Below are 144,179 nucleotides of genomic sequence, written 5' to 3'. Positions count from 1 at the left end.
CCAGAGGTGTGGTATCTCACCCTCAGGTAAGGAAAGCGTATGGCTCGGGACCCTAACACCTGCATCCAACACATACCCGCAGTGGGGTTAGGGCGAGATTGCTCTTAAGGGAGAGCACAGTCCCAGGTCCCTAGCTGGTGGGAGGATCCTATGTAGTGGGTGCTTAGGGGAGCAGCTTAGGGGAGCACATGACAGGGAGAGTATAAATAGGAAGCCATTTAGAAAGAGCAAGCCAGTCAGAGGAGGAAAAGTGACAGGAGCAGAGGCTCGGCATGAGCTCTGCTCCGGAGGCGGGCCTAGCCTGGGAGGCCCAGGACTGAAGGAGAGAAGAGAGGAGTGGGAGCAGGAAGGCTCCAGGAACCGAAGGGACCCTAGGGCTACGGGCCGTGCAGAAGGCCACCTGTACTCCCGCTGCTACCAGGAGGTAGAGGGGTCAGGCCAGATAAGGGGAACCGGTCCCTCAACTAGAGGAGAAACAGCAAGGCTCAACTAGAAACCGGAGGCTGCAGCATTTCATGTACTGCAGGCAAAAGTCCACACCAGTCTCACTAAGAAGGTAGCCACATAGGACCCAGGGGACGGAACACAAGTCGCCCGCCAAGGCCCGAGGATACCGGATAGAAGTGTCACTGGGTGTGAGGTGCAGGGAGAAGGCCAGAGAAAGGACACACAGAAGGGGGTCCTGCTAAGTACTCCGGAGCTATCTGGGGGTGGACTGAGCCCCTCACTGAGTAGGCACAGCACGACGGGTGAGATAGCTCTGGTACCTGTAATCTGGACTGCAACAACTGTGAGTAAAGTTCTTGGGACTGCATCACACGGACTCTGTGTTCATTACTGACTCCCTGCACTACAACCACCATCATCCACCCACACTGCCCTGAAGCTACACTCTTCCTGTGGTGAGTAATAATACCATTGCAGCAAAACCACCAGCTTCAGAGGACTGTTCCGCAGCGGCGGCCCCTTTGGCCGCACTCCACAGGTGGCGTAGTCGGACATTATAAAATCCATATATACAAATTACCGTTGGATTGACCGCCCTGGGTCACGGACCGGGTCACCGCCACAGTGACTACAACCCCCAGCGTCTACCGGCCCGGCTCCGGGTACCCCACGGCCCAGGGGGCGCGTCAACTTCATAGGTCCCTGATCTGAGACCACTCCTGCTGTGTGATTTGCCCCACCTCTGGATCTCGTTGGCCCAGGCTATACGTCAGAAACTATTGCACCAGGGCTTGTCGGTGCTGCCACAGTCGCTGCAACATGTGCAGAGTTGAATTCCACCGTGTCGGCACATCGCATTTCAGCCGGTGAACTGGCAGGCCCAACGACTTCTGTAGAGATGTAAGTCGTTGAGCTGCGGGATGCGAACGGCGGAAGTGAGCACACAGCGACCGTGCCCTCTGCAGAAGGCCATCTAGTCCGGGATAGTGGGCTAAAAATTTATGGACAACCAGGTTCAACACGTGAGCCATACAAGGCACGTGTGTAACATTGCCCCGGCGAAGGGCCGCACCCAGGTTTGCAGCATTGTCGCACACGGCCTTCCCTGGTTGCAGGTCCAGTGGAGACAACCATTCATGAAATTGGGTCTCCAGAGCTGACCACAAGTCCTCAGCTGTGTGACTCACATTTCCCAGACATTTCAAAGTAAACACTGATGCCGTTGAGCCCTGCTGCCAGCATAGTAAGGAGGTGCGCAGTTAGAAAGCAGGTGGCATTACCAGACAGGCTTTGGGTGCAGGTGGAGGACCAAGAGGAGGTTGAGGAGGCAGAAGCAGTGGAGGAACTTCTAGATAAAGAGGATTGACGTACAACTCGCGGGGACGGCAAGACTTGGACAGCAGCCCCTTGTCCTGCTGTCACCATAGTTACCCAGTGCCCTGTCAGCGACATGTAACGCCCCTGTCCATGCCTACTCGTCCAAGTGTCTGTGGTGAAATGCACCCTGTCACACACAGAGTTTCTCAAAGAAGCGGTGATGTTGTGTGCGACATGCTGGTGGAGCGCAGGCACACCTTTCTTTGAGAAGTAGTGCCGACTGGGCATCTGGTACTGGGGCACTGCGACGGACATAAGGTCTCAAAAATCCACTGTGTCCTCCAGGCGGAAAGGCAGCATTTCTGTAGCCAACAGCTTGCAGATGGTGAAATTCAACCTCTTAGCTTTCTCATGGCTAGGAGGAAATGGTCTTTTACTTGTCCACATCTGAGGGACCGAGGGCTGGCTGTTGTGCTTTGACGGGGTTGAGTAGGGTGTCCCTGGCAAACTGCCGGTCTGTGAGGAAGATGCAGGCGGACATGTTAGGTTGCCTTGATCCAAAGGTGGTGCTCTCGATGTCAGAGAGCTCTCAACACCAGCAGGTGTTTCCACTTCCCAATGAACTGACGACCTGCCAATCACACTGGCTGTTGCAGGTAAAGAGGTGGCAGGTCTGCGTCCAAAAACATGTGTGACTGCTGTCCCCCCAGTCACAGAGGATGAAGAGGCCGCGGATGCACAAGATGGGGCAGACGGTGGTTGGCCCAGCCTGCTAGGCCGCATTGTAGCACAGTGAGCTTCCCACTGCAACTTATGGTTCATATCCATGTGACGGTACATGCATGAAGTACTCAAACTATGGATTTTTTGGCCTCTACTTAGCTTTTGGTGACAAATATTACAGATAACACGAGTTGGGTCATCCTTATCGATCTGAATAAATGCCCAGGCTATGCAAGGCTTAGAGCCCATGCGACCTGAAGAGCCACTACGACTTGTGGTCAGAGGCGGAGTTGTGGTTGAGGATGCAGTTGTTGACGTGCTTCCAGTACTCCGTCTCTGTCCAGGAAGGCGCAACCTAACCTCGTCGTCAATAGCATCTGTGACGCCCCGCTGCGCTTGGTATCACAGATCCTAGAAGAGTGTATTGATGGAATCCTCCACAAGAGGCCCCCATAAACATTCACACATCTCCACCTTCCACCTCAGACCAGCAGAGGGAGCCCGTTAGGGATATAAATAGGGAAGGTGGAGCTAGGCAGTTCAGTTCCTCTGAAGAGTTCCTGCAGTAGAGAAGCCTAAGAGAGGTCAGTCTGCAGTGGAGCTCAGTCTAGTCTAGAGAACTCAGTTAATAGTTCAGCAGTGGAGCACGAGGCTCCTGCTAGCTAGATTCAGGGAGCCCAGATAGAGCTTAAGGTGTGCCGGCGTCATAAGATCGGTGAAGCGCGGCAAGCTGCCGTTAGTGTGTATAGCCTATTGAGGGCCCGAGTAGGCCGAAGGCGAGTGGCGAGTTAGTACATAAGGGGAAGAGGAGCTTAACCAGCTCACCCCGAAGCATTTACCGGACACCGGATCCGAGCTTACCGGGATCTCTATGACCCAGTAAGGCATAACCGGAATCCCTGGAGAACTACAAGTCCCAGGATCGCTAAGGTGCTGATACGTAACAGAGCCAGGAGACGCTTAGGCCCCGCATACTGGGAGCGTGAACTTCAAGAGAAGGCCCTACCACAAGGTCAGCCAGCGCAGGACAGAGACAAAGTTAGGCCTAGCTCCAGGCAGGTCAGAAACTTACTGCGCAGAGGCAAGAAACAGGAGGCCCTACACCCGCTCATTGGGGAGGATCCTGATATGCACCCTTCACCCTACAGTGCTCCAGGATGTGCCTGAATTTCCTCCAGTAAAAGGTACTGAAGTGACTACCGTGTCCGTTCCGTTCTTGCTCTGACCCAGCTGGGTCTCGCCTGTCCTGCATTCCCCCTGCATACGCTGCCCTGAGACCTAGCTCCACCTGTGGGGAGCTATACCATCGAGCTGCCTTATCACGGGCCTCAGTGGACTGCTGCAGTGCTGGTGCTTCTCACCAGATACCACAGGTGGTGTCACAAACTCTTATAAAATTAACAATTATCCACCCTTTTAAAGAGTGACCCCAGGGTACGGGCCAGGGAGCCGACCACCGCGACATCCCAAAGGCCAGGCAAAGGCCCGGGTGACCTCATCGACTGGCTGACTGTGGGTTGACAGTAAGTGGGATCTCCAACCTTGTCATCATCACCCTGTGTGTTATCACACCCGTCGTCCTCAAAGCCAACCTCTTCCTGCCCTGACCGAAAAGTCAAGTTGTCGCTCCAATCAGGTATTTGAGTCTCATCATCGTCTTCATCATTGTCTCCACCAACAGGAGTTACAGTTTGGGAACGAGGGTCTACATTATGCTCAGAACCTTCTTCATCTGGTCCTGGATCCGACTTATAAAGATTCTGGGCATCAGTGCAGATCATTTCCTCGTCTGGATTAACAGAAGCTCTGGAGCAGACCTCCGTTTCCCAGGCTATAGTATGAGTAAACAGCTGTGCAGACTCAACCATCTGTGTTACCCCATACTCAGACGGGCAGCTGGAGACTTGGGAGCTGTGAGGAAGCAAGTGCGATTGGGGTGACACCTCTGAGGACTGGAGTATTTGTGATGTTGAAGTTGAGGTGGAGGAGAGCCCACTTGAAGGAGCACTTGATATCCGTTGAAGCACCTGCTGTTTTTGTGCCTCATCTGGAATTTGTAGCGATGGGCGTGTCCGTAACAAAGGGATCGTATCACATTGTCCACGAAAAGAAGTCGACATGTTAGTTTGGCTGGAAGATGGTCTTTCTTCTGCAGATGTTACTCCCCCCCCACCACGGGGGGCTCGACCCACCAGCGGACAGGCACCAGTATTAGGAGAGGGGGGCTGGCCGTCAGGGTCCACCGCGGCTCTGGCACAAACCCGGCGACACGGAGGTGGCACGGGCAGGAACGGACTGGCCGTGTCGGCTTCTCACTTTTTGGATTTTAGAACGGCATGACATGCCTATATCTGTGTCTCCCCCTCCTTTTACTCCTCCACCTCTTTTATTTTCGCATGACTATATGTACTTGTCACTTTTCCATGTGTTAGTTATGTCTTCTGAGCAGTTTGTCAGCTTTTGGACACCTTTGAAGTTGTTTTCTATGTGTTTCTATGTGTTTTTGTTTGCCTGCCATTGGTTTTAATGGTGTTCGAAGTTGTTCGACGAACAGTTCGACGAACAGTTCGGCGAACACACGGGTGTTCGACGAACCGAACCGAACTCGAACACTACGGGGGTGGCTCAACACTAGTGCCTATGCTTTACCAGTCTACGAGACCCACTCCTTAGTAATGGGAAAAAATGCTTTTCTGAGGCTCCACTTTCTAGTTGAGGGAACATTTTTGGAAACCAAAAGAGCCGGTGGGTTCTATTAGAATATGATCCAGTGCATTGTTGTAGGCTTTTAGGTGTTTGTCACATAGGGAGTTCTCACACTGCATACAAGATTTCACAGGCTGGAAAGGAGACTTTGTACAGTAAGTACAGAAGATCCTGGTCTCCTTCATATAAGGCTGAGTGGATGCAAAACGCTCCACTATATTCCCCAGTAGGGTTCATGAAATAACAGTCCTCAGTGCTGCAACCGAAAAAAACAACAAAACATCTATTCTGTTCTCTATTAATACCGCTGTTAGCTGCATTTAGTATATGGATAGGTGCTAGCGGCTAGGCCTGAGGTGGTCAGCGTTTTGGCGCATATCCTACCTCCTCCGAGTATTGCTGGATGTTTTCCTGCTACTATCCCAGTTCTATGACTCCCGTTAAAACAAAGCTTCAGGTGATAAATGATGGATGAGGTGGTGGCAAAGGAGAAAGAGCAGAAGGATCAGGGACCATTCACATCAATATCAGGCCAGTCAACCACACATGTCTTGTAGGATATGTTTCTGTACCAAAAGTAGCGGTTCGGCTACACAGTTATACGGCATACAGTGAGTGCAATGCCTACCAAAAATTTCGAGGCACTCAAATGCCCCTTGGAAGTGACATGGAGGTCACAGGGCCTTAACTAAACCATTTTTTCCATTTATAGCAACTGGGTCTCCTGTACACTGCTGGCCTAAGCAGTGAATGGAAGGCTTTCCAAAAATTATAAGGAACTGCAATGCCCCTTGAAACAGACGTGGATTACAGCGTACTAAAAACCTTCTACCCATTATGGGGGAGTGGGTCTCCCTTAGTTTTCGCCTTTGCATTGAAAAGCAAAAGATGACTAAAATTAGGAGGAAATGCAATGCCTGCTGGAAGAGTAGTGGAGGTTAGAGGTAATTAAAAACAACATTTCAATGCCCCTTGGAAGAGCTGTGGCGTTCAGAGTGGTTTAACAAGACGGTTTTAATGACCCTTTGAAGAGACGTGGAGGTCACAGTAGCTTAGCAAGACGGTTTTAATGCCCCTTGGAAAAGTGGTGGAGGTCACAGTAGCTTAACAAGACGGTTTTAATGCCGCTCGGAAGAGACGTGGAGGTCGCAGTAGCTTAACAAGATGGTTTTAATGCCCCTTGGAAAAGTGGTGGAGGTCGCAGTAGCTTAACAAGACGGTTTTTATGCCCCTTGGAAGAGGCGTGGAGATCACAGTAGTTTAACAAGACGGTTTTAATGCCCCTCGGAAGAGACGTGGAGGTCGCAGTAGCTTAACAAGACGGTTTTAATGCCCCTTGGAAAAGTGGTGGAGGACGCAGTAGCTTAACAAGACAGTTTTAATGCCCCTTGGAAAATTGGTGGAGGTCACAGTAGCTTAACAAGATGGTTTTAATGCCCCTTGGAAAAGTGGTGCAGGTCGCAGTAGCTTAACAAGACTGTTTTAATGCCCCTTGGAAAAGTGGTGGAGGTCACAGTAGCTTAACAAGACGGTTTTAATGCCCCTTGGAAAAGTGGTGGAGGTCACAGTAGCTTAACAAGATGGTTTTAATGCCCCTTACAAGAGCCATACAGTACAGCATCTTAAAAACTTTATTCCCATTATTGGGGAGTGGGTCTCCCATAGTCTTTGCTTATGCTTTCCAAACAAAAGCTGCCAAAAATTAGGACTGAGGAACTTGCAATGCCCCTTACAAGAGCCATGCAGTACAGCATATTACAAACATTATTCCCATTATTGGGGAGTGGGTCTCCCATAGTCTTTGCTTATGCCTTCCAAGCAAAAGCTGCCAAAAATTAGGACGGAGGAACTTGCAATGCCCCTTACAAGAGCCATGCAGTACAGCATATTACAAATATTATTCCCATTATTGGGGAGTGGGTCTCCCATAGTCTTTGCTTATGCCTTTCAAGCAAAAGCTGCCAAAAATTAGGACGGAGGAACTTGCAATGCCCCTTCCAAGAGCCATGCAGTACAGCATATTACAAACATTATTCCCATTATTGGGGAGTGGGTCTCAAATAGTCTTTGCTTATGCCTTTCAAGTAAAAGCTGCCAAAAATTAGGACGGAGGAACTTGCAATGCCCCTTACAAGAGCCATGCAGTACAGCATATTACAAACTTTATTCCCATTATTGTGGAGTGGGTCTCCCATAGTCTTTGCTTATGCCTTCCAAGCAAAAGCTGCCAAAAATTAGGATGGAGGAACTTGCAATGCCCCTTACAAGAGCCATGCAGTACAGCATATTACAAACATTATTCCCATTATTGGGGAGTGGGTCTCCCATAGTCTTTGCTTATGCCTTCCAAGCAAAAGCTGCCAAAAATTAGGAGGAAATGCAATGCCCGTTGGAAGAGTCGTGGAGGTTAGAAGTAATTAAAAACAACATTTCAATGCCCCTTGGAAGAGCTGTGGAGTTCAGAGTGGTTTAACAAGACGCTTTTAATGGCCCTTGGAAGAGACGTAGAGGTCGCAGTAGCTTAACAAGACGGTTTTAATGCCCCTTGGAAGAGACGTGGAGGTAGCAGTAGCTTAACAAGACGGTTTTAATGCCCCTCGGTAGAGACGTGGAGGTCGCAGTAGCTTAACAAAACGGTTTTAATGCCCCTTGGAAGAGACGTGGAGGTCGCAGTAGCTTAACAAGATGGTTTTAATGCCCCTTGGAAGAGACGTGGAGGTCGCAGTAGCTTAACAAGATGGTTTTAATGCTCCTTGGAAAAGTGGTGGAGGTCGCAGTAGCTTAACAAGACGGTTTTAATGCCCCTTGGAAAAGTGGTGGAGGTCACAGTAGCTTAACAAGATGGTTTTAATGCCCCTCGGAAGAGACGTGGAGGTCGCAATAGCTTAACAAGATGGTTTTAATGCCCCTTGGAAAAGTGGTGGAGGTCGCAGTAGCTTAACAAGACGGTTTTAATGCCCCTTGGAAAAGTGGTGATGGTCACAGTAGCTTAACAAGACGGTTTTAATGCCCCTTGGAAGAGATGTGGAGGTCACAGTAGCTTAACAAGACGGTTTTAATGCCCCTTGGAAAAGTGGTGGAGGTCGCAGTAGCTTAACAAGACGGTTTAAATGACCCTTACAAGAGCCATACAGTACAGCATCTTAAAAACATTATTCCCATTATTGGGGAGTGGGTCTCCCATAGTCTTTGCTTATGCCTTCCAAGCAAAAGCTGCCAAAAATAAGGACGGAGGAACTTGCAATAATGGCAACACGGACCATGGTCACCCTGGTGGTATAGTGGAGGCTGAGGATAAGGAGAAGAGCATAAAACAGCCGAAATGAGGAAGCGTATACCCATGTGTGGGTGTGAAGCGGTGCATGTGAATGCACCTCCTGAAATAACACAGTGGATTTGACTTTATGTTACTCTTCTGTCATTTGGTGGTGATGAGAAGTCTGGCCCAATCCAGCCCTTGTTCATTTTGATAAGGGTCAGCTTGTCAGCATTGTCAGTTAACAGGCGAGTGCGCTTATCAGTTATAATTCCCCCAGTGACACTAAAAACACGCTCCGATAACACGCTAGCGGCAGGGCAGGCCAGGACCTCCAAGGCGTACAGAGTGAGTTCATTCCAAGTGTTCAGCTTGGATACCCAAAATTAAAAGGCACAGAGGAATCACAGAGGACGCTGGTACGGTCGGCAAGGTACTCCCTCACCATCTTTTGAAACTTTCCACTTCTTGTGAGAGTACTGTAAGCTGGGCGGGTCTCAAAAAACTGTCCCAGAACGTTGACAGTGTTCCCCTGCCTCTGCTGGATTGGAGTTGCGTCTCTCTCGCATGTACGCCTTGGTTGGGCAACAAACTGTGACCTCTGCCGCTAGCGTGTTCAGATGGGAATTTTTTTAACAGTTCTGCTGCAAGGGCCTTCTGGTACTGCCCCATTTTTGTAGACCTCTCCACCTCAGGAATAAGAGAGTGAAAGTTCTCCTTGTAGCGGGGGTCTAAAAGTGTCCCCAACCAGTAATGACTGTCACCCAACATTTTGACAATGCGAGAGTCACGGTTAAGGCAGCGTAACATAAAGTCAGCCATGCGTGCCACACTGGTAACGGGCAAGACTTCCGTGTCCTCACCAAGATGACGACTGACCATGCTCTCCTCCTCCTCCCCCCTGTCCTCAGGCCACCCACGCTGAACCGACGGTATGACAGTTGTACAGGTACTACCGTCTACAGCGCATGATACCAACTCCTGTTCTTCCTCCTCCTCCTCTTCCTCCTCTCCATCATTGTCCCCCAATGCACGTTGGGATGAGATGAGGCTGGGCTGTGTGTAATCGACCGCTACGGCTTCTTGATTCATCTCATCATCCTCTTTAATTCTCTGCAGAGAGCGTTGCAAAAGACAGACAAGTGGAATGATGGCGTCATCGTCACTCACCATCTTGGTGGACTCCTCAAAGTTTGTCAAGATGGTACATATGTCAGACATCCAGGTCCACTCCTGAGGTCTTATGTGTGGAGTCTGACCTGAATATCGACGGCCTTGTTGCAGCTGGTACTCAACAACTGCTCTCTTCTGCTCACAAATCCTATGCAACATGTGGAGGGTAGAGTTCCAACGTGTGGGGACATCACACACCAGTCGGTGTGACGGAAGCTGCAAACGCTGCTACAACACAGCTAGGGCGGCGGAAGCTGTAGCCGACTTGCGAAAATGAGCTGACAGGCGGCGTACTTTGACGAGCAGATCTGGCAACTCGGGGTACGATTTAAGAAACCGCTGAACCACAAGGCTAAGCACATGAGCCAGGCATGGTATGTGTGTGATCTCGCCTCGCCTCAGAGCCGCCACCAGGTTACGGCCATTGTCACACACGACCATGCCTGGATGTAGGTTCAGCGGTTTCAGCCACAGATCTGCCTGCTCTTTCACAGCTGTCCACAACTCACAAGCAGTGTGAGGTTTATCACCTAAGCTTATGAGTTCCAGCACAGCCTCTTGCCGCTTGGCAGAGGCAGTACTGCAGTGCTTCCGGCTTGTAACTGATGTGGTGATATCTGAGATGGAGGCTGAACATGAGGAGGAGGAGGAGGATGATGCGCAGGAGCTGTACACTGTGGGGGCAACTCTGACTGACATAGGGCCCGCAATCCTCGGTGTGGGGAGGATGTGTTCCGTCCCAAGGTCCGACTGGGTCCCGGCTTCCACTTGTTTACCCAGTGTGCCGTCAGGGAGATATATCATCCCTGGCCACAAGCACTTGTCCACGTGTCCGTTGTCAGGTGGACTCTCCCAGTAACTGCATTGTTGAGGGCACGGCAGATGTTTTGGGACACGTGCTTATGTAGTGCGGGGATGGCTGGGGACCGGGTACCGAGGGACGGCCACCGCCATAAGGTTGCGGAAGGATTCCGTCTCCACCAGCCTAAAAGGCAGCATTTCCAAGCAGTCATGAAATGTGCGAATTTAGGACTGTGGCCTGTGGGGCGTTGGCTGCGAATTTCCGCTTTCGTTCAAATGTCTGGGATATGGACAATTGAACGCTGCGGTGGGACGTGGACATGGACGTTGATGCTGTTTCTTGAGACACTGCCATAACAAGTGAAGACTGAGAGGAGGGGGCATCTTTGCATGCAGTATGGACAGGGGATTGCCTTGCACACACAACAGGGGGTTCTATTTCACGCACAATAGTGGAAGAAGCAGTGGTGACACCCGCTGACACTGGTCGTGGACCCTGGTGGTTCACCCCAAAAAGTCGGGTGCTTTGCTGCCATGTGCCTGATCATGCTGGTGGTGGTCAGGCTGGTAGTTTTGTCACCCGTGCTGATGCTGGCATGGCAGGTGGTACAAAAGGCCTTTTTGGGGTTATCAGCAGAGTCTTTAAAAAAATTCCAGACTCTGGAAGACCTACAGGTTGTACTGGCAACGTCCCTCGTGTTGGTGTTACGGGGAACTGTTGCCTGCCTTCTGTGTGCGGCCACCACACTGCTTGTTCCTGCCTGTTTGGGTACTCTGCCTCCCTCACCCTGTGTGCTGCTGGCCTCGTTCTGCATGTCATCCTGCCACGTTGGGTCAGTTACTAGATCATCCACCACCTCCTCCTCTTCCACTTGTGCACCACGATCCTCCTCCTCACTTCCTGGCAATTGTGTATCATCATCGTCCACCTCTTGTGACAAATTGCCAGCGTCGACTTCCTGTGGCCGTGTCTGTTCAAATATTTGGGCATCGCTACATGGGATCTCCTCTTCCACCACTTCAAGCGGAGCAGGCGAGGGGCACAAATCTGGAAATGGACCAGTGAACAGCTCTTCAGAGTGTCCAAGTGTGGGATCAGTTGCTGTCTGACGACACTCGGCAAGGTGGGAGGAAGGAGCATCAGGGTGAGGAGGAGTATGCGGTCGAGACTCACGGCTACTAAGATTTGACCATGTGGAAGACAGACTAGAGGTGGTGGTGCCCAGGTAACTGGAAGTATTATCTGCTATCCAATTAATAACCTGTTCACACTGATCAGTTTGCAATACTGGTGTTGCTCTGTGCTTCCCTAGTAATTCGGTCAAGAACTGGGAGTGAGAAGATGTGGCTGTTGGTTGTGGCACATTTTCACCTTGGCCACGGCCCTGTCCTCTGCACGCACCATCACCAGAACGTCCAGTTCCACGTCCCTTGCCACGCGCCTTGCCCATTATAAATGAAGTAAAATAGCTTATACTCGCACTGTCAATGGAAAAAGGGTAACAAAAAGGAGATTAGAACCGTGGAAGACGAAAACCACAGTTCTATTTCTCTGGCCTACACCCGACTCTTTTAAACAATCAGGGAGAAACTATTACTGTTTTGCTTTACGGAAAAAATACCAAAAGCTGGATAATAGAGATATTTTACTGTGGAACGCCAAAACCACAGTTATAATTTACTGGTGTATACCAGACTTTTTTAAATAGATATATGTGCAGCTGAACAGTGAGCGACACACTCAAACGGTTTTTGTTTAGGTAAAAATGGCCCAAAAGTGGATAATCCAGAGGTTTGAACCGTGGAACTGCAAAACCACACTTCTATTTCTCTGGCCTACACCAGTCTATTTTAAACAGATATATTTGTGTCTGAACAATCAGGGAGACACTATTACAGCTTTTTTTTAACGGCAAAAAATGCCAAAAGCAGGACAATAGAGATTTTTTACCGTGGAACGGCAAAACCACAGTTATAATTTACTGGTGTATACCAGACTTTTTTAAATAGATATATTTGCGGCTGAACAGTGAGCGACACACTCAAACTGTTTTTTTTTAGGTAAAAATGGCCCAAAAGTAGATAATACAGAGGTTTGAACCGTGGAACTGCAAAACCACACTTCTATTTCTCTGGCCTACACCAGACTATTTTAAACAGATATATTTGTGTCTGAACAATCAGGGAGACACTATTACAGTTTTTTTTTATGGCAAAAAATGCCAAAAGCAGGCTAATAGAGATTTTTTTCCGTGGAACGGCAAAACCACAGTTATAATTTACTGGTGTATACCAGACTTTTTTAAATAGATATATTTGCGGCTGAACAGTGAGCGACACACTCAAACTGTTTTTTTTAGGTAAAAATGGCCCAAAAGTAGATAATACAGAGGTTTGAACTGTGGAACTGCAAAACCACACTTCTATTTCTCTGGCCTACACCAGACTATTTTAAACAGATATATTTGTGTCTGAACAATCAGGGAGACACTATTACAGTTTTTTTTATGGCAAAAAATGCCAAAAGCAGGCTAATAGAGATTTTTTTCTGTGGAACGGCAAAACCACAGTTATAATTTACTGGGTGTATACCAGACTTTTTTAAATAGATATATTTGCAGCTGAACAGTGAGCGACACTCTCAAACTGTATTTGTTTAGGTAAAAATGGCCCAAAAGTAGATAATACAGAGGTCTGAACCGTGGAACTGCAAAACCACACTTCTATTTCTCTGGCCTACACCAGACTATTTTAAACAGATATATTTGTGTCTGAACAATCAGGGAGACACTATTACAGGTTTTTTTTATGGCAAAAAATGCCAAAAGCAGTCTAATAGAGATTTTTTTCCATGGAACGGCAAAACCACAGTTATAATTTACTGGTATATACCAGACTTTTTTAAATAGATATATTTGCGGCTGAACAGTGAGCGACACACTCAAACTGTTTTTTTTTAGGTAAAAATGGCCCAAAAGTAGATAATACAGAGGTTTGAACCGTGGAACTGCAAAACCACACTTCTATTTCTCTGGCCTACACCAGACTATTTTAAACAGATATATTTGTGTCTGAACAATCAGGGAGACACTATTACAATTTTTTTTTATGGCAAAAAATGCCAAAAGCAGGCTAATAGAGATTTTTTTCCGTGGAACGGCAAAACCACAGTTATAATTTACTGGTGCATACCAGACTTTTTTAAATAGATATATTTGCAGCTGAACAGTGAGCGACACACTCAAACTGTTTTTTTTTAGGTAAAAATGGCCCAAAAGTGGATAATACAGAGGTTTGAACTGTGGAACTACAAAACCACACTTTTATTTCTCTGGCCTACACCAGACTCTTTTAAACAGATATATTTGTGTCTGAACAATCAGGGAGACACTATTACTGTTTTTCTTCATGGAAAAAATACCAAAAGCTGGATAATAGAGTTTTTTTTACCGTGGAACGGCAAAACCACAGTTATAATTTACTGGGTGTATACCAGACTTTTTTAAATAGATATATTTGCAGCTGAACAGTGAGCGACACACTCAAACTGTTTTTTTTTAGGTAAAAATGGCCCAAAAGTAGATAATACAGAGGTTTGAACCGTGGAACTGCAAAACCACACTTCTATTTCTCTGGCCTACACCAGACTATTTTAAACAGATATATTTGTGCCTGAACTGTCACAGACACACTTTTTTTTTTTTTGGAGGGGGGGGGACACCAAAAGGTTAATAAGATGGGTATTTGTACAGTGTGAAGGAGGAAAAAAAAAAAAAGAGCATTTAGGTGAAAAAAAAAGGATTTTTCCTGGCCCCCGAGACCTGGAGCTAATTCTAGCAATTTGAGCAGCACCACACAGGACTGTAATGCAGTAATGCAGCGTTTGCTGGTATAACCAATGCGTCTCCTATACAGCCTGCCTGCCTGCCTGATATCTGGGTTTGTTTGATTTGGCAGGCTTTAGAGACCCTACACTACCTATTTCGCACTATAAATCTCTCCCTAGCTCAGCAGCAGTTTCCCTACACTAGCTGATCCCGGCCGTCTGTGTCCAAGATGGCGGCGCCCGGTTTTAAATACTCGAGGTGACGCTGTGCGGCCAGCCAATCACTGTAATGCCCACAACCAACATGGCTGCGGCATTACAGTGACTGGCAATCCCTGCATGTTCATTGGCACTTTAAAGAGCGCTAAACATGCAGGGCGAAGACCCGAGCTCCTGCCTGAGTAACCCGGAAATGCTTGGTGCTTGCCGAACATCCCGAGTAGCGTGATGCTCGGGCGAGTACCGAGCAGTGTCGAGCATGCTCGCTCAACACTAGTGCTAACTTATTCCACAGCACTTTACAATTAAGCAGGTACAGTACAGACCAAAAGTTTGGACACACCTTCTCATTTAAAGATTTTTCTGTATTTTCATGACTATGAAAATTGTACATTCACACTGAAGGCATCAAAACTATGAATTAACACATGTGGAATTATATACTTAACAAAAAAGTGTGAAACAACTGAAAATATGTCTTATATTCTAGGTTCTCCAAAGTAGCCACCTTTTGCTTTGATGACTGCTTTGCACACTCTTGGCATTCTCTTGATGAGCTTCAAGAGGTAGTCACTGGAAATAGTTTTCGCTTCACAGGTGTGCCCTGTCAGGTTTAATAAGTGGGATTTCTTGCCTTATAAATGGGGTTGGGACCATCAGTTGTGTTGTGCAGAGGTCTGGTGGATACACAGCTGATAGTCCTACTGAATAGACTGTTAGAATTTGTATTATGACAAGAAAAAAGCAGCTAAGTAAAGAAAAACGAGTGGCCATCATTACTTTAAGAAATGAAGGTCAGTCAGTGTGAAAGATTGGCAAAACTTTGAAAGTGTCCCCACGTGCAGTTGCAAAAACCATCAAGCGCTACAAAGAAACTGGCTCACATGAGGAAAGGACTAAAGAACACAAGGAATGGACATTAGACCAGTGGAAATTTGTGCTTTGGTCTGATGAGTCCAAATTTGAGATCTTTGATTCCAACCACTGTGTCTTTGTGCGACGCAGAAAAGGTGAATGGATGGACTCTACATGCCTGGTTCCCACCGTGAAGCATGGAGGAGGAGGTGTGATGGTGTGGGGGTGCTTTGCTGGTGACACTGTTGGGGATTTATTCAAAATTGAAGGCATACTGAACCAGCATGGCTACCACAGCATCTTGCAGCGGCATGCTATTCCATCCGGTTTGCGTTTAGTTGGACCATCATTTATATTTCAACAGGACAATGACCCTAAACACACCTCCAGGCTGTATAAGGGCTATTTGACCAAGTAGGAGAGTAATGGGGTGCTATGCCAGATGACCTGGACTCCACAGTCACCAGACCAGAACCCAATCGAGATGGTATGGGGTGAGCGGGACCAAAGAGTGAAGGCAAAAGGGCCAACAAGTGTTAAGCATCTCTGGGAACTCCTTCAAGATTGTTGGAAGACCATTTCCAGTGACTACCACTTGAAGCTCATCAAGAGAATGCCAAGAGTGTGCAAAGCAGTCATCAAAGCAAAAGGTGGCTACTTTGAAGAACCTAGAATATAAGACATATTTTCAGTTGTTTCACACTTTTTTGTTAAGTATATAATTCCACATGTGTTAATTCATAGTTTTGATGCCTTCAGTGTGAATGTACAATTTTCATAGTCATGAAAATACAGAAAAATCTTTAAATGAAAAGGTGTGTCCAAACTTTTGGTCTGTACTGTATATGTACAGAGAATAAGGCTGTGTACCCACTATGCATTTTTTAAGCGTTTCTGCAGCGGCAATTCCGCTGCAGAAACGCTTAAAAAACGCTTGGTAGAAGGTCTGCCATGTTCCCCAATGATAATCCGCATGTGCTGTGCACATGCTGCGGAAATTTCTGCTGCGGATTATCATTGCGGAAAAATCCGCAGCACTACCAATTATTTTGCCTAATCGTGGCATTTTCGCCGCCACTGACTTGCATTCAATCGCTTAATATCCGCATGACTACATGTGCACATGCGGATATTAAGCAATTCAATTTGCTGATGGTACCCGGGTTTGGAAAAGAGGAGACTCTCCTCCAGACCCGGGTACCATAGTACCTGTAAAAAAAAAGAATTAAAATAAAAAATATACATTATACTTACCTTCTGATGGCTCCCGGTCTCCTCTATGGTGCGTCCTAGCTTCTTGGCAGCTCGCGATGGTCTGAAAGGACCTGCCATGACGTCATTTAGTCATGTGACGGGTCATGCGACCGCTGGCATCGGCAGTCGAATGACCTGTCACATGACTAAATGACGTCATGGCAGGGCCTTTTACACCACCGCGAGACACCGGGAAGACCGGACGCACCGGATAAGGAGACCGGGGGCCATCGGAAGGTGAGCTTAATGTTTTTTTTTTATTTTTTACCATTTTTATTCTTTTTTTTTATCTAACTTGGTCACACTATATAAAATCCATGCCGGTTGCATGGAGTTATATAGTGTGACCAAGGTGTCCAAGTAATGCTAAAATCGCTTGGAAAGCGCTTGACAACCCCCATGCGAAATCGCATGATCAAAACGCTCCACTTATGCTTGTCCCTGGCAGGAAAAACGCATGTAAAATCCACATGCGTTTTTTCTGCCAGGGAGATGCAGAAACGCTTTTTTTTTTTCTGCATCGTGGGCACATAGCCTAAAAACAATACAGTGTAACACATTTCAACAGTTACAGAAGGAGTGAGGGCCCTGCTCGCAAGCTTACAATCTATAAGTAGAGTTCAAACAAATGATAGCTGAACACAGTACTGTCTTAACACTCAGACACAGGGGTGTGTCCAACTGATTCTGACAGCTGACACCCGGCACTCAGTGCCAGGAGTGGTGCCTGCACCGCAGAAAATAATAAAAGTATATATATACAGGGTGGTCCAAAAGTAGGTGGCCAGAAAATAATAACAGTTATTTTGATTTATGTATAAAATTATATTTACTAACACAAGCATAACTTTGACAATTAAATTTCATTCTGAACAATTATACAAAAGCCCTTACATTTTATCAACGCTGGTGCTCAATCTGTTTTCCATTACAATTTGCACAGCTTTGAAGTCTGCCTCTTACGCTTCGACAAACTTTTTTGCACAAGTCTCTTTGGGTATTAATTTCTTGAAATGCATCTCTTATGTAATTTTTCAAATCACTGACACTTTTTGGTTTTCGACTATAAACTTCGTGAGGAATGAAAAGTGGAATCTGATTGGTTGCTAAGGGCAACTGAGCCAGTTTCACTTTACACCATGTTTGATAAATCTCCCGCTTCATAACCTTATTACACTTTCTGTCCATCTACTTTTGGACAACCCTGTATATAAATATATATTGTATTGATAAATTTGTAATTTTATGTAAAAAAATAACAATAAAAAAAATACACATTTGGTATCGCCACATACGGAATGACCTTCCCCATAAAATTGTCACACTAGTTAAACCCTTCAGTAAACACCTTAAAAAAATGTATAAAAAATGGGGCAAAAAAACTATGCTTTTTTATTATACCGCTAAAGAAAAAGTTTTAATACTAGTTTAAAAAAAGTTAAAAAATAAAATACAATCAAAAAGTCAAATGTAAATAAAAATGGTATATGTCATCTTGTATCGCAAAAAAACAAGCCGCCATACAGCTCCATCAGCCGAAAAATAAAAAAGTTATAGCTCTCAGAATACAGCGATTCAAAAATATTTATTCTTTCTATAAAATAGCTTTTATTGTGTAAAAGTGCCAAAACTATATAAATGTGGTATCGCTGTAATCATACTAACCCAAAGAATAAATCTGCCTTATCAATTTTACCACACATGGAACGGCATTAAAAAAAAATAATAATTCCTGAATTGCTGGGCTTTGTTCACTCTGCCTCCCAAAAATCGGAATACAAAGCGATCAAAAAATGTTGTGTGCCGAAAATAGTACCAATAAAAATGTCAACTCGTCCAGCAAAAAACAAGCCCTCACATGACTGTCTGCCAAAATATGGAAAAATTAAAGCTCTCAAAATATGGCGATGAAAAAAATAGTTTTTGCAAAAAAATGCGTCTTTTAGAGTGTGACAGCAGCCAAATATAAAAACCTGCTATAAATCTGGTATTGCTGTAATCGCACCGACCCGAATAATAAAGTAATCTAATCACTTATACCACACAAGGAACGGTGTAAAAAATAAATAAGACCAATTCTTGATCTATTGTTGATTTGTTCATTCTGCCTCCCAAACACCGCTGAGCGCTTACACCGTGGTTTCCGTATAAATCTCTGAAATACGTGATTAAAACAGAACCCCCGGCGGAAGATTCCTAATAATGAGACAGATGGAGGCACTGTGGACGCCATCTGGCCTATGATCCGGCGGTGTCTGTCTTTTTAGGCGTGCATAAAAATGTCGTCGGACACAGTTTTATGCACCTCTTAAAAAAAGGACAATGCTGAACAGTGGCCAGACAGAGTGCAGAGTAACTCTGCTGCCTCATTATAGTGAATGAATCCCTCAGGAATTTCATCTGAATCATGTCATTTGGAGTTTTATAGGAAATCCCGATATAAGTGCTCACCGAAAAGAGATAGATAAATGTGATCCAAAACAGATGATGGAGACTATCTATCTATCTACTATCTATCTACTATCATGCCACACTTTAGAAAACAATGGTTGGCTGAAACCCCTTGTAATACTCCGGGTCTTATTATTGCAACCACTTGGGATAGCACAAACAGGTAGCGTAGTCAGTGGGAAGCCAGAGGTCGGTACACGGGAATAGCAGTACAATATGGTGGAGCAGCAGGTAGATTAGTCAGTGGGAAGGCAGAGATCGGTACACGGGAACAGTAGTACAATATCGAGGAGCAGCAGGTAGATTAGTCTGTGGGAAGCCAGATTTCAGCACACGGGAAAGCAGTACAATATGGAGAAGCTCCAGATAGCGTAGTCAGTGGGAAGTCAGAGGTCGGTACAGGGGAACAGCAGTACAATATAGAGGAGGAGCAGGTAGCGTGGTCAGTGGGAAGCAAGAGGTTGGTACACAGGAACAGCAGTACAATATGGAGGAGCAGTAGGTAACGTAGTCAGTGGGAAGACAGAGGTTGGTACATGGGAACAGTAGTAAAATATGGTGGAGCAGCAGGTAGATTAGTCAGTGGGAAGCCAGAGATCAGTACATAGGAACAGCAGTACAATATGGAGGAGCCCTAGGTAGCGTAGTCAGTGGGAAGCCACAGGTTGGTACACGGAAACAGCCGTACAATATGGAGGAGCAGTAGGTTGCATAGTCAGTGGGAAGCCAGAGGTTGCAGAAGATAATGGTGTTTGAACACAGTAAATTCCTTCAGCACTTGATAAAATATAATAATAATATAAAATAATAGAAAAATCTAGTGTAAGAATAAGGTGATTATATTTTTTAGATGGATTTATATAAACATTCATTATGTGTACATAAATCAATGTTGTAAAAAATACTAACAGATAAATATAATTTGTCCAAATACGGTAATTATGATTTTAGCTTCATTTGGGATTAGGCCAGCCTGATATAAAACTGCCCAGACAGTCATCAACATGCAGCCAGTTAGTAGTATATTCAGTAAGTGATGTTTTTCATCCCTTTTCATCCACGTGAAACAAACGATCTTTGATCTGACGCCTGGAACTTATTCCATCCATCTAGAGACTTAAAACCGGCAGAGTATTGACAAATTGATTGTGCAAATTCAATCAACTCCTTTGAAGAGCAATCACACAATCAATTGATGAAAAGGGGGCAGCAGCCCACTCCTAATTCGCACATTGGCTGCACTATATTTGGCCAACTAACAGACTGGTTCATATTTAATATTAACATTATTAGGATAAAGAATAAGTAATGTTTAATAAATCGAGAGTAAAAATGAAAAAATGTAGTTCTCTAGTCATTTCTGAAGGAGGCTCAGTCGGTCAAGGGTGGTCACTAAGATGACTTCATCCTCAGAGACGTTATTAATGTTTTTTAACAGATGCATTGAGCAACTTTTCAAGGCTATATCTTTGGAATTTAAGCAGAAAACTTATGTACGAGGAACAACAATTGAAATGTACTAAAGGTGAAATGAATTAACAGATTTCTGCTAATCTCAATTGTATGAGGTCAGAAAATAATGTTGAGGGACGTTCTATAAGCTTCTGAATACCTTGAACTAAAAACCAGTTTTTCAGGGGTTTGCGTAAGAGATAACTATTATAATTATTACTTTTAAGGGAAGTAATTACATTTAATAAAAAACTTTTAGAAGAATGTATGAAGCTGAAGTTTTTCTGTTTGTGGTCCTATGATAATACCACAGTCTAGTTGCTTTTGCAGCTCAAGGACAACGCAGACTCTGGTCCGCATAGCAACTATTCAGTTTTTGGTTTTCACTGGTTTCTATGAGGTCAACACTGCAATTGACAGCACTAAGAGACCTGAGTAAAAAAGCAGGATGGGTGATTATACCGTTACAAATTGCATTTACATATACGGCATTGTTGCATTTTTCATGTGTTCTTTCATGCTTTTTAAGGGCAAATAATGCTGTGTTTTTCAAGAAGATAATAAATAACGTACTAAAAGTTTCATGATTGTGAGGTGCATTATTTTGACGGGCAGTAGTGCAAGGCTCCAAGAGGATGGTTATCTGAAAAAAATCCACTGAAAAAGCTTGTCCATCATTTACAAAAAATAATTTATAAAATTCACTGAGGAATTGAGGGCAAAGGGTGTCTCGATTTTTGAAGAAAACTTGCTGATGACTTAAAGACAAAAGGTAACTGCGTTTCTGCATTACTTTATGTCAGCACCAGGCATGGTCCAGAGAAAGGTAATGTAATCTTTATTCAGTAATTTTCTGAAGACAACTAGACTTTATCCTCTTGAGTAATTTTGGAACTAGGTCATCAATTACCACCTTTTTAATTTCCTGTAGATCTCTGTCCAGACGTCTTGGATATTTTGCCAGTAACTCAGTTGTGCTGGGTTGCATTCTAGACTTATTGGAAAGTGCTTATTGGAGTATTACTTACAGGTGCATCTCACTAAATTAGAATATCATCAAAAAGTTAATTTATTTCAGTTCTTCAATACAAAAATTGAAACTCATATATTATATAGAGTCATTACAGAGTGATCTATTTCAAGTGTTTATTTCTGTTAATGTTGATGATCATGGCTTACAGCCAATGAAAATACAAAAGTCATTATCTCAGTAAATTAGAATAATTAACAAAAAACACCTGCAAAGGCTTCCCAAGCGTTTAAAAAGGTCCCTTAGTCTGTTTCAGTAGACTCCACAATCATGGGGAAGACTGCTGACTTGACCAATGTCCAGAAGGCAGTCATTGACACTAAGTAAATGCAAAGTAAATTTTGCATTTCATTTGGAAATCAAGGTCCCAGAGACTGGAGGAAGAGTAGAGAGGCACACAATCCAAACTGCTTGAGGTCTAGTGTGAAGTTTCCACAATCAGTGATGGTTTGGGGAGCCATGTCATCTGCTGGTGTAGGTCCACTGTGTTTTATCAAGACCAAAGTCAGCGCAGCCGTCTACCAGGACATTTTAGAGCATTTCATGCTTCCCTCTGCTGACAAGCTTTTTGGAGATGGAAATTTCATTCTCCAGCAGGACTTCGCACCTGTCCACACTTCCAAAAGTACCAATACCTGGTTTAAAAACAACAGTATCACTGTGCTTGATTGGTCAGCAAACTCGCCTGACCTTGACAGATGTCAAGGTCAAGGTATTGTCAAGGGGAAGATGAGAGACACCAGACCCAACAATGCAGATGAGCTGAAGGCTGCTATCAAAGCAACCTGTGCTTCCATAACACCTCAGCGGTGCCACAGGCTGATCGCCTCCATGCCACATTGCCGCATTGATGCAGTAATTGATGCAAAAGGAACCCCGACCAAGTATTGAGTGCATTTACTGAACATACAATTCAGTAGGCCAACATTTCAGATTTTAAAATCATTTTTCAAGCTGGTGTTATAAAGTATTCTAATTTACTGAGATAATGACTTTTGTGTTTTCATTGGCTGTAAGCCATAATCATCAACATTAACAGAAATAAACACTTGAAATAGATCAATCTGTTTGTAATGACTCTATATAATATATGAGTTTCACTTTTTATATTGAAGAACTGAAATAAATTTACTTTTTATTAATATTCTAATTTTGTGAGAAGCACCTATACATCCATGCGTTGTCTCACAGACTGTGATGTACGGACAGTGATGCAAGAAGCATCCATGAGTCACCGGATTAAATATACACATTGCAGGTTTTTTCACCACTTGTAAATTAACATGTGGTGCAAATTTTAGAACCCGCAAGATGTCAATTGTGTTAGGGAACTCTTTTTATGCATCAAAAAATGCATGTACACAGTAGCACAGCTTGGGTTGCAGGTACTCTGGGCATGGCAAGTATTTTGCACCCACTAACAGCACACTGTCATAAACGTGAATCATGGACTCACTGTGCCACGGGCCAGGCTTGCCTTAAAAGGGAATAGCTAAGTAGCTACCAAGTTTTCACTAGAGTTCCCGATGGTGGAGTTAGACTTGAGCTGCAGGTAGCCGCCAGGTACTACTCCTAGGCAGTCCCTGGTACTGCAGCTGCAGACCCCAAGAGTCATGAACGCAGACATGGTCACAGGTAGAGATGAGCGGTGTTCGACTCGAACTGTTCGCCAATCTCAAATTTGAGCTGTTTTGGGCGGTGTTCGAGCCGTTTGACGAACCCGAACGATTTGCAAAAAATCGGGCTGTTCGAGGTTATGTTCGATAACTGTTCATGCACCAAAATCGTAACTGGATTTTTTCACAGTAATACTGTTAATCAATGTTAATAGACAGTTTCAGTGTAGAGTGGGCGGGGGGAGGGGCAGGGGATGGATCTCTGCAGAAATAATGCCGATCTCCATTTTTTTTTTCTTTCCCGCATTTACAGTGGGGAGGTGCAGTCTGTCAGCCTATCAGCAGCGCACACACGCCGCAGCGAAGTGCTTTTTTTTCACATAAGCAAGGGCATGTGTCATTAGCTGTGTATGTCACATGTCCTTGCTCTATAAGACCCAGCCATTTTCCCCGTCGCCACCATTTTCTCACTGCTGCAGCTGAGTGTTAGACGGCACCGCTGCTGCTGTGGGCGCTATACTTTGTAACTGTGTGAATTGCAAGCGAATTTGCTCTTAAATAGACAGATAGGTTTAGGGAGTAGGGACTAGTTGTAATTGCAGCCCTTTTGAGGGCTAGGTTAAAGCAGTTCCTAGCACTTTTTGCCAGGCAGGTATGTGCCAGTGCTGTGCAAGTGTTTTTCACAGCATTTGGCTAAATCTAGCTAAGCCAATTCTTTTGGGCCTCTAGCAGTGTGTTAGTCAGTGGAGTAGCCTATCTGTGTTGCAAGCTACACCACCTGTGTATCTAATACCAATTTTTTACTGCACCTAGCCAAGTAAAACCTTTTGGGCATAGTAGCAGTGTCTGTTACTCATTGGAGTAGCCCATCTGTACCAAGCTACACCACCTTTGTATTTAATAACAATTTTTTACTGCATCTAGCCCAGTAAATACTTTTGGGCATAGTAGCAGTGTCTGTTACTCATTGTAGTAACCCATCTGTACCAAGCTACACCACCTTTGTATTTAATAACAATTTTTTTTACTGCACCGGTTACTCATTGTAGTAGCCCATCTGTACGAAGCTACACCACCTTTGTATTTAATAACAATTTTTTACTGCATCTAGCCAAGTAAAACTTTTTGGGTATAGTAGCAGCGTCTGTTTCTCATTGTAGTAGCCCATCTGTACCAAGCTACACCACCTTTGTATTTAATAGCAATTTTTTACTGCATCTAGCCAAGTAAAACCTTTTGGGCCTGTAGCAGTGTCTGTTACTCATTGTAGTAGCCCATCTGTACCAAGCTACACCACCTTTGTATTTAATAACAATTTTTTACTGCATCTAGCCAAGTAAAACCTTTTGGGCCTGTAGCAGTGTCTGTTACTCATTGGAGTAGCCCATCTGTACGGATATGCAGCGATACTAAATAACCAATGGTGCACAAGCTTATGGCCTCCGTATTGGGCAGAACAAGTGCTGACAAAAAAACAGACACTCCTGGAACTCTTCCCAATAGTGGTAGCAATAGAAATATGGGGCGTGCACCTGGATAACAAAAATATACGCTTCATAACAAAAAACACCAGCCTAGCGCACTGCATTAATAAGATGGCATCATCGTCTCTCCCAGTGCTAGGCCTACTACGCCGGCTAGCATTCCTGTGCCTAAAACACAATGTATGGGTCCGCGCTAGCCACGATGCTGAGGGGTCTAACGCTGCTGCTAACGCCTTATCACAATTCAATTGGCAGATTTTCACAGAGCTCCTTCCCAACGCCCACCCATCGGGCAACAGTTGCCCACCCTCCCTATGGGATCCAGTGGCGAATAGCTGATGCCATTAATCAGAGCATCAGTTGCCCCGTCGACTTGGCAAGCATACGGTAAGGCATGGGAAGAGTGGACACGACTAGTAGCAGGCAGACAGGTTGACCAATGTGAACAAGCCAGATTACAAGTCACCATAGAATTTCTCCACCAGCTAATGATGAGGGGCATATCAGGGGCGTCAGCGCAGCGGTGTCTGACCGGAGTAGCAGTTCACTTCCAACTACTGAATTGGGGAGATGTGACAAAGAGATTCATCATCAGACAATCCATAAAAGGGTGGAAAAGGGGTCAGCCAAGTCAGGAGTGTAGACGTCCCGTCCCGTGTCACTAAAACTGATTTCTCACATCATATCCCTAACACCATTAACATGACACTCACAATTTGAAGCTACACTACTGTCTACTGCATTTGCGATCGCCTTCTTCGGGGCGCTATGCATAAGCGAATTAGTCCCTCAATCCAAAATTACCACCAGTGGAGGCTTATTACACCAGGACGTAGTCATAGCCAATAATGCAATACGTCTATGCATACGCAAATCGAAAACGATTCCAGCAGGCAGGGGCACTTGGGTACTTCTACAACCCACAAACGGTACACTGAGTCGGGTAACAATAGTAAAAACATATATAACCATCAGATCACAAAGTAATTTCTTCCTATCACACATTGATGGAACGCCATTATCAAGATACCAGTTCCAAGCTATATTTAATAAATGCCTAACATCAGCAGGGAACCACCCCAAAGATTGCGGGACACACTCATTCCGCATAGGCGCGGCCAGTTAAGCAGCAAGAGCAGGACTGTCAGAAACGGAAGTTCAGAGGATACGGAGATGGCGATCCACGTGTTTGGCGAGATACATAAGACCGGACTTGTTATCCTAACGTGGTTAGTTTCTTTTACAGGTGACGCTAAGCCAACAGTGTGGGTGATAGGCCACTCGTATATATATTGGGCAGAAAAAAGGGCGAAAGTCCGCCCAGGCGGGAGGAAATTAGAGTTTCATGACACATATTTCAACTGGAGAGGTATTAGAGGCCTGCAATGGCCACAGGTACTAATGGAGGTAATCAAGGTAGGGAGAGAGGCAAGAGGTCCGGTCATCTTAGTTATACAAGCCGGGGGAAACGACCTAGGTCATCACAAGAGCGCATAACTAATGGCAATAATGAAACTAGACACTGAGCACTTCAGAGAATTTTTCACAAAACTAACTATAGTATGGTCAGAGATTGTGCCGATAGCGGTATGGCAAGGTGCGCGAGACATCATGGCCATCGAATGGACAAGGCGGGTAATAACTATTCGGATGGCAAAATTTAGAAGAGACAGAGGTGGTGTAGTGATATGACACCGACAACTGGAAGGAGATAAAGCAGGCCTCATACGGCCCGACGGTGTTCACTTAATGGATATTGGACTGGACATATTCCTGTCAGGACTCCAGGACGGAGTGGAACAAGCGTTAAGAGTGATGGATGGGGGTCAGAGTCCTGCATACGAGTACGCAGGATCCTCCATGGCCTGGAAATAGAAAGGACATGTTGGAGAGTTACACTTGTTGGCCAACTTGCCGGTGTGGAGACACAGGGCATGCTGCAACAAGCTGAATTATTTTAGAAATAAAATGCCTTTCTAATGGAATGAGTATAAAGAGTTAATAAAGCTGTGACCGATCCTCACCCATCCAGTTGTAAGAGTTAAATTATTGTATTGTCAAGGAAAGGGGGGAGGTAGGGGGGCTGAGCATCTGAGTTTGGTTGGGGGTCCCCACAGTCTGCCTAGGCTAGATGCAGTTAAAAATTCTTATTAGATACACGGACGGTATAGTTGCTTCAGAGCTGGGCTACTACGCTGACTAGCAGACACTGAAGCTTTGGAGCAGACCTCTGAGTAAACAGCTCTTCAGACTCAACCATCTGTGTTACCCCAAGCCATAGTGTATGTAGTTTCTTACGGTTAAAAGGGGGGGGGGGAGCGACCCAACCCACCTGGAATTGACGATGCCAACGTCACGTAAAACACAGCAAGGGGACTCCAAAAAGAGTCTCCATTTTTTCCAAAAATTGTGGCACAGACACCACTTAAGTGGCATCAATTGCCCCAGAGTTGCTTAAAACGGTTGGTGAGGTGATTTTACCAAATCCTCAAGCTTTTAGTCTCCCCAGGATGACACAGGGGTAGAAAAGTCCTTGCGGATCCATGATTTGTGCATCTTTATGAACGTGAGTCTGTCTACATTCTAGACAGTGAGTCTGTCTACTAATACCTCATATGATATTTTTTGCACTTTTTTTTATCTGCTAGGGCACGGCCAGGCCCAGTAATGGTGACCTTGTGAGTGGGGGCTTCACAACTCTGCGATACACGGATAGGGTGCCGGGCATCCCGCCTAGTCGAATAGTAGGGGCGTATAATAGGATGCTGGCTAGGCACGGTGCCGCGAGTGTGTGAATTGCACCCTACTGCAAGTTTCATCTGTGTGCAGTTTTAGTGCTGGGTAGTCGCCCCTCCAGTGAGAGTGGTTGAGGGCGATTGTTCATTAGCATTCTGCACCTGTGTTACCTCCTTCTAACAAAAGGGGGCCGGCCGTGTCCTGGTGTGCATTTTTTCTTGAAACCTTGGCTGGTGAGTACCATTGCCTTTTGCTATTTTCTAAAAATTTTGTCTATTGTTCTAGCTATGCTGTCTGTTTTTAATATTAGAGTAGGGACTCGCAAAACCGTGAGGACCCTTGACGATGGGTTGCGAGCTTACGTATTTTGGCCAAAATATCAACTAATACCTCATATGATATTTTTTGCACTTTTTTTTTATCTGCTAGGGCACGGCCAGGCCCAGTAATGGTGACCTTGTGAGTGGGGGCTTCACAACTCTGCGATACACGGATAGGGTGCCGGGCATCCCGCCTAGTCGAATAGTAGGGGCGTATAATAGGATGCTGGCTAGGCACGGTGCCGCGAGTGTGTGAATTGCACCCTACTGCAAGTTTCATCTGTGTGCAGTTTTAGTGCTGGGTAGTCGCCCCTCCAGTGAGAGTGGTTGAGGGCGATTGTTCATTAGCATTCTGCACCTGTGTTACCTCCTTCTAACAAAAGGGGGCCGGCCGTGTCCTGGTGTGCATTTTTTCTTGAAACCTTGGATGGTGAGTACCATTGCCTTTTGCTATTTTCTAAAAATTCTGTCTATTGTTCTGGCTATGCTGTCTGTTTTTAATATTAGAGTAGGGACTCGCAAAACCGTGAGGACCCTTGACGATGGGTTGCGAGCTTACGTATTTTGGCCAAAATATCAACTAATACCTCATATGATATTTTTTGCACTTTTTTTTATCTGCTAGGGCACGGCCAGGCCCAGTAATGGTGACCTTGTGAGTGGGGGCTTCACAACTCTGCGATACACGGATAGGGTGCCGGGCATCCCGCCTAGTCGAATAGTAGGGGCGTATAATAGGATGCTGGCTAGGCACGGTGCCGCGAGTGTGTGAATTGCACCCTACTGCAAGTTTCATCTGTGTGCAGTTTTAGTGCTGGGTCGTCGCCCCTCCAGTGAGAGTGGTTGAGGGCGATTGTTCATTAGCATTCTGCACCTGTGTTACCTCCTTCTAACAAAAGGGGGCCGGCCGTGTCCTGGTGTGCATTTTTTCTTGAAACCTTGGCTGGTGAGTACCATTGCCTTTTGCTATTTTCTAAAAATTCTGTCTATTGTTCTGGCTATGCTGTCTGTTTTTAATATTAGAGTAGGGACTCGCAAAACCGTGAGGACCCTTGACGATGGGTTGCGAGCTTACGTATTTTGGCCAAAATATCAACTAATACCTCATATGATATTTTTTGCACTTTTTTTTATCTACTAGGGCACGGCCAGGCCAAGTAATGGTGACCTTGTGAGTGGGGGCTTCACAACTCTGCGATACACGGATAGGGTGCCGGGCATCCCGCCTAGTCGAATAGTAGGGGCGTATAATAGGATGCTGGCTAGGCACGGTGCCGCGAGTGTGTGAATTGCACCCTACTGCAAGTTTCATCTGTGTGCAGTTTTAGTGCTGGGTAGTCGCCCCTCCAGTGAGAGTGGTTGAGGGCGATTGTTCATTAGCATTCTGCACCTGTGTTACCTCCTTCTAACAAAAGGGGGCCGGCCGTGTCCTGGTGTGCATTTTTTCTTGAAACCTTGGCTGGTGAGTACCATTGCCTTTTGCTATTTTCTAAAAATTCTGTCTATTGTTCTGGCTATGCTGTCTGTTTTTAATATTAGAGTAGGGACTCGCAAAACCGTGAGGACCCTTGACGATGGGTTGCGAGCTTACGTATTTTGGCCAAAATATCAACTAATACCTCATATGATATTTTTTGCACTTTTTTTTATCTGCTAGGGCACGGCCAGGCCCAGTAATGGTGACCTTGTGAGTGGGGGCTTCACAACTCTGCGATACACGGATAGGGTGCCGGGCATCCCGCCTAGTCGAATAGTAGGGGCGTATAATAGGATGCTGGCTAGGCACGGTGCCGCGAGTGTGTGAATTGCACCCTACTGCAAGTTTCATCTGTGTGCAGTTTTAGTGCTGGGTAGTCGCCCCTCCAGTGAGAGTGGTTGAGGGCGATTGTTCATTAGCATTCTGCACCTGTGTTACCTCCTTCTAACAAAAGGGGGCCGGCCGTGTCCTGGTGTGCATTTTTTCTTGAAACCTTGGCTGGTGAGTACCATTGCCTTTTGCTATTTTCTAAAAATTCTGTCTATTGTTCTGGCTATGCTGTCTGTTTTTAATATTAGAGTAGGGACTCGCAAAACCGTGAGGACCCTTGACGATGGGTTGCGAGCTTACGTATTTTGGCCAAAATATCAACTAATACCTCATATGATATTTTTTGCACTTTTTTTTATCTGCTAGGGCACGGCCAGGCCCAGTAATGGTGACCTTGTGAGTGGGGGCTTCACAACTCTGCGATACACGGATAGGGTGCCGGGCATCCCGCCTAGTCGAATAGTAGGGGCGTATAATAGGATGCTGGCTAGGCACGGTGCCGCGAGTGTGTGAATTGCACCCTACTGCAAGTTTCATCTGTGTGCAGTTTTAGTGCTGGGTAGTCGCCCCTCCAGTGAGAGTGGTTGAGGGCGATTGTTCATTAGCATTCTGCACCTGTGTTACCTCCTTCTAACAAAAGGGGGCCGGCCGTGTCCTGGTGTGCATTTTTTCTTGAAACCTTGGCTGGTGAGTACCATTGCCTTTTGCTATTCCCTACATTCTCAGTGGACAGCCGCGTGCGCTTATCTGTCAGCACACCACCAGCAGCGCTGAACACACGTTCAGAGAGAATGCTGGCTGCAGGGCATGACAAGATCTCCAAGGCGTGAGTGGCGAGCTCCAGCCATTTTTCCAGATTGGAAGCCAAAAATGAGCAAGGGTCCAGTGACACAGTCATGGCTTCGATGTTCACTTGGAGATACTCCTGTACCATCCTCTCTAGGCGTTGACTATGTGTCAGACTTCTTGTCTCCTGTGGCCTTGCAAAGGATGGTCTAAAAAAGTGGTGAAACGATTCCACAAAATTGCTGTTACCAGCAGATACTGTGTTACTGTTACGGTCTGAGTGATGAAGACTCGACAGTCCCATGGTTGGCAAGTTAGAACTGTGAGATTCACTACGTGCACCACTGGTGTTTTGTGGAAAAGGACATGTAAGATTCTGCAACAGCCTCTGCTGATACTCCTGCATGCGTGAATCCCTTTCTATGGCAGGAATTATTTCGGCAAATTTACTTTTGTACCGGGGATCTAAGAGTGTGGCAACCCAGTAGTCAGTATTACTTCGAATTCTGACAATCCGAGGGTCATGTTGCAGGTAGTGCAGCAAGAAGTCACTCATGTGTCTTGCGCATCCAGGAGGACCAAGTCCTTGTTGTGTTGGTAGCGAGGTAAGAATCATGCTTCCTTCCTCTGCCCTCTCCCCCCAACCTCGTACAACAGAAATGTGATCAAGGTCTCCCTCATCTGATGAGTCTTCCATGCCCATCGCCAGTTCGTCCTCCACTTCTTCCTCGGCTCCTGAACCTTCCTCAACAGTTTGGCTGCTACCATGCGCCCTGGTTAATCCCTCTCCCCCACCCTCCCATGCCTTCCGCCTTGGTGCTGCCGACCGTCTGGACCTTGGAGATGTTATCCCTTCCGCATACGACTCCTCCTCTACTTCCTCCACCTCCTCTTGTCCCACCACCTGACTCCGAATTCTGTTTAAAGTGTGCTCCAGCATGTAAATCACCGGAATAGTCATGCTGATAATGGCATCGTCAGCACTAAACATCTTCGTCGCCATTTCAAAACTGTGCAGAAGGGTGCATAAGTCCCTGATCTGAGACCACTCCAGCAGCGTGATTTGCCCCACCTCTGGATCTCGTTGGCCCAGGCTATACGTCAGAACGTATTGCACCAGGGCTTGTCGGTGCTGCCACAGTCGCTGCCACATGTGCAGAGTTGAATTGCACCGTGTCGGCACATCGCATTTCAGCCGGTGAACTGGCAGGCCCAACGACTTCTGTAGAGATGTAAGTCGTTGAGCTGCGGGATGCGAACGGCGGAAGTGAGCACAGAGCGACCGTGCCCTCTGCAGAAGTCCATCTAGTCCGGGATAGTGGGCTAAAAATTGCTGGACAACCAGGTTCAACACGTGAGCCATACAAGGCACGTGTGTGACATTGCCCCGCGAAGGGCCGCACCCAGGTTTGCAGCAGTGTCACACACGACCTTCCCTGGTTTCAGGTCCAGTGGAGACAACCATTCATGAAACTGGGTCTCCAGAGCTGACCACAACTCCTCAGCTGTGTGACTCACATTTCCCAGACATTTCAAAGTAAACACCGCCTGATGCCGTTGAGCCCTGCTGCCAGCATAGTAAGGATGTGTGCAGGATTCCTTCTGCGCAGTTCGAAAGCCCCTTGTCCTGCTGTCACCATAGTTACCCAGTGCCCAGTCAGCGACATGTAACGCCCCTGTCCATGCCTACTCGTCCAAGTGTCTGTGGTGAAATGCACCCTGTCACACACAGAGTTTCTCAAAGAAGCGGTGATGTTGTGTGCGACATGCTGGTGTAGCGCAGGCACACCTTTCTTTGAGAAGTAGTGCCGACTGGGCATCTGGTACTGGGGCACTGCGAAGGACATAATGTCTCGAAAATCCTCTGTGTCCACCAGGCGGAAAGGCAGCATTTCTGTAGCCAACAGCTTGAAGATGGTGAAATTCAACCTCTTAGCTTTGTCATGGCTAGGAGGAAATGGTCTTTTACTTGTCCACATCTGAGGGACCGAGGGCTGGCTGTTGTGCTTAGACGGGGTTGAGTAGGGTGTCCCCGGCAAACTGCGGTAAAGTTAGGTTGCCTTGATCCAAAGGTGGTGCTCTCGATGTCAGAGATGTAACGGGTCCGGGAGGCGGAACCTCTGAGCTACTATACAAGGGGGCGGCCCTTGTAAGGGAGCGGGTGGCAGTCTCTGGGTGAACGGACAGGGAGTTACGGCAAGTGATCAGGGCAGTCTCTGGGTAAGGGGTAGGTACGACCTGTGATGGCAGAGCCTCCGGGTAGGCTAGCAGGCAGATGGTAGATGTGTGCTCCCAGGTGAGCAAGCGAGAGTCTCTGGAATAGCAGGTGGTCACGGCACGTGACGGCGGAACCTCCGGGCTGGCAGGCAGGTAGGTAACGGAGAAGCGCTCCCAGGTGAGCGGGCAAGAGTCTCTGGAATAGCTGGTGGTCACCGCACGTGACAACGGGACCTCCGGGCTGGCAAGCAGGCAGGTAACGGAGATGCGCTCCCAGGTGAGCGGGCAAGAGTCTCTGAGATAGCTGGTGGTCACAGCACGTGACAACGGAGCCTCCGGGCTGGCAAGCAGGCAGATAACGGAGAAGCGCTCCCAGGTGAGCGGGCAAGCTGGTCCATAGACAGACTGACCGGAGTAGTAAGGCAGACCGTCGGACCTCAGGCAAGCAGGCAGGTAGCTGATATGCGCTCCCAGGTGAGCGGGCAGGCTGGTCCTTTAGACAGACTGACAGGAGTAGTAAGGCAGACCGTCGGACCTCAGGCTGGCAGACAGGTAACAAGTATTCAGGCAGGAATCAGGCAGGTAACTAGCAGGAAACTGGCAGGAAACTGGCAGGTAACTGGCAACGGGACCTGAGGGCTGAAGCACAGGTGAGACACAGGTGCAAACAACATTGCTCGGGCACCTCCATTTTGGAGGAGGTGCCTTATATATGATGAAGTCCTCCGGCCATTGGCCGGGGACTCCTTAGGACGGCGCGCGCGGCCCCTTTAAGAGGAGGGGAGCGCGCGCGCGCGCGCCCTAAGCACAGGGGCCGGGAAGGAGCGCGCGCTGAGAGCAGAGCGGGAGGAGGACGCCGGGAAGGAGCGCGCGCTGACAGCAGAGCGGGGAGAGGACGCCGGGCACGGAGCAGAGCGGTGAGGGGAGCAGCGTCCCTGCCTAGCAGAGGGCAGGGACGCCAGCGCTACAGTACCCCCCCCTTTAGGCCCCCCCTTTTTTAGGCCAGACAGAAATTTAGCTAGGATGAGAGGGGCATGGATGTTCTCCCGGGGCTCCCACGTTCTCTCCTCAGGACCAAACCCCTTCCAATCTACCAGAAAAAAGGTCTTTCCTCTTACCCTTTTGGTGGCAAGAATGTTCTCTACCTCAAACTCGTCCTCAGCAGAAACCGGAGCAGGAGGCGTACCTGTAGACTTGGAAAAAGAGTTAAGCACCACAGGTTTGAGGAGAGACACATGGAAGGAGTTAGGGATCCGTAAGTTGGCCGGGAGTTTCAATTTATAGGCCACCGGGTTGATCTGACTGATGACCTCCAGTGGGCCGATGAACCGAGGCCCTAACTTATAGGAAGGGATCTTGAGCCGGACATATTTGGACGAGAGCCAGACTTTATCCCCAGGGCGGAATTGAGGAGGGTCCAGACGTTTTTTGTCAGCGTGTCTTTTCATACGCTCGGATGACAGAAGGAGTGCGGACCGGGTACTCTCCCATATGGAGGAAAATTTGTTAACAAGAGATTCCGCAGCCGGATTGTCCGCCGAGGTGGAGACGGGAAACGGGATCCGAGGATGCTGACCGTAGACTACAAAAAACGGGGATTTGGAGGAAGACTCGCTCTCGTGATTGTTGTACGAGAATTCGGCCCATGGCAGGAGATCCACCCAGTCAGAATGGTGGGCATTAACGAAGTGCCGAAGGTAACTGGTCAGGTTCTGATTGATCCGCTCCACTTGACCATTAGACTGTGGGTGGTAAGCGGAGGAGAAGTCCAGGGTGACGTCCAGCAATTTACAAGTGGCTCTCCAGAAACGGGAAGTGAACTGTACCCCACGATCCGACACGATGTGACGGGGCAGGCCATGAAGACGGAAGATGTGGCGGATAAAGTCTTTAGCCAGCTCGGGTGCAGACGGAAGACCTGGCAGTGGAATGAAGTGAGCCATCTTGGAGAAGCGGTCAGCGACCACCCAAATGACCGTACAACCGGCAGAGACGGGTAGATCAGTAATGAAGTCCATCGCTATATGCTGCCAGGGGGCAGCAGGTACTGGCAGAGGTAGGAGGCGGCCGGCCGGCAGGTGTCTCGGAACTTTGTTGCGGGCGCAGGACACACAGGCAGAAACAAAGTCTATTACATCCTTGTGCAGGTTAGGCCACCAGTAGTGCCGGGTAATAAGCTGGAGGGTCTTTTTCTGACCGGCGTGGCTAGCTAGTTTAGAAGAATGACCCCAGTGTAGGATCTTCTCCCGATCAGGTTCTGGTACGAACGTCTTACCAGGAGGAAGACGATTTAGACTCACGGGAGCCACCTGCATAACTCTGGCGGGATCGATGATATGTTTCGGATCCTCCTCGAGATCAGACACCAGAAAGGACCGAGACAAGGCGTCCGCCTTGACGTTTTTGTCAGCCGGGCGAAAATGAAGGACAAAATCAAAACGAGCAAAAAACAAGGACCACCGGGCTTGGCGCGGGTTAAGTCTCTGGGCATGCTGGAGGTAAGCCAAGTTCTTGTGGTCAGTGTAAATTATTACCGGGTGAAGAGCCCCCTCGAGCAGGTAACGCCACTCCTCCAATGCCAGTTTGATGGCCAATAACTCTCGGTCTCCTATGGAATAGTTGCGCTCAGAGGAGGAGAAGAGTTTAGAGAAGAAGCCACAAGTTACCATCCTCCCGGAAGATGATTTTTGAGTAAGTACCGCTCCGGCTCCAGAGGAGGAGGCGTCAACTTCCAGGAAGAACTGTTTGTTGCCATCTGGGCGATGCAGCACCGGGGCGGAAGAGAAGGCCTGTTTAAGGGAAAGAAAGGCCTCCTCTGCTTCGGGTGGCCACTCTTTGGGATTAGTACCTTTACGGGTGAGCGCAGAAATTGGAGCCGTCCGGGAAGAGAAGTGTGGTATGAAGAGGCGGTAGTAGTTGGCGAAGCCCAGGAATCGCTGAATGGCCTTCAACCTCTCCGGTCGGGGCCATTTCTCTATGGCAGACAGTTTCTCAGGATCCATTTGTAGGCCGGTCTGAGAGATAATGTAGCCCAGAAACGGAAGCGAGGTCTGCTCAAAGAGGCACTTCTCAAATTTAGCGTAGAGATGGTTCTGCCTTAGCCTGAGCAGGACCTGACGAACGTCCCTCCGGTGAGTCTGGAGATCCGGAGAGAAGACCAAGATGTCGTCCAGGTACACCACTACGCAGGAGTAGAGAAAGTCCCGGAAGATGTCATTGACCAACTCTTGAAAGACGGCAGGAGCGTTACAGAGACCAAAGGGCATTACCAGGTATTCATAGTGGCCGTCCCGGGTGTTGAATGCCGTCTTCCATTCATCCCCCTGACGAATACGAACCAGGTTGTACGCCCCACGAAGGTCCAGTTTGGTGAAGATCCTAGCCCCCCTCAGGCGATCAAATAATTCTGGAATGAGCGGAAGGGGGTACTTATTCTTCACCGTGATCAGGTTTAGGCCTCTATAGTCTATACAGGGACGGAGAGAGCCGTCCTTCTTTTTGACGAAAAAGAAGCCTGCTCCCGCCGGGGAGGTAGATTTCCGGATGAATCCTCTGGCCAGATTCTCCTCAATATATTCGGACATTGACCGGGTCTCAGCAGCGGATAAAGGATAGATACGCCCACGGGGAGGAGTAGTACCGGGTAGCAGATCGATGGGACAGTCGTATGGTCTATGTGGTGGTAATGTCTCTGCCTCCTTTTTATTAAAGACATCTGCATAAGACCAATAAGGAATCGGAAGTCCAGGTAGATTAGCTGGGGTAGGAGAGGGACGGACGGGATGGACAGGAACCAGGCAGGTTTTATGACAGTCTTGTCCCCAGCGAAGGACCTCTCCGGTTTGCCAGTCTAGCACGGGTGCATGTCTCTGGAGCCAGGGCAGACCTAGCAAGAGGGCGTGAGAGAGTCCAGGCAGAACATGAAAGGAGATACTTTCAGAATGCAGCATTCCCACCTGCAGGGTAATGGATTCGGTGATGAGTTGAATGGGGCGAGGTAAGAGGCCCCCATCCACGGCAGCGACAGACAAGGGTACAGCCAGAGGTTTGGTGGGGATGCGGTATTTCTCAACCAGGGACTGTGAAATAAGGTTCCCGGCTGCTCCAGAGTCAAGTTGGGCTAGTTCGAAATAACGGTTCTCCCCGTAGATGATCGAAACTGACAACAGCAGGGATGGAGAGGATTTATTCTTGTCTAGGTGGACCTCTCTGAGCGAACCTAGACACAGGCGTTTCCCGACCTCTCCGGGCAGGCACGGATCCGGTGCTCCTTACTGCCACAGTAGAAGCAGCTCCCCTCGGCACGGCGTGAGTCCTGACGGGTTTTGACCATCTTGGTCTGGTCGACCTGCATAGGCTCAGGAGAGTGTACCTGGGGAGAGATGGAGGGAATGACGGGTTTCTGGAAAGTAGGAGCTAAACGTGGAATCCTTCTCTCACGGGTGACCTCTTTGGCACGCTCCTGGAACCGTAGGTCAATCCGGGTGGCAAGGGTTATTAGATCATCGAGAGAGGTAGGAATGTCCCGACCAGCAAGTTAATCTTTAATACGACCGGACAGACCCTCCCAGAAGACGGATACCAGAGCGTCGTTATCCCAGGCCAGCTCCGAGGCAAGGGTGCGGAACCGTATGGCATATTGGCCCACGGTGAGACCCTCCTGACGGAGGCGTAGCAGAGAGGATGCGGATGAGGTCTTCCGTCCGGGTTCGTCGAAGACTTTCCGGAAAGCCGAGAGAAAAGCAGGCAAGTTGGACACCAGGGGGTCTCCTCTCTCCCATAGAGGATTTAGCCAGGCCAGGGCCTCCCCGGTGAGATGGGACATGATAAAGGCAATTTTGGCCCGGTCGGAATTAAACTGATGGGACAAAAGTTCAAAGTGCAGGGTGCACTGATTTATGAAGCCCCGAGCCTGGACGGGGTCGCCTCCGAAGCGAGGAGGTGCAGAAAGCCGGGGTCCGGGGTAGGATACCATAGTATTAGTGGGCAGCGGAGCTGCCGGATTGCAAGATATGGCACTGGCGGAGGTTGTTGGTGGATCAGACAGAGTGTTCAGGCGAGTATTAACATTCCGCAGGTGACCCAGGATGGCCTCCTGTTGGGACCTCTGACGGGACAGTTCAAGACAGAGGTCCGAGAGCGAGGGAGCTTGGGTGCCACCGGGTTCCATGGCCCGAGCAAACTGTAACGGGTCCGGGAGGCGGAACCTCTGAGCTACTATACAAGGGGGCGGCCCTTGTAAGGGAGCGGGTGGCAGTCTCTGGGTGAACGGACAGGGAGTTACGGCAAGTGATCAGGGCAGTCTCTGGGTAAGGGGTAGGTACGACCTGTGATGGCAGAGCCTCCGGGTAGGCTAGCAGGCAGATGGTAGATGTGTGCTCCCAGGTGAGCAAGCGAGAGTCTCTGGAATAGCAGGTGGTCACGGCACGTGACGGCGGAACCTCCGGGCTGGCAGGCAGGTAGGTAACGGAGAAGCGCTCCCAGGTGAGCGGGCAAGAGTCTCTGGAATAGCTGGTGGTCACCGCACGTGACAACGGGACCTCCGGGCTGGCAAGCAGGCAGGTAACGGAGATGCGCTCCCAGGTGAGCGGGCAAGAGTCTCTGAGATAGCTGGTGGTCACAGCACGTGACAACGGAGCCTCCGGGCTGGCAAGCAGGCAGATAACGGAGAAGCGCTCCCAGGTGAGCGGGCAAGCTGGTCCATAGACAGACTGACCGGAGTAGTAAGGCAGACCGTCGGACCTCAGGCAAGCAGGCAGGTAGCTGATATGCGCTCCCAGGTGAGCGGGCAGGCTGGTCCTTTAGACAGACTGACAGGAGTAGTAAGGCAGACCGTCGGACCTCAGGCTGGCAGACAGGTAACAAGTATTCAGGCAGGAATCAGGCAGGTAACTAGCAGGAAACTGGCAGGAAACTGGCAGGTAACTGGCAACGGGACCTGAGGGCTGAAGCACAGGTGAGACACAGGTGCAAACAACATTGCTCGGGCACCTCCATTTTGGAGGAGGTGCCTTATATATGATGAAGTCCTCCGGCCATTGGCCGGGGACTCCTTAGGACGGCGCGCGCGGCCCCTTTAAGAGGAGGGGAGCGCGCGCGCGCGCGCCCTAAGCACAGGGGCCGGGAAGGAACGCGCGCTGAGAGCAGAGCGGGAGGAGGACGCCGGGAAGGAGCGCGCGCTGACAGCAGAGCGGGGAGAGGACGCCGGGCACGGAGCAGAGCGGTGAGGGGAGCAGCGTCCCTGCCTAGCAGAGGGCAGGGACGCCAGCGCTACAAGAGAGCTCTCAACACCAGCTGGTGTTTCCACTTCCAAATGAAATGAAGACCTGCCAATCACACTGGCTGTTGCGGGTAAAGAGGTGGCAGGTCTGCGTCCAAAAACATGTGTGACTGCTGTCCCCCCAGTCACAGAGGATGAAGAGGCCGCGGATGCACAAGATGAGGCAGACGGTGGTTGGCCCAGCCCGCTAGGCCGCATTGTAGCACAGTAAGCTTCCCACTGCAACTTATGCTTCATATCCATGTGATGGTTCATGCATGAAGTACTCAAACTATGGATTTTTTGGCCTCTACTTAGCTTTTGGTGACAAATATTACAGATAACATGAGTTGGGTCATCCTTATCGATCTGAAAAAATGCCCAGGCTATGCAAGGCTTAGAGCCCATGCGACCTGAAGAGCCACCACGACTTGTGGTCAGAGGCAGAGTTGTGGTTGAGGATGCAGTTGTTGATGTGCTTCCAGTAAAGCGTCTCTGTCCAGGAAGGCGCAACCTAAGCTCGTCATCAATAGCATCCTCCTCCACCTCCTCTGCTGACCTCATCGACTGGCTGACTGTGGGTTGACAGTAAGTGGGATCTCCAACCTCGTCATCATCACCCTGTGTGTTCTCACACCCGTCGTCCTCAGAGCCAACCTCTTCCTGCCCTGACCGAAAAGTCAAGTTGTCGCTCCAATCAGGTATTTGAGTCTCATCATCGTCTTCATCATTGTCTCCACCAACAGGAGTAACAGTTTGGGAACGAGGGTCTATATTATGCTCAGAACCTTCTTCATCTGGTCCTGGATCCGACTCATAAAGATTCTGGGCATCAGTGCAGATCATTTCCTCGGCTGGATTAACAGAAGCTCTGGAGCAGACCTCCGTTTCCCAGGCTATAGTATGAGTAAACAGCTGTGCAGACTCAACCATCTGTGTTACCCCATACTCAGATGGGCAGCTGGAGACTTGGGAGATGTGAGGAAGCAAGTGCGATTGGGGTGACACCTCTGAGGACTGGAGTATTTGTGATGTTGAAGTTGAGGTGGAGGAGAGCCCACTTGAAGGAGCACTTGATATCCATTGAAGCACCTGCTGTTTTTGTGCCTCATCTGGAATTTGTAGCGATGGGCGTGTCCGTAAGAAAGGGATCGTATCACATTGTCCACGAAAAGAAGTAGACATCTTAGTTTGGCTGGAAGATGGTCTTTCTTCTGCAGATGTTACCCCCCCCCACCGCGGGGGGGGGGCTCGACCCACCAGCGGACAGGCACCAGTATTGGGAGAGGGGGGCTGGCCGTCAGGGTCCACCGCGGCTCTGGCACAAACCCGGCGACACAGAGGTCGCACGGGCAGGAACGGACTGGCCGTGTCGGCTTGGCACTCCAGCGTAGTCCCTCTGCCCGCTCGCGCCCGTAACCTCAAAGGGATGCGCAAGCGGCTTTTCTTCCCAGGGCTGTTCCCCGCCCAGCAGGAACGTGGGGGAGCTCAGGTCGGCCTTCCACTGTACTCCCTTACCTCCCTCGCCCTATTTCCTTCTTCCGTTCTCCATCTAACCCCTCGGCTCTGTGGTGTCCGCTCTCCCTCCAGCTCTCTCCTTCTCACAGGTGGACTACCTTGTGTATTCACACTGTGGTGAATCTTTTGGGCCCAGGCATAAGAAGTTGTTGAGGTAATGGATAATATGTGCCCCCTTAGAAATGTCCATTACAACCCATTTGAGGAAGCAACTAAACGCCTCAAATAGTGAGCAGGATCTGGACCACCCCATGGGCAAACAGCGATCTATATAGTATGCTCCTTCCCAGAAGCAGCCCAATAGGTGGACACAGGCACAGGTAGTAAGTAACTGGAACGCCACATCAATGTCTGTTTTGACCATTAGGGTGACTCTTCTCAACTTCTTGATCCGCCTGATTGCCTTGTCAAAGGATGTACAGTATATACTACTGTACTTGGTTCCGCGTCGATGTTGTCGTTTACTGACCGGCCCCTTGGATATGACAAATGGTGGATTAGTCCGAATGTATTGGGTTCCGTTTTTGGCACAACTCACAACGGGGATACCACTACGTCTTGTAAGGAAAGTGTTCTGAATGGAACTGCCATTCTACCTAAAGATATTTCTTTTTTTAATTTTCTTGTCACGACGTTTGGGTGTTGGTAGGCTGATTTTAGATTTTTACTCCAGCCTTTCTTGATTTTAGAAGGGCATGACATGCCTATATCTGTGTCTCCCCCTCCTTTTACTCCTCCACCTCTTTTCTTTTCGCATGACTATATGTACTTGTCACTTTTCCATGTGTTAGTTGTGTCTTCTGAGCAGTTTGTCAGCTTTTGGACACCTTTGAAGGTGTTTTCTATGTGTTTCTATGTGTTTTTGTTTGCCTGCCATTGGTTTTAACGGTGTTCGATGGTGTTCGACGAACAGTTCGACGAGCAGTTTGGCGAACACACCGGTATTCGACGAACCGAACCGACCCCGAACACTACAGGGGTGGCTCAACTCTAGTCACAGGTTCGGAGTCTCTGGCAGGACAGGATTCAGACACTGTTCAGACAATATGGGTTCTGGGTCACGGGGCAGAATCGACACAGACTCAGAGTCACAGATAGGACTGGATTCAGATACTAAAACAGGCTCCGACAGTATGGAACGCTAACCAGGACAGACACTGGTGCTGGTTCTAGAACCTCCGGAATGGTTACAGGTTTGTGTATTGCAGGAGCGGCTTCAGGCTCAGGTACCGCCGATGCAGCTTCAGGCTCAGGCAACGCTGGAGCAGCTTCAGGGTTCAGGTACTGAGGGAGTATGGTCAGGCTCAGATACCACCGAGGGGATTCAGGTAGCGCAGTACAGAAGTCAGGCTCAGGTACCGCTGTAGCGGTGTTAGGTTTAGGTCCCGTCAGAGCGGTTTCAGAGTTCAAGTACCGCAGGAGCGGTGTCAGGCTAAGGTACCGCCGGAGCGGCATCAGGGTTCAACACAACCAATGAGTGCATACACCCCTTTAGGGATGAATAAATGCATATTACCAAATTACCCGGAGGGTATATAAGCCCTAGTTAAGGGATATATTAAAACATGACTTTTATTATTAAATTTAAAAATGTGGTAAATAAATTTAAAATTACATCCGTTTGTCTGTGTTGTTTCTATGATATTCAATCTCTAGGACCTATATAAATCTTTAGTCAATCTGATTGTATTACTAGATCTATACTATCTCCACTATGACTGCAGTTCATAGGTAAGTTTATCAGACAGATTGTTGACTAGGCAACACACAGATTTCCCTATATCTAACTAAAATAAACATATAGCCACCCCAAGAAATTTTGCCATTACTGGCTTCTTCAGGGGGCAGGGGCTATAATGCATTGAAAAATGGAGTCACTGACCTTTTAAAAATCTTGCAATAACATCATAGGTCTATTCAGTACCAATGGGTAACTCACTTCTATACATCCAACTGGACTCTCCATTCCATCAACCAATCCAAGCTACTAACATAGATACAACCAATCGCGATCACATATATTATCTACACTTACCTCCTTTCTAGATCGCTTTCATCAACACAGACTTCTCGGTCCGCGCAGGCGCGATCGCATCATTCGTTTGTTTCCTTATTCATTGGGTTGTTCGGATTAACCAATCATGACTTACTACGTGGGGGCCTCCTATTGGTCAGATCTGACGACGTCACCCAGTTACGCTGTCACCATTATCAATATGCCTGTCCTTGCGTACTGCTATTTTATAATGCGCAGGCATTCAAATTAGTTCAAATTAGGTGTTTTAGTCCAACTCTAATGCGCATGTCAGCAAATTTGTAAGATGATTGGTAAAGAACTATTTAGAAGCATATTAGTGGATGTAATCACTAGTTATAATATAGTAAGAAGGTATAAATAGCAGGATATAATTAGCACATAATTAATATATTAACCATAAGTGAGTATAAGATTTAAAAAAAACTCCATGGATGTGATAAAGTTTAATTACACCAGTACCTGTTAAAATCATACTGTTGTTTACTGCTATAACCAAAGGTAGGTATAAAATATCAGGAAACCTCTATGGGTATGATAGAACTCAGTATTACTAGTGATTATTTTGCTAGTATAGATGTTACATCTAGCGTCTATAACCATTTCTCATTAAGTCAGATTACAAAAAGTAAAAAAATGTTTATTTTTATTGACACTATAATACCAAAAGAGGCCAAAATGTTGCATGAGTGGTTGCATGGTTGTCTAAAAAGTTGCCTTAGTGATCCCATTATATTTATTTAGAATAGATTAAGATAGGTCAGTGTAACCCCGATATAGTATTAATAACCACAATTACTAAATATAATTATTAGTCTACGAGCTGGCAAAATCCACATTAGTCAATTATGTTATATCAATTTCTCACTATAAAATGAAGGGGATCTTAAAGAAAGGCTCCGTGACCTTAATCTATAGATCCAATTTGCCTCCTACTGTAATAGGAGTTGATAAAGATTGCCCTTTCTAGGACCTAAATTCATTTTCAGAATACCCCAAAATTCCAGATCCAGAGAACCAGCAGCATATAGTCCTCTCATATGTTTGAATAATGGGATATCTGTTCTTGTATTGATAGAGCTTAAATGTTTCGAGATTCCCCTTCTAAATTCGTGGATGGTCTTCCCTTTATAAAGTTTCTGACATGGGACACTTAGCCACATACACAACTCCCTTGGATCTACAATTCATCTGATCCCAAATATGGTAATTACGACCATCCAATGAATTTGTAATTTTTTTCTTCTAGGTAGATATCTGCAGAAGGAGCAACCACCACATGGGTTTGAACCGTCTTGGCGTTCTTCTAGTCAATTGATTGGTCTCTCCGCTCTCTCTCTCTGTTGAAATGACTATGTGTTAGGTAGTCTCTCAGATTCTTTCTCCTTTGAAAAATAATCTCCGGACGTCCACCAACAATCTCCCTCAAATTTGGGTCCGCCATCAAAATGGGCCAGTATTTCTGTCCATAAAAAATAAGTTTTGTAAATTTTAATGAAAAATTGATCCTACTTTTTAAAACTTCTAAAAACCTAACAAAATAAAAGTACATTTTACAAATGGTGCCGATATTAAGCAGGCATGAGGTAAATGTTATTTATCAACTCAAAATATATAGATGTCCCAATATTCACCAAGTGATACCTGTGGTCCTTTTATACAGTAATAGCCATGCTGGAGGTGCTACCACAATGGCACTAATATAGATGTTTATCAAAAGTTAGGAAAAGATAGCACTCACCACAGGGCACCAGTCTAAAGTCCTTTATTCCAGGTCATGTGTATATGTGAGCAGTGGGCACGGGTGATGCGGGATTGAATGAGTTATTTACTAACTATTTTGTGTGGCATGACTATCTGGATTAAAGGGATTGTTAACATTTTTAAATTTTTGTCAAAGTTCTGGTATTTTTGTAAATAAATGCAAAACATCAATATAAATTTACTAGTATTAACACAAAAGTATAATGTGTCACAAAAAAAACTATTTTAAAATTAATGGAATGTGTTGAAATATTACAGAATTATTGTCCTATAAAGTGACACTTTATTTTTGAAAATTTTGGCCTGCTCACTAAGGGGTTAAGTTTTCATGAAATATCTAATGTTTTCATAACTTGTCCAATGTATTGCATTATTTGATGCTTTTCAGGCAGGACAGAGATCCTTTTTATTTGCCATATTGCTTGAAACCTGTGGCCTGCTTAATCAGTTTACCCCTGAAGGTGGTTTGCATGTTAATGACCAGGCCAATTTTTAAAATTCTGACCACTGTCACTTTATGAGGTTAACGCTTCAACGGATCCCCCTGATTCTGAGAATGTTTTTACGTGACATATTGTACTTCATGATAGTGGTAAAATGTATTTGATATGACTTGCGTTTGTGAAAAAATTGGAAATTTGGTGAAAATTTCGCAATTTTCAAACTTTGAATTTTCATGCTCTTAAATTAGAGACCTATGTCACACAACATAGTTAACAAACAACATTTACCACATGTCTACTTTACATCAGCACAATTCAGCACAATTTTGGAACCAACATTTTTTTGTTAGGAAGTTATAAGGGTTAAAAGTTACATAGTAACATAGGTTGAATAAAGACCTAGGTCCATCAAGTTCAACCTTCCTCCCCCAATTGTACTCCCTATACTAACACTACACTAACTTACTAATTAACTGGGACTAGGCCTCACCAAGTTGACCAGCGATTTCTCATTTTTCCAACAAAATTTACAACACTATTTTTTTTTTAGGGACTACATCAAATTTGCAGTTACTTTGAGGGGTCTTTATGACAGAAAATACCCAAAAGTGACACCATTCTAAAAAATGCACCCCTCAAGGTGCTCAAAACCACATTCAAGAAGTTTATTAACCCTTCATGTGCTTCACAGGAATTTTTGGAATGTGGAAGAAAACAATGAACATTTTCCTCTTTTCACAAAAATGTTACTTTAGACTCAAATTAACAGGAAAAAATGGACCCCAAAATTTGTTATGAAATTTCTCCTGAGCAAGCCGATATCCCATATGTGGGGAAAAAACACTGTTTGGGTGCACGGCAGGGCTCGGAAGGGAAGGAGCGCCATTTGACTTTTTGAATGTAAAATTTGCTTGAACAATTAGTGGATGCCATGTTGCGTTTGGAGAGCCCCTGATGTGTCTAAACAGTGGAAACCCCCCACAAGTGACACCATTTTGGAAACTAGACCCCTCAGGGAACTTATCTAGATGTGTGGTGAGCACCTTGCACCCCCAGGTGCTTCACAGAAGTTTAGAACTTTGAGCCGTAAAAATAAAATTTTCACATTTTTCCCACAAAAATGTTTTTCAGCCCAATTTTGCATTTTCATAAGGGTAACAGAAGAAATTGCACCATGCAGTTTGTTGTGCAATTTCTCTTGAGTAAGCAGATACCCCATATGTGGGGGAAAACCACTGTTTGGGCGCACGGCAGGGTTCGGAAGGGAAGGAGCGCCATTTGAATTTTTGAATGTAAAATTTGCTTGAATAATTAGCGGATGTGCCCCTGATGTGCCTAAACAGTGGAAGATCCCACAAGTGACACCATTTTGGAAACTAGACCCCTCAGGAAACTTATCTAGATGAGTGGTGAGCACCCTGAACCCCCAAGTGCTTTACAGAAGTTTATAACATGTAGCCGCGAAAATAAAAAAATCAAACTTTTTCCACAAAAATGATGTTTTAGCCCCAATTTTTTTATTTTCACAAGGGTAAGAGGAGAAATTGGACCCCAAAAACTGTTGTGCAATTTCTCCTGAGTACGCCAATACCCCATATGTGGGGAAAATACAGTGTTTGGGCGCACGGCAGAGTTCTGAATGGAAGGAGAACTGTGGGACTTTTTGAACGTAAAATTGGATGGAATTGAGAGCGGACGCCATGTCGCGTTTGGAGAGCCCCTGATGTACCTAAATAGTGGAAACCCCCCACAAGTGACCCCATTTTGGACACTACACCCCTTAAGGATTTTATCAGGAGGTATAGTGAACATTTTGAACCCAGAGGTACGACACAGAATTTGATAACATTAGGTCATCATATTGAATAAGTTGTCATTAATCTTGAGCGCAAGTGCTCGCTACTTGAGTTTGCATCGGGTACTCGGGTATGCACCAGGTATTGCGCGTGCTCGAGTGACATGCTCGAGTCCCCGCTCGCATGTTTCACGGTTATTAGACATCCAAAAAAAAACATGCGGGGATCGCTCGTGCATGGCAGGCAATCCCCGCAAGTTTTTTTTGGCCACGAAGCATATGGGGAGGAGACTCGAGCTTGTCACTCGAGCACCTGCGATACTCAGTGCATACCCGAGCACCCGATGCAAACTCAAGTAGCGAGCACTTGCGCTCAACACTAGTCGCCATATTGTCATCTTTTTTTTTTACTTTTGAAAAAAATCCCAACCCTAACCCCAACCCTAACCCTAGCCAAACCCTAACCACAACCCTAACCCTGACCCTAACCCAACCCTAACCCTAGCCCAACCCTAACCCCAACTCTAACCATAGCCCAACCTCAACCCCAACCCCAACACAACCCTAACCCTAGAGTTTATTTTTTACGCCGTTCCTCGTGCGGTATAAGTGATTAGACGACTTTATTTTTCGGGTCGGTACGATTACAGCGATACCAGAATCATATCGGGTTTTTATGATTGACAGCTGTCACACACTAAAAGACGCATTTTTTGTAAAATCTAGTTTTTGCATAGCCATATTTTGAGAGCTAGAATTTTTCAATATTTTGACAGACATAGTCATGTGATGGCTTTTCTTTTGCAGGATGAGTGGACGTTTTTATTGGTACCATTTTCAGGCACTTGACATTTTTTGATCGCTTTCTATTCCGATTTTTGGGAGGCAGAATAAACAAAAAACAGCAATTCCGGAATTGTTTTTATATTTTTTTTTATGCTGTTCCACGTGTGGTAAAATTGATAAGGTAGCTTTATTCTTCGGGTCAATACGTTTACAGCGGTACCACAATTATATAGTTTTTCTATGTTTTGGCGCTATTACACAATAAAAGCTATTTTATAGAAAAAAAAAAATTTTTGCATCGCTTTATTCTGAGAGCTATAACTTTTTTATTTTTCGGCTGATGGAGCTGTATGGCAGCTTGTTTTTTGCGGGACAAGATGACGTTTTCAGCAGTACCATTATTATTTATATTCGTCTTTTTGATCGCGTGTTATTCCATATTTTGTTTGGCGGTATGATGATAAAGCATAGTTTTTTGCTCCGTTTTTTATTTCATTCTTTTACGGTGTGCACAGAAGGAGTTAATTAGTGTGACAGTTTTCTAGATCGGGTTGTTTCGGAAGCGGTGATACCAAATATGTGTACTTTTTTTGTTTTTGCATAAATATACTGATTTATTGGTTTAATATTTTATTTATTTTTATTTACTTTGTGATTTTTTTTTTAACAGTTTGAAAACATTTTTTAGACTTTTTTTTTTACATTTCTACTTAGTCCCTGTATGGGACATTCATTTTTATTTTTCTAATCACTGTTCTCATGCAATGCAATAGACATGTATTGCATTGCATGAGAGCTCTGCTGACAGTGTAAAACTGTCATTATCTCCTGCTAGAGTCAGCTGCAGGCTGAGCCTAGCAGGACACCGTACATGGCAGGTCCTGTCAGACATCAGGGGGGCCGTCGGAGAGATGAGTGGACGACCCCCTCTCCTCTCACTATCTTCTAAATCGCTATAGATCGCGGCATCTAGAAGATAGCAAAGGGTTAACATCATTGGGACCTGATCCAATCAGGTCCCGATGATGTCCCCTGTCAGAGCTGTCGCTCTGCACCGCAACCGTAGTGCTTGCAGGACCCTGGGGGTCCTGAGCGCTGCGGGACCATCGACTGTTTATAAACGTCGGCGCTGCACAGAGCCCAGGCAGCGCCGACGTTTATGTACAGTGGGCGGTCGGGAAGCGGTTAATTTATTTCAGTTCTTCAGTACAAAAAGTGAAACTCATATTATATAGAGTCATTACAAACAGAGTGATCTATTTCAAGTGTTTATTTCTGTTAATGTTGATGATTATGGCTTACAGCCAATGAAAACACAAAATTCATTATCTCAGTAAATTAGAATACTTTATAACAACAGCTTGAAAAATGATTTTAAAATCCTAAATGTTGGCCTACTGAAATGTATGTTCAGTAAATGCACTCAATACTTGGTCGGGGCTTTTTTTGCATCAATTACTGCATCAATGCGGTGTGGCATGGAGGCGATCAGCCTTTAGCATTGACCTTTTGTGGCTTGCCCTCCTTGTGGAGTGTGTAAATGACTGCCTTCTGGACATCTGTCAAGTCAGCAGTCTTCCCCATGATTGTGGAGCCTACTGAAACAGACTAAGGGACCTTTTTTTTAACGCATCGGAAGCCTTTGCAGTGTTTTTTGTTAATGATTCTAATTTACTGAGATAATGACTTTTGTGTTTTCATTGACTGTAAGCCATAATCGTCAACATTCACAGAAATAAACACTTGAAATAGATCACTCTGTTTGTAATGACTTTATATAATATATGAGCTTCACTTTTTGTATTGAAGAACTGAAATAAATTAACTTTTTGACGATATTCTAATTGTGTGAGAAGCACCTGTATTTTAGGAGTTGGAGTTGGTCCATTTAGTACCGACTCCACCAAAATGGACACCGACTCCACAGCCCTGAAATAAACAACACAAAAAAACACAGACAAACAAAGGCAAATTGGACATAATTTCTTACAAACCCCCAAAATGGTCTGGAGAAAACTGTTGGCACCCTCAACTTAAAGGGGTTGTCCACTACTTTTACATTGATGCCCTAATGTATGATCGGCCAACGTCCCGCACGCAGCACCCCCGCTGATCAGCTGTTATCGGTGCCATCCGGAAGTGCTCACCTGCCGGGCTCTGCCGTCAAGTGGTAGTGGCCGCCGCAGTGTACTGCACATCTGCCTCCTATTCAATTCAATGGGAGGCAGATGTGCAGTACACCGCGGCGGCCACTACCACTTGACAGCGGAGCCCGGCAGGTGAGCACTTCCGGCCGCCATCGCTGGCACCGATAACAGCTGATCAGCGGCGGTGCCACGTGCGGGACCCCGGCTGATCATACATTGTTGCCCGGATAGGGCATCAATGTAAAAGTAGTGGACAACTTCTTTAATATTTTGTGGCACACATTTTTAAATAAATAACTGAAATCAATCACTTCCTATAACCATCAACAAGCTTCTTCCACCTCTCAACTGGAATTTTTGACCACTTTTCTCTGAAAACTGCTCCAGGTCTCTCATATTTGAAGGTGCCTTCTCCCAACAGCAATTTTAAGATCTCTCCACAAATGTTCAATGGGATTTAAATCCGGACTCATTACTGGCCACTTCAGAAATCTCCAGCACTGTTTCCATCCATTTCTGGGTTCTGCTTTAAGTATGTTTGAGGTCATTGTCCTGCTGGAAGACCCATGACCTAGAACAAAACCCAGCTTTTTAACACTGAGCTCTACATTGTGACCAAAAACATTTTAGTAATCTTCAGATTTCATGATGCCTTGCACAGTCAAGGTACCCAGTACCAGAGGCTGCAAAACAACCCTAAAACATCTTTGAACCTCCACCATATTTGACTGTAGGTACTGTGTTCTTTTCTTTGTAGACCTCATTGCATTTTCAGTAAACAGTAGACTGATGTGCTTTACCAAAAAGCTCTATATTGATCTCATCTAGCCACAATTATAATTAGGATGAGTATAGCGCAGAACTTCCATTCCTGGCATTTCATCTGTCCACAAGACACTTTCCCAGGAGGATTTTGATTTACGTACAATTTTGGCAAACTGCAGCCTAGCTTTATGTCTCTGTGTCAGTAGTGGGGTCCCAAAGGGTCTCCTGCCATAGTGTTTCATTTCATTCCAATGTCAATGGATAGTTCACACTGACACTGATAAATCCTAAGCCTGCAGGACTGCTTGAATTTCTTAGGAACTTGATTGGGGCTGCTTACCAACCATCCAGATCAAGTGCATTGTGCTGCTCTACGTTATACCACTGACTACACCTACACACATCACCTACAGCTCCTACAAACCCCGAGCACATAGGCAGCCATTGCTCCACCCGCAGTAACAGAGTGACAGCACAGCTCGGAGCGCACGGAGCTCGCCTCGCACGTTACACAATTACGGCCTCTCTACTGCGGATCTGTACAGCACAAAACCGAGCTGCCGTCACCTAGAATGCACTGCGGGCTGCGCCTGCGTACTTGTGTAGAGTACTAGCGTGGCAGGTTTGTAGTGCGCAGGCGCTGTCACACGTGCGTTCCCTGTGCTGCAGCTGCTGTTCTGAGCTGTGCGGGAGGCCCCGGTCCGGTTCCTGTGCAGCCGTGCATCATGTTACCCTTCTCGTTACGGCGTCTGGCGCAGGTGAGTGGCACCGAGCGGCACTGCAGGGTCCAGGCCAGGACAGCTGTCAGTCACATAGGTGCCTGTGTGATGATGCTCTCTACGACCCCAGGCTGCCCGCTCTGCATGAACCGCTGATAGATTATTATAATCGGTGATGTCGTCCGATCAGGTTCTTGTGCTGGAGATTTTACTTCTTTGCAATTATGTAAAGCACTACTTGTATTCAATGTAAGAGCTGGTGATATCTGTGTACAGCGCTGCAGGGTAGGGTATGTGAGCGCTATAAAATACATCCTTGTTCCATAGGGGATCTACATGCACCAGGAGCACAACTTTTTTTTTTTTTTTTGCCTTTTGTCATTTTCATAAGAACCTTTAGGCTATGTGCCCACGATGCAGAAATGCTCCGGATTTTTCCTGAGTGTCTCTGCATCTCCCTGGCAGAAAAAACGCATGCGGATTGTACATGCGTTTTTCCTGCCAGGTAGAAGCGTTTGTCACGCGTTTTGCACATGCATTTTTGCATGCGGGTTGTCAAGCGCTTTCCAATCGATTTTAGCATCACCTGGAAAGTGCTTGACAACTTGGTCACACTATATAAATCCATGCAAACGGATTTATATAGTGTGACCAAGTTAGTTAAAAAAAAAAAAAAAAACCCACACACGTTATGCTCACCTTCCGATGGGCTCCTTATGCCATGCGTCCGGTCTTCCCGGAGTCTCGCGGTGGTCTAAAAGGACCTTCCATGATGTCATTTAGTCATGTGACCCGTCACATGACTAAATGACATCATGGCACGTCCTTTTAGACCATCGCGAGCCGTCGGGGAGCCAGGATGCATCACTATGGAGACCGGGGGCCATCAGAAGGTAAGTATAATGTGTGTGTTTTTTTTTTTTTTTTTTTTTTTTTTTTTTTTTTTCTTCTTTAATTCTTTTTTTTTTAACAGGTTCTATGGTATCCGGGTCTGGAGGAGAGTCTCCTCTTCTCCAGACCGCACATTGAATCGCTTAATATCCGCATGTGCACATGTAGTCATGCGGATATTAAGCGATTCAATGCAAGTCAATGGCGGCGAAAACGCCGCGATTACGCAAAATAATTGGTAGTGCTGCAGATTTTTCCGCAATGATAATCCTCAGTTGAAATTTCCGCAGCATGTGCACAGCACATGCGGATTGTCATTGGGGAACATGGCAGGCCTTCTACCAAGCGTTTTTTAAGCGTTTTTGTGGCGGAATTGCCCCTGAGGAAACGCTTAAAAAACGCATAGTGGGCACACAGCCTGTCTGTTTAAATAAACACTATGAAGAAAGCTTAAAAGACTATTCATCCGTGTTGTAAATTCTCTGTTCATACCTTCAATTTTTCTGAAAAACACACGGGTGGTGGGGGTGCATGTGACATCTATGGAGCGGCTCCGCGCCAAACTAAGCGTGGTCCAATCAGAAGGCTGCAAAAAATGCTTCCGGAAACAAAAAGACTAAAATACGTGTAACCGACATCTATAAGATGCTGGCCGCCCGCCAAGTTTTTCAAGGCAAAAACAAATCGGGAAGACACCAGTGTTTTTTTTCCTGAAGCGTCTTCTCGGGCATCTTTTCACTTGTTTTTGCGGCTCCTTCACCGCTGGCATCTTTTTTTTTTTTTTATATATATATATCTTAAAGCCGTTAAAAAAAGCTCCAAAAGACTGAACATATGGACAGCTAGGTGTTTTTGTGCATTATATTCTGTTGGGCTATGTTCACACATTGCGTTTTTGCTGCCTTTTTTAATGCAAATTTTAAGCTGCATTTTACATTACCAGCAAAAGCTATGAGATTTCAGAAATCTCATGCACACACATTGTTTATTTTCCTGACTGATTTGGAAAACTGCTGCTTTTTTGAAAACGGCAGCGTGTCAATTCTTTCAGTGTTTTTGCAGCGTTTTTTCACCCATAAAAAGCAATAAGTGCAAAAACGCAGCAAAAAACACGGGTAAGGCTTCGTTTTTGGTGCAGAAAACTCAGGAAGTTGCATCATGTTTTTTTGGGGGGGGCACTAAACTTTATCAGCATGGACAAGAGACAAATGTACCTGAAAAACACAACATCTGAACATGGCCTTATAGTGTTTTTTTGGCATTTTGTTAAGGTGGGTGTGCTAGTACCCTAAAGAAAGGTTTTAAGAGGTTTCCTATAGGAAACCCATTGTCTTTGACCAAATGGAGAAAAAAGTCAGTGTGCACGTATATGCTTAGGGTTTGTTCACAATGAGGTTTTTTGGAGTGGATCCATGCCCAAATACTCCACAAACACTCTTGGAGAACTCTCCTTATTAATTTCTATGGGAAATCCACTTTGTTCATATATGGTTTTTTCTTTTTTTCCCCGAAGAAGTTTTGAAAAACACCCTGTGCAAAAATAAAACAGTTCATGTCACTTTTTTTCAAGGGTGCTTTCACATTGCGATCTGTGTCCCCGTCGGGGCATACGTCCTACAATTCCCAGCAAAACAGGGTCCGGACGTATGCGCTGACGGGGGCAATAGACCACAATGGTGACGGCAGAGCGAACGTGCGCTCTGCCGTACACTTTTTTTTGGGAGTGTACACCCACAGGAGACGGACACTCAGACGTAGGCTGCTGCGTGGAAGCACCCTAAGGCAGATCCTAATGGAAACATCTCCAAAGGCACTGATCAATCAAGACTGGAAAAAAAAAAAAAAAAAACTTCAGGAAAAGAGAAGCTCCTGATAAAACCCTAAAAGACCACGTGCACAAGACTTCTTTTAAACTCTGGAAAAAATGCTGAGGTTTTCAAGCGAAAGACGCTTCAAGAAACTCTGGAATTTTATTTTTACTTTTCTGTTGTTTTTTTCGGTCAATTCCTCAGCGTTTTTCTAACTGTTTTGGCCGCTGCTGCTTCTTGGAGGGTTTACCCAAGGCTTTCGTGACTTCTTTTTTACTGTCTATTTCTGGCATCTTCTGAGCTCTCCCATTTACTTGCTTTGTAAAGTATAGAGCATCTTCTGAGGGAATACCACAAGACAAAAGAAGTCCTGGCACTTGTGTTCTTAAGGGGATTCTCACCAGGTTTTTGCTACTAATCTGAGAGCAGCATAATGTGGAGACAGAGACCCTGATTCCAGTGATTTCACTTACTGGGCTGTTTGCTGTAGTTTTGATAAAAATCCCTGTTTTATTAGCAGGAGATTATCACTAGAGGACTAGTACACCTGTTGCCAGGTAGTTCTCCATATTCATGAGTTCTGTATAACCACTTCCCCACCACTGATTGGCAGCTTTCTGCCTATGCACAGTGTACTTAGAAAGTTGCCAATCAGTGGTGTGGGTGGGGATATACAGAGCTCAGCATTCAGAGAACTGCAGCAGAGAAAAGTGATATTTTTATCAAAACTGCAGCAAGCAGCCCAGTAAGTGACACATGCTGTTGTCGGGTAGCAAAATCCTGGAGACAAATTCCCTTTACGTTAAATGCTGCTGTATTTTGGTTAGCAGTAGGTACAGAAAGCATCTTTTGGACATCCCTCAAGAGCTTTAAGTATTACTGCAGTTCTTACATTAGCTATTAGGTTTTGCCCATGCTTACACCACGCAGAAGGTTTTGTTCACATCACATAATGGGGCACGTAATTTGGCAGATCCTCTGATCCAATCTCCTCCAATTTGAAAGCCTAGAAAAAGAGGTCAGAAAAAAGAATGACATACAAAATGTCTCTCTCAGTTCTTTTTCATGGCAAAACAGACTTCTGTTAGAACCCCATTCTGATTGTTTTATATATATAACCAAATGTATAGGAGACCAGAAGACATCCCCTGTAATAATAACCCAAAAAAAAAAATCCATAAGTCTCTTTATTCCCGAATAGCCTACTATAACAATTTAGCTATTTGAGTTCTAGAGTAACCAGTCGTGAGATAGAGGTCCAATGTGTTCGCTGAATTGAAACCTTTCAAATCCGTTATGGTTGTAATATGTCTTAAATCACAATGTTTAGTTGATATTAAAAATCTCCATTCTCAAGAACGAAGGGATTTAATGCTTGTGGTCTAGGTTGTCGGCCACCACTACTGTCTGGCAGCAGTGGCCGAGCATGCACAGTGTGCACAAGCGCAAGTTTGTAAGTGCTGATCTAGAGTTGTCGGGTTCGCTGGAATACACAAAGCTTTATTGACTGCGTCTTGTGCATGCAGGATGGGGGCGCACAGTTTGGGTCTGTGGTGCACACATGCTGGTTGTCTGAACTATCAATCCTCCTGAAGTCAACTTGAGAACAACCCTTTAAATGAATATCTATGCTAAATCTAAAATACACTAAAACTGTAAAAAAAAAAAAATTCTAAATTTTAAAAATACAGAAAAGAGTGTAAAGGCATCCTGCCGATGGGCCGGACCATGAATGTTGGTTGTGAGAATTCAGCTGTTGGCCTCTTATCATTTTTCAACACGGCTGAAAGGTGAACGTAGATATGGTGAAGGGTGCAGCTGCCAGACCCCACTAGTGAGCTTGTCTTCAGGGCAAATGATTCCTACAAGGAACATCCAATCTATTTTTAAGCTAAGGTCTAATAACCATTTAGGCATTAGGTTGTCTGCCCACCCAATGAAAAATATTTTGTGTTTATGACCATAATGTTGACTTCAAGAGTACATTACTCCTCAAATTTTAAAGGGGCCTTCCAGTTTCTAGTGGGTTTTTCTCATAAGGAAAGGGGATAACCTCATTTTAAAGAACTTTATAATGTTTTGATGCTACAGTATACTACTACCTGGAGTTCTTCATTTCTACTTTACATAGTTGTAAACTATAGTTAGACGCCTCCCATGCCTTATTAATAGTCATGGCCGGGTATGTTCTAGTGCATGTTATGCCGTGCTGTGAAGGGAAGTCCAAAGTAATACCAATGTATGCCTTTAATTTACAACACTGCTACTGTAACGGTCAGCGGATTTCCTGCAAGCAAACACGTTGTGTTTTTTGCCCCGTTGGAATATAGCCTAAGGCCACATTCACACGTTCAGTATTTGATCAGTATTTTACCTCAGTATGTGTAAGCCAAAACCAGGGGTGGAACAATCAGAGGAAAAGTATAATAGAAACACGTCACCACGTCTGTATTTATCACCCACTCCTGGTTTTGGCTTACAAATACTGATGTAAAATACTGACCCAATACTGAACATGTGGACGTGGCCTTAGAGTATGTGCATACATCGTCTTTTTCAGGCAGACCAATCGGAAAGCGCTCAGAAGAATGACTATGTTCATTGCTATGTAAAAACGACTTCCTGTTCATCTGTTCAGGCTTTTAAAGAGAACCTGTCAGCAGTGGTAAGTGAAGTACACACATGGGCCATATTGGTGCTGTTATACTGATTAAAACGATACCTGCGGTGAAGAAATCGATTTTGTGGATTTTGTGTAATCAGGGTTTGAAGCTTTCTTGTAATCATAGCTTTGTGCATCGGGACAGGACTGTGGGTAGGGTCTTCAGCTCTGCCACGGCCCCTCCGCTGCTTCTGTTTTCTTTATCGTCATCCTGATTTAAACTTCCGTCCTAGCCGCGGGCGGTGCTTGCTCACATTGATCTCATTGATCTCTTGCGCAGTCTTCAGGAAAGTGGCGGCGCATGCGCAGATTAAGTTCTTGGCTCATCATTGATCCGGCACGAAGTTTAATCTAGGAGGATGATAATGGCATCAGGCGCAGCGATGGGGCTGTGGCAAAGCCAAAGACCCTACCCACAGTCCTGCCCCAATGCACAAAGCTATAATAAGAAAATGTCAAACCCTGATTACACAAAATCCACAAAATGGATTTCTTCACCACTGGTATCATTTTAATCAGTATAACAGCGCCAGTATGACCATGTGTGTACTTTACTTGGCAAAATCCTGCTGACAGGTTCTCTTTAAGCATCTTTTAAACTCTCCAGGTTTCCAAAAATGTCAAGCCGCTAAAGTGACCTGACCATTCTATAGGCATTTTCTGCACTGAAAGTTGTCCATGCTGTACCATACAAGTAAATAGGAAGGTTCAAAAGATGCCTGGACATCTATTTGAGTGTTTTGTCAGTGTATTTGCATGAAAGCCCGCTAGCGATGTCTTCATTGTTAAATTGAGTTATAAAAAAAACAATAGACACCCCAATAACACTGGATAAATGATCGAAAATACCACCGTGGCCGGAAACGACAAAAAAGCACTGGGGAAACAACCAAAATATGGCCAGTCTTCCTCCTAAAAGACTCGGCGGGTTTGCCTGCCTGAAAAGTTTGTTGTGTGCACATATTCTTAGGCTATGTTCACACACGTGTTTTTTTTTCTGCAGCTAAATCTGCTGACAACTTTTCTCTGGTAGGAAAACGGCTGCGTCAAAAATGCAGGTTTTCCTGCGTTTTTTTATGGGTTTTTTTTTTTCACTGTCCTGTCTCTATTTAGGCATGTATATAGTTCTGTGAAGAAAAAAAAAAAAGAATCCCTTTCTATTTTGCCATCAAAAACTCTGCAGGTGTTTTTTTTTTTTTTGCTGCGTTTTTGCAAAAACGCTGAAAGTGATACGCAGCAAGCAAAAAGCAACATGTGTGAACAGAGAATTCTGTATTTTCATACGCTTTACTGGTACTGCTAACCCTAGCTTAAAATTTGCATAAAAATCTGCTGCAAAATACGGAGCAAAACACAACGTGTGGGAACATAGCCTTAGGGTAAACTTACCAAGCACCAAAGGTAACGATGCGCACTGAGCGGTCCGTACTACCTCGCTCAGTGCACATAGGCTGTAATAATGGGCCCCACAAAGGCCTCTATACAGAATAACGGGCCCCACAAAGGCCTCTATACAGAATAACGGGCCCCACAAAGGCCTCTATACAGAATAACGGGCCCCACAAAGGCCTCCATACAGAGTAACGGGCCCCACCCACGGAGTCCTCCGTTATACTGTGTGGAGGACTATGTGGGGCCCATTATACTGTATATACTAGTTGGTGCGCGACTTTGTCCAAGTTTTTCACTTTGGCCCTCTGTGTGTTTGTGTTTGCCCCCCTGCTCTAGAGTAAATGCCTTAGTTCAGATTATATTCTGAAAATCTGCAGCATTAGACAGTACCTGCAACATAGATGAGACTTAATTAGACTTCTTTCTTTTTTAACACTTTCTAAACATTATCTGCACGTAAATCAACCTGTAGCGCAGATTTCAAAATCTGCAGCATGTCATTTCTTTTTGCAAAATTCAATTTAACAGAACACATGTGAATCTTGCTGCAGATTCGATGTGCAAAATCCACTTCAAATTCATTAAGTGTGCAGGTAACCCTAGGGTAAATTCACACAGAGGCGCAGCAGGTTTTCTGCCACAGATTTGCATTCAATAAAGCTGGTGCATATCAGCCACGTGGATGAAACTTTGAGTTTTCATCCATTTTCTGCTGAAAATCCTTAGTGGAAATTAACCTGTGCTGCAGATTTTACACCCATCGCTTGCCCTGTGTGCTGCAGACTTCACTCTTTGCATTCCTGGATGTCCGCAGCTGTTCTGTCCCATGTTGCTGAATCCAACTGCCCCATGAGCTCCTATCCACAGGACCTATATACAGTAGTATGTCTGTACAGGAATGGCGCGGGATAAACAGGTTGCATGTGACGATGAGGGTCTTAATTAATATTTCCCCCACATATTGCGTCCCCTCCATAGCATGCTGTGCTGCCGAGTTAGTCCGCCATTGGTATAAGGGTTAATAATAATAATGATCGTACGAGAAGCAGAATTGGCCTAGTGTTATGTGCAGGAGTAAGTGGCTGGAAATGGGTTTATTATGATCTCTTCAGAGACACGGCACGCTCCGTTGACTTTATAGCCCAATTTTGCTGGCTTTGTACCTTGCAGCTGTGTATGTGTGCCTGCACATCTCTTGCATAAAAGTCATTTTCCAGCGGCCACAGCCGGCCGGCCCCAGTGCAGGCGGCTCCGAGTGTGTGTTTTCTTATTATCTAGAAGCGCTGGACCTTGATTGTTAGTACATGAGCCCTGGGAGGGAGGGGGAATAGCGGAGCAGACATTGCACCAAGTCATTGAGCTGAAGAAGTAAACACACAACTCGCTATTATTCTTTGGACTTGAACTCTGTGACGGCTCAAATAAAAGGCTTCGCTTACGTTGGAACGTGCCTTGTTTGCAGAGCCGTCCTGTCAATAAGTAGCCATCGATGGAGGCGTGTGACCTGCGGGCGTCACGCGATTGGACGGCACGCAAATTGTGCGCTTTCGTCATTACACAACGGACTTATTATCCAATCTGCAATTTAATAAAGAAAAAAAACACCAAATTTTGGACCTAAGTGTCACAGAAAACATCATGTAACCGTGAGGATGAGTAGTAGACACTTCTTTTCCACAATGAGTTTGTGATTCTGCTTCCTAGACACAAAGGCCGGTTAAGGATTGGGCTCTTAAATGTTAGGTTGGGGCGGACATGTTATTGGTGTAACCTTGGCCCAAGAGGTGAGGGAGCCACAGTTACTCCCAAAGCAGTTGGAATTGGACATTATGATGAGCTACTGGACTGCAAAGGGCCCATGTATTCTTCTTACACAGGGGCCATCTTCTGTCTGTCTTCCATTAGGTTAGGGCCACACTCAGCCGGGCGAGGCCAAAAACTTTTGGACCTACGTTGAGGTGGTGTATGCTAGCAGTAAGAACAAAAAAAACCTGCAAACCGGTATGCTGGACAGTGGCAAATATTGGAGTGGCGTTTGTTATGAGGTTTCCTGTCTAAAGTCTCATTCTGATGTCAGGGATTTTTAGGGTTTGCAAAAACCGGTCCAAGTTTCATCATTGTTTCGGATCAGATTTTCATCAGTGATTTTCAGTGATGAAAAAATAAATTGCAAAACTTCTATTCATTGCAATGTTAATCTCAGACAACAGACTGATGACATTGTGTGCTGCCAGTGATTGGGGCTGATTCAGACATCAATGATTTTTCTTGTACATTAGCAAAAACAGTCCTGGTGTCAGTTTGTTCAGAATGTCAGTTTTTATCATAAGCTTTTCCTGGTTGGAAAAGAAAAACTGATGAAGGTTTCTCAGGCTTCTTTCAAACAGTCCGTGAAAAACGGACAGGACACAGAAGACATCCGAGTGAGGTCTGTGTTTTTGTTTTGTTTTTTTTCACTGATTTGTAGACTTAGATTAGCAAATCTGACATTAAAGGGGTTGTCTGGTCCAAACTGTTAACTCTGCAGTGACTCTGTGTGCTTGCAGATTTATGATTCCCCCCCCCCCCCCCAGCGCAGGCACTGTGTCCTGCGGGGATCCGCTGGTTTCTGAGCCGGGACTGGAGGGTATTTATGAGTTATACATAGTCCTGGCCAGTGGGCGCAGCCTCGCTCCGTACACTTGTATACAAAATAATTTTGGCAGAAATCCGCTTCCGTTCGGCAACATAGGATTTTTTTCCCTTTTTGTTTCTTTTTCGATGCATTACTGTTTATTAGCTTACGATGCTACCCAGAAGTACAGCCTGGGGGATTATCGTCCTTGGCCAGCTTTACAATTAGACAAGTATGCCCTCAGCCTTGTCATTGTGGATAGTTTGTAGTGTTTCTTTCCGGCTGGTCGCATCGGGATATAATTATCTGCTCTGACCTGGTTGTGTAACTTCTTTTATCTAACAATGTAGCACTTTGCATTGGCTTCTTTTCATATTTTAAGTCAAATATTCTAAGATAATGTTTTGCCCTTAGTTGATGGTTTTTCTCTTATCAGTAGCTTTTTGCATCTTCTAATCAGCTTTTTCATAAAGAATCAGCAGAAAATATGGTTTTCGGATGTCTGTTTTCCAGATCACCTTTTCCAGTTGGCATTTAGTGTAAGTCGGACATTTCTGTGCAGACTTCATTCAGCTGATGCAATTTGGGATTGCTGATTTCATCATCTCTACAGATCCTTTTGGCTGGGGAGGAAGCGGAGGTGATTGCTGAGCGAGCACACGCCGGGCACGTTACACTGAGCCGCATTGTTTCTGGTCTGGGTCACGAGCTTGTAGAAGAGCGGCGGGCACTTGCAAACAGTAACGTCGCAAATGTTCATTTTTAGATTTTCTATGTTCTTTTTGTACTTTTGATCGGCAGTTAGTTGTCACTTAGGTTTTCAATGCATTTTTTTCCCCCATTCATAAGATTAGATAAAAAACGCTGCAAAAACTCTGAAAGAATTGACATTCTGCAGATATGAAACTGCTTCTACTCTGCATGGAAAAAAATAAGCAGCCTGAGATTTCAGAAATGTCATTCACTCCGCTGGTACTGTAAAACGCTGTCTTTTTTTTCGCTATAAAGACACACAACGTGTGAACAAAATACTGCAGATATTTGTGCCCTAATAACGTTTCTTTTGGCAGGAAAAACGCTGTTTAAAATGCGCACATTTTTGCGCTTGTTTTTGATGCGTTTCTTTTCCCTATTCATTACGATGGGTGAAAAATTCTGCAAAAACAATGAAAGCATTGACATGCTGCAGATATGAAACTGCTCCAAATCTGCAAGGAAATAAACACCATGTGCACGAGATTTCAGAAATCTCATTTACCAAGCCCACCGTTGGGAAATCAATTTACAGAGTGGGGACTCTGCTCCTGCCTCACAGCGGACATTTTCATGAAGCCCAGGACCTGTATCCTCGAACCGCCGGGACTTCCCCCTTCTCCAAGCCCAGGGCCCGCAGCCTCGAACCACCGGGACACCCCCTCCTCATTGCCCAAGAGGTCCTCAGCCTCGAACCGCCTGGACTCCCCCTTCTCTCAGCCCATGGCCCGCAGCCTCGAACCGCCTGGACTCCCCCCTCCTCATAGCCCATGGCCCGCAGCCTTGAACCGCCTGGACTCCCCCTTCTCTCAGCCCATGGCCCGCAGCCTCGACCCGCCTGGACTCCCCCCCCCCCCCCCCCCCCCCCCCCCCCTCCTCATAGCCCAGGGCCGACTCCAACTCCTAAAATATATAATAAATTGGGTACAGTAGTTCAATGCTGTGTGTGGGGAATATTTTTTCATAAGAATTTGGTAAAGTTATGAAATGTCCTATAAATGTCTGTCCTATTCCTGATCTAAGGGTCTAGACTTTTAGCTGAGATGAATCTGTGCTACAGTAAATTTATCACTTAAACATGAGCCATGTATGATGGAGTCTGAGTCGGCTGTTTGGCTTACCGACTCCACAGCCCTGGCTGGAAGGCACCTCCAGCCCCGCTGCCTGACAACTGCACCATACAGGCTGATGGCTGATTCCACCATATGGTTGGACTCAGCTGACCTCTTTCTAATGTGTCTGGCTATTTTGTTTGCTCTGTATTTTAGACCTTTTTCCTGGGTTCCCATAAGGTGAAGGGCAGAATACAAAGCTGACGTGCCTTCAGAGTTCTCTGCTCCTGAAGTGTTATGTCTCTATTACATTTCTGTGTCCAGACAATGGGCGAGTTCTTGGATGAGTCTTTTTCAGGTCCCTCCTTTCTACTTTACCAAGGGCCCGTTGCTTCACCCCAGCAGTGGCAGAGAAGTAGGAGTCTTCAGTCCCAGTCCTGTGCCTCGGAACCCAGAAGTGTCCGAAAATGAACTTCTATTCACATGGAATACGGTTCAATATTTTGAAAGAAAAATCCATTGAATTCACATTGTTGGGTGAACTAGTTCTCCTGAAAGGGAATGTGGCATTAGAAAATAAACTATTGTTATTTATTAGATTTTTATGTTAAAAAATATATAGATTTCTTAATATTTTATACTACTATACATATTAAAGGGAATCTGATACCAGGTTTTTGCTACCTCATCTGAGAACAGCCTGATGTAGGGAAAAAGAAGCGGAATCCAATGATGTATCACTTAATTACTGGGTGCAGCCGTTCTGACACAATAGATTTATTTAGTAATGCAGCAGAGCTGAGGAAGCTGCCCCTGCCCACACCAGGCTCTGTATGTACAAAGTGTATAGACAGTGTGCTGCTTATCACAGGAGAGGACGGAGTTGGACTAGCAATTGTGTGCCATGTAGTCTGGGCAAAAATAATCACCAAGTGATAAAACCTTCATTGTAAGTAAACAAAAGCACACTACCTGATAAGTGACACATCGTTGAAATCTGTGTTTTAACCACTACCTCATGCTGTCCTCAGATTACAAAGAAAAAACCTGCTGACAGATTGCCTTTAAAATAAATTTAGAACTATTCATACTAGTCATTAGGTTCATGGCTACATTCATTCATCAATTTGAGCATTACCATCCGAGAGAAACACACCGATTAATTAATTTTTTTTCCATTTTTTCTTCTCGGCTGTCCTATTTGCATTTTAGTTCCTTTTTGTTTGTTTTTTCACTGAAGCAAGTAGACTGAAGTTTTTTTCCGATTGACTATTAACTAGTGATGAGCAAAGAGTCTCGGATAAGGCATTATCTGGTGCTAACCAAGTGTCTTTGGCGTGCTTGAAAAATATGTTTGCATCGCCGCGGCTGCATGTACTGTGGCTGTCAGACAGCCGCCACGCATGCCGGGATTGCCTGTTTGTCAGACAGCCGCCGCGCATGCCGGGATTGCCTGTTTGTCAGACAGCCACCACGCATGCCGGGATTGCCTGTTTGTCAGACAGCCGCCACGCACGGGGATTGCGTGCTTGTTAGGGAATCCCTGCATGTGTTCACACGACTGATTTCTCCATATCTGAGAAAAGCGGTCTGATAATTCTGATCAGATTTTGATCCGAGTAGCATCAGTCTTTCTCGGACGTGGAAAGAGGAAAAAAAAAATTCTCCTCCTTTATCATTCTGTCAGTCCATGAAAATCAGACCACACTCTGTCATCCGAGTGTGGTGCGATTATTTTTCATGGACCCATAGACTTGCATTGCCGATATTGATCCAACATTCAAATCAAAATGGGAAATGTGCCCTTTTTTTTTTTTCCCGCACTCGGAGGAAAAAAACGGACATGTGATCAGCCCCACAGAATAACAAATTCGAATGCTATCTGTGAAAACCACAGATGGCACTCATCTGAAAAAATCAGTCTCAAATCAGATCCCATGTATACCATCCGCTTTTTACAGATACACTGCCACTATTACCCTAGGAAACTGGACTTTATCATGTTCATTGTAAAATGTGGATTCATAAAAAACGGATGTCGCACAGATGAAAAAAGGGACACGGATTGCAAACAGATGATAATGTGGATGAAAATGGCGTGAATTTTCTGAATTAAACATGGACTTTTTTTTTTTTTTTTACACTCTTATGAATTTGGCCTTTTAAAGCCGATGAAACTCAGATGGAACGCTGAAGTACAAAGTGTCTTCAGTGGTTCATCTGTTTTACACGAATCCCTATAACCTTTAATGGCTGAGTCTGAGAATAGGATATGCTCTGAGTCATGGATTGGGGGCTCCTGGAATAGGGATAACTTGCTGATCTATAGGACTGTCACATATTCAGCAGTCCCATAGACGATAGATGGAGCAGAGGCCGTGCATGCGCCCCTCTACTCCATTCAGGATGGGGCTACAGTTCCTGTTCTTGAGATTCTAAAGCGCTGATGTCAAGGGGTCCCAGTGATCAGTTAGTTATCTCCGATCCTATCAGTAGGGGGTGACTTGTTTTTTGGGGGAGTTACCATTTAATTTGCGTACTTTTTGAAGGGAAATGATGTATTGTCATTATTTCCAAGCTTGATTTTTGTTCATGCACTTTTGCTTTGTATTTTACTGTAAAAAGAAATTGATTCTAAATAAAAAGAAACTAGGTGTAACTGAATATACTAAATGAGCTGCTCTTTAAAGTTTTGTGCCTGGTATCTGTTGTATTGTAAGGTTTTTGTTTTATAAAAGTGTCATTTTGTTGCCTGTTATCCATTTCTGTAACACTAAGCGCAGCAGCCATTTGGTGATTACATGACTCTTATCTCTTCCAGCCATTAAGAAGATGCTGCCATGTTCGAGGCCAGCATACAAGACCAGCATCTCAAGTTGGGAGCCAGTCCTGGAATGGACAGGAAAGCTTGGCTGAGAATGACCCCGAAATGTGGGACCTCGTACGGAAGGAGAAAGACAGGCAATGTCGTGGACTGGAGATGATTGCTTCTGAAGTAAGCACTTTTTTCCAGCACTTTAGATACATTTTCTACTTTAGATTTGTATTTGCAATGTTTCCGATACAGCAGCGTTCTTTAATGTTTCTGCCCTGTTGTTTTACAAACTCATGAAGGGACATAACCAGTATAAAGAAACCGTGATAATATGAGCACTGTACCGATGGTCAGAGCAATTAACAAGGAACATTATAAAAACACAGGCCACATTCATCAAAGCTTTTATCCTGACAAAGTGATCTAAAAAGCTTTGGAAATTAAAAAAAAATAATTTGTGCAATGCGGGAGCGCACAAAATGTTTTCGACTTATTGGATTCAGCTCCGGCAAATTGGACAAAGTTGGGGTGTGATGGAACATGGCGACCACTGCTCTTCAAATTCATGCCTATCTGTGGCATCCCTTACTCCACAAATCTTACTCCAGTCTGTGACTAAAGTAAGCTTTGTGGTGATGACTCGCAGGAAGGATCAGGCCACTTTGCATCTAGCCTGATTCGTTAAGGAGCGTGCAACTCTTAATGAATCAGTCGCCTCTGACTCTAGCACGGCACTCAAGACTGGTGTGAAAATGCCAGTCTTGATTAATTGGGGCCATAATATGCCTAAAAAAGTTAAGCATCCCAGAATTTCCTACCTTAACCTCATCCTTTTCTTTAATCCTAGTTTGCCTCTTATTACATTAATAAGTATACAAAGAAATGTTCTCTGTGTGTCAGGAGCTCGGCCATGTCCACCTTTCTCCTTACAATCCCGTGTGTGGCTGTAATACAACTGGCTGCAGCAGAAGCCTCCCTGCTGTGCCCACCTGCAGTAGCACAGAAGACAGCTAAGCCCCCCACCTTGGTTATGGCACACCAGCTGATGATGGAACTGATCAGAGAGAGAATAACCTGTGTTCTCTGTAGGATTTCTATAACGCTGGGGTCACATGAGTGATGATTTTCTCATGTGAGAGAATTGGGCCAATTATGCTTATGACACGCAGCTCAAACTCTGTCAGAGATTGATCCGAGTGTCACTAGTGTGATCCGATTCGCTTGCATGTGAGAATCTATCACAGGTGCGAAGAAGATGGAGAACTTAATTTCTCCATCTTCTTCATTGTCTGCGTCCGCGGATGTCAGACAGCACAGCACTCAGATGACATCCGAGTGCACTCCGATATTTCAGACTCACCTACAGACTTGCATGGGTGCGTGTGAACCAAATAATCTAGCCACTCACAGCATGCTGCAATTCTTTTTTTCTCATGCCAAAGCGATTTGAGAAAAAAATCACAGATCTGCCCTGCCTCATAGTATAATCTGTATACTCTACTTCAATATAATCTTTATTTTTTTTTTCTTCTTTTTCTCTTTCAATAGAATTTTTGCAGCCGAGCGGCTTTGGAAGCTCTTGGTTCCTGCCTCAATAACAAATACTCGGAGGGCTATCCTGGGAAGAGGTAAGCTGCAGCATTAAATTAACATTAAATTTCATTGTTAAAGAAGCTGTCCACTACTTGGACAACTCCTTCTCATACCCCACGCTCGGCCCCGATAAAATAAAAAAGCCTATACTCGCCTCCCGTGCTGGAGCTGTTCCCGTGGTGTCGGCGCTCGCTCTCCTGGGGGCTCTCATGCGGTTGTTGTGACATGTAACCCCGGCACCCATTCAGCGCTGAAGTCACTGTTTCCACCGTCGGACAAATTGAACATGAAGAGGAAGTCTGGGCTGCGGCTGCTCTGACTTCCTTTTCATGTTCAATTTGTCCGAAGGTGGAAACAGTGACTCCAGCGATGATTTGGCGCCGGGGTCACGTGTCACAACAACCGCATGAGAGCCCCGAGGAGAGCGAGCGCCAACACCGCTGGAATGGCGGTGAGTATAGGCTTTTTTATTCTATTGGGGCCAGGCGTGGCTATGAGAATGGGTTGTCCTAGTAGTGGACAATCCCTTTAAAACAAATAAAAAGAAGAATCCGCATACTCACTCCTGTATCTTCACAGGACAATGCAGTGCGATGTTTATGTACTAGTATAATATATCTCTCCACTGCGTAGGAAAATAGTGCTTTAGTTTTGCTTTATTCACACAAGTGTCCCTCTACTCCATGTGATGACTGCATATATAACTCCTTCTTTTGAATGTTCCTAGAGTTATTATAATACGTTTTGAAGCCCAATTGTGTAAGCCTTACAATTTTAGGCATTCTTCCACTTTTATTTGTTAAAGGGAATCGGTCAGTAGGACTCACCCTCCTTAGCCGTCTGTGGGCATTTGGGTCATAGTAAGCTGAATAAAACGACACCTTGATATCTGCGATCCAATGTTTTATTCCAGAGAAATACATGTTTTTCTTATATGTAAATGAGCGGTTAAGATCTATGGGCTGGACACTGATCTGCCTCCGAAGCCTATTTTACATGAAACGGGGCGTTACCAATGTGAGACATGTAATAACTGACAGTCTGATCTCAGAATAACACATAACTCTGCAGTGAGATCAGAACTAACACAGCAGCTAACAGTTTGGTTCTGATTTTGCCGATGATTTTCTCCATAATTTCTCGCACGTCAGAGCACACGTTCGCTCTATCAGCACCATTACAGCCTGTGACCCCGTCAGCACATACGTCCTAATCCCGTTTTGCGGGGCGTTCAGACGTAAGTCCAGATGGGACCACTGAATGGGTGCCAGAATGCAATGTGAAAGCACCCTTAGGCCTCCTGAAATAAACAGTTGTTCACATGTCGTGAAGCAGAATGAAATTGTGAAAATTTCCAATAAACGTTGGGGAGATTGAACCACATTGGGCCTGATTCATTATTGGAGTTGTGACTTTTGTAGTCTTGCTTTTGGTGTGTTTAGCCTGTTTTTTTTTTTTTTTTTTGCTCCGCATTCTTCTTTTAATTTGCTCCATTTTTCTAGTCCACTTTTTGTCTTGGCTTTGCTATTTTATGTTCGCCATTGTGGGCATGTTGATATTTTTTCTCGATGTTTTTTGGCCGATTCATTAATTGTAAATTTAAAAAAAAATAAAATTTTTTTGCACAATTGTACTTCACTTTCTTATGCACCCCCCTTCTGAGTGATTTTGTTCGCCTGATTTTATTCTTTTTTTCATTGTGAGCAGTTTGTGACCTTTTAGTGAAAAATGAGAAGTTTAGCAATAAAATGGCGCTTAACAAGTTGGACAAAAATAAAGAACATTTTTTATTTGGCGCAACAAAATGTCTACAAATACTACAGGGCAAAAAAATAACTTAAAAACAACCCCCCCCCCCCCCAAATTATAAAAGGGGGTTCAATGTTTTAAAGAGAGTTGCAAACAGTTACAGAATACTTTTAAAGGGAACCTGACAGCTGATGTATACACCCGAATTCATGAGCAGTATGTATCTGTCCGTGGCTGTATTATTTCAGCCATATATATTTACATATTCGGAGAAAAACATAACGTAATAGATGCTGGAGACTGAGCCCTATGGGAGACTAGTTGGACAGGTGACTTGTTCCCACCCGCTTCCCTGGAGGTGAGAGGAAGCCACCTGTCCGACTTGTCTACCATGTGGCTGCTTTTCTCTGAAATCACGTAGCCACCATCTGATACACGTGGCCTGTGGATGGAGCAGCTTGTATGAGCGGTAAGGTTCCCTTTATTAAAACCAGAAAACCTGTTTTGATTCCCCACGTCTGATCTACTTAAAGAATGATTGAAGCAATTCAGGAATGAGAGTATATAAATTCAGAATGCTGACACAGTTATGAAATAGTCTTGTGTGGTCATGTTGGATCTTCTTTGGCCGATCCTTCATTGTCTTCTCTTGACGTTATTGTCACTGGAGTGGTCTGGAGACCTTTCACATAGAAAAGCGTGAATGTTTGGCTGCTCTGCATATGAACGTTTTTAGGGGGAATCCTTTGAGAAAGGCGTTGACTAGGCCACTTTTGGCTTGCCGATTTATCTTCCATCTATATGTCTGTGCCCAGTTTCATCCTCTGTTAGATTTGGCTGTACACATGAAATCTCTAATGGATTTGGATTCTTGATACATTTATAACGTATTTAGAGAACCTATTAAGGCGCCACAAACAGTGGGGCCCAGCCCGATTTCATACCTTGAACCAAAAAAGTTGACAGTCTTATGATTTAGAATATATGGTCAATGCAAAAAGAACCAGAAAAAAATAATAATATAATAGCAATATCTAAAGGTTCTTTATAATAATTAAGATTGAATAAGCAAGACCAGAAGACTCTCCAATCAGAAGAAAACTGCGGGATCAGTTTCATTATATATACAACAAATTTTTATTAAAGACCCATTCATATAAATGGAGTATCCATAAAAAGGTGAGACAGAATAAATTGCTAAAATTATTTGAGAAAAGTTATATGCAAATAGAGACCATGAGAACACATTGGATCTCCAGCCCTAATCACTAAGGTAATTACACGGGCAGCAAGGAGCATGTGCTCATTCAGGGATAGGTAAAAGGTGAGCAAGATTGTACATACAAATACCTGATAAATAAACAGAACATTGTAGGTATTGTATGTACAAAACTATACCTGAAGACATGCTGATGTGCCCTAAAGCGGGTGGGAAATCCAAAGAAGCGCCTCGACGCGTGTTTCTCCTTCCGGCTTCGTCAGGAGGCGTATAGAGAGTTAAAAAAGGGGGCACTATATAAATGAAGATGTCCGGATAACTGGCGAATCGGCGCGTCGCTCGTCATGTTGCTCCTCCCCTAGGGGGATTTGGATTCTTGATACATTTATAACGTATTTGCCTGTCTTTGCTGCAGAAAAGCAAATTTATAAAAGTTATGGACTGGCATAGAATTCCATTATTATTGTGCCAATTTCTGGTGAGTGTTTTGGGCCATGGGTGGCCATGTCACCTTTTTTGAATAGTGATGAAAGTGTTGTGATGATAAAAAAAAAAAAATTGGTTAGCGCAAAACACGTGCACTAAACTTTGGGCTTTCCCTTTTCTGTTGTGCTCTTTCCACCAGTAGTTTTTGCTTGTCTTCAGTAAGTTATCTGAACAAGTACATGGGCTGTATTTGTGTTTTCTTCCACCACCAAGAAGAAGGATGCGATTTACACAGTTTCAGGCTACAAAAATCACTTCCATCCTTTTGGCTACTAAAAAAATAAATTTAGGAGCCAAATTATATATTTTGGTAGCCTAATTAACTCCCCCCGCCCTCCCCCATCCTCCAGAGGCACGACTACTCTGAGTTGTACCTCGATGCATCATAGCCAAGTAATATTTTTTTTCAGTTGTGTGGATTTCATGGTAGTTGCCGGGAGATGTAGCCAAAACTGGGAGGATATTCCAGCTTCACAGAGTGCCTGTTGCCAGCTCGAAAGTGGCTAGTCGTTGTTTTATTTCCACTGCTCCGCTAAGTATTCAATTTTTATATTATTTTATTTATTCATTTTTTTTGTAAATCCACCATATGGTTCCAGAAAATTTTTATACGAGGTTGCGGTGCTCACATATTCTCTGGGGTATGTCTTTATGCCACTCTGCATAGTCACACTGTAAGCAATACTTGCTTGGTAAAGACCATACTTTTTATTTAGTGCAAATTTGTTTCTCTGCAGCCAATATGGCAAATATATATAAAATAAAAAAAAAAATACACTAAACAAGTTCTCAAATAAGAGCAAAATCTGTCTACTTTTGACCTGGTGACAGGTCCTCTTTAAAGGGAGCCTGTCACCTCGGCAAATGCTATTTATTTGCAGATACAGGATTAACCAGCATGTAAATAGTGTTACAATGCTGGAAGTGAGGCTACCAAAAGACAATGGACTTCTTTCCTCCTGTGAGCTGCTGGCTATTACTCATGTAGGTGGTGCCGGGAGCATTTGGATTAAGTGGCAGTTGGGTATGTACCCACCTGCTCCATTCAGTGTCTGTTTTTTTTTTTTTTTGGTGCCATGTATTTTGCGCATGCTTAGCTGTTTCCTTCAGTCTCGTAGGCAGCGGCAAGGCACATGCTTGATGTCTACTTGCTGAGAGAGACAATCCCTTTAACAAAAGTAAGGTTCCTATTCAGTAGTTCATGACGGCCACAAACTATCTTACTTTCCAACACAAGTTAGAATACAAATTTTATTGATAAATATTAGTTTATTTTCTCCTTCCCCCATGACAGCACCACGGAGAGAGAGGATCCGCCCTTCAAGGACAGGAAACCTACAGATAAAAAGGGCGGTACCTCTCTCCCGCATCAGTTGGTTTCCTGTCCTTGACTGGGAACCTACAGTACCTGGAGGAGGCATACCTGCGGGGTGCCAGAAGAATGAGATCCTCTTTGGAGCCAGGCCCAGCCAGACCGACTCAGGCAGAGGGGGTTCCCTGCCTCGGCTGGTGCGGTGTCCTGAAGCGCCACCCCTGGGGTTAGAGGCCTGTTGAAGAGGGGAGCGGCGCCTGTCGGGGCCCGCCGAAGCTTGCTGCGCTGGATCTCCCTGGATGCGGCGGCGTGATCGCACTTAACTTTCCGGGTCCCACCGCGCAAGCGCGGGTGCGCCGGGCGCCTCCGGATGGCGCGGCGCCGCAAGGCATGACTGGGAAACCAGTCTGCGCAGGCGCAAGTGTCCCCCCGCGGGTGCGGGGGAGGAGGGGCGCACTAAGAGTACAGGCAAAACTAAGTGGCACGGAAGATTTACCCACTACTTGGGATAAAAGACTCTGCAGTTCCTGTATAGAGCAGACCATATGCGAGGAAACTCCGAAATTTACCTCAGAACGTGGATACCTGATTAAAGTCGCAGGTTGAAAATACTATTAAGTCCCTTTGGGAGGGGGAAGGGAAGCTTAAAAAAAAACAAACAAACAAAAAAAAAACATATCCCCCGAGTCCGGGTCTAGCAGTTCGGAGAACGACGAAAATTTAGACACGTCCGATTCTTCGTCATCCTCTTCCTCATCTAGAGATAGGGGAGGACAGAGCTGTTTTCCTGTTGAGGAAACGGTCTCATTAAGGCCGTCCGATCCTCCATGGTGTTGGCGGACCCTGGGCCCTAAAGATCTATCCAAGAGGTAATGTTCAGCAGGTTAGAACAAAAAAAGAGGAGATCTTTTCCACTTAATGAGCAAGTTCACTCTTTAATTAAAAAGGAGTGGAAAAGACCGGACATAAAGGGCCTCCTTTCCCCCAAAACTAAAGTACCCGTTCGATGACCCTGCGTGTACCTTTTGGGAGAAAGCGCCAAAACTGGATGTAGCAATTGCTAAAGCCTCAAAAAAAGTTCTCCCTCCCATTTGAGGACATGGGCGTGTTAAAAGACCGCATGGAGAAAAAAGCAGACACCTTCCTAAAGGGTTCCTGGGAAGCCGCTGGGGGAGGGTTAAAACCTGCAGTAGCAGCTACATGTACGGCCAGGTGATTAATGGTCTGGCTAGACCAGCTTGAAATGCAGCTGCAAGAGAAATGTCTAGAGACACAGTATTAGAATCCATCCTGGTAATGAAAGGGGCGGCTGCCTTTCTAGCTGACTCCTCTGCGGACTCTGTCAGATTAGGAGCTAGGGCGACAGGGCTCTCTAATGCGGCCAGGCGAACCCCGTGGCTTAAATGTTGGCCCGGGGATCTACAAACAAAATCAAGGTGTGGGGGAAGGCTATCAGGATTTCTCCCTGCCTGGAAAAGAATATCCAACAGCTCATGGATTCTGAACCTAATAAAATCAGGTCTAAAATTCAAGTTCCTCTCATTTCCACATCCAAACTTTATATTAACACCCAAAAGGTCCTCAAACGAGGAGCAGCTGGCCTTGGAGCAAGAAATCCTAGGCCTGGTAGGGAAAGCGGTCCTTCAGGATGTCCCGACGGGGGAAAAAGACGAAGGCTTCTACTCTCCGTTATTCCTGAGGAAGAAACCCGATGGGACTTACAGAACGATCATAAATTTAAAAAAACTGAACAGGCTATTGAAGGTGCAAGCCTTCAAGATGGAAACAATAAAAACCTCAGTGAAAATGCTGTTTCCGGATTGTTTCATGACCGTTCTGGTCATACACAAGATTACCAGAAATTCCTCAGAGTAGCAGTTTCCATAGGTGGGGTGGTCAAACACTATCAATACACAGCCCTCCCATTCGGCATTGCCATAGCCCCAAGGGTTTTCACCAAGGTTATTGCAGAGCTGATGGCACATCTAAGGGAACAAAACATCTTGGTCGTTTCATACCTGAACGACTTTCTGGTAATAGGCAGTTCCTTCCTGCACTGCAGAACCCAACTAGAGAAGGTCATGGATTCCTTGACAAACTTAGGTTGGCTTTTGAATCTGAAAAAATCCAAAACAGAGCCATGCCAGGTACAGGAATATCTGGGCATCATGTTGGATTCAAAAAGACAAGAGTGTCATCTCCCCACAGGAAAAAAGATCATAGACCAGATATTGCAGGCAAGGACCCACCCGTCTATGACTCTACGGAAAGCCATGTCCCTTCTAGGCTCCCTGACTGCGTGTTTCCCAGCTGTCCAATGGGCCCAAATACATACCAGGGCCTGGAAGTGGGAAATCTTAGAGGCAGAAAAATCTCTAAAAGGGCATTTAGAAGGGCAGCTAATGCTATCATCAGAGACCACACTTTCCCTAAGGTGGTGGGTGAAGATAGACAATCTAGCCCGGGGTATTCCATGAGTAATCCCTACACCTTAAATCCTAACCATGGACGCAAGCCCCGGGGGCTGGGGGGCTCACCTCAACAATCTTGTAGCTCAGGGGGTCTGGACAGAATACTTGAAGCCAGTTTCCTCAAACATGAAGGAGCTTCTAGCCGTAGAGTTTGCACTCTGGGAGTTCGTACACACACTTAAGGTCACCACTTGAGGGTGTTCTCAAGACAACTGAGTAGTAGTAGCGTACCTGAACCACCAAGGGGGTACCCTGTCCCATTCTCTGATGCAAGTGACAGAGGTCCTCTTTCAGTTAGCCGAGGAAAACTTACAATCCCTATCAGCCCTACACATAAAAGGAATAGAAAATCGCACAGCAGACTTCCTGAGCCGGACACAGCTAAGACAGGGCGAGTGGGAGTTGAATCAGTCAGTTTTCAATCAGATTGTACAGATGTGGGGGATGTCCTTCCATAGACCTGTTCGCCAACAGTCAGAACAAGAAAACAGACACATTCTGCTCTCTAGACCCCAAAGGGAACCCCATAGGTTTAGATGCCTTCATGATCCCATGGAGTCACCCTCTAGCTTGCGCTTTTCCTCCGACTGCCCTTATTCTGGCTGTTCTGACGAAAATCAGGGAAGAGAAAGCAAGAATAATCTTGATGGCCCCCTTCTGGCCAAAGAGGGCGTGGTTTTCTTGGCTGAGGATGATGTCAATCTCCGACCCATAGGTTCTTCCAGAGCTCCCAGACCTTCTTTTGCAGGGTCCAGTACTTCATCCTTAGGTAACAAACTTGCACTTGACAGCCTGGAATTTGAAAGGGCTCTCCTGAGGGACAAAGGATTTTCCCCAAATCTCATCACCACACTACTTCAAAGTGGTGACCACCAAACTTTACGGGAAAACTTGGAGGAAGTTCCTTTCAGTCTCAGGTTCTAGGTTAGGAGGGGAGGTTCCATTAACAGCTATCCTAGAATTCTTACAGAGGGGTTTAGAACAGGGCCTGGTCATAAGTACCTTGAAAGTCCAAGTTGCGGCAGCTGGAAGCCCTATACAACTTTGATCTGGCCAGGGATAGATGGGTATCTAGGTTCATTAAGGCATCATCCAGATCCCGACCCATCTCCTCTCGAAATATTGTCCTTAGGATTTAAACTTGGTCCTTTCAGCTTTAACAAAGGCCCCTTTGGAACCTCTGTCAGAATTGTCCCTAAAAATCCTATCCCTCAAGACAGCGCTTTTAGTAGTGCTCACATCTACACGTAGGGTCATGATATTCTGGCTCTATCTGCAGGCCCACCCTTCACACAAATCTTGGAGGATAGAGTTACTTGTAAAGCTGACCTTGCCTACCTACCAAAAGTGGTGTCAAGATTTCATAGGTCTCAGGAAATCACCCTCCCTTCTTTCTGCCCCAATCCTAGGAACAAGAAAGAAAGAGACTTGCATACTCTAGATGTCAGAAGGTGTCTAATCCGATACCTGGAGGCGACACGAGTGTAGGGAGGATAGGTCTCTCTTTGTTTGCTTTTATGGCCCTCGAAAGGGGAAAAAAGCTTCTAAGGACACGCTGGCTAGGTCGATAAGGGAAGCCATCACACTGTTGTACTCATTTGGGGAAGCCGCCCCGGAGAAACTGAAGGCCCACTCAACAAGAGCGGTGGCAGTCTCTTGGGCGGAAAAAGCCGGTGCCACGATAGAGCAGATATGTAGAGCGGCAACCTGGTCTTTCCCCTCTTTCTTCAATCACTACCGGCTAGACTTAACCTCTTCTTTAGACCTTACTTTCGGGAGAAGGGTTCTGGAAGCTGTGGTCCCTGCCCCCTAGTGTTTCACCTCTCTGTAATTCTCTCCGTGGTGCCGTCATGGGGGAAGGAGAAAAACGTAGTTACTTACCGGTAACGGGATTTCTCAGAGCCCATCATGGCACCCGTACATTCCCTCCCTTCATTTGTGGGTGTGCACACTTATCTCGCTATTTATACGTAGTCACATGGTGTAACTGATAAGCTCCATAATAATGTTGAATATTGTGGTATTAATCCAGAGATCCTCTCATGCTCTGTAAACAACTGATGCAGTAGATAGGTACCGCCCTTTTTATCTGTAAGTTTCCTGTCCTTGAAGGGTGGATTCCCTCTCCTGTGGTGCCGTCATGGGCTCTGAGAAATCCCGTTACCGGGAAGTAACTACGTCTCTTAATATGAAAATGCTAGATGTCCATTATTATGTCTCATAGGGGTCACCTAAAGGGTTATTCCCCCTAAAAAAAAATAAAAAAAAAATTGTCTTCTATCTATAGGGTGTCACAGCAAACCTAAAATTGGGCTTTGGGACCCTCCTGTCCTGAATGAAGTAGAGGTGAATATGCTTTGCTGTCTCTCCATTTATTGCCTATGGGACTGTTGAGTGCAGCGCTCGGCTATTTTTGGCAATCCCGTTCGCAATGAATAGAGCAGAAAGCGAGCGTTCGCATCTCCACTCCTTTGAGGACGAGGCTGCAGAGGCCCGTTCTTGGGGTTACAAAACCCTGATCTCAAGATCTCTGGGGGTCCCAATGGTAGAACTCCTAGTGATCACCCAGTTATCCCCTATCATATGGTTAGGGAATAACTTTGTTTTGGGGGGGGGACACCCCTTTAATATATGGAATATGAAATTGCAGAAAATTCTTGATCTTACAGTTATGCTTCTGTTTGTGTCTTTTCTATAGGTATTATGGAGGGGCCGAGGTGGTGGATCAGATCGAATTGCTGTGTCAGCGACGAGCTTTGGAGGCCTTTAAATTGGACCCAGAAAAGTGGGGTGTGAATGTGCAGCCATATTCGGGCTCCCCAGCTAACTTTGCAGCATACACCGCACTGCTGCAGCCACATGACCGTCTCATGGGACTCGACCTCCCAGATGGAGGACAGTAAGTATACAGGATTCAACTACATTGTCTACTCGCTGATTAAACTAAAATGGTTAAAAGATCCTGCATAATCTTGTCTTTGCATCAGGGCATGTTTCTGCATCTGACAGAATTATACAATCCTAGTTGCAGTTTCCCATTGTTTAATTACTGAATTTGTAGTTAAAACGCCTTTATCTCAGTCTCGTTACCTTTCAGTTCACATTCTATGATTTATCGCTTTACGCTTTTCCATAGACCGCAGTAGAAAAAGAAGAGAGAGGCTATGCCTAGAACTCTACTGATGCCGCCTATCGATAGGGATTAAAGAGGTATTCTCATCTCACCAAGTGGGGGTCTTCACGATCTCTGGGGGTCCAATATTTATGCTGACATACCCTACCAATATCACTTACTAAAATAGAAGGACGCCTATAAGGCTTTCAAATGCCTTCTCGAAAAGCTCATCACTCACGTGCCGCCTCCAATCAGTTCTGTGCGTTTCTGCCGGTTGTCATTGGTTTCCATAGAGGTGGCATTATGTAGATACATTCCCATTTATTATATTTGGATATTAATGCTTTTATACCATTAGTCACAGATTAATATAATTTAACATTTAATGTCACAATTATATATTTTTTATCTTTTGACCCCCCCCCCCCCATAGGCTGCATGTCCTTTCCTGTACATAGGAGCTAGCGGTCGCTCTTCTTTCTCTGCTGCGTCGTCCGGAGCTTTTACACAATGATTATAGGAATACCGTCATACTCTTCTCTGTAATATTCTGCTTTACCTAGTTACGGTCTCATTCTAACCTGACAATATCTTCTTTTCCCCAGCTTGACCCACGGGTACATGTCCGATGTGAAGCGCATATCCGCTACCTCCATTTACTTTGAGTCTATGCCCTTTAAGCTGAATGTAAGTACCAAGAAAGGAAAGCCACTTGGAACAACTATCAGGGCGGCATAAGAAGCGGGTTACAGGGGAAAGAGAAGGCCATTTTTCATTCTGTCAAGGAGATTTATCAAAACTGAAGCAAAAAAAAGTGGAGTAGTTGCCCATGACAACCAGTCAGGTTTCTGCTCCTATTTACCATTCACAAATCAGAGATGCAATTTAATTGGTTGCTATGGGCAACTACTCCTATTGGTTGCCAAGGACCAAGTATTACTCCGCTTTCAGTCCATTGTTTCACTTTGCACCAGTTTTAATACATCACCTTCACCACTTTTTATTACTTTTATTATAATTATTATTATATACATTTTTAGTTCCCAGCGACTGTATGACCTTTTCACGAGAGCTGAATCTAAATGAATCCTGGTGTTTCAGCTAATACAATTTATTTATTTTTCTCAGTTATATAGGGCCATTAATTCCACCGCGCTTTACAGACATTATCAGTTGTGCACAATAGTCACCAGATAGTGTGTGTGAACATGGAAATATTTGTGGGGTGTGCCCAGCCCTCGGGTGTAATAGTATGGACGTGACTGATGGGCGGTAAGCGGCGTGGCGCACTACACGTATCTGTGACCGGTGTCCTATATAAGCTTTTTGTGTTCATTTATATTACTAGGCAACCGCCCCCTCATCGTGGATAGGTGTGAGTGGTTGGTCATCAGTGTTTTTCCACCTGGGGTATATACTGTATGTGTTGTATATATTGGTATCACCATATCCATTTTTCAGTGCAGAGAGGACAATGGGATATTACTAAACAAATCTCAGACCTAATTACCATTAAATAATGTTTGTTTTCATTCTTGATTTTTTTTTTTTATGATGGAGTGGAGAGGAATCGCATAGGTGAGACATAAGTAAATCACATGCGTGCTGCTGACGCTGCATTGTAAAAGCAAACAACCATAAAAGCAGCCCAGGACTCTGCAAGAACTAAGAAATACCGTATTATTGGACTGTAAGAGTCACCCCAGGGGTAGACAGCAGAAAATAGAAAAATATAGATTCCCTGCTTATTTAAACTTCTTGGAGGGATTTATAACACTAATTTAATGCACTAGTGTAGAGTAGGGAGATTATAGATCTTTTGTTAATGTGTCTCTGAGGCATGTGTATTATACATATGGCTTTACAGCATACACATTAAGATCCTCAACTGGTGCCACCACATCATGTAGGTATTCAAATATACCTGGCTGCCTGCACCTAGGGACTATATCTAAGAGGAGGCATAATAACTAAACCAAAAGAACCAAACACGATCAAAAAAACCCCAATGTCATAACATGTAGTATGAAAATATATCCTTTATTAGACAAATAGATAAAAAATAATAATATACAGGTAAATGGCACATGATGGTAGGGAAACACATACACATGAAAGAGGACAGTGCCCCCTGAAGAAGGCCGTGCCGAAACGCGCGTTGGGGTGGACGTGCGTCCACTTTGGGTGCCCTATTACCATACAACCTCGCTACTTTACTGCTAGGTATGATTTAAGTTTATTCTTGTTTACTCTACCTATGCTGTGGGTGTCGCATTGGATTGTCTGTGTACAACCTAGTATTTGGCCATGTGATTTTATTGCTTGGATTGTAGTAATGGTTTCTGGCGATTTATGAGCCAGCATAGGGTTAGGGTCTGATTTATTACTCCATACCTACAAGCATGTGGGGTATTAGTTATTATCACACTAGTTAATAGTTCTTGGGTATCCCATAATGTGACGCGCTATCCTCTTTCATGTGCATGTTTCCCTACCATCATGTAATTTACCTGAATATTTTTATTTTTTATCTATTTGTCTAATAAAGGATATATTTTCATACTACATGATATGACATTGTTTTTTTTTTAATCGTGTTTGGTTCTTTTGGTTTAGCATACACATTATGTACACTCTCTCTGCAGCGCACACATATACACAACACTGCTGCATGCACACTCGGCTCTGCTGTTTAATAAACAAGTTCTGCTACATGTTCGCACACAGCTCCACTGTATATAGACATGCATTGTGCTACTACATGTGCACACACAGCTCTACTGTATATAAACACGCATTGTGCTACTACATATTTGCCACATTGTTTTTTTTTGCCTTCCTCTGGATCAACATGTTAGGCTACGGGTTGAACTAGATGGACTTAATTTTTAAGGTTAAAGGAAGACTATGTTACTATGTTATTATGTTACATGTGCACACTCAGCTCTGCTACATGTGTGTACCCCGCACACAGCAGTTACATACACACAGCTGTGCTGTATGTACACACACAGTTCAGGTACATAAACATGTGCATAGCTCAGTTACATTATCAAACCACACACATTATACACTACCACATTTTGAAGTTCCATCCAGGCATGTGATTAATCAAATGAAGTGAAAAATTCTTCAACTAATCAAGATCTGCACCATCCATGCAGCTTTATTTATTTGCAGGTCCTGACAGCTTTTTCTCCTGCCCTTCTTCAGTCAGTGTCATACTGGAGGATAGAGATCTGTGCCAGCGCGTAATTCTCTCAGTGATCAGGAAGGACAGTGTGTCATCATTCTCCTTGAAGCAGCCTCCGGACTATAAAATGTGCACTCTGTTTTTAGGAAACTTTTTTTCTCAATAAAAGTGAGTCTTATAGTCCAGAAAACATGGTATATACATTGTGTATATTTGCCAGCGACCAAGCAGACTCCTCAGATAGAACCCTTCAATAACCCCTTCTTTACATGCCATTTACATGTACAACTCACGACCGGTTCAGATGTGTGGAGCGAGCTCAGAAGTTGAGTCTGCACCATGCCCAGCAGATGCCAATTGTGTTATACAGCTGACATCTACATGTAACAGTGATCATATCTGAGCTTCAGTCACTACTGATAACCACATACATGCTGCTGTCAATCTCTAAAAGTAGCATTTAAGGCGCGCAGTCCTATTTCTCCCACTCCTTGGGCTCATTCATGGCCATATTGGGCTCATTCATGACCATAGCAGTTGAGGGGGCCTGCCAAAGACCCCCACGGCTGCCTTTGGCTTGTTTTCATAGGAGATGATGCAGTTATAATGCAGTATGTAGAAGAAGAGATCAGCCAAACATAGGTTCAAGTCCCCTTAGGGGAACAAAACAAAACAAAAAAGTGTAAAATTACAATGTTAAATAATTTGTATCACCCCCTTTTCTTACTTTAATAGTAAAGACATTTAAAAAATATCAAAAGAAATTAGATATTGCTTTGTTTGTAAAAGTTAGATCTGTCAGTATTATTTAACCCCTACGGTAAACACCATAAGGCAAAAAAAAGTTGAAGCACCTGAATTTACGTTTTTTAGTTGCTGTAACCACAAAAAAATAAAAGCTATAAATAAATCGTACCCAAAATAGTAACAATATAAATTCAGCTCTCAACACAAAAAACAAGCCTGCCCACAGCTGTCTACAGAATAATTTAATTCGCACCTGTCAGCAGGATTGTTCTCAGTAAACCACATACACTGTCAGGTGAGCGACATTACACTGATTAAAATGATACCTTGGTTGATGAAATCTGTCCTGTGGCTCTTGTGTAACCTTTACTTTCAGTTTGAAGAGAATGATATGCTCGTGCTTTGCGGCTGCCTGTGGGGGGCGCTGTATCTGGTGGTCCGCTTACATATTCATCTGTATGCTCTTATGACAATTCACTGTGCCTTCACTGACCTGCCTCCTATTTTACTTAGCCCCGCACTGCAAGATGCATTATGTAAAATAGGAGGCAGGTCAGTGAACGGTCAGTGACCTGTTATAAGAGCATACAGATGAATATGTGAGCAGAGCACCAGATAGAGTAGCCGCCGCAAAGCACAAGCATATCATTATCTCAAAACTGAAAGTAAAGATTACACAAGAACCACAGGATGGATTTCATCAACCAAGGTGTCATATTAATCATTGTAATGTTGTCCTCCTGACAGTGTACAGTACAGACCAAAAGTTTGGACACACCTTCTCATTTAAAAATTTTTCTGTATTTTCATGACTATGAAAATTGTACATTCACACTGAAGGCATCAAAACTATGAATTAACACATGTGGAATTATATACTTAACAAGAAAGTGTGAAACAACTGAAAATATGTCTTATATTCTAGGTTCTTCAAAGTAGCCACCTTTTCCTTTGATGACTGCTTTGCACACTCTTGGCATTCTCTTGATGAGCTTCAAGCGGTAGTCACCGGAAATGGTTTTCACTTCACAGGTGTGAAGGTTTAATAAGTGGGATTTCTTGCCTTATAAATGGGGTTGGGACCATCAGTTGTGTTGTGCAGAAGTCTGGTGGATACACAGCTGATCGTCCTACTGAATAAACTGTTAGCTGCTTTTTTCTTGCCATAATACAAATTCTAAGTAAAGAAAAACCTGTGAAGTGAAAACCATTTCCGGTGACTACCTCTTGAAGCTCATCAAGAGAATGCCAAGAGTGTGCAAAGCAGTCATCAAAGGAAAAGGTGGCTACTTTGAAGAACCTAGAATATAAGACATATTTTCAGTTGTTTCACACTTTTTTGTTAAGTATATAATTCCACATGTGTCAATTCATAGTTTTGATTCCTTCAGTGTGAATGTACAGTCATGGCCAAAAGTATTGAGAATGAGACAAATAGTAATTTTTCCCAAATTTACTGCTTCATTTTTTGTAATGGCAATTTGCATATACTCCTGAATGTCAAAGAGTGATCAGCTTAACAGCAATTACTGTACTTGCAAAGTCAATATTTGCCCAGAAAATGAACTTTAACCCCCAAAACACATTTCAACATCATTGCAGTCCTGCCTTAAAAGGAGCAGCTAACATCGTTTTAGTGATTGATCCATTAACACAGGTGTGGGTGTTGATGAGGACAGGGCTGGCGATCAATCAGTCATGATTAAGTAAGAATGACATCACTGGACACTTTAAAAGGAGGCTGGTTCTTGGTATCATTGTTTCTCTTCAGTTAACCATGGTTATCTCTAAAGAAACACGTGCAGCCATCATTGCACTGCACAAAAATGGCCTAACAGGGAAGAGTATCGCAGCTACAAAGATTGCACCTCAGTCAACAATCTATCGCATCATCAAGAACTTCAAGGAGAGAGCTTCCATTGTTGTCAAAAAGGCTCCAGGGCGCCCAAGAAAGACCAGCAAGCGCCAGGACCGTATCTTAAAACTGTTTCAGCTGCGGGATCGGACTACCAGCAGTGCCGAGCTTGCTCAGGAATGGCAGCAGGCTGGTGTGAGTGCTTCTGCACGCACTGTGAGGCGGAGACTCTTTGAGCAAGGGCGGTTTCAAGGAGGGCAGCAAAGAAGCCACTTCTCTCCAGAAAAAACATCAAGGACCGACTGTTATTCTGCAAAAGGTACAGGGAGTGGACTGCTGAGGACTGGGGCAAAGTAATTTTCTCTGATGAATCCCCTTTTCGATTGTTTGGGACATCTGGAAAACAGCTTATTCGGAGAAGAAGAGGTGAGCGCTACCACCAGTCTTGTCTCATGCCAACTGTAAAGCATCCTGAAACCATTCATGTGTGGGGTTGCTTCTCAGCCAAGGGAATCGGCTCACTCACAGTCTTGCCTAAAAACACAGCCATGAATAAAGAATGGTACCAGAATGTCCTCCAAGAGCAACTTCTCCCAACCGTCCAAGAGCAGTTTGGCGCCCAACAATGCCTTTTCCAGCATGATGGAGCACCTTGCCATAAAGCAAAGGTGGATAACTAAATGGCTCATGGAACAAAACATAGAGATTTTGGGTCCATGGCCTGGAAACTCCCCAGATCTTAATCCCATTGAGAACTTGTGGTCAATCATCAAGAGACGGGTGGACAAACAAAAACCAACAAATTCTGGCAAAATGCAAGCATTGATTATGCAAGAATGGACTGCTATCAGTCAGGATTTGGTCCAAAAGTTGATTGAGAGCATGCCAGGGAGAATTACAGAGGTCTTGAAGAAGGGGCAACACTGCAAATATTGACTTGCTGCATTAACTCATTCTAACTGTCAATATAACCTATTGGTACTCATAATATGATTGCAATTATATTCTGTATGTGATATAAACATCAGACAAACACTAATAAAAACCAGAGGCCAGCAGATCATATGAAAATATAATTTTGGTGTCATTCTCAAATCTTTTGGCCATGACTGTACAAGTTTCATAGTCATGAAAATACAGAAATTTCTTTAAATGAGGTGTGTCCAAACTTTTGGTCTGTACTGTATGTAGTTTACTGAGCACAATTCTGCTGACAGGTGCGCTTTAAGAATTACGCTTCTCAAAAAGTGAGACAAACCTTTTTTTTTATATACGCATTTCTTTTACTACTAAAGTAAAGAGAAAAAAACTTTATAACTGTTTGATATTGCTTTAATCATACTGACATGAAAAATCATTTTGCCAGGTAATTTTTACTGCACAATGAAAACAAGGCCCAAAAAACAATGCTATAATTGCAACATTTTTGCCATTTCACAAGTCAATTTTTTTTTTTTTTTTTACAATTTTCCAGTGAGTTTTTTTGGTAAAATGGGTGGTGTCATTTGCAACTGTAGCTTGTTACGCATAAAACAAACCCTCCATATGACTATAGGGGGAGGAATAAACGAAAGTACAAAAATTAATATTTGCCACTGCGCACAGGGGCTAAAGTGGATAGGTCACCAGATTTTACAATACAATTATTACATCTCTGAGAGGTGATTCGGTTGGTGTACTTATTGTAAGAACCCATGTCAGAATGGCTGTGTAATCTTCCTAGCCTGCTTAACACCTCCTCAGTGTCCCTGCCCCTGCGGAGATCTCACACTGCTTAGTACAAGCAGCTGTCAGCTGGCTAGGAGGACGCTGAATTCACTTGGATTTATGAGCTATTCCATTTTAGAACTAGACTTCTGAAATATTCATCTTTAAAGGTGTTGTCCAGGCAAAAAGTATGTCTTACCTGTGGTCGCATTCTGGAAAAATAAAGTAAATCATACTTTCCTGCTGTCACTCTTCTGGGTTCAGCGTGGGCACTTGTGATTTTTAGCTGCTACTGGAAGCAATGATTGTACCATTCGATCAGTCACAGAACCACTGTGGCTTGTGATAGCCTGCAGCGGTCAGGTGAATTGAACAGCTTGTTATCAGAAAACATTAAACGATACACAATTCCAAGTCATCTTACCACTGCCGCCTATCACAGGCTGCAGCGGTCTTGTGGTTGGTTGAACAATGACGTGGTGAGTTTTGACCTGCTCTGGATCTAGAACGGTGACAGTAGGTTAGATTGATATTTTTTTTTTGCTTGTTCTCTTTACAGAATCCAACCCCCATTTAATGAGCACCTTCTGCTCCGATAACTGCTTTTAATGTCAGGACTATATAATCTTGACATGTGGCATGGATTTTTGATGTACAAAAAACTATAGACCGGCACCACCCAAATAATGAGGTACTATGCCGTACACTTAAAAGCCAATAAATAGAAGAGAGAAAAAAAAAGTGGTGTATAAAGGCACTAATAACCATGTAATATAACAGGGAATCTTAATACTAAAATATAGGAAACTATTATATATTCATAATGAACAAAAGCACATTAACAACAATTAAAAAAAGCAAAAAGTGATAAGTTTTTTGCAGTAGGACAAACTAGATCTCCACAGTGCAACATTTCCCTGAAGAAACCACAAATTGCTAGAATTCTTTCTATGTTCCTAGGGTAGCCCCATTAGGTCCCACGCCTATATTTGATCTGGTATTTATATTACTTTATTGGTCTTATATTATTATAAATTGATGATCTGCTTGATATATTACAGCCATCAATTTTGCTTTAATTTTTTTTATCTCGTAGGGGGTGTTTTGGATCTCCACAAATATATTATGATCGATTGTAGAGATCTAGTTTGTCTTATTGCAAAAAACTTGTCGCTTTTTTTTTTTATGTGCATTTGTTCACTATGAATACATAATAAAGTTTCCTATCTTTTTGTATTCAGATTACCTGTTGTATTATATGGTTACTATTGCCTTTTATACACCGTTTTTCTCTCTTCCATTTATGGTTTTTTAGATAATGTCTGAAAGCTTTATTTAATAATGTGAATAGTCTGTACTGTGTGAATTCTGGTGACGCATCCGTTTTAAAGTGATTCTCTTGGATCTATGCCTCAAAAATGCTCCCAGGTCAGAAAGGATTCAGCTGTGTTCTACTCTAAAGATGGCCATACACAACGGTCATTCGGTCGTCAGCTCTTGCTCCTGACTTTCCCATACACATGGGGTGTGTCAATGTGTTTCCATTGGACATTAAAGAAGTTGTCCACTACTTTTACATTGATGCCTTATCCTTAGGATAGGGCATCAATGTCTGATTGGCCGCGTTCCCGCACCCGGCACCCCCACCGATCAGCTGTTATCGGTTCCACCGGCTGGAAGTGCTTACTTGCGGAGCTTGGCCATCACGGGGTACTACATATCTGCCTCCTATTCAATTCAGTGGGAAGCGGATGTGCAAGACCCCTCGGCGGCCACTACAACTAGACGGCCAAGCTCCGCAAGTAAGCAGTTCTGGCCAGTAGTCGCCGCCAGCACTGATAATAGCTGATCGGCAGGGGTGCCAGACCACGGCCAATCAGACATTGATGCCCTACCCTATGGACCTATGCATGGGGCGTCAATGTGTTAGTAGTGGGCAACTTCTTTAAAGGTGTTTTCAGAGAATGTGATAAAAATGTCAGCTGTATCAGCTTTCAAGCTGCAACCCGTCCTAATCGTGTCAGGACAGGTTGCTGTATGAAGAAGCACAGACTGACGGGTGTCTAAATTGTCAGGGGAGCAGCATTGTAATCTTATCTGTTCTTTAGTGCTCAGTCAGTCTTTTTGCTGACTGAAAAGAACTGGTTTACAAATGATCACGGAGGAGGACTAAGGCTAGAAGAAAATGGTCAGTTCTACATGACTAGGGCATTTATCCCTCTTGCTACAGCCATGACTCATGGCTGAAAAATGAGCAGATCAGGTTACGATGCTGCTCTTCTGACAGTTGAGACACCTGTCTCGAGCTGTTTTTCATCAGATGGCTACCAGTCTTGACACATAACTAAGACAGGTTGCAACTTGAAATATATCAGTCTCGGAGAACACCTTTAAGTAGAAGCCATGTCAGATATATGGAGGGGATTTCATGTATGAAATGTAGGCACAATGCTAGAAAAAGTTTGCCAAAATAGGTTGGTGAAGATGAACCATCAAAGAGAAGTCTATTGTGAAACATTACAAAAATGCAAAAGAAAAATGGAAACAGGATGAAAAGATGAAATGCAGTGTAAAATGGGGACTTCTAATAAAGTATAAATGGCTAGAAACACAGCCAGGTGAAACAGTATAAATGGCCATAAAACAGACCTGCACACACAAAATATATATAAAAAAATTGACATTTCCAAATCAATAAAAGTAAACTACACCAGTAAGAAGCTAAGGCTATGTGCCCACGATGCAGAAATGAAGCAGAAAATTTCTGCAGCATTTCTGCATCTCCCTGGCAGAAAAAACGCATGCAGATTTCCTGCAGAATACATGCGGATCCACATGCGGATTCACATGCGTTTCCGCATGCACATTGACAAGCGCTTTCCAGGCGATAGCTTCACTTGGAAAGTGCTTGACAACTAGGTCACACTATATAAATCCATGCAAACGGCATGGATTTATACAGTGTGAACCGTAAAAATTAAAACAAATAAAGCTATACTCACCCCCGAGGCCCCGGCGTGTGCTGCAGCGCTCGTTCCTGTCTGGTTCCCGGCTGCCGGCATATCGCGAGACAGAGCTGTGAAGGGCCTGCGGTCACATGACTGTGACGTCACCGCAGGTCCTCAAGCGATGCCGGCATTCAGAGAAAAGTCTTCGGAAATGTGAGTATAAACTTTATTTGTTATTTTATTCTTTTTTTACAGGTACAATGGTACCCAGGTCTGGATGAGAGTCTCCTCTCCTCCAGAACTGGGTACCATCCGCACATAGAGACGCATAGAAGCCGCTTGTACAAATGTACAGTCGCGGTTTCTATGCGTTTCAATGCAAGTCAATGGCGGGAGTTCCGCTGCGCTTCCGCAAAATTAAATGACATGCTGCGGATTTTTGTACGCAGCATAAACGCTGCGGAAAAATCCGCAGCATGTGCATAGAACATGCGGAATCCCCTTGGGGACCATGGGGTGCGGATTACCTAGCGTTTCACAAGCGTTTCCGCTGCGGAAATTCCGCAGCATAAACGCTTGAAAAACGCTACGTGGGCACCCAGCCTAAAAGATGTTTTTTTTTCGATTCATACTTCACCTCCCCCGCATACACATTTTACTTCTAAAAGAAAGGTTCATCGATGCAACTTCCAAACCATTATGGAAAATAAAGGATAAAAAGGCTGCTCAGTGGTGATGGATCATTTGTGGTCATTGTAATAAGCGTAAAGAAATAATCGTCTTTGCAGTCTTTATACATAAACAGGATTCCTCCATGCCGTCTTATAATGTAGTGTTTGTTCTCCCGCTGCGTTCGCTTCCCGGGGCTATTTAAGTCCTTTATTACAGAATATAAATGCAAGGTATTTAGAAAGTTTCTTTTTAAACTGAAGATGACAACTGAAAAACTGTTTTATCCAGATTATAAATAATGCTAAAACGATTATAATGGCACTGAAAAGTTTATGTAATTCAGTTGTGACACCATCAGGTAAGCACAGGTTTCAGCACCCCAGCTGTTCTCTATGGAGCTGGAATGGCACCAGGTACAGTCCCTGCCAAATAAAGCACTGAATTATACAATCATAGAACTGGCATGTGGAAGGCATTCGAGTGGGGAGATTAGAAGAAATGCTAACCAGGGGAAATGTGTGGTATAAATAACAACTTTATCTAGTCCAAAAGTGTGAAAACCTTAGGTATTGGGTAAAAGTGCTGTCATGTGCTGGGGTAACTACTCCTTAAAGCGGATCTGTCACCAAAGCTCATAATATAAAATACATACATTATTAAAGAAGCACTGCTCCTATCAAAGTTTTTATCTTCTTAATAGATTGCATTCATTATATTATATACAACCCCTGGCAAAAATTCTGGAATCACCGGGCTCGGAGGATGCTCATTCAGTTGTTTAATGTTGTTGAAAAAAAGCAGATCACAGACATGGCACAAAACTAAAGTTATTTCAAATGGCAACTTTAGGGCTTTAAGAAACACAAAGAAATCAAGATAAAAAATGTAGTACTTAGTAAGGGTAATTTTCTTCAGACCGAGCAGAGGGAAAAAAATTATGGAATCACTCAATTCTGATGAAAAAATTCTGGAATCATGAAAAACAAACACACAAAAGAACACTCCAATACATCACTAGTATTTTGTTGCACCACCTCTGGCTTTAGTAACAGCTTGCAGTCTCTGAGGCATGGACTTAATGAGTGACAAACAGTACTCTTCATCAATCTGGCTCCAAATTTCTCTGATTGCTGTTGCCAGATCAGCTTTGCAGGTTGGAGCCTTGTCATGGATCATTTTCTTCAACTTCCACCAAAGATTTTCAATTGGATTGAGATCCGGACTATTTGTAGGCCATGACATTGACCTTATGTGTCTTCTTTCAAGGAATGTTTTCACAGTTTTTGCTCTATGGCAGGATGCATTATCATCTTGAAAAATGATGTCGTCATCATCCCCAAACATCCTTTCAATTGATGGGATAAGAAAACTGTCCAAAATATCAATGTAAACTTGGGCATTTATTGAAGATGTAATGACAGCCATCTCCCCAGTGCCTTTACCTGACATACAACCCCATATCATCAATGACTGTGGAAATTTGCATGTTCTTTATAAATCTCATTGGAACGGCACCAAACAAAAGTTCCAGCATCATCACCTTGCCCAATGCAGATTCGCGATTCATCACTGAATATGTCTTTCATCCAGTCATCCACAGTCCACGATTGCTTTTCCTTAGCACATTGTAACCTTGTTTTTTCTGTTTGTGTTAATGATGGCTTATGTTTAGCTTTTCTGTATGTTAGGCTATGTGCTCACGATGCAAAAATGCTCTGGATTTTTTCCTGAGCATTTCTGCATCTCCCTGGCAGAAAAAACGCATGCGGATTGTACATGCGTTTTCCTGCCAGGGTCATGCGGATGTGAAGTGTTCTTCACATGCATTTCCGCATGCGGGTTGACAAGCACTTTCCAAGAGATTTTAGCATCACTTGGAAAGTGCTTGATAACTTGGTCACACTATATAAATCCATGCAAACGGCATGGATTTATATATAGTGTGACCCCAAAGAATGTCAAAAAATAAAAAAATAAATCTATACTTATCTTCTGGTGGCCCCCGCAGTCTTGCTTCGCTCCGTCCTGGCTTGCCGGCAGCTCACGGTACACTACACTAAAGGACCTGTCGTCACATGACTAAATGACGTCAGCGCAGGCCCTTCAGTCCACCGCGAGCTGCCGGCAAGCCAAGACAAGGAGACTGCGGGCCATCAGAAGGTAAATATAATATTTATTTTTTATTCTTTTTTTCACAGGTTCTATGGCACCTGGGTCCGTAGGAGAGTCTCTTCTCCACACCCTGGTACCATCTGCACATAGAAACTCATATTATCCGTGTGTGCAAATGTGCTGACACGGATAATATGCGTTTTAATGCATGTCAATGCCGGCAATTACGCTGCGTGTCCGCAAAATTAATGGACATGCTGCGTATTTTTCCGCAATGATAATCCGTAGCGGAAATTTCCACAGCATGTGCACAGCATTGCATGATGATTTACCTTCTTGTAAGAGTTTGATAATCCTCTCCTTTGTTTCAATTGACATCTCTCATGTTGGAGCCAAGATTCATGTCAGTCCACTTGGTGCAACAGCTCTCCAAGGTGTGATCACTCTTCTTTAAGATGCAGACTAACGAGCAGATCTAATTTGATGCAGGTGTTAGTATTGGAAAATGAAATTTTACAGGGTGATTCCATAATTTTTACTTTTTACTTACTTACCGAGTACCACATTTTTAATCTAGATTTCGTTTAGTGTTTCTTAAAGCCCTAAAGTTGCCATTTGAAATGACTTTAGTTTTGTGCCATGTCTGTGATCTGCTTTTTTTCAACAACATTAAACAACTGAATGAGCATCCTCCAAGCCCGGTGATTCCATAATTTTTTCCAGGGGTTGCAGCATTGTGTACTTACAATTATTCTTTTTGCCTTTCTACCCAGCTAATTCTGCTCTATGTAGAAACAGGAAGTCTCTTGTCCCTGTATTTATCATCCCCCTCTTCAATTCCTGACCCAGCTGCTCCATCCTCCCCTTGCCAGGCACTTTTACAGCTCGAAAATAAGGGAGTAAAGGTGGTGGCTGCAGTTTATATTGAGAAAATCCAGTGACATTCTCTTTAAAATGAAAGCTACCTGTCAAACTATGCTTTAGTTGAACTTACAGTAGTAAGTTATTTAACAGTCATCCAGGATTAGAAAAATGGCTGCTTACTTCCTAAAACATCCCCATGTCTGTCCACAGGACGTGTGTATTATTGCAGCTAGTCCCTATTCATTTCAGTGAGCTAAGCCTGACATGTGACCTACCCATAAACGGATATAGTGCTTGCTACTCTGCAGATTCAGATGTCACTGAACTGGTATGCTAGTACTGAATAAAATGTATGTTTTTCTCTGTTTTTGCTAGTAATAGATAGATCAACATGAGACTAATTCACTATAGATTTTCTATAAGAAATAATGCACAGCGGCAAAATGTACTAAATTGTTCAGCTTTTGTTGTGGAAACGCTGTTCTCCCTTCTGAAAGCTCGATCTCTGATCTCCACCCACCAGCTCACAGTTCTAAATTAGCCATCCATGCACTAAACACAAAGAGGATTTCCTGCTTTTTGCCCCTTTGGTATCACACAGACTGGAGCAGCAGAGGCATGGAGCAAATTTAGCAAAACTACTGAGCAGTGTAGCTGTGAAACCACCTCTTGGATAAAATGGCTAGAATCTGCACAATTTGTTCTCCACCACCCTCCCCCCCCCCCCCCCCCCTTCTACCCTCCATAGACATTATATATAATATTTACAGTGAAGGAAATAATTATGTGATCCCTTGCTGTTATTGTACGTTTGCCCACTGACAAAGACATGAACAGTCTATAATTTTAAGGGTAGGTTAATTTTAACATTGACAAACAGAATATCCAAAAAATAATCAAGAAAATCACATTGTATAAATTAGATAAATGTATTTGCATTTTGCAGTGTGAAATACTTATTTGATCCCCTACAAACCATTGAGTTCTCGCTCCTACAGACCAGTTAGACGCTCCTAATCAACTCGTTACCTGCATTAAAGACAGCTGTCTTACATAGTCACCTGTAAAAGACTCCTGTCCACAGGCTCAATTAATCAGTCAGACTCTAACCTCTACAACATGGGCAAGACCAAAGAGCTTTCTAAAGATGTCAGGGACAAGATCATAGACCTGCACAAAGCTGGAATGGGCTACAAAACCATAAGTAAGACGCTGGGTGAGAAGGAGACAACTGTTTGTGCTATAGTAAGAAAATGGAAGAAATACAAAATGACTGTCAATAGACATCGATCTGGGGATCCATGCAAAATCTCACCTCATGGGGTATCCTTGATCATGAGGAAGGTGAGAGATCAGCCTAAAACTACACAGAGGAACTTGTTAATGATCTCAAGGCAGCTGGGACCACAGTCACCAAGAAAACCATTGGTAACACATTACGCCTTTAAAGGTTTAAAATCCTGCAGTGCCCGCAAGGTCCTCCTGCTCAAGAAGACGAGCCTGCTCACATGTGCAGGCTCGTCTGACGTTTGCCAATGAACACCTGGATGATTCTGTGTGTTATTGGGAGAAGGTGCTGTGGTCAGATGAGACAAAAATTGAGCTCTTTGTCATTAACTCAACTCGCCATGTTTGGAGGAAAAGAAATGCTGCCTATAACCCAAAGAACACCATCCCCACTGTCATGCATGCATTATGTTTTGGGGGTGTTTCTCTGCTAAGGGCACAGGACTACTTCACCGCATCAATGGGAGAATGGATGGAGCCATGTACCGTAAAATCCTGAGTGACAACCTCCTTCCCTCTGCCCGGACATTAAAAATGGGTCGTGGCTGAGTCTTCCAGCAAGACAATGACCCAAAACATACAGCCAAGGCAACAAAGGAGTGGCTCAAAAAGAAGCACATTAAGATCATGGAGTGGCCTAGCTAGTCTCCAGACCTTAATCCCATAGAAAACTTATGGAGGGAGATGAAGCTCCGAGTTGCCAAGCGACAGCCTCAAAATCTGAATGATTTAGAGATGATCTGCAAAGAGGAGTGGACCAAAATTCCTTCGGACATGTGCGCAAACCTCATCATCAACTATAAAAAACAACTGCTGTGCTTGCCAACAAGGGTTTTGCCACCAAGTATTAAGTGTTGTTTGCCAGAGGGATCAAATACTTATTTCTCACTGCAAAATGCAAATTTTATCTAATTTATACAATGCGATTTTTTTTTTTTTTCTTTTTTGGATATTCTATCTCTCAATGTTAAATTATTTCCTTCACTGTAAAATATCGCTCTATATATCTCTCTATATATCTATCATGAATGAGGAGTTCAGGGGTGAGGAGAAGGAAAGAAGGAATTTATTTTTTATGGCAATGGCGCTACTTGTACATGAAGTGGATTTATTCACCCATAAGCAGTGCTACCATGCACATTCTAGATACTACTTGATAAAGGTCTGTCTGGACCAAAATGTGGATTCCTTAAAGGTGTTGTCCACTACTTTTACACGGATGACCTATCCTTAGGATAGGTGATCAATGTCTGATCGGCCGGGGTCTGACACCCAGCCTATCTGCTGCGATCAGTGCTGGCGGCGGCCGCCGGCCAGAAATACTTGCGGAGCTGCACATCCGTCTCCTATTGGTTTGAATAGGATGCGGTTTGAATAGGATGCGTTGTGCAGTAACAAGCCCCGCCCACTACCAGGAGTTGGAGCAGCTCCGCAAGTGAGTACTTCAGGCCGACACCGATAACACCTGAGCGGACCCTGGCCAATCAGACATTGATCACCTATCCTAAAGATAGGTCATCAATATAAAGAAGTGGATAACCTCTTTAATTATCTGGAAAGTAATCTTGGATCTTATACGTACATTGGATGAAGTATTTGTGATACTTTTCTCACCCTTGTGATCTCATTGATGTACTCGGCACTTATATGTGGTAGTTTTCTTATTTATGCAATATTTCTGCAATAGGGGTTTGAAGAACCCTTCTGCAGAGCCCCAACATAGCGCAGAGTGCGGCACTTCTTATATGGGGGATATGATTGATAGAACTGATCCATAAAATCTGCCATAGCTCCCCTATGTGCCAGTGTGAACAGAGCCTCAACTAGAGACTATGTATACGATGTGGATGAGTCAGTCAAAACTGTAATTGTGATATTAGAAATAATGCTGTTCCTTTCCATTATTTTGAAATGAATGTAACATCTAATAGGACATTTTTATCTATAGACATACAAATATATACAAAAGCCACAAAAATGAAATAGATTATGTAATATCCACAGATTACAATACAGAGAGGAAATTGAACCTTATCCAAACCCTTGTTTCCTTTCTGGTTATTTGATGAAGTCTCTTCTTATTGAAGACAACATAATATGACTGCGGAGATAATAGAAATTGTGTAGGTTTGGATTTCATCCATTTAAGTGCATTGTAGCCATTTATATTCACATTTACATCTTTTGTCAGCGGTACAATTGATTTCTTACCTTGTGGGCAGCACTTTCTTAAGATCACGCTTGCTCTTTTTTGGTGATGAGTTTACGGGAAACAGTATTTTTAAGACTCATTTTTGAGTAACTACTTTTTTAATAATGTCGACCCTTTAGGGTGGCTATCTGCAATAGATGGACCTAGAGATCCAACTTCCTCTTGGAAGAGGCTAACTTGTACATTAATTTCTTAGGGAGCATTAGGGCATTCAGGCAAACCAGAGCCTTCTCCAAATGGGGAAAAAAAAACTCCATCTGCAGAGAGTTGTTTTGGGGGTTTTGACCTTCAGCAGTGCAGAGTAGGATACTGGTTGGTTGGCTGGCTTAGATGCCTTTGATTGAGGTCTACAGAGTAAAGTTTCACCTTGAGGAGACTGCCATGTCTTGAGGTTTTCATATATTTTTATGCACTTTCCATTGTATTTAGAATAGTCAGTTCAGAAGGCAAGGCTGGTTCTTAGCCCAGCCAAGTAGTCTGCTGAGCTTGACCACACATGTGGGTTTTATGGATTTTAGAGGTTGTCCTCTACTAGACAACTGCTGCTTACTCAGTTCAGGGCCCCATAGAAATAATCAATGTAAACTCTCCTCCTACAGTGGCACCATTCCAGCGTTGTCAGTCCTGCTGTTCCCCGCAGGTGACATGACATTGCCTGCAGCAGTTCTGTGACAAAACAATCATCAACCGCCGATCAGCTGCTGTTCATCAATATGCTGTCAGAGCAGAAGTCCGCTTTAACAAAATGGTGAAGTCCGCAGCCGGACTTTATACTCCAGGCCTCCATACACACTACACTGTCATCTGAGCCTACTGATAGCGATGGGCTCCGCTCACAATCTAATGTGTATGGGAGGCCAGTGAACATTGGGGAAGATGTGGATGGGGCATATGCAATTTTGGACTGCTGATCGCTTAGTTCTCCCAGGTAAGCTGTCGGCAGACAGTCAGTGGCTTTCTTATAGAGAGCACAGGAGCGCTCGGGCAAAGGAGTGTTGCTGTGGATGGCTGAGATGGCTGACGGCTGTAGGATCGGCCGATGCATTACTCGGTCAACAGCAATCCAATGTGTGTGGCCAGCATAAGTATTTAGAGATCCCACCGCCCTTACAACTCTATAATGCTATGCCTTCTTGTTGGTTGTTGTACATAATGATCGTATTGGTGCTCGTCTGTCGTCAGCACCTCGATTGCTGGCAAATGTTTATATATGTATTCTTTATTTTGTGCATTTTTCTCTTAAATTATTATCTAGCACTGCAATATATTATCAGTGACAGATACACAAATGTAGACGTACCTTTAAGTGTTAAGGTTATTTCTGGAGCTGCGATTATATATCTGTGTGATGTGATTTTGTGTTACTTGGCTGCATAGGTGAACAGCTGCATTGAAACATAAAATTAGTATTCACACAGATGTAGCCATATATCTGCATTAGAGAGATCCTACACTGATCTGCAAGCAAGCGAAAACCTCTTATTTAACGGTATGGCTAGGGTGCGTCTGCATGGGACAGACATACAGCGTACTTTGCTACATTAATTTGTACCGGCAATGTGGATGAGATAGTAAGAGATCTCATCACACGCTGGATAAAAACTTTCCACCATAAATTCTTACCTGCTCTGAGTATCTTAAGTTCCAGTATAAATGGACATGCTGCAGTGTTTCACTAGAGCAAACAATACAGCAATTTGGTGCAGTGTATGCTGCAGAAAGTCCTTAGTGTAGAAGTCCAACACAGATGTACCCCAAACCTGCAAATTATTGGTAGAATACAGAAACAAAACTTTCCTACTCTATTAAACTGCATATTAGGGGGGATTCTGCTGCAGTTGTCTTACAGCAAGACATGAATGCGAAGTGGAGAGGTGATATGACTGAGCTAATGGGACACGCACAAAAATATTCTCTATGAACTTCTTAGTTTTTTTTAACAAAGTGTCAAACTTCCACCCCTCTTTTTTAACACAGTGATTGACCGCTCATTCATCCAATCTGGTGCAGGGGCGCGCTGAGCTGTCTGTGTTTTGATTGATAGCTCAGCTATCCAGTCTGAGACTGGGAGGTGCTGAGCTTCTGTCAGGTGTTGCTTGCTCCTAATGATTACTCGGCTACTTAAAGTGCACCTGTCAGCAGGATTGTGCTCCGTAAACTACATACACTGTCAGGTGGGCGACATTACACTGTTTAAAATGATACCTTGGTTGATGAAATCCGTCCTGTGGTTCTTGTTACCCTTACTTTTCAGTTTGGAAATAATGATATGCTCATTCTCCGGGGCGGCCTGTGGGAGGCGCTCTATCTGGTGCTCTGCTTACATATTCATCTGTATGCATTTGACAGCTCACTGAGCCTTCACTGCCTGCCTCCTATTTTACCTAGCCCTGCACTACTAGATCCATTATGTAAAATAGGAGGCAGGTCAATAAACGATCAGTGAGCTGTCATAAGAGCATACAGATGAATATGTAAGCAGAGCACCAGATATGAGGTATCAATAATCTGGCGACAGATTCCCATTTAAGAGTGTGTGTGCACATGTGTTTGTGAGCATAAAGGGATAATCCTATTATTATGGGTTTTTTGTTTTTTTTTCCGAATTCTTAACTTTGCATCGACTTGGGAAACGTGAGCCATTATTACTTTTGACTTTGCCCCTCAAAATAAGTGTATCTGTATTGTCTGACAGTAAATATTATGTCACCTGTAAGTCTATTAAACCAATTTTGTTCCATAATGTCATTCACAACTCCTTCCTGATAATGTGTGAGACTAGCAGCGCTCCAGCCAAAATGTTCAGTCATTTTTTCACTGCATGATTTGTTCCTCCCTAAATAGGAGACTATTTCTTGGCCGTGGCTGACATACCTCACCTGTCCTTGCTTGGGTTCATTAGTCTCTCTGAATGGCTGCATCGAGGCTGAATTTCTCCAGACTACCAAATATACTGTAACCTAGTCATTCCACCCTGGGGCGGACATACTTTTCGTGCAACAGGGGCCCACTTCTACCTCCAAAACAGGTGGAACTGTGCACAATGATAAGTTATTTGACTGCAAAGGGCCCATATATTGCACAGGGGCCCTCTGTCTGTGTCCTCTCCTTAGCCGCCTCACCGGCCCAGTCCATGCCTGATCGTATTGCATGTGTTGTGATGACTGAGCCGGTGCTGACAATTACACCTTTCAAATATTTGCCCATGATGTCACCTATATTAGTAGAAGCCAACACTGTTTCCATAAACTTATTCTGTACAGTAGTTGGGTTGGTTGGAGAACCTATATAATGAGCAAAAATTATTTCTCCCTGCATTTACATTTGGATTTTCTCTCTAAGCCAGCCACTGGGTTGATTGACTATGACCAACTGGAGGTGACAGCCCGACTCTTCCGCCCAAAACTCATCATCGCTGGGACTAGCGCCTATGCAAGGCTGATTGATTATGCCAGGATGAGGAAGGTATGTTTTATGTATCAGTGCTTCAATTAATTATGTTGGGGTACAAATATATAATACCTAGACTATTGTTCTCGAAATCTACTATACCTTTGATGTGCGAGACCACCAATATGTGTTCCTCTAGATTGACAGGCCCACCAGAAGCCTTTGATCATCTTCATTTCAGCACTCGTCTCACATGTGGCTCTACTCTTCCTCCCGTACGGGTTTTTATGTACATGACCTTTCCAATATCTCTGTTCCAACATTTTATTAAAGTTTGTTGCTGTGGAAATTATTAATATCCTGAAACAAAAAACAAACATGAGATATATATCAATCAGGCCAACTCTGTAGCAAAATAAGTTTACTGCTGGGTTCAAATGATAACCTGCTTGAGGATGATGCATATTTATCAAAAGCTATCCAGCTATGACACTTTTAATAAATGTGATAGGGGCTTCTAGATGTTTTGTCATGGCATACGATGGGCATCAGTAAAGAGGACGCAATTAGACTGTAAGAACAATAAGAACATAGAATATAAATCTGTGTTGTCCTTTAATCTAATGGTGGGCATGGCTGATATGATTAAACGCCCCACTCGAGCATTTTTTGCATTGCAGCGCTGGAGTGGTGCACCTAATCTAAGTTCCCCGCCCCTAGTCTCATACTTGCCAGCAGCTGTCTTCTGTTAAAAGTTAATAAACAAAGTTAATTTTCTCCCTGCAGCGTTCGGCTAAGTGCAGATGCCGGGCAGATTAATAACCTGCAGATTGACCCCGTATCTGCAGGTTAATAGCATTTTTTCTGGTGACCGTTTCCATTTAGGGGAGCAGGCGTTTAAGTCACAGCTGTGAGGCTTCTGCTGCAGCCAGTTGTCTTACAGACACATGACAGTAAGGGTATGTGCACACAATGACTTTCAGGTGGGTATTGTTTGATGCCAGCATAACCTGAAGTGTCCTCCATGAAACATTCATTTCAACTACAAATACAATGACTATCAAGTTCATAGGTCGTTTGTCATCTATTAGATGGATTTAAAAATTGTATCCTATCATTACTTGGGTTGTTATTTTGAGAGGTTGGAGTGGTCTTCTCTTACATTTTTCCTACATTTTAACTTCTTTACAGCCTGCATGGTGAAGCCAGCCTGGATGGTGGGGTAATATGTGCTAGTCTTGACTGTGGATAATAATATCCTCTAGTCTTCTTGGTTGGGTAATCATATCCGCTAGTCTGGACTGTGGATAATAATATCCACTAGTCTGGATGGTGGGGTAATAATATCCACTGGTCTGGATGGTGGGGTAATAATATCCGCTAGTCTGGATGGTGGGGTAATAATATCCGCTAGTCTGGATGGTGGGGTAATAATATCCGCTAGTCTGGATGGTGGGGTAATAATATCCGCTAGTCTGGATGGTGGGGTAATAATACCCGCTAGTCTGGATGGTGGGGTAATAATATCCGCTAGTCTGGATGGTGGGGTAATAATATCCGCTAGTCTGGATGGTGGGGTAAGAATATCCGCTAGTCTGGATGGTGGGGTAAGAATATCCGCTAGTCTGGATGGTGGGGTAAGAATATCCGCTAGTCTGGATGGTGGGGTAAGAGTATCCGCTAGTCTGGATGGTGGGGTAAGAGTATCCGCTAGTCTGGATGGTGGGGTAAGAATATCCGCTAGTCTGGATGGTGGGGTAAGAATATCCGCTAGTCTGGATGGTGGGGTAAGAATATCCGCTAGTCTGGATGGTGGGGTAAGAATCTCATCACCTGGATGGTGGGGGTCATCATATCTGCTAGATGTTACAGATCCAGTGAGGGTATACACAGTGATTGATCTGGACATTTTCATACTGGCCGTAAGATCGCAGTGATCCAGCAGGAAGCTGGTGAGGAGAACCCAGGAGCGCCCCAGAATTCCAGGCCATAGGAAAGTGAGACTTGATGGAAGCTAAGAGATTTTGCCCAAAAGCGAATTTTTTTTTTTTTCCCCTGCGTTGCCCCTTCATGTTTTCAATGCATAAGTGAGCAGTCACATGTCTTAGTAGAGTGAGCTGATTTGGCTTATTTTTGCTCTTCTCCTGATTCCCCCTTTGTGGAGAATCTCTTCCTGAGCACATTAGTAAGCCTGGCTCAGTGCTGATGGTGTATCCGAGCCAATATCACGGGTGTATCAGCAGTGCGTACCTGGGGGACCTGATTCATGCTTGTAGACGGCTGCGCCGAGTCTCTGCTGAGATTCTGATCTGAATGAGATGACAGAAGGTGCAGCATCTTGGCTGTGTTTAGTCTTTCATTGTCTATGGACCCTTTGGGTATAAATCATAGGCCAGAAAAAGGATGTTTAGCTATTTTAAGCAAAGTATTGCCAGTCTGGGCACAAAATTCTCCAGAGTTCTAATAGGGAAAACCAGAGAAGTCTCAACCTGAGTCACCAGACAGCATCTCTCAGAAGACTGAATTAAGACTAAATTTACAGCTGATGTATGGAAGCAGAATTCATTATTCTGAAATGTTTTGCTACTTCAAACACTCAGCTAGAGAGGAAAATGCTCTTGCACAAAGCATATATTGTAAATGGCAAGAACCGAGGTATTGTCATCATGTTACCTGTGTGTAGTTGGTTATTGATACGATAGGGTTAAAAACTAGTGTTTTAGTCAGTCTGAGTTTATTTTAAAATCCAAAAATTAGCTGGAATTTTAATTTATTTCTCTGGCAAGTGTATTACCATCTTTAAAAGGGTATTCTCATTTTATTAAATTTCTTTAGTTAGCATGAAAATAAGCAATTTTGCAATTGACTTGCTTTTTCTATATGCTTTCATTCTTCTGACATGAGTGTTTAGCTTACATAGTGTACAGCTTGTTGCCAAGGAGATCCGCCACCAGAGTTTGGCAAGTGTGTGCACAGGCTGACGAGTTAACTCCTGAGATCCCAGTCAGCTCTCTCCAGCCCACTGATTTCTGTAGAGCAGTTAGCTGCTCACCTCCTTCCCTCTTACCTCCTTCCCTCTTGCCTCCTGACCTATTATTCTACATAATCATAATCTCCCGGTTTACTACATCAACAGTTTCCAGAGCAGTTCCCCTAATCACAGTTCTCACACTTTCCTTAGCCCTGTGCTTGTTCAAAGGACCTGCTATCTCTATCGTCCACAGTTCCTATTAAAGGGGTTGTCTCATCATAATGGCTAAAATTGCTAAGTACTGTTAAGTTTACATTTTATTAAAAATCCTTTGTTCTCAAGAACAAAAGGACTGTTAATTGTATAGTGTACCCCTTGTTGCCCAGATCACCTGTCACTAGGGTTGAGCGAGTGTGTTCTGTCCGAGTATGCTCGGGCCGAGCTCCGAGTATTTACAGCTGCTCGGTGATATGGTTGAATCGCTCCCGTGTGCATGATTTGCAACTGTTTGACAGTTTTATTACATGTGAGGAATGTGTAAGAAATAGACATTCCTCACATGTATTAAAACTGTCAAACAGTCGCAAATCATGCACACGGGAGCGATTCAAACATATCACCGAGCAGCTATAAATACTCGGAGCTCGGCCTGAGCATACTCGCCAAAAGGGTTAATAGAACATACTCGCTTGCTTCATTGGCCTTCTTTCCCTTTGATGCTGAAGAGGCAAAGCTGCTTATAACATGGGTGAATGCACAGTTCAGGCTAGTGGCATAAACATGCCGCTTGTCTGAACTATCCATCATCAGGAGCATACCGACCCCACCCCAGAAAATTGGAAACCAAAAGCTGAGGAATATTTCCTGATAATAGTTGTGGCAACCCCTATAATAAGGATCTGTAGAGCATAAAATCTGGGTGTCATTTGTGCTGCACAGTCTGTTCAAATCAAATGTCAAATTGGGTGATACGTTGTAATTGTAAGGACCCTGTTTCTCCATTTTTCCTTGGGTATCTCCCAATGCCCATTTGATATTCAAGTAACTAATCTGCCAGCTCTGCTTTTGAGGTTGTGTAGAAAAGTCCATCCAATGGATAGTCTTTGGCTGACATTCTGCACATGGAGTCTTTATATGTATTCACTAGACTGACTTTGTTAATGCTTGTGTATAGATTTGATTTTCAGTTTCAATTATGCATTCATCCATATAAGCCCCTCATGTATTTTTGAACACTGGATGTCCTATTAGTCTTCTTGTCCTATATGTTTGCGCATCTTTCATGATCTCTTCCTGCTTCCAGGTATGTGACGAGGTGAAGGCGTACCTGCTGGCTGATATGGCGCACATCAGTGGTCTCGTAGCAGCAGATGTTATTCCAACTCCCTTTGATTACGCAGATGTCATCACCACTACAACTCACAAGACTCTCCGAGGAGCCAGGTAGAACGAATTCCATGTATTCTCAATGTTTGTTCTATCTTGAGACTCTCAAGTTCACTAGGAAAATTAGGTTTTACTTTGTTTTTATGGGTTACCCCTTTATTCCCTATATGTAGTAGATGTACTGCCAGTGATCAGCAAATTATCCTAACTCCTGGGTCCCCTAATGATCCCAAGATCAAGGCTCTGGGGCATTGCAGTCACTTCTTGAATGAAGTGGAGGTGCCCATGCTCGACCTCCACCACTCATTATATATGGGACTACGAAGTACAGCGGTTGGATATTTCCAACAATCCCATAGAAAATGAATGAAACAGAGGTGAGAAATGGGCACCTCCATTCCACTCAAGATTGAGCTACAGAGCCCCAATCAGGGGATCTCCAAGGGTCCCAACAGTCGGGCCACCAGCTATCAGAAACTTCGTCTATCCTTTAGATAGAACATGAAGAGTTTTGTGGTAGTGTAAGATAATGACCATCCCCATATGCATATAACGCCCGAAAATTCATAAAGCCATAACTATGTACAACCCTTAATCTATATAAGGTCTGATTCACAAAAAGTGGTTGTGAAAACGGTTTCAAAACATGTGAAGACTGGCTGTGTGGCAATAGGTAAGTAACACTGCACTCCTTTATGAAGTTATGGAAATTTTACTGTGCAATCTAAAATAAAGATCCGCAACACTGGACCTTCATCAGACAAAACGGATTGCATGTGATGCCTTGAGAGGGAAGGTGCATAGTATATTTGGGCACATGTGTCCTGTGACTGTCACTAGTGAAATCATGAGCGTGTTATTTATCTATTGCTACATGGAGTAGAATCCTACACTGGCACCCGATTTACAGGAGTGAGTTCTATAGAAAGGATATAATGCTAGCTGTGGTCTTATTCACAGACATTCTACAATTGTCATTATTCCCCATGAAAAAGATAAACATGTAAGTGCCAATATACTAGAGTTTAATAGGCAGGAGTTACAGTGGTAGTGTACCAATAGTATTACCTTAAAAGATATAGACACCTTCGATGCATTTCTTTTACTTAAATGTGTACAATTTTTTTGGTTAAAAAGCATTTTTGCAAAACCGTTTCATTAAAAATCTTGAAGTTTGGCTTCTGCAGCCTCTATGTATCACCATACATAGCAGATTGCAGAATTAGGTATGTACTATGAGACGTAGTGGTTGTAGAGGCCAAACTGTTACAAATTTTTTAATAAAATTTATTGTAATGTGAAAAATATTTTTGATTCTAGAATGTATGCCTTAGGAAAAAAAAAATGCCCCAAATTCTATAAAAGGGTTATCTGAACTTATTTTCTTCAGGAACGCTGCTTCCCTGTCTCCTAGCTCCTTGCATGTCAAGGGTGGTGCTCTCCTGAAGATTGACAGTTTGGACGGGTGGCATGGTTACTGGTCCGCACTGAGTGCGATTTCAGGCTCGTAGCCGAGGCTGCATTGTCTTCAGTATGAGAGAAGCGCAAGGGGACTGAGGCTGGTCAGATCCGGCCATCTTCAGAATGGCGCAAACAGGCTGTAAAGCATATAGCGTGCTAGCGTTGTGAGCTCTTAGGTTGGTGGGTAACCTAGGCACTATAAAATTGAGAATGGAGAGGATTTTTAATAATAAGTAAATTGCTTGTTATTGCAACAATTTGCAATTTTATCCACATACAAATTTGAGATAACCTCTCTAATACATTGTGGTTGCCATGCTAAAAGGTGTATCCACTATTCTGTGCTTGCCTTTATAGCCCTAGGTTGGCTTATATTATTTTTTATAATTTTTAATAGAAAATAAAAAGCTTATAATGACCAACAAATCATGTTCCACTGGTTGAAGTTTCCCTGGGATGCAGAACACAATGATACTGGCAAGCTGAGCATGCGGGACTATTACGATCCAGCCGACTACTAATGACTAAATACATCATCCTCTTGTTTCCTGGAAGTTGAGAACTGTCCTCGCAGCTATTCTCCGTGTCGATATTTTTCCTCCTCCATAGCTACAAGTACATATTTTTATTTATTTGCTGGCATATAACAAGAGTGGATTCTAATAATAAAAGATAGCAGTATTTTGCCGTTAGCCCTGTGCTACCCGGTAGCTTCAGTTATTATAATGTTGACGTGCGAATACTGCCAGCATTTCTTCATGCTGCGCTCTTCACTTTCCAATCAGAGCAATTAACAAACAGGTCTCAGCACACGTATGTCTCTGCCCTCACCTCCCCTGCTTTTTTCCTGATCTTTGGAGTTTTTCGTGATTATTATTTTTTGGCACCTCTCTTGCTTCCGTCAGTTTCACACCCTGGAGTGGAGCGTGAATCAGGAAACTGTGTGAAACTGAGCAGCAGGGCTCCTCGGTCCTCACGCTGGGCTTCCTTCACCCTTTCTCTGCCCCAGAGATCTGCTGGATGCAACCTTACTAGATATTTGGTGTCTGCGGAGTGAGCAGCCAGCGCGGCTACGTAGTGTTATATATAGTATGCAGCAGATCGGGACTGCATGCTTACACTGCTTCACGTTAAAAGATCCTGAGGTCAAGTTCTACTTTTATTTCATTAGATTATTGATTGGACAATATGTTCTTGGCAAAACAGATTATCTTATGTTTATTTTATTCTACTCACTTATATAATAGCACCATTAATTCCACAGCACTTTACAGACCTTCTCACTGTCCCCAATAGAGCTCACAATCTAGATTCCCTATCAGTATGTGTTTGGAGTGTGAGAGGAAACCGGAAAACCCAGAGGAAACCCACATGAACACAGAGAGATCATACAAACTCCTTGCAGATGTTGGCCTAGGTGGGATTTGAACCCATGACCCCAGAGATGCAGTGCTAACCACTGAGCCACCGTGCTCTTTATATACACTGATTTGCTATGCTGGGTTTTACCTGCCTGGGGCTACCATATATTTCTCTTTATCTGAATGCCTTCCAATTATATAACTTGGGCATCATGGCCGGTTCTGTCACAACAGGACCCAAGAAGTAGTCATATACCTCCTAGTGGGGTGGGCTTCTATGAATTTAAGAAAAAAAAACACCACAAAGTCTCCTTATACAACAACAAAAGATGACTAAAGTGTTAAAGGGATCTGTCAGCACTGAATCACTGTTGAAACCAAGTACAGGTGTTCAGTGTACACTTGGTGTGGCCAAACATGCACCTTCCCACCTACTGGTTTTCCTCGACCTCCAACCTTCTTTTCTTTGATTGACAGCTCTGACTTTATAGAGCCAGAGAAGGCAGAGATGGATGGAAAATAAGAAGGTGGGAAGGTGCACTAAAGTGTTTGGCCACGCGAAGGGTGCACCAGGTGCCTGTGCTTGACTTGAACAGTCATTCTGTGCTGACAGAATCCCTTTCAGTCTTGCATCCACTCAGGAATGAAGTAAAGCTGAATGACCACCAATTTAGTATCTAAAGTTAACACGGGATTGTTGTCGTACCCAAAAGTTGTGTCTACAAATGGACCTACATAGCTCTACTGGTAAAACTTGGTCAGTGTGTACCAAATGGTGCTCAGAATGTAACCGCTTTAGAAATGAGACAGCAGCCTTATCTGAGGGCAGATGAAATCCTTTTTATTCACAAGAAAATAGAGCAAACGGCAGCATTCATTTTCCATGGCTTTGTGCTTCCACGGGCTATGTCATGTGTGTCTGCTAGTCTTATGCTGTAGTCATTCTGATCATTGAGTCCTAGGGTACCATGGACATAATTCTTCATGATCCCGCTCACTACTACTTAAGAACAATATACTCGACCCCATTCACATTGCTCTTACTTGATTTATGAAATGTGCTGGTCTTTTACTTGTGGCAAAAGACTTATAATGTTCCCTGAAAGTATAATTTTGCCTATGTAGAACTGAGCAAAAAGGCAAAACATGAAATTCCACAAATCAATCTACAAGGCCCCCATACACATTAGACTAAAGTTGGCTTAACCCCCTTATATTGATGGGTTCGACCTAAACTCTGATGTGAATAGGCTTCCCCTACAAATGATGTCAGGGAGTTAAAGGGGTATTCCCATCTCCAAGATCCTACCCCAATATGTAGTAGGTATAAAAATATTAGCAAATACCTCAAATTAGAAATGTAGTATAATTCTTCTGATTTGCTATGTCGCTTACCCCATGTGCAGGCCATTGCAGTAGCTTAGGTATCCATGGTTACGACCACTCAATGTGACTGCTAGTTGTTAGTGGTCACAACTATGGATACCTAAGCTACTGCAATGCCTGCACATGGGGTAAGCAATATATCAGAAGAACAATACTACTTTTCTAATTGGAGGTATTTGATAATAATATTTATATATAAATAAAAATATAAATGTTCGTTTGTTCAAAATCTTAAATCTCCGAAAGTTCTTAACCGATTTGCTTTTGAAATTTTGAAACAATGTTGCATTCGAATACACGCATGTTTTTATATACCTACTATGTTTTTATATACCAGCTGTTGGACTTAAAAGCAACAGCGAGAAGGGGGTGTTACGAGCTCAGTACCAGGCTGACTCTCCCAGGCCGCCCGGCATTCTACCCCCCCCCCCCCCCCGCCCCTTCTTAGTGACATCTTATTCATAAACCCTTCTCCCTCTCCTTCATTCGCCCCAGCCACTCTGCTCCTTTTGTGTCCCCCGTGGGGTTTGGGGGGAAGGGGAGTGACGAGACACTCTGTTCGAGGCCGAAAGACGCTGCTGCTCATCAACACCGCCTGAGAGGCGACCACCTCTGCTCTCTGGCACCGCCGCTGCTGCGGCTTCTTCTCTAGCAGACGAGTTTTATTTCCGACTGCGCAACAACAAGCGGGGGAGGGAGGGAAGGAGAGAGGGAGACTGCCCGGAGAGGCACAAGCCGCTGCCTCAGCTCTGTGCGCTGGGCTGGGCCCAAGCCTCGCAGCAGTTGGCGGATAGCGAGCGACTGCAAATCCCACTGCTCCACCAGCAGGTGCGGCGCTGTGATCTGGCCGGTACCGGGCCGGGACATGTCAAGCGAATCCACCTCTGCCGCCACCTGCCTTCATCTCTGCGCCCCCTCCTGTCACATTTCCTCTATACAAGGGAACTGCATAACTAGCAATCCCTGACATAACCTGCTGCATTGTGACACCTGACAGCAAGTACCGACCTCTTTAGTGACCTGTGCAGAGTACAGGCCTGCATGGGTCACCGGGTACAGGCTGCCACCATGCCTGCCTTATGGGCACAATTATCAACAGCGCCAGCATTGCCCCATCTGATATACAGCTCTGGAAAAAATTAAGAGACCACTGCAAAATTTTCAGTTTCTCTGATTTTTCTCTTTATAGGTTTTGGAGTAAAATTTACATTGTTGTTTTAGTCTATAAACTACTGCCAACATGTCTCAGAAATTCAAAGCTAAAAAATTTGTATTTATTTTCAGCAAATGATAAAGCGTCAAAATACTAAAAAAAGAAACAGTGCTTTCAGACCTCAAATTACTCATGTTTTAACTGTGAAATCAATAGTTGGTGGACTAACCATGATTTTTAATCACAGCTTTCATGCTTCTTGGCATGCTTTCCACCAGTCTTTCCATGCTTTCCAATAGAAAACTGTTCAGTGGTCTCTTAATTTTTGCCAGAGCTGTATATCTATATAAATAAAAATGAACGTTGCTTTTGAATACACGCATATTTTAGAAACGTACGCTTTCTCTTTTCTTTCTTTTCCATTTAACCAGTCTGAGCCACAGCAACACGTGGCCGAGTACAGCTAGTTGATAACAATAGTAATATTATTATTATTATAACTACGACATATTGGGATAGGATCTTTGGAGATGCTTACAAATATCCCTGTATTTCACACTATCCATCTTCCCCTCGACTTGGACCATTTTCCCTGTCCTTGTTGATGAAAAACATCCCCACAGAATGATGCTGCCGCCACCATGATTCACTGTGGGCATGGTGTCCTTGGGATCATGAGCTGTGTTGGTTTGGCGCCAGACATGGCGTTTACCTTGGTGGCCAAAAAATTCAATTTTGGTCTGACCACAGCACCTTCCTCCATACATTTGGGGAGTCTCCCACATGTCTTTTGGCAAACTCAAAACAAGCCTTACAATTTTTGTGTGCAAGTAAAGTCTTTTTTCTGCCTACTCTTCCATAAAGGCCACCTCTATGGAGTGTGCAGCTGTGGTTGTATTGACAGATACTCCAGTCTCTGCTTGGGACTTCTGCAGCTCCTTCAGGGTTACCTTTGGTCTCTGTGCTGGTTCTCTGAATAATGCCCTCCTTGTCCAGGCTGAGGCTTTTGGTGGGCGGCCTCTCTTAGCAGATTTGTTTTGGTACCATGTTCTTTCCATTTGATGATAATGGATTTGATGGTGCTTCGGGGCATCATCAAAGATTAGGATATTTTTTTATAACCCAACCCTGACTTGTACTTCTCAACAACTTTGTTCTTGTTTGGAGATCACCTTGGTCTTCATGGTGTTGTTTGGTTAGTGGTGCCTCATGCTTGATGTCGTTGCGGCCTCTTTCAGAAAAGGTGTGTATATACTGACTGACCATGTGACACTTAGACTGTACACAGGTGGACTTCCTTTCACTAACCATTTGACTTATGAAGGTAATTGTTTGCACCAGAGCTTTAGGGGCTTCATCACAAAAGGGGTGAATATATATGCACATGCCAATTTTTAGTTATTTGAGCCCATAAATTTAATTTCTGCCTATATTTTTCTCACTTCACTTCACCAACTTAGACTATTTAGTGCTGATGCATCACACACAAATTGGATTTAAAAATATTTATAATGGTGATAATGTAACAAAATAGGTAAAAAGCAAAGGGGGTGAATAGTTTTGCAAGCCATTGTATCTGACGGCCTAACGATCAGCCAACTCCTTCTCCACTCTGTGTAAATTCATGCGTTAGTCCTCCATTCTTCAGGAGAAAAAGATAAAAAACAAAATTATTATACATACATGTGATTTGTGCCCTCATTGCAGGTCATGTTTTTTTTGGTAATACTCAAGGAAGCAAAAGAATAGCGACTCTATTTTGTTGGTCTCTTTTTTTTTTTTTTTTTTTTCCCCCTTTTAAATTAGATCTGGACTAATATTTTACCGAAAAGGTGTGAAATCTGTGGATAAGAAAACTGGAAAAGAAATTCCTTACAACTTTGAAGATAAAATCAACTTTTCAGTCTTCCCTTCCATCCAGGGAGGCCCTCACAATCACGCCATAGCAGCAGTCGCGGTAGCATTAAAGCAGGTGAGACCTCAGCAGATTTTTATTTTGCTGCATTACATTGTGGAAAGCAGATGGAGATCGCTACAGACAAACAAGTCAAGTACAGTATGCTTTACATACAGTAGCTTGTTACGTTTTACTCTGTTGTAGGGTACATCCACACGGGATGTATCCGAAGGTGTGAAGGTGATCTGGACTTTCAAAATTCACATCAAATGGGGTGACGTTTGCTATTGAAAAACTGCAGATTTTACTTCTTCGCATTGCTGTAAAACTGAATAGAGGAGATGTGAGATCCACAGTCAGTTTCCGCTATAGATTTTTTTGTAGATAAATGACTTACAGAATATAGCCGTGTATAGATGGAAATTAAAAAATTCCGTTCATGTCTTTAAGCTACGGCCTATAGGACAAACAATAGAGAGGAAGATAGCCATACAGCCAAAAAAAAACAGAAAAAGGTCCGTATGTTAAAAGTAACAAACTTTATTACCCATATCTAAAAGGTAAGGGAATAAATGCATGGGGACAGTACACTATTTAAAATCAAAGCAAGCGGCGCTTTGTGGTGAGATACATTATTGTTGAAACACCTTTACATAAGGTTATGGACAGCAAACCCATATAATATTATCAATTCTACTTGTCTCAATATATAGATACCTCACAAAGGGCAAACAAACCCAGATCATACCTTGAAGGACAAATAGTAGCTGCCAGAGTCACGACGCCACGCACACCACCCCAACGCGCGTTTCGGCATGAGCCTTTCTCAAGGGGAGAAATAGTGTATTGTTCCCATGCATTTATACCCTTATTCTTTCAGATATGATTAATAAAGTTTGTTACTTTTAATATACTGACCTTTTTCTGTCGTTTTTTTGGCTGTATGGCCATCTCCCTCTCTGTAGATTTTTTGTGCAGTGTGACACTGAGACGCAGATCTCCTGTCCGGGACATTCCTGTACATACGATACAAAGAATCTGACTGCGTTGATCCGCACTACCTCTGCTATGCTTGTCCTAGACCCTCTATTTAAAATGCGAGGCAACATAAGTGACGCCCATGTTATTTGCTTGTCACGGTGCTTGATTTTTTTTATCCTTTGTCTATACAGTATTACCGTATAGTCATGTATCGCCATTTATTTAACACTTAACTAACATTATTATTGACAGAATGACTCTTCTATATCTTCATATTAAGCAGATGATGGCGTGTTGCATCTCCCGTCGGCCCCTCGCAACGCGGTTGCATGGAATTGTTGGATTACTATGGCGGCTGAAAGTCTTCATAACTGACCTCTTAGTCCTCCTTTATGAAACCCACAGACTGGGCTTCATAAGAGAACTGAATTTTTGTTGTATACTGCAATACTGTGATGATATTTGGTATAAACAATCCAACGATCACAGGTTCCTTTTCACTTGGGGGATTTATTTATTATACTTTGCTTTATATAGCTCCATCATATTCCGCAGCGCTTTACATATATCATTGCTGTCCCCATTGAGGCTCACAATCTAGATTCCCTATCAGTATGTCTTTGGAGTTTGGGAGGAAACCTGAGAACCCGGAAGAAATCCATACAAACATGGGGAGAACATACAAACTCCTTGCAGATGTTGTCCTTGGTGGGATTTGAACCCAGGACCCCAGCGCTGCAAAGCAACAGTGCTAACCACTGAGCCACAAAATTAAAAAGTAAAGTGAAAAACCAGTTTAAAGAGAGATAAAAAATTAAAAGTGCACTTTTCCTTTTCAAAGCTAAAGAAATGAAAAATTTTAAAAGAAAATAGTTTTGGTATTATCGTCAAAAAAAAGTCCGATCTGTCAAAATGTAAAAATATTTAAACTGTCAACGCCAAAAAAATATAAAAAGTCAGGACACTAAAATTGCTGCATTTCCCAAAAAGATTCCATTAAAAGCTATGAAAATGTCACCCCAAATGGTTCGCCAAAATGGTAGTAATAAAAATGTCAGCTAAGAGGCTAGAGCACAAAAAAAATAGTTCTTCATACAGTTCCATCAACTGAAAAATTAAAAAGTCACAGGTCTCAAACCGGGTGACACAATTTTTTTTTTTTTTTTATTAATTTCATAATTTATTTTTCACCACTAAAATAATAATAAGACCTCAGCAAGTTTGATATTACTGTAATCATACTAACCTGGAGAATCATCTAGTCATTGTTGCCATACAAGGAACACCATAGAAACGAAGCCCCAAAAATGGCAAAACTGCATTTGTTTTTTATCCCCTTACAAATTCCAAGGTCTCGTATGATATATCGATTTGAGAATTAAAAAGATTATTGCTTTTGGAGCATGGGGAAGAAAAAATGAAAGCGTAAAAAAACCTGATAACTCCCTAAGGGTATGTGTCCACGGTCAGGAATTGCTGAGGATTTGACGCTGTGTGTCTATGCAGTTTCAAACCCATAGTGGTCAGATGTTACAGCATAGTGGATGGGATTGCTAGAAATCCCATGTCCGCTATGCGTCTCTGGTTACCTGCGGATCACCCGCGGAAACTGACATGCGGCGCGTCTTTCAGGACTGCAGCGTGTCAATTTCTCTTGCTTGTCCGCATGTGGACTTTCTCCATAGATTAACATCTGTGAGGAAAGTCCGCATGTAAAAAAAAAAAATTGTGCCGCTCATTTGCATAAAATGAGGAGGGAAGCTGCGCAGCTATTCCGCAGCGTCGGGGCCACAGGCCGCTCCTGACCGTAGGCGCATACCCTGATTGTTAAAGGGTTAAAAAGTGACTGTGTGATGCTAGTATTTTAGGTGCGGTCGGTAGCATTGCTGAATTGTATAATGATCATAGATCCATTTCTATATGTATGTACATAGCGGGATCACGTGTGTGCATGATATGTATCCTTTCCACAGACGCGCACATGATGGCTCCTTACAAGCTGCTGCACGGTGCAGACACGCTGAAAGCATTCTTTTGTTAAATGGTGTAACTGCTTCCTTGTGAAACACCTGCTGGCCGATAACCACCGAGCAGGTGATTCCAATAGGAAATGCAGTTATTAATCAAATTGTGACAGCGCTGGAGAATACTGCAGAACCCAAACAACCGCCTCACCCTGTGAAACTATTAATTGTTGACCATAGGTACAAATAGAACCCGTGTCTTAAAGAAACTGGTTATTTTTCTTCAAAATAATAAGTGGTGTAAAAGACAGTCTGTGGCTTCTACATTGATGTCAGACGAAATATCTGTGAGGAATTAAGTAATTAAAATTTCCATGATAGACAGCGTGCGCTAGTTATGTATGCATCTTGCTGTCATTCCTTGTGATGCGCGATTTCCATAGTTGCGCTCACGTGTCGACTGCTCCTCTCTGCTTCTCCGAATATTCTGTTGAGAGAAGAGCAGGAAAATCTTTTTGGATTGTGCAGATGTTTCTTCTTAGTCCTGAAAACCCTGCATGCCATCAGCGTGCCTTTGTTAAAAAGTAATGAGATTAGACATGTTAAATATAATGGGATTGGACAGTTCTGAGCCTTTCCCAGTCCAGCGCTGGGTCTCTGTCATTTTTTTTTTTTTTAAGTGTCTGTAGCAGTGATGTCACATGAGTAGCACTGCAGCCGATCACCAAGCTCAGCGGCTCTACCAATGTAGACAGAACAAGCTGCTGAGTTCAGTGATTGGCTGCAGCCATGTTGACATGATGTCACCGCTGCAGCCAGTAAACAGTCACTGGAGCAGCAGTGGTGAGGATGCATCGCTGGATTGAGGGAAGGCGAGTCCAGCTGCTTTTTTGAAGTTTTAGCATAGGATCGCAGAATACTGAAAGGGTAAAACCACTTTCAAAGATCCTTTCTCCATAAAGTGAGTGCTATCATGTATCGTACAACTCGTTTTGCCATTTAGGTCTCTAGTATTCCAGGTTGACCACCCATTAGATTGTATTTTCTGCTGTTTCATTTCAATGGGCAGCATTCTGTTTGCTTATGTTCATACATTGTGGTCCTTCTTCAGTTCTTCTCCGAAATTGGGATTCATTGTAACCCAAGCTTATTTTGTCCTGGGATTCTGTGTTGCAGAATGTTGTGGTATAGATGACAGATCAAATTATAATACAAGAACATTTTTTTTTTTAATCTACAGGCCAGTTCTCCAATGTTCCATGAATATGCTGTTCAAGTCTTGAAAAATGCCAAGGCCATGGCTGCCTCCCTGCTCAAGAAGGGGTACACGCTTGTGTCAGGTACAGTAATTCTAATACACAATCGGCCTTTGTTACATATTGTCGTACAGATGTAGCATCGCCACCTGGATGGGTGACTTATGTTAATAGCATAACGCAACATCTAAGAAAATTTAGTTTCATGCCATCACCTTCATCTGTGTATCTTTTAAATTAGGACTTTCATCCTGGCTTGTTATAATGCAGTGAGTTTTCTAATAAATTTTCAGAAGATCCATCAACTGTTTTATTGAAGCTATGATAATCTTATATTTCCTTGTCTTTACAGGAGGTACAGATAACCATCTGGTTTTAGTAGATCTGAGGCCCAAGGGTATGGATGGAGCACGAGCTGAGAGGGTGCTGGAACTTGTGTCTATAACTGCTAACAAGAACACATGTCCTGGAGATAAGAGTGCTCTTACTCCTGGTGGCCTCAGGCTGGGTAAGTCCTCCTTTGGGTTTAACATGTTACCCCCCCCCCTGCACCACATATTGTATTGTTCCATGTATAGTCTATATTCATGTGTTTTTAGTACAAATGGACACTAATCTGCTTGTTGAGTTGCCATCTTTAAAATAAAATTTTATAGAAGGATTACCAGAACTACCATTTTTAGCGCTCAGGACCCATTAGAAGAGTAAGTCATGAACAACATGGGGACTTTATGGAGCATTACTGATTGATTTTAAAAATTGACCTACAGCTGCAATCCAAGGTAGTACATTGAGTTGTGTTCCAGGTGTTGAAAATATCATTTTGTGGTTACGCTACATCGACGATGTGTTCGTTATATGGAAGGGTGATGCCTTGAGTTTGTGAGAATATTAAACACCAATATCCTAGGTCTGAATCAAATGGTCACAGACTCCCATTTTTGGATATCCTGATTGAGATAACACCTGAGGGCAAATTAACAACCCAGACTTATAGAAAACTGTTGGCGACTAACTCGCTTTTTAGGTGGGAGAGCAGCCACCCGATCCCCCTCAAGAAGGCAATCCCAAAAGGACAATTTCTGAGTCCATGGAATTGTTCAGACTGGGATGTTTTCAAACAGGCAGCTTACCTAAGAACAAGGTTCATTGAAATAGGGTACCCAACAATATCTTGAATCAAGCCTATGTGACAGCTATGTCTATAGATAGAAATCAATTGCTTACCCCTTCATCAGAAAGAAGAAAAGCATATACACTGCTCAAAAAATAAAGGGAACACTCAAATAACACATCCTAGATCTGAGTGAATGAAATATTCTCATTGAATGCTTTGTTCTGTACAAAGTTGGATGTGCTGACAACAAATCACACAAAAATCATCAATGGAAATCAAATTTATAAACCAATGGAGGCCTGGATTTGGAGTCACCCCCAAAATTAAAGTGGAAAAACACACTACTGGCTAATCCAACTTTGATGTAATGTCCTTAAAACAAGTCAAAATGAGGCTCAGTATTGTGTGCCGCTTCCATGTGCCTGTATGACCTCCCTACAACGTCTGGGCATGCTCCTGATGAGGTTGCGGATGGTCTCCTGTGGGATCTCCTCCCAGACCTGGACTAAAACATCCGCCAACTCCTGGACAGCCTGTGGTGCAACGTGACGTTGATGGATGGAGCGAGACATGATTTCCCAGATGTGCTCAATCGGATTCAGGTCTGGGGAACGGGCGGGTCAGTCCATAGCTTCAATGCCTTCATCTTGCAGGAACTGCTGACACACTCCAGCCACATGAGGTCTGGAATTGTCCTGCATTAGGAGGAACCCAGGGCCAACCGCACCAGCATATGGTCTCACAAGGGGTCTGAGGATCTCATCTCGGTACCTAATGGCAGTCAGACTACCTCTGGCGAGCAGATGGAGGGCTGTGCGGCCCTCCAAATAAATGCCACCCCAAACCATTACTGACCCACTGCCAAACCGGTCATGCTGAAGGATGTTGCAGGCAGCAGATCACTCTCCACGGCATCTCCAGACCCTGTCACGTCTGTCACGTCTGTCACATGCGCTCAATGTGAACCTGCTTTCATCTGCGAAGAGCACAGGGCGCCAGTGGCGACTTTGCCAACCCTGGTGTTCTGTGGCAAATGCCAAGCGTTCTGCACGGTGTTGGGCTGTGAGCACAACCCCCATCGGGCCCTCATACCACCCTCATGGAGTCGGTTTCTAACCGTTTGTGCAGACACATGCACATTTGTGGCCTGCTGGAGCTCATTTTGCAGGGCTCTGGCAGTGCTCCTCCTTGCACAAAGGCGGAGGTAGCGGTCCTGCTTCTTGGTTGTTGCCCTCCTACTGCCCCCTCCATCTGGGACATAATGTCTAGCTCCATCCCCCAACGTCACGTTGCACCACAGACTGTCCAGAAGTTGGCGGATGCTTTAGTCCAGGTTTGGGAGGAAATCCCACAGGAGACCATCTGCAACCTCATCAGGAGCATGCCCAGGCGTTGTAGGGAGGTCATACAGGCACGTGGAGGCCACACACACAATACTGAGCCTCATTTTGACTTGTTTTAAGGACATTACATCAAAGTTGGATCAGCCTGTAGTGTGTTTTTCCACTTTCATTTTGGGGGTGACTCCAAATTCAGGCCTCCATTGGTTTATAAATTTGATTTCCATTGATGATTTTTGTGTGATTTTGCGGTCAGCACATTCAACTTTGTACAGAACAAATAATTCAATGAGCATATTTCATTCATTCAGATCTAGGATGTGTTATTTGAGTGTTCCCTTTATTTTTTAAGCAGTGTATTTAGGTTCATTGCCACCTACAATAATGGGGCACAGGATATAAGAATGATCCTACAGAGATATTGGCCTATTCTGAGAATGGACAAAGATATCAAGGATTTAATTGACCCTTATCCACAGACTACCTTCAAAAGGGGAAGATCTCTTAGGGACCGGTGGGTGCACAGCCATTTTGTTCCCCATAGGCAGACCACTTAGTTATCCTCAGACCTAAAGGGAAGCTATAGATGCCAGGGCTGTACAGCGTGTTCCTTAAAGCCAGCAACAAATTTATTAGCTCTGTCACTGACCATGATTATCGACCGATTGATCCTACAACAGAAAAACTAAGTGGATCTATCACCTCAAAACTGTAGCTGCGTTAGGCCTTAAACAGGTCACCCATAGTTGTTTTCTGCCAGTTGGTTAGGTATATTTAGGGTAAAATAGGGATAGTTGATGAGGGGGCGCCAAAGGCGGAGGATCATAGGGTGCCAACCCCTGCGGTAAGGAAGGGCATGGTAGTTGGGGCACATGAGGAATCCTAAGTGACCCAGATTTATCCAAAATTGGGGGCGCTTAAGTACAGCCTATCTAAGGTACTAACCCAAGCAATTAGGTTGGACATATTAGTTGGAAATGGAAAAACTAAATATTGTATCTCCTCCCCTTTTCCCACCCTCATTTGTCCGTCTCAGTAGGGATGTTTTGAGTCCACTTGAATTGAATCCCTCTCATAACTGATCTTGATTTTGCTTTTCTGCTTGACCTCAACAAATATGGTGATTGTTCGCTTTACAACTAAGTAGGTGGATTCTCCTTTTGGGTGGTCGTTTTTATTTGACTACCGGCATATATCCATATGTATTTTCCTGGGATGAGGACTGCTGTTAGAATTAAGGGGTTGGGTTTCGGGATATTGTGGTACCTGACTGCTCCCTGGTGTTCTTATTGGTTGTGTGTAGTGATGATCGAGCATGCTCGGGCGAGCACCTATTATCTTCAGCGTGCTCGGGGTCAAGTTTTCATTGCTCTGTGAACATGATTTGCGACTGTTTGACAGCTTTAATACATGTGAGGAATGCTGGAAAAACAGGCATAAGAAAACTTAACCCCCAAGCACGCTGAAGATAATAGGTGCTCGCCTGAGCATGCTCGTAAATCTCGAGCAACGAGCATGCTCGATCATCACTAGTTGTGTGTATATGGATTGGGAATTCCCCCGCACATAAAAATGAGTTTGGGATGTTATTATTCCTTGTTAATAGCCCCAGTTCCTTTGCCCTTGTAGGCCTTTGTATGTTATGCTATGAGCTGCCCCCACTTCAACACGACCTCTGACCACAGTCTAGACGACATCTGCGTTTCAGGAACTTTTCCACTGCACCTTTGAGGTCCACGAACCCTTTCTAGCATTCCATTGATATAGGACGCTCCTCAATAACTTCAGCGTCCAACCGGAAGTGACGTTTCGCGTTCCAGCAGCTTGCTGGTTTGCATTCCACATGGATGACCACACGTGGAGGGAGATGATTGCATCCCCCAGGTGCGTTATTATGCAGATTAAAAGAGAGAGAGACTGGAAGGAGACAAAGCACAAATAGGGTCTTATCTGGGAAATATATATATATATATATATAATATATAAAATCGTACAATTGTGCTCACCTGATTCAGGTTGTGTACTCACAACCACTGAAGATGCTTAAAGCTACTGCAGACCCACAAGGAGATAAAAAAAACTTTGATACTGGAAAAACAAATGAGTTGATTCTGCGCTGCCATAGGAAGAAGAACCGATGCCAATCTAATTGTCAATGGTTTAATCGGCAATGCGTTTCGAATCCTATAGCTTCTTCATCAGGACAACTATGAAGCTATATGCTTCGAAACGCGTTGACGATTAAACCATTTACAATTAGATTGGCATCCGTCATTCTTCTTCATCATCTTCGTCATTCTTACGGCAGCGCAGAATCAACCCATTTATTTTTTCAGTGTCGAAGTTATTATGCAGATTAAGAGGCAGGGATAAAAGACAGCATGAGGGCCCATACCTTTAGACTTTAGGATTCAGTCACCACTGTGAGGGTCCATGCTGCAGTTAAGCTGATGACCAGGCCTTGCAGCACCTAGTATCTCTCCTGATGAATCAAGCTTCCTGAGGAAATGCGTTGGCAGCAAACAAGGGTGATTCTCTAACCAGGGATTGAAACATGGGAACATGGTCTCCCTTGCACTTGAGGACCTCTTTAATGGAACTATTCGGGATTATCTACTGTCACAATGGTGACATTGTTCCTAGTCTTCATTATATTGCATTTTGTGTTTGTGTTTTAATGTCTTTAGGGCTTGATCAAGTCTGAAACGCGCTCTTTGAATTGGTGTTAGTAATGTTTAATATTTGTATATATTCCCTAATAGGGTACTTTTAATAAGTTATTAAGTTAAGTTGGATCTAACCTTTGACTATAGTAGGTTCTATTGGTTTACATCTGCTAATTAGGAGCAGTTAAAAAAGGAGAAAGAGAGTTGCATGGCATATATCAAATTTTATTAAGAAGTGATATTTAAAATTACAAGATCATATAAATACTTAATACACAAATGTGACATGGGAACAAAGTAGGTCGGGTGATATGACATCTTGCCTCATCAGCATAGGCCTTGGTATATACCATGGGTGTAACGGGAGGTGATATCCATCTATAGAATAGCCAAACGGCTTATACCAAGGTATAGGAGTAAATATATTCAAGTGAAATAGGCAGGATGTCATATCACCCGACCCACTTTGTTCCCATGTCACATTTGTGTATTATGTATTTATATGATATTGTAATTTTAAATATCACTTTTTAATAAAATGTGATATATGCCATGCTACTCTCTCTCTCTCCTTTTTTAATTACATAGTTTTGAGTAGTTTTTTTGGTGGCTAGGATTCAGCATTGATCACCGGATACCTATCCCATTTTCTCTACATTATGCGGGTCTCTGTTTTTGTATTAATTAGGAGCAGTGAATGGGCCCTTTACAGTCCATTAGTTCTGTCGATGACAGAAGATGCTTCCTGCTTTGGAGGTAGAAGTAGACCCCTCATCTCTTGGGCCTTTGTGTGGCTGCACAGGTTGCACTAATGATATGTCCGCCCTTCTTCATACGGCTATATGATCAGAAAAAGAAAAAAGTTATGGTTCTTGCAAACAGCAGAGGAAATAATACAAAAAGTAAATTGTATTGTTGTAAAGGGGTTAATTGACTATGGAAAAGTGATCTGTATAGAACTGAAAGTTTCTACCTCGTATTAAAGGGAACACAATTCCAGTAACACAGTAAACCATGGGTATAACGCTATATATGCAGGTAAATGGCTTTTTTTAATGTGACAGGTTCTCTTTAAGTTTAGTGTCCAGACTGAAGAATTGCAAGATTTTGAATTTTTTTTTTTTTAGAGAGATGTGGAAAATAAAATGTATGAAAATAAAAAAACGCTAAACATGAAAAGATTCAAAAAATCTGCTTTTTTATGACACTTTACCTTTTTAAATTTTAAAAACACAATAAAATGATCTATAAGGATAGATGGGGACAAGTTTCTCTGAAGTACAAAGCAATAGAAAAAATATAAAACCAAAAAGTCTCTCGAATTTGTCCCTGAGGCTTTTGGAGGACTAAACATAAATCTTCTACATGCTTTTAATAGTTGTAGTTGTTCATAAAGATGCTGCGGTTATCATCCATCTGCTGAATTCATCTAAGTAGCAATTACAGTATCGCACAGCGAACTCAGCAACGTAGATTAGGCGGTCCTTGAAATATGGACCAGGTACCATTACCACTTTACACGTGACAGGTGGGCCCGATACACTTGAGACGACTTGTCACCAGGTCAAAGGTGTCCAATTCTTGCTCGTAGTTCATTTTCGCTGCTACCAAGAGTAGACTTTTTTTATCGTATGGTTCTAGAGATATGGACCTTTTTATTACTAATTTTTTTGATCTGTGGAGGTGTGACTAACAGATAATTATGCAGAGCAGCCTAAAGACACGCCCACAGAGAATCCGGTGAACCACGCCTTATTGGTAAAGACCATAAAAACTTGGAACCATATGTTGGATTAAAAAAAAAACAAAAAACAGCATGATGAATACCCAGGGGAGCAGTGGGAATACAATAGGAGCAAACACTGGCAACTTTTGACCTGGTGACATGTCCTCTTTTTACATTTTTTTTTTTTTTTTTTTTTTTTAAAACACTGCAATTAGATACACATTTTTTGATGGCCATTTTGTGCATCTCCTTTTCCCTAGTCTTATGATTCTTTTGGAAATGTGGTTTCAAGACACGTTTTTAACCAATTTAAAAAAATATATGTCTATGGCAGAAAAAGCATTATGCCTAAATTAAAAAAAAAAAAAAAAAAAATTTTTGGAAGAAAAATTGTGAAAAAAAAAAATCAATTGTTCATACTTTTTAATTGACTTATTATTATTATTATTATTTATTGTTATAGCGCCATTTATTCCATGGCGCTTTACATGTGAAAAAGGGGTATACATACAAAAACAATTACAATAATCTTGAACAAAACGTGACGGCGACTGGTACAGGAGGAGCGAGGACCCTACCTATTAACTAACATCTGATTGAAGATTTTTTTTTGCCCAAAAATACACTAAAACAATACACAAAGTGGTGTTTAAAAAAAAAAAGTGTGCAGAATAAGCTAATCTATCTGCCCTCACACATGTTGTACTTATTATTATTATGTGTTTATCTGTATTAGGTGGTGCGTGGCCTCCCATTTCTGCCCAATGTTGTAGCATAGTTAGTTAGTTGGGTTTTTTTTTTTTGCAATTTTACTTGTTTAATCTTTAGCATTGAAGGACTGATCCCTAAAACCTCATCAGCTCCACTGGGATTTTGTTGGGATCATTGCAATAATACATTTCTTTTACTTTCTTTCTTTACTTTTTCTGTGGTGTTCTGTGTATGCCCCACATATACAAAAGGAAGTTGGTTGACACATGATGCACGTGACGTTTTGTGGGGTGAATTGGAGAAAAAAAATTATGCCATGTTTTTAGATTATAGAATAACCTTACACTACATAGAGCTGTCGTGATGGAGGACTGCACGCACCACTTAATTCCTCATGTTCTCAGTGGCATACAGTTAGCCAGAAATGCTACTCCAGTCATTGACTGAGGTAGCATTTCTAGTGTAAAAAAAATGCTGTCACTTTTGCTAAATTTGATGGGTGGGCATAGCTACACCTTAGCAACTCCCCAGCTCAATAAAAATATCTGCCCTAAATTGTGCCCCTGAATGAATAATTGCCCCTTACTTTGGATCCTGTACAAAATGTCTCCCATACTGTCTACTCTCAAGTTGCATTACCTATACACCACCCAACCCAATTATAACTGCCACAGTCTTCCTTTTGAAGTATTAGCTATAACTTCTAGACTGTCCAGCTTTATTGGCTATAATCCTCCTTCTTATAAACTATAGCCTCCATACTATGTACCTTTATGAAATATAATCTCCACACTGTCTGCCCTTATGAAATATAATCTCAACATTGCTACCTTATGAACTATGGCCTCCCACCATCCTCACTTCATGCTGTCCTCTCCCCACTGTTTACTTTCGTGCTGTACTAGTCTCCACATTGCTTCCTTTTCCAGTGCTGCCCCTTTCCATACTGTCCCTTACAAGCTGTCCCTTTTCTATACTGTACTCCACAAGCTGCCCCCCTCTATACGGTCTCCAACAAGTTGCACTCTCTCCATACTGTCCTCCACTGTCCCCACTCATTGTCATCCATTCTGTTCTTTCTCGCATCCCTTCCCCACTTGCATCCAGTCCTCCTGCACTGTGTCACGCAAGGTGTGGGAAAGACTTAGAATCATAGAATGGTAGAGTTGAAAGGGACCTCCTGGGTCATCTGGTCCAACCCCCTGCTCAAAGCAGGATTCACTAGATCATCTCAGACAGATGTCTGTCCAGCCTCTGTTTGAAGACGTCCATTGAAGGGGAACTCACCACCTCTCGTGGCAGCCTGTTCCACTCATTAATCACCCTAACTGTCAAAAAGTTTTTTCTAATATCTAATCTGTGTCTCCTCCCATTTAGTTTCATCCCATTGCTTCTAGTCTTTCCTTGTGCAAATGAGAATAAAGATGATCCTTCTACAATGTGACAGCCCTTGACATATTTGTAGACAGCTATTAAGTCTCCTCTCAGTCTTCTTTTTTGCAAGCTAAACATTCCCAAATCCTGCAACCGTTCCTCATAGGACATGGTTTGCAGACCAGTCACCATTCTGGTCACTCTTCTCTGAACTTGCTCCAGTTTGTCTATGTCTTTTTTAAAATGTGGTGCCCAAAACTGTACACAATATTCCAGATGAGGTCTGACCAAAGAGGAGTAAAGACCGATAATGACTTCACGTGATCTAGACTGTATGCTTCTGTTAATACATCCCAGAATTGTATTTGCCTTTTTTGCTGCTGCATCACACTGTTGACTCATGTTCAGTCTATGATTTATTAGTATACCTAAGTCTTTTTCACATGTACTGTTGCTTAGCTCTATTCCTCCCATTCTGTATCTGCTTTTTTCATTTTTATTGCCCAGATGTAGTACTTTGCATTTTTCCCTGTTAAAAACCATTCTGTTGGTTGCTGCCCACTGCTCCAGTTTATTTAGGTCTTTTTGAATCCTCTCTCTCTCTTCTCTAGTATTAGCTATCCCTCCTAGCTTTGTGTCATCAGCAAATTTAATCAGTTTACCCTCAATTCCTTCATCTAAATCATTGATAAAGATGTTGAACAATACAGGTCCCAGGACGGAGCCCTGTGGTACCCCACTTGAGACATTCATCCAGCTGGATGTGAAGCCATTTACAACCACCCTTTGAGTCCGATCACTAAGCCAGTTATGAATCCACCTAACAGTTGCCTGGTCCATTGCATACTTGGTCATTTTTTCAATAAGGATGGTGTGAGATACTTTGTCAAATGCTTTGCTGAAGTCAAGATATACTATATCTAGAGCATTTCCCTGATCCACCCAGTCAGTGATTCTGTCATAGAAGGAAATTAAGTTAGTCTGACATGACTTGTTAGTTACAAACCCATGCTGACTCTGGTTAATCACTTCATTCTTATCCATGTACTTACATACATGTTGTTTAATAATTTGTTCAAAGATCTTTCCTGGTATAGAAGTCAGACTCACCGGCCTATAGTTCCCTGGGTCCACCTTCTTCCCCTTTTTGAAGATAGGAACAACATTTGCTCTTCTCCAGTCTTCTGGGACTTCTCCTGTTCTCCAAGAATTTTCAAAGATTATGGAGAGTGGTTCTAAAATTTCTTCTACGATCTCCTTCAGTACTCTGGGGTGTAATTCATCTGGACCTGGAGACTTGAACTCATTTATGTTAGCTAAATATTCCCTCACAATCTTTCTGTTTACAGATAACTTGGATTCCTCTATTCCTTTAAAAGGACAGTGAAGATCAGTTGACGTTACATTTTCTTTCTGAGAGAAAACAGATGCAAAATAGGAATTAAAAAGTTCGGCCTTCTCAACATCCTCTCTTACCATTTCTCCATTTTCATCCTGTAAAAATCCTATAGCATCTTTGACTTTTCTTTTACTTTTGACATACCCCCAAAATCCTTTTTTATTGCTTTTGGCATCTCTTGCAAGCCTTAATTCATTGTCAGCTTTAGCTAACCTGATACGTGCCCTGCAGGATCTGCAGACTGCATTATAATCTTCTTTAGATATGCCTCCCTCTTTCCATTTAATAAACATTTCTTTCTTTCTTTTTAGCATGTGTTTAAGTTCTGTGTTCATCCATCCTGGTTTCCTTAAATGCTTCCCATTCTTCCTACTTTTCGGGATTGTTAACGATTGTGCTTTGAGAATCTCATTTTTAAAAACTTCCCATCCTTCCTGGACATTTTTGTCCTTAAGGACATCCAGCCATTGGATCCCTCCTATTCTCTTTCTGAGTCTCTTAAAATCTGCCTTTCTAAAATCTAACCTTGAAGTCTGAGTCTTCACATGTCTTCCTCCTCTAGTTATCCAAAATTCTATAATAGCATGATCGCTGCCTCCTAGGGTCCCAGCCACCTTTACCTCCTCAACCATTTCCTCCCTGTTTATAAGGATTAGATCCAAAGTAGCAGATCCCCTTGTTTTCTCCCCTACCTTTTGGAAGATAAAGTTGTCAGCAAGAGAGGATAAGAATTTGCTTGACCTGTTAGTTTTACTTGAGAGAGATTCCCAACAAATGTCTGGATAGTTGAAATCTCCCATGACCACTACGTCATATTTTTTGGAGAACTTGGTCATTTGATACATAAAGAGTTCATCCATATCTTCAGCTTGCCCAGGTGGCCTGTAGTAAATGCCTACAATGGTGTCCTTTCCGTTGTTCTCTCCTTGTATTCTTACCCAAACAGTTTCCACAGAACTCCCAGTCTCTGAAGCTTCAATCTCTGTGCAGATATACGCTTTTCTAACATACAATGCAACACCTCCTCCTCGTTTATCAAGTCTGTTTCTTGCAAATAAGTTGTATCCTTTCAGCCTTTTATTCCAATCATGTGTATCGTCCCACCAAGTTTCAGTGATTCCAATGACATCATATTCCTTTTCCTGCATTAGTAGCTCCAATTCTCCTTGTTTGTTGCCCATGCTTTGTGCATTTGTATAAAAACATTTTAGTTTGTGATTGGTTTCTCTTCCTCTCATATTTTTATTATTTAAATTGTTTTGTCTTTGTTCTTCCTTTCCACTTCCAGTAGCAGAGATCTCAATAGTATTTGTCAGCTGTATGGCTTTTTCTGGCCTTTTGCTTCCCTTCCCACATTGTTCTAGTTTAAAGCTCTTCTGATGAGTGTAGCAAGGCGACTTCCAAATACATGTTTTCCAGTCTTCGTAAGGTGCACCCCATCTCTAGCAAGTAGTCCATCGTATAGGTAATTCATTCCGTGATCCAGAAATCCAAATCCTTGTTGACTGCACCATCGACGTAGCCAGTTGTTCACCTGTAGAATCTTATTCCACCTCATTGTTCCATGGCCATCCACTGGGAGGATGGATGAGAATACCACCTGCGCTCCCAATTCTTTCACTTTCTTGCCTAAGTCTTCAAAGTCACTGCAGATGGTTTCCAGGTCCTTTCTTGCGGTGTCATTTGTCCCCACATGTATTAGCAGGAATGGGTAGTGATCTGTAGGTCTGAAGAGTCTTGATATCCTGTCAGACACATCTTTAATTTTTGCTCCTGGAAGACAGCACATTTCTCTTGAGGTTATGTCTGGTCTGCAGATAGCGGCCTCTGTTCCTCTTAACAGGGAATCCCCCATGACCACCACTCTCCGTTTTTTCTTCACAACATTCTTCTTTCTCCATCCAGGAGGATTCTGAGGGCTTACAAGGTTATTCATTGCTGGCAAAGTCTTATTTTGCTGTATTTCTTCATGGTTCTCCTGCGTGAGAGCCTGGTACTGGTTCCTGAGCAGTATGGGTGCTGACTGCCTCTCGATCCTCCTGCTTCTGTGGGTCACATGCTTCCATTCCTCTGTTTCGTCAGGTGCAGTTCGAATTTCTTCTCTTTCTGAATCATGAAGAGATAATTCTGCTCTGTCTAAGAACTCTTCACCTTCCTTAATGATTTTCAAGGTAGTTAACCTCTCTTCTAGATTTCGCAACTTTTCCTCCAATAGGGACACAAGCTTGCATTTCTGGCATGTGAAGTTTGGCTTTTCCACTGGCAAGTCTGTGAACATGTAGCAGGATATGCAGCTCACCAAATGGCTCCTGGACTCTTCCATGTTCTTATTGTTAATGTTCTGAAAACAGTGAAAAAAGCTTCAAAAAAAAGCTTCAAAATGCGCGCGCCTACCGGCGCGCGGTTTACCGATGTCCTCTTTTCAGCTCCAACAGCCAAAATCCAGTGTTCTTTGAGCTCGCGGAGACTCTTCACTTACCCCAAAATGCAGTGGGAATATGTAAATTATCTCCTCAGGACTCCTCCCCTGGTTTACCGATGTCCTCTTTTCAGCTCCAACAGCCAAAATCCAGTGTTCTTTGAGCTCGCGGAGACTCTTCACTTACCCCAAAATGCAGTGGGAATATGTAAATTATCTCCTCAGGACTCCTCCCCTGGTTTACCGATGTCCTCTTTTCAGCTCCAACAGCCAAAATCCAGTGTTCTTTGAGCTCGCGGAGACTCTTCACTTACCCCAAAATGCAGTGGGAATATGCAAATTATCTCCTTGTGCTACACAGAGGGAAAGGGAACCTAGACATTAGGGAAAGGGGGGAGTGGAGACCTCCTAGTCTGGTCTAGCGTCACCCTGTCTCCCCTAACGTCCCTGTATTGGCTCTTAACCAATCGCCGCACGTGTACCTCACCCTGTCTTTCCCTGGCGTTAGGCTTGGGCTAGGGAAAGGAGGAGATGAACACTAGTCGATCTCCACTGAACTCTAAAGACAAAAAGGGGAAATCGCTTAGCTTTTAGACGACTCCAGACAAATGTGCACAGGTCCTCAAACACCAGAGAGGAGGAAGTACTGCTCTTGCTGAAGTCTCACAAGGAGTAATGAATATTTCCGGCACCCCCCTCTGTACACAGCAGGTATTTATACACCCAGACCTGGAAGTTAATTAGCCAGAGGAAGGTAGCCACTAGGTACTAGAGACAGCCTCTAAGATGTCTGTAATGCGAAACATAGAGATCTCCTGCAACCAACTGCAGGGCGACGGTCTGTCACTTCTGACACACCCGTGACACACTGCCATCTCACATTTACACGACTTTTCCTCGTCTAGAATAAGACTTTTATACCTTCAGCATCTATGAAACTCTGATCATTCTGCCATCTTCAGCGCCTCTGCAGCACATCTGTGATATCAGTTTCTTGGTGAGGTAACCTCATCACTTCAAAGCGGGGGATGATAAGATCTCCTCTGCCGTGGTGGCACTGTTCATGTTTTCAATACTATTGAATAAAGACAACAAGAACCAGCGTTCTCCCTGTTCTCCGATCCGGCTGTCAGTGTAACATCGGGCTCAGAGAAATGGCCGAGTTCCACTCCTAGAGGCAAAAGGATGCTAGCTCCTGGGACACCACTCAGACCGCCAACTGATGCCACATGGCAGCCGCCGTCCTGCTGAGGAATCATGGGAAGTGGGCAAGATGGTGATGCGCTGGGCAATATTCTGCTTGGAAACCTTTGGTCCTGACACTCATGGATTTTACTGTAACATGTACCACCTACTTAAACATTGTTGCAGACCAAGTTCTCCCCTTAATGCTTTGACAATACAGAGCTATCGTAGCAATATGATGGGGACATACACTATTGGGCTGGTTCTCTCGTTGCTGCTTTCCTCTGACATATGCAAATATATGGCATTACATTAGTATATGTCTCCCACTGGCCAGACTGTATACCACACATATAGGTGGAAGCATCAAAATATTATTTACACTTGTTAAAATCCAATTTGTATAATGAATGTGTAATTAAAACGTGCAATTCCCTTTATGGGACATGCTTTGGCCCCCATTGAACCAATGTGAACACAGCCTTGCAGGGCAAGCTCATGGGTTTCAGCATAGTCAGGAGGTGTTCCCTACTATCTCCACAGGTGACATCCAGAAAACATTTATGGCTTTGCAAAGAAAATAATAATGCTAAAGAAAAAAAAAAAAAAATTGGGTATATAATGTTTGTGTATATATGTGTGTGTGTGTGTATGTATGTGATATATATATATATATATATATATATATATATATATATATATATATATATATATATATATATATATATATATATATATATATATATATATATATATATATATATACCCCGTCGTTGTCTCATCTTTTTTTTTTTTTTTTTGTACAAACAGATGTATATCATACCAACCTATCAGTAATCTTTATCTTGCTATTCTTTTATTAAGGTGCCCCTGCTCTTACCTCCCGCAATTTCAGAGAGGCAGACTTTGAAAAAGTGGTTGATTTTATTGATGAAGGGATCAAGATTGGGCTTGATGTGAAAAGCAAGACAGGTGGGTAATAATGGGTTTAAATGGCACATTAAAAAAAATTGTCAAATATCTTTATTAGTAACACATGTACAGTATAAAGTGGCATGGGTCTAAGCTCACTGTACTGTACTGTACAAGTCCGCCACAACTACAGGTCTCAGTCAGTGGGCACTGTATCCGCATCCCAGCGAGGACTGGTAAGAACCATGGAATATCTTCACTCCTCAACATTGATATTACAAAATCAAGAAAGAAATGTGGAGCCAGTGAGGGAGACTGAACGGTGCACTGAGCATCTTGACCGCACCAAAAATACACAGCGCACCATAATTAGCATATTTTATTATTTATTTATTTTACTCACTTATATAGCACCACTAATTCCACAATGCTATACAGACGTTATCGCTGTCCCCATCGGGGTTCACAATCTAGATTCCCTATCAGTATGCCTTTGGAGTGTGAGAGAAAACCAGAGAACCCAGAGGAAACCCATACAAACTTGGGGAGAACATACAAACACCTTACAAATGTTGTCCTTGGTGGGGTGGGAATCCAGAACCACAGCGTTGCGAGGCTGCAGTGCTAACCACTGAGCCATATCTGATTTAAACTCCAGTTTTTGCAGAAAAGAGACAGTGATTAAATCACCAAAAGTGTGATTTGTATAGGGTCTATATACCCTACAAGACTATGAGATTATAATGCCAGCTGGCACTCCTTTTTAAATGGATTTTTTCTTATTAAATGTTGGCATATTAGTAGCACATGCCTTCACTTCATGAGCAGTGAGTGTCGAACTTCCATTGATCCTGAGAAGGAAGTGGCAGCATTGATTTAGTGCTGGAGTTCCTTTTCCAGGCCTTTCTTGCACCGGAGCACCCCCGGTCACCTGCTTTGCAGGGGTGTTGCAGCACATAGGGCCAGCACATGGGATCCGCTGCAGTTCCTGTACCATTGGGTGGCCGTGAGCACCTTTTGTACAGGAAAAATATATTGAAGGAGCCTCAGTTCATTCTCAGGATCAGTGGGAGTCCCAATGTATAGTAATGGTCCATCACCTTAAGAGATTGCAATACCTGTTATAGAGAACATGTTAGCTGATACATGCTGCCCAAACCATGTGCAGCACATATCAGCCAGGTATGTTTGACTCTGAAACGCTGCGGCGTATAGGCAGGGACCTGTCGATCACTGCCAGAGGGCGGATACATGGCATTGGGAACCCATGACTTGTGCTCCGTGCGGCTTGGTCCCTGACAGCTGTTAAAAGTATGCTTTCTCTGAAATGCCGCTACGTTTGAGTCAAACATACCTGACTGTGATCACACAGACATGCTGCACACGGTTTGGCCACCATGTATCAGCTGTCGGGTTCACTTTAACAAAGTCATTTTTATGAGCTAAGAGGAAGCTGGTGATTGAATTCCATCATTAAATATGTGGGGTCCTATAAGATATCAATGTAATGAATCCACTGAATGGTTATATATTCACATTAAATGTGCATTCTCTTCCATCGCAGCTAAATTCCTGTTCCCATCCTGTCTTAAAGGCTAATAACCGTTCCGCTTACAGCTAATGTTATTGTGTCTGCCTTTATTTATCTATGCTCCGGGTGGTTTGTGTGAGAAGTTTACATTAAGGGAAACCGTTTTATTGAAGGATTACTAGTAGCAAACCTAAACACTTCTCCAGCCAAAAAGTGGTTCCTGCAGGTCACTGGAGCGACTTTCTCATCTCGTAGAATAACAAATTCTTCTGTGGGAAACCAAACAGTTTGACGCATGTTTCACGTGAGGTCTCCAGATTAGTAAAATGTTTGAGCTCCTATAATCTGCCTGCCTGTTTTTCCTAAAATCTACATGATACTTTGGTGTTGCTTGAACTGAATAATTATCTGTTTGTCTCATGTATCATGTTGAGTCCATAAAAATCTGCTTGTTGACTGTATTATAGCAACTTATTAATACACTCTACATTGCATCACGTAAGGGCATACAGTGACATTTCTTACACAGCACCTCAAACTTGCAAGGTAAAAATAGTCTGGTAGACCAAGAAAAACCTGGTCCAGATCAGAGCTGGAGTTTTTGTTTTTATTCAAAGTCTTTATTTTGTTCTATTTAAATAAGTAAAAACAGAATAAAATGTACACTTTGGACAAAAAAGTTGGGATTTCCACACATTACACCTTATAGAGCATTTATGACATCTCATTGTAAATCCATCAGCGTTAATATTGCATTGTTCATACTTTGCAGCTTAAACCACTTCCACTTTCTGCTTTTTTCAAGATTTTGGAGTGTGTCTGTGGGATTTTTTGCTCTTTCATCAAGAAGAGCATTTGTGAGTAAAGTAGTAAAGGTCGGGGTTCGTACCGGACACTTCTGGTAGAAGTCCATGTTCAGAGTTCCTGGGGATGAGAGAGTTCAATGGGGTCGGGTTCATGTTCAAGTTCGGGAAAAGTTGGACACAACGTTTGGTCGGATACCAGTACTTCCACGGGTCAGTTCATCCTGATTTGTCAGGTCAGACGCTGATGTTTCACTAGAGGGCCTGGTTCTCAATCTCCATTCTTGTTCATCTTCAAGTTATTCAATGGGGTTGAGTTCAGGGCTCTATGCGGCCAATCATGTTCTTGCGCTAAACTCGCCCAACCATGCCTTTTATAGATCATGCCTTGTGTACTGGGGCACTGTCATGAGGAACAGAAGAGAACCTTTCCCAACTTGTTCCCACAAAGTTTGAAACATTTAACTTTTATGGAAACGGTGCAAAATGTCTTGGTATTTTGGTATTTTGAAAAATTAAGTTCTCCCTTCACTGGAACTAAGGAGCCCAAGCCAAGCCCTGAATAACAAGCCAATAGCATCATCCGTCCTCTACCAACCTGTACGGTTGGCACAATGCAATCTGGTAAATAACACTCTACTGGCGTTAACCAAACCCAGACTTTTCCATCAGACTGCCAGATAGAGAAGTGTGATTTGTCACTCCACAGAATACATTTCTTCTGATTCAGATTCCAGTGGCGGCAGCTTTACACCACTCATCGGTTTCTTAATTTTCATGGTGACAGGTTCCCTTTAAGTCCAATGTGCAGACATTATGTTATAGAGCAGGGGGAGCTGAGCAGATTGATACATAGTTTTGTAAGAAAAGATTCACTAAAACCTGTGTTTTAGTCATTTAATCCTCTGCTCTTTCTTGGATAGGTGGACCTATCAGTGACTGTCTATACAAACTTAAGCCCCCGTCTCACATAGCGAGATCGCTAGCGAGATCGCTGCTGAGTCAAGGGTTTGCTGATGCAACAGCGACCTCACCAGCGATGTCGCTGTGTGTGACACTTTGCAGCGATCAGGCCCCTGCTGTGAGGTCGCTGATCACTGCAGAATGTCCTGGACCTTTTTTTGGTCGTTGCCCTCCCGCTGGTCAGCACACATCGCTGTGTGTGACCAGCGGGAGCAGCGATCAGGCTGGTAACCATGATAAACAGCGGGTTACTAGCAAGTGTACAGGTAATCTAGTGATCACCAGTGACATTATACACAGGAGCCCTGTACATAGTATATAATGTCAGTGTACAGATAACACACTGACTCACCGGTGAAGTCCTTCATCTTCGCTTCTCTCCTTCATCCAGCACAGACCGCCATCACTACTTCCAGCCAGGACTCGTCTCTGCATAAAATAATGGGGAGTACATTCCCCAACTTCTACATTACACAGCTGAATACAGACGTGCACCCACGATTAATATATAAATAGTTATTATGCAACCCACCATTCTAAATATAAATTGTAATCCACCACTGTGCCCCCACTAACTGTAAAGAACCACTTCCCCACCTAATAAATATATAAATTAATTAGAACCTGTACTCTTTCCCCCAATTTATTACCAGTCACCCTTCTGCATCCACAACGCCCCCTACTCTGTACCTCCTGCTCCCCTGATTCATTATATTTACATGCACCCTCTGCCCCAATTCATTAGGTCATGTCCGTGCTCTCCTCACCCCCACCCTCTATTCATCATCCTTTATTCTCCCCACTCCCAATTCATCATGTACTCTCCCCACTCCCATCTCCCAATTAACCATGCTCTTATCCTCTCCCCACTTCCAATTCCCCATGTGCAGCTCATTGTCGTCGTCCCCAATTCCTCATGTGCAGCTCATTCTCCCCCCCCACTCTCAATTCCCCATGTGTAGCTCATTCCCCCCTCCACTTCCAATTCCACATGTGTAGCTCATTCCCCCCCACCACTCCCATTTAATTAATTGTATTTAAAAAAATAAAGTTGTCATACTTACCCCTCATGCGATCCCTGCAGAATCCTCGCGCTCAATGCCTCTGCTGCCGTGTTCTCCTGACTTCTTGTCATGTGAAGCATGAAGGAGCTGCGCAGCTTCGGTAAGGAACCCAGCTCCGTGATGTGCACTTCCCAAGGCGGCGCACGCCCCGGCGCTCGATGCTTTATTACAGCATGGGGCCCCATGAGCAGAAGCACAAAAGGTGGGGCCCTGACTGGGCCCAGGTCCCCCCTCTGTACTGCTGCTTGCGGGGCCCCATACAGCAGTAAGGGCAGTAATGCCTTGATGGCGGCCCTGGGAGCGAGTAGTTGGCATAGAGTGTGCATTTCAGCTGTAGAGCTTTCCAGTCAGAAGTTTCATGGTAAGAAAAGAAGTCCTGTAATTGTGACCATATATCCTCATGGTGGAATTGCTTCATGTTGAAAGCCGTGAATATCTCTACTGCAGCTAGAAATCACATTTGTTCCTCTTTCGATGCTAAAGCTTAGCCTACTTTGCAGTGGGGAGAAAATGTGTAAATATTTTGCTCTGCCTTTTGGGGATCTTTGGAATTGGAGCATTGTTTAGGGTGACAAGCTGATGTAGAGATTCATTTTTTCTCTTAAACTGTCTTTCCAAACCAATTGTGGTTCAACATGCCACTTCTCTGAATTCACTGAAACATAGATATAAGTGGGTACTCCGACTTCGCTCACTCATACACAAAGGTTATTAGGGCCGGTGATGTTCTGTCTGATATCCGCAGACTCGTGTACAAAAGTGGCAGCTATCGTGCACTTGGCCTGTTGTAATGAATAGCAGAGGTGAACGATACCTACCACCTGCACCACGAGCCCGCAGATATCTGTAGACTCGCTTGCGATGCGGAAGTGAACACATACGGGTTAGCCCTTTCATTTATTGAGCACCATTTTGCAGTTAGGAGTCTGGAGTTAGGTAGAGTTTTGGAGATGTTTTATTTTATTATTATTATTATTATTATTATTATTATCGGCCTTCAGCTCGGTCTCAAGCCATGGTGACTTGTTTGATGAATGCTCTGTTGGAATATCGATCTTGTGCAAGCCTAGATAGGTCCACCAGGGTCTTCTCCGCCGTTATCTTGATAGTATCTAGCCACCGGTTTGCTGGTCTTCCTCTTCTCCTTGTTCCTTCTATTCTTACGACCATGATGTCCTTTTCGTATGATGTGTCTAAAGCAGTCTGGGATTTGGTTTGTAACCTTATTATAATGCAGCAGTTTTCTATAAACCTTTCCCATTTTTATTTTTACAGCCAAATTACAAGACTTCAAGAACTTCCTTCTAGAGGACCAAGACACTGTACAGCGCATTGCAGATCTCCGTCAGAGGGTTGAGAAATTTGCCCGTGCCTTCCCTATGCCAGGATTTGAGGAACGTTAAACTATCAGTTGTTTCTGAAGGCTGCTTCACTTTGCCCTCTGCTGTCTACCTCTATACGTCTCCACTTTGGACATACTTTCCCCTTACTATGCATTGCTCATTCTCCAAACCTTTTTCTACTTTTCTGCTGTTTTCTGATGCAGACTCTTTCCTCTAGATTCAGTATGCCACTTAAGAGCCGAATATTGGACTGTATGGACAGCAGTGAATGCTTCATTTGTAGACTTTAGTGTCAATAAAGCAATAACATCCATTATGTGGACTCCATCCCATCTTGAATTAAGACTTTCCAACAACTATCACCTCAGTAATTTTTATAACATTGCTACGTACAACCTTTTCTTTTCTTGACCTTTAATAAGACTGTTACTTTGGTATTTTAGGTGATGGGTCATGAAGAACATTTATTGAATACCCTTATTTTATAGTGTCTTGTGGGCTAAATTATAGTGTTCCTCCAGTGAAAAAGATACATTTTGCAGAGCTGTTGAATCTTCACTTATGGGACCTTTTGTGAATCCTTTCTCTTTAAGGCCGAATGAGAAATCATCTAATTTTTCATCCAGAAAAAAAGAGAATTGTAATCCATATTCCATCCATATGTTTTTTTTTTTTTCATCCGTATGTCCATTTTTTACATCAGCATGACACGCATATAGCATCTGTTTTTATATATTTGCATTTAATTAAATTAACAAAACCAAATAGATTTTTTTTTGTTAATAATAATTGCAATGTATCCGTAAAAAATGGATGATCAATGCGAGATTCTGGTTTTTTTTTTTGAACACTTGTATACTTGAATAGGCGAGTCTCATCCAAAAAAACAAAGGAGATTAGTGCATGCTGCAATTTTTTTTTCTCGGTCTTCTTCTCTCACAAACGCTTGGTCTGTTTTGTGAACAGACCTATAATAACATTGGTCATTACGTGCTATCCAGTTTTAACATGGACAGCATATATACATAAAACATGCTGGTCTGAACAAGTACTAAAGCTCATTCCTTTGCGCTGCAAACATTTCCTCCTTCATATTGCACTAACGAGAACTTATTGAACTTGTCTGCCATGTTAGAGGTGGTCCACTATTAGGACAACCCCTTCTTAAACATAGGCGGGACAGTCTTGTACGTAGGCGGGGACAGTGACTCCAGCACTGATTGGGCGCCGGGCACCACGTGTCACAACAGCACGGCAGCCCCAGGTAGATCGAGTGCTGACACAGCTGGAACGGCTCCAGCATGGGAGGTGGGTATAGTTTTTTTTTTATTTTATCGGGGGCAAACATTTAGTTCAGGAAGGGGCTGTCTTAGTAGTGGACAACCTCTTTAAATATACAGTAATGCACCAAGCCAAGTCCTAAACACATTGTCTGCAAGCTCTCTTGCTCACAGTACACTTCCACCCTTTCTCTTGCTACAGCTAGTGCCAATGGATCTATGACTTTTCTACCAAATTCTTTGTTCCGTAACACAAGTAGCTTCCAATTTTGTTGGGGTAAAATATTTAGGTTTTCTCAGCAAGGAGGAAATAAAGGTCCAGTACTTCAGCTCTGCTCTTACTTTGCCCCATATTGAATTAGATGGACCATGCATCCTGAAAATGGATGATTTTTTTTTTTTATTCTCCAATAGAAACTTTTTAATTTACATACTAAAGTGTTATCTAAGAGGGTTTTTAAGAGGATCACTGGTGGTATGCTTTAAACCAGGTCATCCTCTTTGTGACTAGATATAGTATATACGTTTTAACTAGTGCTGTGTGTAATATGAAACTATATGTGAAGCTGATTGATAATTGACTAATGACCGAAATATCACCTTCTCATTACCTCTCACAGCACCGGTGAGAGCAAGCTGCAAATTATGTCCAAAAAGTATCTTTTTATCTCCCCCGGCATTGTCTCAGCACCTAACAAGAAAACTTGGGGTACAATTATCAACTGATGTCCAAGCAAAACATTTGTTCATATTGTGAAATGAATTTTAAGCTGACTTCAGATTAGACTTCTCGTCGGCACATCATCTTGTGTTAACAAGAGATATGCTGCCGAGAATATGATCTGTCCTCATGGAAGGGTCATTCGGTTCAAACAGGCTATTCAAAACGGCTAGCTGGCATGTATATTTAAAGGAAACCTGTCAGCAGCATTTTACTAAGTAAAGTACAGAGAGGACCTTATTGGCGCTGTCATACTGATAAAAATGATACGAGGATGGGTGAGGCAGTTCCATTTTTTCTATTTTTTATGTTCTGTTCTAACAACTGCTTATGAACATCCAGGTAACCACTGCACATATACGGTAGGCATATACATGAACAATTTATCATCTGAACATATCTGAGCAATAATGGTGCTGTGATAATTAAGTGGTCTGGTTGTTATCCATGTACTCATCACTGTTGTATTTTAAATATTAGTTCAGAATACTTTGTCTTGTTATTGTTGGTGATCACGTTTAAACAGTCTATTAGTAAAAGTTACGTTTTAATGAAATCTAAGTTTTTGCTGCTTATCGAGATTGTACTGAGATTGACAGGATATCGGGCATTCCCTTATATTTATACAGTTATATGAAAAAGTTTGGGCACCCCTATTAATCTTAAGCTTATTGTTTTATAAAAATTGGTGTTTTTGCAACAGCTATTTCAGTTTGATATATGTAATAACTGTTGGACACAGTAATGTTTCTGCCTTGAAATGAGGTTTATTGTACTAACAGAAAATGTGCGATCTGCATTCAAACAAAATTTGATAGGTGCATAAGTATGGGCACCTCACCAGAAAAGTGACATTAATATTTAGTAGATCCTCCTTTTGCAAAAATAACAGCCTCTAGTCCCTTCCTGTAGCTTTTAATGAGTTCCTGGATCCTGGATGAAGGTATTTTTGACCATTCCTCTTTACAAAACAATTCCAGTTCAGTTAAGTTTGATGGTCGCCGAGCATGGACAGCCCTCTTCAAATGATCCCACAGATGTTCAATGATATTCAGGTCTGGGGACTGGGATGGCCATTCCAGAACATTGTAATTGTTCCTCTGCATGAATGCCTGAGTAGATTTGGAGCGGTGTTTTGGATCATTGTCTTGCTGAAAGATCCATCCCCTGCGTAACTTCAACTTTATCACTGATTCTTGAACATTATTGTCAAGAATCTGCTGATACTGAGTGGAATCTATGCGTCCCTCAACTTTAATAAGATTCCCGGTGCCGGCATTGGCCACACAGCCCCAAAGCATGATGGAACCTCCACCAAATTTTACTGTGGGTAGCAAGTGTTTTTCTTGGAATGCTGTGTTTTTTTGGCCGCCATGCATAACGCCTTTTTGTATGACCAAACAACTCAATCTTGGTTTCATCAGTCCACAGGACCTTCTTCCAAAAAGAAATCCAAATGTGCTTTTGCATACCTCAGCCGACTCTGTTTGTGGCGTGCTTGCAGAAACGGCTTCTTTCACTCTCCCATACAGCTTCTCCTTGTGCAAAGTGCGTTGTATAGTTGGCTGATGCTCAGTGACACCATCTGCAGCAAGTTGATGCTGCAGCTCTCTGGAGGTGGTCTGAGGATTGTCCTTGACTGATCTCACCATTCTTCTTCTCTGCCTTTCTGATGTTTTTCTTGGCCTGCCACTTCTGGCCTTAACAAGAACTGTCCCTGTGTTCTTCCATTTCCTTACTATGTTCCTCACAGTGGAAACTGACAGGTTAAATCTCTGAGACAGCTTTTTGTATCCTTCCCCTGAACAACTATGTTGAATAATCTTTGTTTTCAGATCATTTGACAGTTGTTTTGAGGAGCCCATGATGCCACTCTTCAGAGGAGATTCAAACAGGAGAACAACTTGCAAGTGGCCACTTTAAGTAGCTTTTCTCATGATTGCATACACCTGGCTATGAAGTTCAAAACTCAATGATGTTACAAAACCCAAAAAAGTGCTTTAGTAAGTCAGTAAAGAGTAGGTAGGAGTATTTAAAACAAGAAAATAAGGGTGCCCATACTTATGCACCTGTCAAATTTTGTTTGAATGCAGATTGCACATTTTCTGTTAGTACAATAAACCTCATTTCAAGGCAGAAACATTACTGTGTCCAACAGTTATTACATATATCAAACTGAAATAGCTGTTGCAAAAACACCAATTTTTATAAAACATTAAGATTAATAGGGGTGCCCAAACTTTTTCATATAACTGTATTTTTGCTTGTTCAATCTTTAAAGTTTCCTTGTATTCATATCTTCGTGCATCGGGGCGGGACTGTGGGTAGGTTCTTCAGCTTATTCCGTCCCCTCCGCTGTGTTTGGATGTCTCTTAATTTAAAATTCTGCGCCAGCGCCGTCCTTGCCGCCGGCGGCGCTTTCGCAGATTGAGCTCTTGGAAGTCTTCAGGAAAATGGTGCCGGCGGCTGCGCATGCGTAGATTGCTTAGTGCAACTGGCGCCACTTTACTGAAGCCCACCATTAGTCCGAGCCGCAGGCAGCACTTGCTCAGATTGATGCTGACAGATTCTCTTTAACAGTCGGCATAGCATGATTAGGATCGTGACACTTCGCTATTCTAGTTCTTTACATTATAAATACGAACCATCAGGCGATTACTTATGTTTGGCTTACGTTAAACACTCCTATAAAATATCATATACCTTTTATATAATGAAGCTCGGAAGTGTGAAGAAAAAAGCCCAGAAGTGTGTTTTAGAAGGTGGGGAATTAGATCATCTGCTCCTTTTCAGATATTATACATAAAGAATGGAGCAATAATTAATACACACGTGTATTATAATGCAAAACAATCTGTTCACCGGTTTCATAATACTAATTTAATTGATGATATTGGCAGGCTACATCCACCTCCAGCGAAATACTTGTAAAATGCCTTGGCAGCATGCCACCCTGATGCTGTTCTTAAAGGCGTCTTTCCTGTGTGGAGCCCTGGTTTGTGACGTGGTGTTTCTCTCCGCCTCATGCAGGGCTCCACAGCTATAACTTCCCATCACAGCCAGAGAACTATTATCACAAAGCAAATTCAATTTGTTAGATGAAATTGTATTTGCCCCGAGGCCGTGGCTGTGTTTCGTCCATGGATGGAGCAGGCAACAGCTTGGGAAGTAGACTCCTCGCATTTTTGTTTTTTAAACGATCCCGGCGGTCAAATTAGAATCGATTAACAAACAAACTGAGTAAATGTAATGAAATGAGACTGGCTATTGGCGTAATGTTCCCATCTGCTCACTGCCTGGAGTGACACACACACTTCTGTGTTATTAACCCTTTTTGCTGTAAGGGCGCAGCGGTATAACGCTCAGCTGGGTTGAATGGGTTCTCCTTCCAGGAATGGAAAACTGTGTGCTAATAAATTAAGGCATATGGTTCTCTCCCGCATCTTTAAATATTAAAAAATAATGTTCAGATTAGTCTTTATTCTCTTTTACATTCCTCGTGTGTGTACTCTGTAAGATGATTCAGCTATATTAACAAAATCTATTTTTCGGAAGCATTAGACGGACTGACTTCCTATATGTAGCAACAGTACGGACTTAAGATTGTGAACATGCATTTTTCTGTTCATACTCGATCTGAAGTCTAGATAGGAGCTGGATATCTCCTTGCCTTATATTGCATGTTGAATAGTAAGATCTGTCACGTGAATAAAAGTGAATATAAATATCAGTGTGTGATTCCATATTTATCGCAGACCACTATCCTGCAAATGTCAATTAATTTCTCCTAACTTTCAAACCCAAGATGGTTACGATCACAGTGCACTGAGCAATGTAAGTCAATGTGCTGGTGCTTGTTATTTTCAGACTGATGGTCCATGTAGAAAATATCACAGCAGGCACTAGTTAGTCCATCTTTCAAACAAGGTGGTGCCATTTTCAGTGTTACATAACTTATGCATCTTTTCACAATTTGCAGATGTGACTGAGTTGCCTTATTCATCTGAACATAGCCTTAGGGTATGTTCACACTTGGCGTTTTGGTAAGCAGTGTTAAGCGATACCTTCCGATATCGGGAAATATCGGATCGGATTGGACCGATACCCAAAAAATATCGGATATTGCCGATTCCGATACCGGAAACCAATGCAAGTCAATGGGACACAAATATCGGAATGAAAATAAACCCTTTCTTTCCTTGTAGGTTAATTCTACGTGAAGGAAAACAACTAAGAATAATGTAGAATGTATTAAATGAAAAGCCAGCAATTCAACAGCGGCATACACCGGTACCCGACAATTTAGAACAGAAAGAATAGACCATCACACATAGATTAGATAGATAGAAATGTCAGTCACATATATAAGAACTACAGTGACAGTGTTGCTTACTGTACTTGTCATTTAGTGTTAAAGGATTTATTTAAAAAAATAAGTGTTTTTATGCACCGTCTCTTTAAAAAAGCCGGCCAGCAATTCAGCATCGGTACCCGACAATTTAGAATAGAAAGAATAGAGCATCACACATAGATTTAGATACATAGAAACGTGTCAGTCACATATATAATAAGTACAGTGATAGTGTTGATTACTGTACTTGTCATTTAGTGTTAAAATGAAGGATTTATTAAAAAAAAAATTGGCGTGGGGTTTCCCGTAATTTTAGTCTCTAGCGGAGGTTAAGCAGACAGCTGGGGCAGATGTTTGAAGCCTGGGAAGGGGGTAATACCTACGGAGCTTCCCAGGCTACTAATATCAGCCCCCAGCTGAATACCTAGCCTTTACTAGCTATTAAAATGGGGGACCCCAAAAAAGACGTGGGGTCCCCCCCTATTTTAATAGTTAGCAAAGGCTAGGCAGACAGCTGGGGGCTGATATTAATAGCCCAAGAAGGGTGCCATGAATATTGGCTCCCTCCCAGGCTAGAAACACCAGCCGTCAGCTGCCCCAGAAATGGCGCATCCATAGGATGCGCCAATTCTGGCACATAGCCTCGCTCTTCCCACTGCCCTGTAGCGGTGGCAGTGGGGTAATAGGGCTGGGGTTGATGTCCGCTTATAATGCAGCTGACATCAAGCCCAGGTTAGTAATGGAGAGCCGTCTATAAGACACCCCCATTACTAACCCCATAGTGAAAGTTAAAAAAAAACACAAACACCCAGAATAAAGTCCTTTAATTGAAATAAACACACAATTGTTTATTGTTCTAAATTAAACCATACTTACCATCATGCCCATTCCAGCTGAAGCCAATGTCTTCTGCAATAAAAGTAAAATAATAAAGCAACCTCATCCTTACCTTTCCATGGTTCCCAGGACAGCTTCAGCTCTGCTACATTCACATGACAGGCTGGATCACAGCAGAACGCTGCCATCCAGCTTCCCATGCCGCAGACACTGGGAGGCGCAGGCATGCTTGCGCTCCTCACTGTCTGGCTGTGACGGCATAAAGATGAGCCGAGGCCCAATGAACTCAGCTCTCCTCATGCACGTCATTGACAGCGTGGGAGAATTCTCCTGCGCTCAGCGCTTGAGCAGGAGAATTCTCCCACGCTGGGATGGCATTGAGATGACAGGCTGGATCGCAGCTGAGCGCTGACATCCAGCTTTTCATCCTTCAGAGACACTGCAGATGGACACTGGATGCTGTACCTGGCTGGCTTACAAAAATATGGCGAAGCCCACGTCAAAGTTTTTGGGAAAAATTAATTAAAAAATAATAAAAAAAAATAATTTAGGGACTGCATCTTTATTAACCCCTCACGTGGAGAGGTTAATAAAGATGCAGTCCCTAAATGTGTTTTCTTTTTACATTTTTTATTGAATTTTTCACCAAAAATTTGACGTGGCCTTCGCCATATTTTTGTGTCCAGCCAGGTAAAGCAGGCAGGAACGGGCTGCCCCCAACCACCAGCTCCCTATTTGTACCTGGTCGGACACAACAATATAGGGAAGCCCTTTTTTTTTTTTTTTTTATTATTTCATGAATTTCATGAAATAATTAAAAAAAAAAAAATACGTGGGGCTTCGCCCTATTTTTGTGTCCAGCCAGGTACAACTAGACAGATGGGGGCTGGAATCCGCAGCGCAGGTAAGGCCCAAGCTTTCTGGGCCCCTCCTGCTGCAAATTGCAGTCCGCAGCCACCCCAGAAAATGGCGCGTTCATAGAAGCGCCATCTTCTGGCATTGTACCCAACTCATCCAGGGCCCTGGTGCGGTGGCTCACTGGGTAATAAAGGGGTTAGGGCCAGCTTGGCATTATCAGCTGGTCCTAAGTCCGAAATTCATGGGGTCACGCCAATATTAGACATGACCGCCATGAATTTCTAGTAATGTATTTAATAAAACACAACACCCAGAATAAAGTCCTTTAATTGAAATAAACACACAATTTTTTAATGTTCTAAATCAGGGTTCCCCAACTCCAGTCCTCAAGGCCCACCAACAGGTCATGTTTTCAGGATTTCCTTAGTATTGCACAGGTGATGGAATTATTGCCTGTGCAGGTGATGGAATTATTGCCTGTGCAATACTAAGGAAATCCTGAAAACATGACCTGTTGGTGGGCCTTGAGGACTGGAGTTGGGGAACCCTGTTCTAAATTAAACCATACTTACCATGACGCCCATTCCAGCTGAAGCCAATGTCTTATGCAATAAAAGTAAAATAATAAAGCAACCTCATCCTTACTTTTCCATTGGTTCCCAGGACAGCTCCAGCTCTGCTACATTCACATGACAGGCTGGATCGCAGCCGAAAGCTGCCATCCAGCTTGCCATGCCGCAGACACTGAGAAGCGCAGGCATGCTTGCGCTCCTTAGTGTCTGGCTGCGACGGCATCCAGATGAGCCAAGTTCATGTCCAATGAACTCAGCTCACCTCATGCACGTCACTGACAGCGTGGGAGAATTCTGTGCATGCGGTGAGCGTGAGAGAATTCTCCTGCGCATGCGGTGAGCGCAGGAGAATTCTCCCACGCTGTCAGTGACGTGCCTGAGGTGAGCTCATGTCCAATGAACTCGGCTCACCTCATGCACGTCATTGACAGCGTGGAAGAATTCTCCTGCGCTCAGCGCTTGAGCAGGAGAGTTCTCCCACGCTGGGATGGCATTGAGATGACAGGCTGGATCGCCGCTGAGCACTGTCATCCAGCATGCCATCCTTCATAGACACTGCAGAGCGCAGGCATGCTTGCGCTCTGCAGTGTCTCTGAAGGATGAAAAGGATGAGTGCTATGTATTTGTATAAAGTCATCAGCTTCTCTTGGACCTGGCGATCACATTCACAAGTTGTCCAGATGATGTAGTAGAAATGCTGGGTCTTAGCAGGCATAGATCAGCTCTGCCAGTGAATTCTTTTGATATAGGCAGGCAGTTTTCCTCTGTAACAAATACCCCAGTTAGAATGAAAAATGTAACTATATTGAAAAAAAGTTGAATTTGACAGATTTTTTTTTTCAAACTATATAACTTTGTACTCTAAAACATCATTAAATATTGCTGGAGAACAAATTTGTATATATTCAACCATTACAAGAAAAATGTAATAAATAACCTTCCACCCGCAATTGAACCAGTATTGCAATAAAATAAAAATAAACATTACAAAAAAGTTTTTTTTTTTTTTTATATATATATATATATATATATATATATATATATATATATATATATTTGATATGCAGGCAAAAACGTATATAAATTGTGGAGTAATTCATATGTATCCACTAACTGTAAAAAAAAAAAAAAAAAAAAAAAAAGCAAACACAATTTTGCCAGGATAAAACAAGAACTCGTACATCCACGTTAATGAAAAAGATAAAAATAGAAGTTGTGGCTGCTGAAATTTTTTTTTAGAGCAGACATCTAAAGCAAAATCCTTATGTAATGTCTCAGATTTAGCTGCAGAAGTTCTGTCTAGTTCTGCAACTGTATTTTTTTCCCCACTGTCTACAATGTTAGGATATAAGGCCATATCATGGATCCACTATAAATAGCCAACCTAAAGCAATTAGAGGCTTGAGAAAAGTCTAAATTCTCTCTCTTTGAAATCTAAGGTTTTACATACAGGTGCATCTCACTAAATTAGAATATCATCAAAAAGTTAATTTATTTCAGTTCTTCAATACAAAAAGTAAAACTCGTATAGAGTCATTACAGAGTGATCAAAGCAACCTGGGCTT

General features: G+C 43.6%; 1 protein-coding gene across 1 annotated transcript; it reads left to right on the top strand.

The window, feature by feature from the left end:
• Nucleotides 1-50,586: 50,586 nt before the first annotated feature.
• Nucleotides 50,587-134,311, top strand: SHMT2 (serine hydroxymethyltransferase 2). The gene is made up of 12 exons (XM_073663341.1): nucleotides 50,587-50,746; nucleotides 64,701-64,874; nucleotides 66,243-66,322; nucleotides 76,223-76,423; nucleotides 77,245-77,326; nucleotides 97,579-97,701; nucleotides 101,901-102,040; nucleotides 109,151-109,316; nucleotides 113,427-113,526; nucleotides 113,795-113,950; nucleotides 128,244-128,351; nucleotides 133,928-134,311. Exons 1-12 carry the CDS (start codon nucleotides 50,714-50,716, stop codon nucleotides 134,053-134,055), a joined length of 1,491 nt encoding a protein of 496 aa, XP_073519442.1. The 5' UTR covers nucleotides 50,587-50,713; the 3' UTR covers nucleotides 134,056-134,311.
• Nucleotides 134,312-144,179: the final 9,868 nt, after the last annotated feature.

Source organism: Phyllobates terribilis, unplaced genomic scaffold (genome assembly GCF_046119375.1).
Source record: "Phyllobates terribilis strain yellow unplaced genomic scaffold, ASM4611937v1 Scaffold_2__4_contigs__length_985480577, whole genome shotgun sequence".
Taxonomy (NCBI): domain Eukaryota; kingdom Metazoa; phylum Chordata; class Amphibia; order Anura; family Dendrobatidae; genus Phyllobates; species Phyllobates terribilis.
This window is presented reverse-complemented; position numbering and strand designations above follow the sequence as displayed.

What these genes read in the sequence shown, in the direction of transcription:
- SHMT2 (XM_073663341.1), top strand. Translation starts at nt 50,714, where the DNA reads ATGTTACCCTTCTCGTTACGGCGTCTGGCGCAG. An exon ending in ATTATGCCAGGATGAGGAAG is followed by an intron (nt 97,702 to 101,900) that starts GTATGTTTTATG and finishes TCCTGCTTCCAG; the next exon opens with GTATGTGACGAGGTGAAGGC. An exon ending in TCGCGGTAGCATTAAAGCAG is followed by an intron (nt 109,317 to 113,426) that starts GTGAGACCTCAG and finishes TTTAATCTACAG; the next exon opens with GCCAGTTCTCCAATGTTCCA.